Genomic DNA, 144179 nt, shown 5'->3' with positions numbered 1-144179 from the left:
GTAAACGATAGTCAGCCAGTTAAAAACATACGAACATCAAATAAACTGATCTATACCAAATTGACTTTTACCTCCTATAGCATAAGGACTTAATTAACCGCAACAATATTTTTGTGAGGACCATAAAGCATGCTAATAGTTATGTATTATTGTGTGCTCTTCTTACGTGAAACAATTTTACTTTTGCAGCCAAAATAGTGATGTTTCATTCTTATTTCGATGAAATAAGTATATAGATAGTGAAAAATATATTTTGTCAAGTGCCTAAATAAGATTGTCAGTTTCAGTTATTGGGGTCAACGTTTCGCACCTTGGATTGGAAGCTCGTTTCGTTAGTTGTAAAAAAAAGTTGTCTTTTTCTTTCTGTAACTTTTTGCTAGAATTTGTAAAGTAATGGCTGGCTTATCTACCTATAATAAAACTAATGCTCATATATTGCGTTAAGAAATTAACCAAGACACAAATAAACACAATAAAGCGACAAATAAAACCAAAAACAACCTCTGTTAGTTTTATAATACCTACTGTAGAATTTAGTTTATTTATTTAAATTATCTATGTATTTGTATACAATAAACATTTTTGGTATTTATGTATGTATTAAAACACTCTTGGCACTGTCCCGTTCTCTTTCTGTAAGCCCTTTCTACAAAGGTTGACTGTAAGAGATTGCTTACAGCAATAAGGCGGCCTTTGCATGTCTACATTGGTTCTGTATATACTCCTTAACCTGTGTGTTTACGTGCTATAAAGTGTTTCTTCTTCTTCTTCTTTTAGATTACATGAGCGAAAAGGTGAAATTAAACTTAAAACTAATTTATTTTATTCTTACTATTTTTGCTTTTAATTTTAATTATTTTGCCTTTGCGTTATACGCCAAATTAATATTTATGTCACGAAACCTAATATCCAGCAGTGGGCTGTTAAAGGATGTTAACAGCCCACTGCTGGACTAATCGCCTCTCTCAAATGGGATGGTTTGGCCATAATCACCTCGCTAGGTAGACGGGTGGTGGTAGTAGCACGGAGGAAGCTGCTGCCCGACTGACTGACAGGCAGACACGCACGCGCACACGCACACAGACATCGCCTATAGTAATTTACTAAACTATTAATTACCCACAAAATTGTAACCTATAGATAGCAAATACGTATTGTATTTAAGATACGTTTATACGTATTTAAGATACCTATTGAGTATTGAATTGTATTTTTACCACTTTATACTTAAGAACCTATAGCAGATCAAAAAGTTCTTGTTGTTCGCGCTTGCTTAATCAGGCTCTGCATGCAAGTCAGTGGCGTGCACTTCATACATGCGGAAAAGCACTGCTTACCGTAAAAAAATTGTATAACTCATAAAGGAGAAGAATTTTATGCCATCGTCTTTCTTTATGCATTACCTGGTCAAAAACCCTGTGCACGCCACTGATGCAAGTGTATCTGTTTCTTTGTTTTCTTGCTTTATTACACTTTACTTAGTTTATTGTTGGCTTCTTCTTAGACCATTGTGCGTTTGGAACCCTCGTAGCTTTATTAGTTTTAAGTTTGCAAATCCAAGTAGTTATCGCCTTCTTCTCACGACTATGTACACATTTTTTGGTAAAACAACAATCATGGTAATTGTGGGTCTATTTATTGATTGTAATTTTGACTATTTACTATCCATGTTTGGCTTAACAACTGAGAAGATTCTGATGAAATTTGGTCCATAGATAACTTGCTACCTGAAGACGAACATAGGATACTTTCTATCGCGGATAAGAAGCTGGGAACTGTTTCAGCGCGACAAACATTGGCATCTTAGAATACTTTTTGCTTCGGGAAAACTGAAACTAACGCAAACGAAGTCAGCGAGCAAGAACATCTTAGTTTAAAAATGATTCTCGATCAAACTACAGAAGATTTACAAAAAAGTAGGTAGCGTAAAGACGTCATCCGTCTGGTATAAATAAAGAACAAAGAATATCTCAAATGCGGTAAAAATTCAACGTTCGCATCACTCTTACTTAATCTTCGAACGCATCTCAGGTACAAGATGCATTGTTCTTAACTCAATTTGCATAACCCTGTGATGCGAGCGGGAACAAAGAGCCCAGTATCTCACCCAACGGGCCTAACTGACCCATTTTGCAGACGGCCTTTCAAACAACGCAAAATTTCCCACTGTCCATACAACAAAGGCGTCTATGACCAAACCCTTTGCTACAATTTTTATGGGAAATAGCTTTCTATGCTCCATTTTTTTGCATTGTCCGAACTCCTTCAATAGACCAACGGATTCGCCTTTGGCGAATGTTTATGTGATTTTAATATAATGTAATAGAGCGGCCTTTTGCACCTGACGACTTTGGGTGAAATATATGACCGTTATACGTCAATGTAACGGCATGGCTAAAAACTGGATGTCACTATTATGCTAAATAATGTATTAAATCTTTCATAACTATAAAACTTGGTCATTCAAAACTATAGGTTTTCATCAAATTATTGAATTAGGTACATATCGAAGTAAACTTTATTCATCTGCAGTATTCACTTTAACAGTTTCATTAGTACAAAACTTGTTATTTCGAATATAAATAACAAAAAATCCATCAAATAAGTACAAAGAGGTTTGACAAGGCTCATAAAGCATACCTATCAATTAAAGATTAAAATTGTTTTTTTCTTAAACATAATCTTATGATAAAAATCCCGATTTTCATTTACAAATGCATTACAAATAGTACCGTTTAAATACAAAATTAATACCACTAAGGTTATCGCGATTTTCGTCAAACCGTTGATGCACCGGTCTCGTTTTAATTGTCTATTCACTGGGCAGGGTCACTTCGACCCGTCCATTTCAGGTAGCCAACCCGTGCTGACCTGCGGACACAATACATGGGTCACGACAACCCTTTATGCCAGTTTAAACACCCCGAAATTGGTGCAGCGTGAGTGATAGGGTCACCTAGCGCCCCGAATGACCGTACTGACCTTTTCTTTAGAAATCCACCCCTTTCTTACAAGGCATTATTTGTAATCCCTTTCGCGAATCTATTTTATTGTTCATCATCTATTCAGTTCCTATTTCGGACGTTCGTTTATCGAAATTTTTGCGTTCGTGAGAACGATCTAGTTTCTTTGCAAAACTGTAACGTTCGAAGGACAAAGGTTTAAAAAAGCTTGGTCGTTTATGGGAAAGTTCGCCGTTGTCTGCTAGACAAAGGAATGGTCTCTTTTTAATGATTCGCCATTGTATTTAAGGTGTGCTTTGATACAGTTTTTGTGTGGTCATTTCGACCGTTGGGCAACGGATTTGCCGATTCTATATATAAGTCTGCATTTGACGGTTAGGCGTCGCATAATTGCCTGATGCAACGCGCGTATGCATGCGGAGCGGGTCTGGGATCATTTTGTGCTCACTCGCAGTGAAACAAATTAGAAGTTTATTCAAATAAAACAATGTTGATCTAAATAAACTATGTCACATCGGGAATACAATCAGAGGCATACTATTGAATTGCGGTATGCAGATTGTAGATAATGTATTACAAGGTGCGTCGCAAGGTTGGAAGTTACCTAAGCTATGCCCACAAGTATATTAAAGTTACAGCTCTTCTCAGTGTATGTGTCCATCAACCTGGGAGCCCTGAGGCATAAGTGTTGAACCTGAGGTGTCTGCAATTACACCGGTAACCACACCCTTCATACCTGAACACAACACTTGGCGGCAAAAATAAGCATGACGGTAGTACTGCGCAGGATGAGATTTCACAAAAATCTCTAAAAAAAAAATCTAAAAATGTTTTTTTTCACGTAGCCTAGCGTAATCACAGGCACTTAAGAAACGTTTATACATATAATATTTTACCATTAATGTTCGGTGATGGTGAAAACTACATTCGTTTACTTAAAACTAAAGCGAGGAGGGTTCCAAACGCGCCCTGGAATAAGAAGAGCCCACAATAAACTTAGAAAATACTTCTAAGTGCTATTTATACGTACCCACATGAGACGGAGACCTGTGCCCAGCAATTGCACATTTTATGCAGAGGATGATTATAAAAACAGTTACAAATATTGAACTCCTTTTTATTTATAAGCAACCTTTGTTTAAGATAAAGATCGTCAGATTTTTTCTACTCCCAGCGTCCATAGTATTTTGGTAATAGATGTTTATGACAAAAAATTGTCAGTATCTACCAACCTGGAGTAAGGAAATTGGCGCCGTCTGCCCTTATGACTCGGAAAGCATTTTAAGCCGTTCCTTTATTATAACTTCTTTTTAGTAGTCCCAGTCTTGACAGACTGGTCGTGATCGTCATCTGGGTATTGTGGCCCGCTTTACAATCCGTCGCAGACTTTCTTAAAGGTTACCTTTCTTGCACATTCGTGTATAGGAACCTCGATGACGGCCTTCACTTTGTCCGTCCATCCCATCGGCTATGTACCGCGTGCTCTGGTACTTTCTACTTTCCCTTAAACTGAAGACGCTCAATGGACACGTCATTTCGCCTGGACACGTGAACGAAGAAACTGAGGATTATAAAAGATAGACTTTTATCAGTAACTTTTTTTAATTAAAATTTGATAAACCCTGAATTTCAATATCGTAGACATTATTCTACTAGTAATGCTCTCTCATTTGATAACCATATTGAGAGAGTTGTGCAAACAAAATGTTATACGCTATTTTGTGGTGGCGGCCATCTTGGATCTGAAATGAATCATAGTGTATAGTGTTTTTCTAGTGAATTCCTTTCATTAAATACCCATATTGAGGGAGTTGTGAACAAATATGTTATCTGCCTACCTTTTCCAGTTGTTGGAATCGAACCCACAGCTTTGGACTCAAAAAGCGTGGTTGCTGCCCACTGCGCCAATCGGCCGTCGATGATTATGATTTACCTATGACGTAAGTTACTACTTCACAGGTTCGAAGGTAAAAGGTAAGCGACAATAAATACCTACCAACAATATTAATTGTTGTTAAATATAAAGATCGAAGTTTAATGAAACGGATCTCCGCTTTAATCGAAGATATAAGAGAGAAAGTTCATGCCCTCGGCGCGGCGTCTCCTCACAACAATGGGGTAAAAAGTTGTAAAAAAGGTAAAAAACGTTGGAACTGGACAGTCCCCGGATGCAGGGGTGGATAGCAGTTGGCACGTGCGCCCGGCAGGTGTGTCGGGAACTGGGATGCAGGGTGTGGCAACCTTTGATGTGACTTGTATTATCAGAACTGTATTCTACTTGGCTACATTTACATAAAATTTGTTATATCGAAATAAAATAATAATTATATATAAATAAATATATTACGACAACGCACACATCGCCAACTAGCCCCAAAGTAAGCGTAGCTTGTGTTATGGGTACTAAGATGACTGATGAATATTTAAATACTTAATTAATATACATAAATACTTAGAATAATCATATTAACACCCAGACACTGAAAAACATTCATGCTCATCACACAAACATTTCCAGTTGTGGGAATCGAACTCACGGCCTTGGCCGCTGCAAACTGCTCCAATCGGCCGTCAAAAAATTAGTATCAGTAGTTTAATTGTATACTATTTTATTCAAAAACTAGCGAATTCATTTTAGCTTTTGTACATATTATTATCTCTTGTTATATTCATAGTTGAAGTAAAATGTAAGCTTAAAGAAACCTCACATTTAAATTTTTAAAAATTTGGGATTATTTAACTCAACTCTATTTCGTTACATACTTTGTATAAATTGGGAATCTCGTAAGGTCCTTTCTTTTAGGATTCTTCTTAAACCAGGGCATATTCTGAACCGTCGTAGGCGTTTTAAGTTATCAAATGACTAGTCTAGTAGGTGCAATAATTAAATTCTAATAAGATTAGGCAAGGTAATATATATAAGGTAGGTACCACAATAATATGATAATTTATCGGTTTTTTGTTTGTTTCTCACTCGTAAATTCCTAATCTGATTTAAATGTTCTTCGACACAGGACTTTAGAATAAATGGAATGGATTTATTATTATAATAAATGGAACTTTTAATTTTAAAGTGTTTACAACCTCTGCAGCTTCCTCTCAAGACGACGCTTGATGGCGCATAACAGATGAATTGTTTTGATACTTTAATTATAAATACTTTAATAATAATAGAATTACTGTGTTTTTTTTTGGTTATTATGTACATATGCTTTGTTCAACCTCTAAACCGAGTCTGACAAATAGATAACTTGCCTTTTATAGTCGTTCTTAAAATACTTATGACTAATGACACCGCAAACGAAAAGATTATTTAAGGGATAACAAATAAGTATTGTTTGTGTAACCAAATGCCTTCAGTATTAGATTAATAATAATATATTTATTTATCAAGTATCAAAATAATTGCTTGACTTGACGTTTCACAGGAACATATAGATTTTATAATACAAAGAATAACTGCCCATCTTTGCTTAGAACTGTATGTTACTCCGGACTATATGACGTCTACTGCTTGATTTTATAAACTTTAGTTCCTTTGTTTTAAAGCTTAATTAATCAAGTATCAAGAGGAACTTGGCGCACTATACACAGGTGGTCCGGTCCGGTCACACCCCTATCTCCCACGCCACTTCCTTTGTCGCGCTACTTCTAACTGAACTCCTATATTATGCGCCACGGTTTTACCTGGGTCCACTGAAGATCTTAGTTTATATAATATGACCTCCTTACCTTAAAACAAATGGCCTATTCAAATCTAACGCTAATATATTTTTACCTCAAATCGCCTTTAATTTACACCCTTCAATTACGTTAATATTGACAATTGCAAATGACCGTCCCGGGGACCTACTACAGTTTTACATGAACACTTTTGATTTCCTGTCATGAATAACAAAAAGTAATCGATAAATGTGTGGCCTAGTAGTAAGTATTATTTTCTGGTATTTTTGATATAAATTGAAGACCAATTGTAGATGAGATAGGAATTAGATTCGACATCATAACCTCATCCTCATAATAACCCCTTGCTGGGCACAGGCCTTCTTCCTTAAAAGGGGGATCCCCCTATACCCCTACTAAAACAACGGGGCAGCACTTAACTGTACCACCCATTGGCTCAGTATCAAATTGCTGGGTTTATTAATTGGGTGCAATTAGTAAGTGTACCATGAAAAACTTAGGATTTTTTTTGCTATTTTAACTGACGGACCAAGCAGATAGCTTAAATAAATATTTTCTACATTTTGAAGTCGATGACAAGCCAAACATATATAAATAAATTAATTAATTAATTTACTACGACAATACACACATCGCCATCTAGTCCCAAAGTAAGCGTAGCTTGTGTGTGGTACTAAGATAACTGATGAATATTTTTATGAATAATATACATAAATACTTATAATATATAGATAAACACCCAGACACTGAAAAAAAATCATGTTCATCACACAAATATTGTCCGGTTGTAGGAATCGAACCCACGGCCTTGGACTCAGAAAGCAGGGTCGCTGCCCACTGCGCCAATTGGCCAATCGGCCATATATAAAAGAAACCCCATATTTATATCTTACAACGTTTAATCGTTAAAGTATCTAATTACAACATGGCAAATTATAAACTCAAACATCAATCTATCTGAACCTATATCCCACGGTTAATTAACTACAAAGATATAACTTCTTCAATCGTCCCTTGACGCTTCTGTCTCTACTCCTCTGTACCTCTATTTTTCCCGCCGTTTTGTATGACCTTCCTTTTTGATCAGGGTTCCTGTCATTTTGAATTTCTACTCCAACTTATACCGACCACAGATTAGGCATAATTTCGACCAGTCTGAACGAAGATACGTTTTTATTTTAACCAAATCTACGTACAAAGCCAGATTTGCTGACATATATGACTACATACTTTGCAATTTGTGTACCGTTCGCTATAGTATGTAGGTATTAACTAGGACGGTACCCAGTCCTTCCTTGATTCCTTTACAGTTAACTTGGCACCGACTTAAAATCAATGTCGATTTTTTTAAATTTTTGTTTCAAAAAAGTTAACCTGCATCAAACCCAGGACAAAACATTGCATAACTGTTCCGATGTTATGCCAGGTTTATTTGCAAGTTATACTTTAATTATGAGTGGGATGTAACGTGTCCACTGTCTCATGACGTATTGGGGATACCTGGAAGTGGCGAGTACGGCTTCCACATCTCGGATTACCTTCCTACCGGTCGCCGGATGAACTACGTATACTTGCCCGTGCTATTGTTGTAGCTTGCTATTTGTGGGAAACAATTATTATAGTACATTTTGAAGGTTTTCTATTTTATGTAACTTGTCTTATTTTTTACTAATTTTTTCTGTTTTTATGTATTACTAGCGGACCCTCCCGACTTCGCCTGTGTCAACCTTAAGAGAGAGATTTGCCGTCGTCATGATTTTATCGAAACTTTAACCGTTTAATCAGCTCAAAAGGAATAAAAAAATTTAAAATGAAAGAAAAACGACGATTCCAATTTTGAAACATTCTTCATTGGTTTTATGCTCCTATTGGTCTTAGCATGATGATATAAACCTCCTCCTTTCTCGATAAAAGGGTTATCCAAAACTGAAATAATTTTCAAATCGGACCAGCAGTTCCTGAAATCTTCGCGTTCAAGTAAACAAACAAACTCTTCAACTTTATATTATAGGTAAGCATTTTCAACTAAGAATTACGAGATCCTAGTTTGATACCCGGGTCGGATCAAAAATTATTTAAGATGTCGAAGAGTTTTGTACTGATATGATATTCATGTTGATAATGTTAACATGTAATATTAATCGAAAAGACTTCCAAGTTGCATTGGAACCGCGTTTTGGTTATTTGCCCTAAACCCCCATTTCTTTTATAACGTATAAAGCCTGTGGCATTAGTACGCTTCGGATCAAAGTAATGGGTAAAAAAAATCTCTTTTTTTTTGGTATTCCACTACAAATTAGCCCTTGTAGCGGGCTAACCTGTAAGGAATACGGTAGATTTATATTAAACCAATACCCTCAACGGGTTCCACGTGGCATCGTATCGGAATGCCGTGAAAACTAGCTTCGGCTAAGGCTCCCCAAGCATACCAGAGAAGATGAAAAAACATAAATTCTCATATTTTCTCCGCCAAAGGTCGAATCCGAGACCTCCCACTTATAAGCATTCCACATACAGCGTACACCGCTGCGCCAGTGAGGTCGCCAAAATACTAACTCGTTTGCAAGCCGGACATGTAAATAAAGTCCAATTTTTTACGCACGCGATTCAATATTAAGATAGAAAGTTACCTTAATTCCCGGAACCCTCCCTCCGTAAAAGGCGAATTCCTAAGCGCGGGTGATTGCCCTGGCGAGGGCGACGCTCGAGGGTGCCAGCTTACTGCCTAGATCAAGACCAGATGTGTGGACATCTGCCGATACGCGCTGTTGCTCCTAACGTCTTACGACTTTCGATACGAGTACCTATTCACACGTTATATCATGATATATTATAAAGTCAACGTATGTCATGTTATACGTTGACTTACCAAACGGACGAAAATGTTGATAGTCACTACAAATTCGGCTAACAAATGTAAATGTAATGTAATGTAAATAATAATAGCCGAAATTACTAAAAAACAAAAAACTATTCAGATTTACGCACATCAGCTTAGTTTTTTGTTGAATAGAAGGCAAATTTTTAGTTGTACCTTTTTGCACGTTATATCATGTAGGACGTTTACATACTAAACGGAAAAAAAATCGATACGTAAGCATTGATTTATTCTTCACTTGAATTTATTCACTGAGGGTTTTCTTTTTCACTTGAACCACGAGACCTGAAAGTAACTGCGATTTTTTCAAGATTATAGATTACTTAATGACAACTAAGAATATACTAGCTAACCCGTGCAACTTCGTTGCACCAAATCGGTTAGAACCGGAAAACACAAATAAAATGACATTTTCTAAAAATTAATCCTAGCTAGATCGATTTATCTCCCCCGAAACCCCCTGTGTACTAAATTTAATGAAAATCGTTGAAGCCGATTCCGAGATTCAAATTATATATATACAAGAAACTTCTCCGACGAGAAATACTCTATAGGGATTGATTCAAGGTTTTAATTGAATCCTACTTGATATTTAAGCTATATTTGTTACTTAAGGCTATTAAAAATTAATGACGTAGAACATATGGCGCCAAAAGACAATGGTGCCAAATCTGTAAAGAAAACCAACTGATTCGTTAGTCGTTACCAAATATATGCAACCATATATATATATATATATATTTATTGTTATTTTTATTTATTTGATTATATATATATATATATATATATATATATATATATAATCAATATATATATATTTGTGTGTATGCGTTTCCCCTTTTAGAGTTCGGTCGAGAAATAAATAATATACACGGATAATAATTTATATGGCCAAATCCGATATACGCGTTACAAGGCGGGCACGTGCGCGACAGGTGGGCGCGCAGCCGGCGCGTTACGTAAGGACACACGAGCCTTAAGATACACTCTTGGAAGAAACTTTGTATATTGTCTTTATACCAACTTTAAAAATTAAAGTGGGGTTCTGTGAATCCATGGAAAGAATACAAGTGAACTGCAAGCATCGGCTATAATGGGCACGACACTTGCTTGTTTTCTCATTTTTCTTCTCAGGGAAAGGCACAAAGCGCTAAGACCTCCTTGCTCATCTAAACAAGTTTTTTCTCTCTTGTGACTTTTTTTTTGTATTTCGTTTTTGTGTATGCAATAAATAATTTAATAAAAATAATAACAATAATAAAATTAAATGTACCTTCTCCTACAGTGCGGTGATAGAGCATTGGGTAGGAGCTCGGTTTCACTTTCCGGGGGCCGAGTTCGAATCCCAGCACGCACCTCTAACTTTTCAAGTCAAAGTCAAAGTCAAAAGTCAAAAATATCTTTATTCAAGTAGGCCCATAAGTGGCACTTTTGATGCGTACATAAGAATTACACGGTAGTGAGATGATGGCGATAACCACATTCGTAAACTTAAAACTAAAGCTACGAGGGTTCCAAACGCGTCCTGGTCTAAGAAGAAGCCCACAACAAACTTAGCCGGGTGTTTTTTTTTTGTTATCACCATCTCACAATGTCATTTTGAGATATCTCATAATCACCAGCTTGGCAGCCGGGTTGCTGATCGCAGTAGATTGTGGTAGTAGCACGGAGGACGCTGCTGCTCGCTCTTCGTTATATTTGACGGCAGATTGGCGCAGTTTGCAGTGACGCTGCTTTCTGAGCCCAAGGCCGTGGGTTCGATTCCCACTACTGGAAAATGTTTGTGCGATGAGCATGACTATTTTTCAGTGTCTTGGTGTTTAATATGTATTTTCTAAGTATTTATGTTTATTATTCATAAAAATATTCATCAGGTACACATAACACAAGCTACGCTTACTTTGGGGCTAGATGGCGATGTGTGTTTTGTCGTAGTATATTTATTTATTTTATTTATTTATATTCCCTTAGACGCCTCATACGACACCCGCTGGAAGAGGGGGGTTGTTGACAACTGTATTCTGATCAGCCGTCACCACACGGCATAAAAGAAGTAAAGACAGTCAAAAAACAAGACTATCTGTTAAAGGTTCTAGATATTTGATCGATGGTTTTGGATTAACAATGAATTAGGAAAGTTTGAATAATGACCATAGACGTTCTACAGTCAAACTCTTATTCTTAAATTAAACTTTAATATATGAATAAGAGTTAGATTGTTGAACGTATAGTAGAGCTACTTGTGACAGAGCTCGTCCGGGGAAGTTGCATCGTCATGCATTTCTTCACTGCCCCTCTTCATTTGATTCTATTCCTATATGTGATAGTTTTCTAACAGCTTTTTTTTTTTATACATTTTTATTAACCAGAGGACTCGGTTCTTGTGCTTTCAAATCAACCAGAACCCATTGCAATATACACACAGAATCTCATCAATTCCAGCGTAATTTAAGAAAAAAAAAAGTCCATCTGTTTTCGTAGGAGTCAGGTAACAAACACACGTACCTACAGAACGATTTTAGTGTTATTTTCACTGTTTAAACCTTCCCTAGACTTCCACGATTTCAAGATTTAAATTATCCAAATCGGTCCACCCCTTACAGAGTTTTGAATGACACTAAAGGAATTAATTTCTATATTACACTAGTGGACCCCATCTGTCGGGCTGATTTGTGAATCTAAACCATCCAGGGTGCCACCCAAACGCATACCAAAAAATTCATTCAAATCGGTCCAGCCGTTTAGAAGTTCAGTGACATACACACGCACACAAGAAATATATATAAAGATATAGATATACCTTTATATTTAACTGCCTCGTCAGCTAGTGTCGATTAAATCACAAGATCGTTGGTTCGATCCCCGAGTCGGTTCAGTATATTATTTTTATCAAAAACTTTTAGTACCATCCCGGAATGTGGACATTAGCAGTGATTCAGCCCCTTGGTCCTGCACCAGATCTATCTATCCGGTCGTTGCGGAGCTGCCCTCTCATCGGACTAAGTATTAGAGTGAGGGATCAGAGAGTGCAACTGTTTTTGAGCACACACTTGTGCACTATATTTCACGCGTAGTTGGAAAATCTCTCCTGGAGAAATCGGTCAAGGAAACTCTGTACTTATAAGGCCGCCAAATTGTATACGTTGTGTTGTTGGCCGATAGAGGTATTATATATATATAAACAAACAACAGACACACAGACAAATTCTAATTATTGAATTTTTGCGTTCTGTTGCTCATTTCTAGCGTCTCTCAGTTATTTTTTTGCAAAAATCTTTAATGTACAGACTCGGCTTGTCTACGATTTTATTATATGTATTAATTGGTATTTAAATATGTAACTATTTCAGTTATCACTTCTCACCGCGATATAATCAGTTCATGAGAACGGTATTTATCAGTTTTACTGTGGCGCACCGCAGCTTCCCTTCCGATGGGAATTCAACTTCGTACAATCTCAATGAGATAAATTGACTTTTTATACCTTATGTCTAATGTGTGTACTTATGTAGTACTAAATAACTAAATACTTAAGTCATATCATAGTATTAACGTCAACGATAAAAATGCTTGGGTGTAAATCATTGCTCTAACCAGGTTGCTTCTTTAATAGTTTTAAGTGACAATATGAGATGGTGATAACAAAAAAACCAACCGGCTAAGTTTGTTGTGGGCTCTTCTTAGACCAGGGCGCGTTTTGAACCCTAGTAGATTTAGTTTTAAGTTGACGAATTTAGTTATCGCCATCTACTTCTATGTTATATTTTACATAAAGAAATTGCCTATTTGAATAAAAAAATATTTGACTTTGTCTTTGACTTTAATGTAGTAGTACTTACTACATGCTACGTTGTAGCGGGCAGAATATTTGTTTTATGGGTAAACATCGACGAAACATATCTTCGTATTCAAAAGTGAAATTGAAGAACTATAGGATTTGTTAAAAACTGTATGTATACGTAATATACAACGATCTTGATATGTTTATCAGACGTGTTATAAATGGCTAGTCATTCGAATTGGTCAAATCTATAAAAAGTTATGCGTAAACATCAACGAAACATACCTTAGTTGGTCGTATATTAACTACTTAGGAGTCAGATACTCACCCACACACTGGCCAAATTATGGCGTTTTACCCATAATATATTCGAATATTTGTGGTTCATAGTAAACCTTTCATATACTTATATAAATAATAATAGAGAAACTCTCCGTCTTGTTTGAAGTAAATTGAGGTACATGGTTTGCAACATCGCTAGGGGTCAAAGAAGCATTAGGTATAGGAAACAGTCCGTACATTTGATACCCTGCTAATATAGGTAGATAGGTATAATAAGTGGCCGGACGTACAAATTGGTCAACCTATGAAACAAATAGGAAACATCGACGAAACTTACATTCTTAGAGAACCTTTTTTAGTTATTTATTTAATTTTATTTATTTAAACATCTTTATTGCGTATTATAGGATAAATTAAAAATATACATAAAAAAATTGGTGGTAGAGTGACTACAAACAGACAAACTTGACGTTTCAAATGTGCTTATATTAGGCCTACTTGAAATAAATGAGTTTTGAATTAGAGGCAAAGGGCGACCTCATCACAAAAAGATCTCTTCCAGGTAACTTTAACGATAGGAATATACATGAGAGACGAGAAATCGCAATTAAAAAAAATAAAACAATACACAAATTTACATACTACTCATAACTAATATAATAATTTTAATAAAATAATATATATAATTATGTATAGTATCTATATATAATTATAAAACTTCGGTTACTAAAGGACCACTGTTGAACGTGATGTACCTGCATCGTTTCTTCACCATCACCATTATCATATCAACCCATAACGGGCCCACTACAGAGCACGGATCGCCTCCCACAATGAGAAGGGCCGCGCTGGCCCGGTACGGCTTGGTGGACTTACAATTCCAATTTCTTCACGAGGTTTTCCTACACCGTTGAAGGAAGTTATAATTTAATTGCCTAAAACGGACATAACTTGGAAAATTTAGAGTTAAAGGCCCGGATTTGAACTCGGCCCCGGAAAGTGAAGCTGTAGTCCTAACCACTGGGCTATTACCGCTTTATTCATTAAGCTGAGAATAGATACAAAGAAAATTAAGCTAAATTTGCTATATACCTACCGCGAAATTCAGGAGAAAAGGTAAGTACAGTGTTATTTATAATTTCTTCCATTTTTATACTCCACACCAAACAGATGTTGACTTCTTAAGGTGTATAAAGATTAAAGAAATTATAAATCACAATGTACAATCTGTGCACCCCCCTGGTTTTCACGGAACTTAAGCATATTAAGCTAAATGTTTTGTGTTTAAGTATTATGCAGTGGGTTGCACCGGGTTTTTCACCAGGGTAGGCATTAAGCAGAAAGATGGCGTAAAATAGATAAATCCTACTCACAAACGAGTTATAGTAACAATGTAAAAAACTATGTTAGAAAATAGCAATTTGCTGAGTTTCTTGTCGGCTCTTCACAGTGGAATCTGCCATCCGAACCGGTGGTAGAGTCACTACAGACTGAATTGACGTTTCAAAAGTGCTTATATACTAGGCTTACTTTAAATAAATTAAATTTCAATTTGAATGGTTAGGCAGTGCTTTTGAGCATGTATGAAGTGATTGCCACAGACTACGACCACAGATATCATGGAATTCCGCAAAGTAACGCCTGCTTCTATCTAATACGAACAAATACGGTAAACGCTGGAAAAACTGCCCGTAATACCCAATGATCTCGATATATTGATAAGTGTAATAAGGCGCTAGGGATATATTATTTTTCGCTCAGTGAGTAACGCTGGACCCGGGTTCGAACTCTCTTCGCGTGTAGTTCCATGATTTGTCACGTTACGATAAATGTTAACTGATGCGACACTGACGGCTCAGCGAGTGAAGAAGCTGAAAAGGCAAATAATTAGGCCCTAAGTATTTTACCTAAGTATTTGAGGGATGATAAGCATGGCAAATTCAAATTCAAATTCAAATCTTTATTTGGGTGATTAAAGGTCAACAAATTTGATCTTATAATAAAACATCAGAAGTTCCGTGCTACAATCAGCACAGTAGTACTTCCCCGGAAGAGCTCCTCACTACTAACTACTACAGAATAATAAATAAATATATCATCTGTGGTTATATTCCTATACCTGTGTACAGTGGCGTGCATAGAGGCGATGCACAGGGTATGCAAATGATATAAAATCTCCAGTAAACGACTTATAGACACTTGGGGGTAGGCTTTCTAAAACTCTAACAATGCCTGTCCTGAAGTTTTTATAACTCGTAATAGAGATTTTCTTCATTTTTTATCATCTGCATTTATCGCTGTGCAAACCCCTTTATGCACGTCACTGTCTGTGTAGTGCTGTGTGTAATTGAAATTATTATAAAAATATGAGAACAACCTTAATACGAAGGCCTCGCGGGTGAGTACCTATATAACTGAACAATATAATATAATAATAATAATAATATATATACTACATACTATATACTACGACAATACTCCCCCCCCCCCCATAATAGCCCCAAAGTAAGCGTTGCTTGTGTTATGGGTACTAAGATAGCTGATAATATTTTGTTAAATATAATACACATAAATACATATAATACGCAGATAAACATCCATGTTCATCACACAAACATTTTCCGGCTCTGAGAATCGAACCCACGGCCTTGGACTCAGGGTCGCTGCCCACTGCGCCAAACGGCTGTCAAACTTAGCCCAAGAAATAGGTGGTGCAGCTGAGCTATTGAAATAAATCAACATCTACCTACTACTAATAATCTACTTCAAAGGTCCGTGTTACAATGAGATACTTTAACAATATATAATATATTGCTTTAATTATAATTCTGTCTACACTCGGAGAAAGTATCAAATATACCTATACTAGCCGTTTCCAGCCCGCTTCGCTGGGCGAATTGAAAAAGGAAATAAATTACATTTTATGTTTCATTTTTATTTATTTTTTTCATATTTTTATTATTCTCCTTTTTTTTATTTTTGTATGAACATAAATAGGCCCCGCGGATAGAACTGTAAGCATCGATATTGTTTAGACTTACTCAAATTCCAAATTCCATCGATTTAGCCTGTATCTTTCATCAAGGTGATTTTTCTCACTAATATTCATTGTAACTTTCAATGTGCAATCATTTCCGTGCCTTTCTTCCAAAAATTAATAATAATTGACATGAAAAAAAAAATTTGAAATGAGCATTGAAAGTTTAAGTTAAAGTCATTGCAAGTCTCATATGTGAAGTTGAAATCTGTCTAGGTTCAAGTGCGACGAATTTTCTGTTAACTAAAATTTTCTCCGTGACATCAATTTTTTATAGAAAATTAATTGTGCATGTTTTTTATGAATTCTATTGGAATAAGTAACTAAATTTCTTTTCCACATCTCATGTGCTTGGAAAATGCATTCATTTTAATCTGTTACATTTCCGCGATCCCGCAATAAAAGAATTCGTCGGTTATGTAGTCTGCAAAAGTAAAATGAATGTAAAATTCTTAGTCCGTTGATTGGATAGCTACATGTAAAGTTAAGTTTTTGAAACCTCTCAATGAATTTTTCTCCGCTGCCAAAAAGACGATTGTTGTAAGGAAATACACGATATCACGAATATCCCTACATACACGAAGATCCCCACCAAATTTGGAGTCTGTAGAAGTTACAGGTTAGAAATAAAAATTTTAGATTTTAACACCCACCCCCGCAATTCCTGTCGGAAGCTTTAGCTGGAAAATTAAAAATATTAATTTTTAATACCCACCCCCGCAACCCCCTGTGGGGTGAGCTATCGTAAAATTCGTTCATAGCCTATTTCTACACCTCTTACAGAAGATTCCTACCAAATTTGAAGTCTATAGGAGCTATAGTTTAAAAACGGGAATTATTCATTGTTAACGCCCTTCCCCTTTGGGGAATGAATTTCTTAAAATCTATTCATAGCTGACCTTCTACATAGCAAAAGTAATATTCCTACCAAGTTTCACGTTTCTAAGTCTTATGGTTCCCGAGATTTCGTGGTGAGTGACTATATAGATGGGAATTCTTCGATTATCATCGACATTTTTAACTTTTTATCGGGCTTTTTTAAAATTTTCTTACATACAAAACTTTATCCTGACAATTCTGAAGATAAAAAAAAAGCCCAATTGGTCCAGCCGGAATGTTGGCATTCAAAAAACAGATAGCCATAAACCATCTAGGAAAAATTTCGCATCGAATGGTGTTTCATGTAGATACGATCAGTGGTTTAGGCGTGATTGAGCCTCAAACGAAGACCATTTTCATTATATATATATAGATTAATTGAAGAAAACTCTTATTTGATGGAATGTTAAATCTGAAAGCCCACTATGGAGATGAATCCGGGAATTCCTCTTGCGTCCACAACTTGCGTTTTCTCGGTCTCGTTTGCTTTCATTAAAGGTACAAAGCACTGCAGTTGCTGACCACAAAATTCAATATTCATTTATTTCACGCAGGCCTAATATAAGAACATTTGAAACGTCAAGTTTGTCTGTAGTGACTCTACCACCGGTTCGGGAGGCAGATTCTACCGAGAAGAAGCCGGCAAAAAACTCACTAGTTGCTCTTTTCCAACATCATTTTACAATTTGACAATCGTTGTTCTATCTTGTGTGAGATAAAAGCGGAGCGGCTTGCTTCGAGGCAACCTTGTCATTAAGAAATACTAAATCCCTCTCAGATGTAAGCAGAAGCTTGTCCCTTGGTGAAACATTCATAGGCTGACGAAAGATAATTAAGGTTAAACTCGAGGTAACAGTCCAGCAGCGGTAAATCTGATGTGCCAGTGGAAACACACGAATTTGGAATAGCAATTTGTCGCCAAGAAAGACCGCAGCCTGCAATGTTACGAGCCGCTAGACACGTCTCCTATATGTGCGTTTAACATTTTAGCACAATTGCTTATTAAAGATAAACCAGTTTCCTAGAATTATATCATATCTAAATAGATAGTGGATAGGATAGTATTCAACAAACAAAGTATTCATAAAAATTACGCAGTGACAACCAAATACGAAGCAATAATACCGACTAACAGAATAATCAAAAAATTTCATAAATCGATATAGCATGCAAACTTTTGAACTCAAGTTTCTTTTAGGGTCTAGACATATTTTGTCGACCTCCCTGGCGCAACGGTGAGCGCTGTGAATTTAAGTAGGGGGTCCCGGGTTTTTCTGGCAGGGGAAATTTGGGAATATATAATTTCTGATTTATTTTTCTGGTCTGGTCTGGTGGCAGGCTTTGGCCGTGGCTAGTCGAAACCGATTAGGGGTATGACTACAATACTCCGTAACAGGTTGGCTCGCTACCATCTTAGAGATTTATCACTAGGTGAGATTGCAGTCAAGCGCTAACTTGTGGTGGAATTAAAAAAAAAAGGCATTTAGTAAGAAACGGTTGTATCCGAACAAGTAGATGTAAATGGTGGTTGGAACATTGTTACTATTTATGTTTTTGCAGTTGCGAATATGCATTTTTATAGCGCAAGCATTCTAACAGAGGTTTAATTATATCTATAATATATAATTCTTATAAATTTTACTTTTCAAAGACTAGGGATAGGTACCTGTTTATTTCGTACCTGGGATAGGAATCAAGTTTAATGACCAAAGCTATAGACCAAACTTCACTGATAGAAATGAAATCATATTTTATTTTCCACAAATAGCAGATTAGCATCTATACACCCTTAAAACAAACGATGTTAATTAGAAATGAAAATTAGCGATTCCTAAACAAAATTATTCCAAAATAATACAATCTGTGCTCATAACGGAAATCCTTGTATTTGAAGAAAATGCAAATGACGGATAACTTATGTTAATATTAAAGGATGATTAGAAATCGTTATCCCCTATTAGAAACTTAATAATTTTACATTAATTATATGGCAAAATACTTCGTTTAACTTCGTATTACTATTTTTTAGGGTACCGTATCCAAATAAAAAATCAGCGACCTATTAATCTGCCCTCACCCTAGGTAAGGAAAGACGGGGTAGGTAGGGTCTACAATTTATTGAATAGAGATGAAGTACTCATATATTAATTTATGTCCATAAAAATATAACAAAATTTAAAAACAAAATGGATTATAACAATATTTATATTAGAAACAAAAATAAACTTGTTGTGCAGTTTACTGGGCTACACAAAATTGCAAATTCATTCAAGGGCAATTGTATATTATTTTATAACAAATTACCAAATGAAATCTTTGAGATTATATCGTATCATATCGTATATGTAATAAAACGTAAGCTTACAGAAATATCCTATTATAATATTAAGGATTACTTAAACGATAAAAAGCTTGGGTGTGAATTGCTCTAGCTTCATAGCTTAATATAAATAAACTGTGAGATGGTGATAACAGAAAAAAATATTTCCCGGCTAAGTTTGGTGTGGGCTCTTCTAAGACCAGGGCGCGTTTGGAACCCTCGTAGCTTTAGGTTTAAGTTGGCGAAAGAAGTTATCACCATCCCCTTACAGTTATGTATATATGTATGAACGCTCCTGTGAGCACCCATAAGTGCCTGTGATAGGCCTACATGAATAAATAAATTTTGAATTTGAATTTGAAAATACATATATATTTTGTATAAACTTATTAGTGCAAAACCATTGAAGTTAAACTGAGCAAACTTTAGGAGGTCATGCAAGGAACACGTCCTGCAAAGTGCCACCCTGTGTCAATTACCCTGCACGTAGGTTTTAAGCCTCACATGCTTGTAATTATACCGGCAGCCCTTCAGCACAGAGTCAAAGCTTCTAAGAAGCGAGCAAAGTTTATACCTATTATTATTTTTTATTTGTAGGGTTGGCACAGGAGGATACAATTTAATAAACAATAGTTATTTGTTCAACAAAATGGGAAAGTTTGTTTCTGTTGTAATTGCCTAGTTTAAATCCCTAGCTAGTGATGGATTCGAGCTAGGAAGAATTAGGTAAATCAGAATCCTCAGTCTAGTGAGGCATTCCAAGGCACAAAAAAAAAAATACTTTGCTATCACGTGATACATACAACTTTTCACTTCAATAGCGACAAAATACATGATGTAAAAGAAATATTTATTGAAACATTAAGGTATTTTTATATTTGGGATAGCTAAAAAATGATGTGTTTTCATTCCTTCTATTATTGTTTTATATTAAAACACTAGGTTTTATAAAATAACATTTAAAACACTATTAAAATTATTAAATTACGCTGTTGCCCGCGTCTTCGTCTGCGTTTAATTTTGAATTTTGATGTGGCATTAAATTTAGTTGTAGATCTAAAAAAAATTAAAGTATTCAGTATAGCTAAGCCTTAAATGAGGGGTTTGCTGCTGTCCGCTGAGGAGTTCTATCCTCTATCTCCAAACACAGTTTGGGAAAAATTAAACACATATTGTAAACGCTATAGTACAAAAATAATTATTTAAATCGGTTATAATTTGTCGGAGTTATGGTGTAATATCGTCAAACACTCAGGCCCTCTCCCAAAGGAACTGAGCTTAATGTCGTGATAAAAAGTATCCTATATTACTTCTAACACTTCCAAGAATATGTGTACAAAGTTTCATGAGGATCGGTTAAGTAGTTTTTGCGTGAAAGCGCAACAAACAAACTTACATTGACATTTATAATATTAAGTAGGGATTATTATTAACATTTAATTACATGAAAACGCGACGCGCGACGTGTACTGCAGCCCCTGAGCTTGTGCACAGGCCGAGCCAGTATAAACCGGTTTCTCTCCGTACGCGACGTAGCGCCTGTGCTCACGCATACACGCGCCTCAAGTTTGTAGTAGTGTACCTATCGTAGCGCGCTTGTATGAAGCATTGCCTCTGTTCCGTGTTTTCCTCTATGCCTTCAGACCGGAACATAACAATGCTGCTTGGAGGCAGAAATAAGCAAGTCGGTACCTACTTCCCCGAACGAGCTCTGCAAAAAAAAACTACTTTAAATGGTTCTCTCATTAAATAGAAGAAATTATAACGGTCATAGAGCACCTAATTTAAAAGCAACCGAACTTACTTTTATTGGAATCATTTCCGATCTCCATCGTTTCCGTTCTTTTGTCGCGCATCCATTTTGATGTTAAATTTATGTTAAACAATGCTAATAGCAACCTAACGCACGTTGAGCTTTTGGCGCCACGAAAGAATAAAAAAATGGAATTTTAAATGCTAATGCTAATAGATGCATTCAATGCTAACCCTTAATTATTATTTTAAATGCGAAAATGTGTTTACTGAATTATTTTTGATGAAATCACGTCTGGATATAGGTACATATGATTCTTAAAATACAAAACAATAGGTTTCTTATTATTCTTTTAAATCCGCATTTTTTTATGTATGCGACAGTAAGTTGGTTTTCCAGTTAGTTCGATTCCCGGCTTGGCGGACCAAGAACTCTGAGGTATTGGGTATATGTGCTAAAAAATTCTCAGTAGGTACCAGCCCGGAGTAAGTATTATCGGTTGAGTTTCCCCATGCTTTGGGGAGCACGCTTAGCCGTTCCCGGTTATCATCACGAACACAATAATCGTTATGAACGAACATTTGCTCAGCAGTGGGCCGTAATTAAGGTTTTAATAAAACTAAGCATTTTGGTTTGTACTTTTTCCAAGCAGCTATAATTTCGTATTTACAAGAACTTTAGTGTTAATAACAGCACTGTCCTTTTAACCCACTTTAAAAAGGAGGAGGTTCTAAATACTACTTTTTGTTTGTGAAAAATGTACGGATGTAGGGATTCAGTAGAAGCGAATACAAGGGCGATGCCGAGGTCCGAACTAGTACATGATAAAGTAATTTAACCACCCAATACAATGTTGCTTAATTGTAATAAGTATGACAAAAAAACAAACTTTGCGTCGCCAATTATTCGGTTTAAGTTAATTCATATCCGTAAGATAAACCCAACGAGAATATCTTTTGGAATTTTCAAAACGGTCATCCTTATGAAGTACATACACAGTGTAAGAGACGACATACTTATATTCAAAAAGAATTAAATCAAATGTAACTTAAAAAAATGGAATTTTCTACAATCTTATATGAAAATTTTAAAAACTATGTAACACTTAGTTACTTATTTATATTTACCCGAAAACTGAAATACCACTCTTTTTTGATATATTTACTTTAAAAATATCTTGAAAATGGAAGGACTTCCAAACAAACGTTCATTCCCTATTTCACCCGTTTGGGTGTGTTTTCAAATTGGTATCCACCTACTGTTAAACACACGTTGCTCATTTATTACCCAAAAGCCCAAATATTTGTACCTATTTGGTTTCATTGACATAACTTAAAAAGTTACAGACGTTCATGCAAACTTGATTCCCCTGTTTAGCCCCCTTAGAGAAACAATTTAAAAAAACCTTTTTTTAGTACTCAAAGAATATTTTCTCAGTAGCACGAACTGCTTAAAGCTTGAATGCAAGTAAGTAAGTAGCCTGTCTGTCAATCAGGATAAAGTCTGATAAAGTCTTATTGAAAAAACTGCCATTACTGGCAGTTTGGAATTAATATTTGGTCCAGTTTGGTAAGAAGCTTCGACTATGGCTTATTTATTTTGGCACCCAACCGAAGAAGAAACTCTAGATCTAGCGTTCCGTTGCGATGTCGGGTAGAAACCGATTAGGAGGATTTGCTTAATTACAAATGCCGCACCCCTAACTGGTAAGCCCATTACCATCTTAGGCTGACTCATCACTTGGTAGTACCAGGTGAGATTGCAGTTAGACTGTGAGATGGTGATAACAAAAAGAAAACCTGGCTAAGTTTGTTGTGGGCTCTTCTTAGACCAGGGCGCGTTTGGAACCCACCTAGCTTTAGTTTTCAGTTAACGATTACAGTTATCACTATCACAAACATTTGTGTAACATGTTAATTGTATGAACGCTTCATAAGTGCCTGTAATAAAATTTAAATCCATAACAAATATCTTATTCAGGTCTGCGTGAATAAGATATTTTTGAAATTTGAATTTGAGCAACTTGAAAAAAAGGTAATTGTGTGTCAAGATCATCATAACTGGTCCTCTTATTCCACAGCTGAGCAAAGGAGAAAATAGTATAAAGCTTCGGACCCACCACGATGTCAATGGGGGTTGGCTGTCACAGCATATCATAAGGCCGGTTCTTGAACTAACGAGTTGCCAGTAAAAATAATGAGCAAAAACGACGTGGAATCGAATCTGCTGTCGTTGACACAGCAGGTGTGCCGGCGCGTGCCACCTTGCACTGGTCCAGAGATTATTATGTGACCTGTTCGGATACTTTTTATAAATAGGAATCCACACTCCTTTTTTTCTAACTTGCCTTATAAAGTAAACAATATTTTCGATACTTGTTGATGTATTTTTTTAAAATATAAAAAAAAAACAAGTGTGATGAAATAAATATAAACCTATATACTAATTTCGGCATCGACGGCAGGAGAGCCGTAACTTAATTGGAGAAAGCGCTCAGGCCGCGATTGCCAGGGAGTCGCAGGTTCAAATACTGTCGGTTCCAAAATTTTTTATATGCATTTTAAATTTATAAAATTGATAATTCCTCCAATTGTAGGTAAAAACACTAATAAAAATCATAACAATATAAACCTGTAAAAAGAGATTTTTTTCTATAAACCTTAGTGTGTTTTTATTATATTCTTAACAATTTCAAATTACCATTAACGTAAAGTCCATATTGAAATTAAGATAGGCCAGTGGGTACGACTCTATGTACCTAATCTCAGTCTATATGTAATATGTTGATAAATGCCCTAGCAAAGTTGTTACTTGTTAAGAATTGTATGGATATCTTTTACCAAGTAATCAATCTATAAATGACTGATAGATTGAATATAGAAAATGAAAATAAAGGGACTTTCGATGTTCAAAAAATAACGGTGCTTAAGACCAATATAGTATAGAGTTTAAAAGTGCATGAGTCAACATACGGCGATACAAGACATCCGAACTATGGCTGTGACGTCGAGGTCGGCAGTCTGCAGTCGTTGACTCATAACTACTGAATCATTATTGTCTGGATTAAAACAAAGAGTTTAAAGGCTAAATGTCGACTATCCAATGCACACATATTCGATCATGTAATGTAATACCTATAAATTTTGGATAAAAATCTATAAATTTTGGAACTCCTAAATCTAAACTAATTTGAATTTGTTATATTATCAAAGTAAATAAATAAATATACTACGACAATACACACATCGCCATCTAGCCCCAAAGTAAGCGTAGCTTGTGTTATGGGTACGGCTATCTCCGTAGATAGCTGATGAATATTTTTTTATGAATATAATACACATAAATACTTATAATATACAGATAAACACCCAGACACTGAAAAACATTCATGTTCATCACACAAACATTTTCCAGTTGTGGGAATCGAACCCACGGCCTTGGACTCAGAAAGCAGGGTCGCTGCCCACTGCGCCACTCGGCCGTCGTTAAAAGTACTAGTCAACGATAAAAATGCTTGGGTGTAAATTATTGCTCTAACCAGGTTGCTTCTTTAATAGTTTTAAGTGACAATGTGAGATGGTGATAACAAAAAAAAACAACCGGCTAAGTTTGTTGTGGGCTTCTTATTAGACCAGGGCGCGTTTGGAACCCTCGTAGCTTTAGTTTTAAGTTGACGAATTTAGTTATAGCCATAAATAACCTTCTATGTTATATTTTACATCAAAAGTGCCATAATGTGCCTATTTGAATGAAGAAATATTTTATTTGACTTTGACTTTGAATTAGACTAATACAATTTGCATTCTGCTTCTTTTTTATGTCACCACAAGTTACCTCACTGTAATTTCACCTGGTAGTAGGTAATGATGCAGTCCAAGATGGTAGTCGGCTGTTAGGGTTTAGGGCATTTATAACACGTCCTTACCAACCTGTTATAGAGTTCTATAACATATTAGTAATTAAATAGGGATTCTTATCCAAAAAAAAACCATTCCCAAACAAGTTTAGGTCCGATTGAGGAATCGAACCCAGAACTTTGCAACCCGTAGACCATGCTTACCACCAGACGAACGAGACATTAATAATTTCTGGCACGCGGAAATAATTATAAACCCAACCGAAATGAAATAAAACAGCAATTAGCAATCTAACGCCTATGATTATGAATACAGATGCTTAATATAATAACTGATAGCAGTTGATCTAGTAGCGCGTACCAGCTGCCTCGCACCTGCCGCTTTTGTAGGGATTTTCCGAACGATGACGCTAATTCTAAAATGCTTCTTAGAAAATAAACGCCTGCTTTGCTAACTGCTATATAATCATCACAGCACATAAGAGCACGGGTCTCCCCCCACAATGAGAAGGAGTTAATGAGCCACCACGCTGGCCCATTGCGGATCGGTGGACTCCACACACCTCGGAGTACATTATGAAGAACTCTCACGAATGGTTTCCTCACGATTTTTTCCTTCACCGTTGAAGCAAGTGATATTTTAATTACTTAAAACGCGCATAACTTAGAGGTGCTGGGATTCGAACTCGGCCCCCGCAAAGTGAAGTTGAGATTCTACCCAATGCGCTATCACCACTAAATTATGCTATAAACCGCTATACTATGTAGTAAATTAATAATTAAAAAATCCCTGACACTAGTGAAGTCCAAATTGAGGGAAATGTAAAAAAAAATGAAAGCCGCCATTTTCCGGGACAGATTTTCATCAAACATAGCTAAGAACACTCTTGACTTATCCATCTTCCAAGCAAAAAACAAAATCAAACTCGGTGCGACGATTCCACAGAGAGACACACGCATGCGCACACGCTAACACAAGCACATATTTCTTATAACAATATTATATGTAACTAAAGATATATAATTACCTAATTAGCTAAGCCTGTTGGTGTAACAGATTTTAGGGATGTTTTAAAATCCTATTAGATCTTTATATACTCAAATCTAAGAAGATATTTATTATGGAGGGTAGAGGTAAGGAGAGTCATCTTATATGGGAGAAAAGTTGAAAAAGTGTCCAGTGTATGCGCTAAATAACAGTTCAAAAATCCTCCACAATGGCGCTGGTGGATGCACAGGGTATGGTATGAATGTAGCAATCGTAGATGAATTGAAGTATGCCGAGTTAAAAAATTTAATGTCATTATCGAATAAGTAGTTAATTATTGAGAATTTCAACAACTTACGTTGTACAAAATATTGTGGTAAATATAACCTTACTTCCTTGTATCTCCATACTTCCTTGTTTATTTTTCAAGCCTACTCTAACAATATTTATATTTGGCGCTTCTTTTAAGAGTTACCCTGATGCAAATGTGGCGCCATCCTAATTTAATACATTTTGACGCCACTTTTTCATATACACAGATGACTCTCCTTACCTCTACCCTCCATAATATTTATGCCAATTAGATTGCATACCAAACCGAGGGGTCCTTTTTATGAAAATAATTGAAAGCTCTTATAAAAAAGCTCAGTACCTACCGGCTCGAAGTTAGGACAGAGGAGTACTTCGGATGACACGATAAACTATCCCGGTCGGTCCCGGTTTTATATAACAATATACGTAATCGGCATTTACCGCCAGATCAAAGGTCTCGAACTACTGTACGTACTAGCTGTTGCTTGCGACTACGTTCATGTTAATAACGGTTTTGTTCAAAAGCCGCGGGAACCATCAGTTTGCGGGGAAACTCTTTTCAGGTAATAAAAAATAGGTATGTAGTATACATAGATTTAAACTATCAAAGTCAAAGTCAAATATTTCTTTATTCAAATAGGCACATATATGGCACTTTTAATGCATACATTACATGTAAAATATGACATTGAAGTGATTTCATGGCGATAACTAAAATCGTCAACTTAAAACCGTTATCTTACTTATCTACAATAGTTGTTATCGTCAATAGTTTCTCAGCTCACGCCAAATAATGAATTTTATTGGCAAAATACTGCTGCTTTCGGTTTCATTATTGTAATTTTCTTAAGGATCTCTGTTTTGTTTTTTAAATAATTATAGCCTATGTTACTTCGTGATAAATCAGCTTTCTATTGGTATTAAAATGGTCTGGTCTCCCCTGCCGGGGTGTTATCCTCCGCCCGGTGCAAATATGTATTTATTTAAACATCTTTATTGCGTAGTAAAGGAGAAATTAAAAATATACTTTAAAAAAAATTTGAAGCCAAGGGCGACCTTATCACTAAAAGTGATCTCTGCCAGGTTACCTTAACGATAGTACACAATAATAACGTAAATTTACACACTAAAGTACCTACTTACTACTAATAACTAATATAATAAATTATTAAAAGAGAAAAATAAAATAAGATGTATATACATAAATTAATATTTTTATATATTTACTATAGATACATTTATGTGATGTATATTTAAGTGTCTCTCTATAATATAATATAATAATAATATCTTTATTTTATCAAAATAAACGTATACATTTCATGAGTGTGAAGCCCTGTCTCCTGCGGTAGTTAAAACTGTGTTACAGGAGACAGTGTCTTCCCTATATCTATGGTCTTATTAACAAACGTTTGACAATTTACAGGGAAAATTATATAAAGGAAAGAAAAGAAATAAATAAATGAAAAAAAAATAAAATAAAAGAGAATTATGTAAATTTTTGAGGCGGGTGCTTAGGTAGGTACATTTGATTTGTTTGTGGGTGTGCGCGTGTTTGTATGCATGTGTGTGAGCGTGTTTGTATGCGTGTGTGTGTGCGTGTTTATATGCGTGTGTGTGCGTGTGTGTTTGTGTTTAATTTGTAATTTGATTTATTTAAATTAGATATTCTTATGAAATATTTTCTCTGTACCCTCATAGTCGTAATCTTTTAGCCAAGATTTAATGTATGTCTTAATTTCTCTATTGGTCATGTCTTTTAAGGTACCTTTTTTTAAAAGGTTGTATAGGCAGGGTGCAAGGAAGTTATAGTGCTTACGTGCAAAACTACTTTTTATAATAGGAATTGGGCATCTATCAATTCTCTTTGAACAGGTGGGTAGGAAGGGAACCGTTTTGCTATGGTATCTTCGCAATGTTTGAAATATATACAATTTCCTTACTGACAGCACATCACATTTTTCATATAAGCGAGTCGTGGGAAAGGTAAATGGATAGCACATAATAACTTTAAGTAAAGCGCGTTGAGCCCGCTCAACCTCCAGCATTAAAGTTTTAGAGGCACAACCCCATGCGCAGATACAGTAACTAAGAATACATTCACCGAGGGTTTTATAAAGTTTAATTAGCATATCAGTATTGCAAACGGTACGTAAGGTTTTAAATATGTATATGAGTCTCCTAATACGCATACTGGTGTTAGATATATGTGAAGCCCAAGTCATGTTGTCGTCAATTGTTACGCCAAGGTATTTAACTGTGTTCGCTTGCATTAATGAACTGCAATCACAAGGAACGTTCAGAGTCTGATTACATGGGTAGCAATGTGCTCGTATTCCAAAGTCAGTTGGGGGTCTTCCACTTTTTGTTTTGCTGAAGCATAGATATTTAGTTTTACCAGTGTTGAGTGCAAGGAGACTATGTTCTAACCATGAAATAATAATTCTAAGACCCGCATCAGCATGTCTATTAACCTCTTCCCACGTAGAGCCATGAAACAAGAGAACTATGTATCTAAGTCAGTATATTAATGTTGTTTTGGCTCACTATATGTATTTATTTTTTAACGGGCGTGGGAGTAAATCTCGATATTAATAATAATAAAGCTTTATTTATTCCATCCAAATTCCAAAAAAAAGTTTAAATCCTTACAAACTACTTACTTGTGTTAGTTCTTATGTAAGGTGGATCCCAAAGGATGGGTGAAAGCCTATTCCATATCTTTCCACACTTTCCAGACTTGTGCAGCTTTCATCCAATCCGTCCCAGCGATGTAAAATTCAAAATTCAAAATTCATTTATTTCAAGTAGGCCTACTTTATAAGCACTTTTGAAACGCCAAGTATGTATGTTTGTAGTGACTCGACCACCGGTTCGGAAACTCAGTAGTTGCTCTTTTCCAACATCAACATTTACAATCATTTTTCTATCTTGCGGGAGATGAGAGCGAGGCTGGCTGCTTCCAATCTACCTTGTCATTAAGGAATTCATCAAATGTACAGTAACCTCGCTGTATTAGATGTGTTTTTACATATTTTTAAATGTATGTATTGGTAGGTCCAGAATTACCTTAGGAATCATGTTGTAAAAGCGTATACTCAAGCCCACAAAGGAGTTCTGCACCATTCGCAGACGATTTGTAGATATCACTAGATTATAGATGTAGATTATAAAATCAGCCCTTCTTTTCTTAGGTCTGCCCAAGACAGAATGTGTTAATAAACGGAGGTGAACATATCCTATTCCTAGTTGTCGTGCGTGCAGTTTCCTGTAGTTATCGTGCAAGTGGACAGGAATCCACTGGTTCTGTAGGTTGGTAACAGGACAGCTGGTAGCTTAGCTCCCGCCCGCGCCAGCTTAATATACCTAACGCTATTACACCACTAAAGGTACTCACCTAAACTAATACTTAAAAAAATCAGATTACAATCTTAATCGCCACGTATGATGTTATTACCGTAACCCATCTGCAAAGAACTATAAATCTTTCAAAGTCATTCATTCAAATAAATATCAATATGCATTGATTAGTTCGATTAGCGATTAACCGAATGGTATTTAATTAAAGCAGTGTGAACTGGCAGCTGAGTGATCAGCTGTCGCATACCGCAATCTGACCCAAAGACCTGTATCCGGCTAAATGAACGCATTTTTTAAAAATCGAAAGCGTTAAACTGAACTAGTTTTTGGACGCAGCATCTTCAGTCAATAACGTAAATAATAATTAATTTTCAATGTGCGTTTTAAGTAATTAAAATATCACTTGCTTCAACGGTGAAGGAAAACATCGTGAGGAAACCTGCATGCCTGAGAGATAGATAAATTCTTTATTGCACACAATTAAGGGATAAAGATAATATAAATTGAAAACATAAGTGGAATAAAAATGCGCAAAGGCGGTCTTATCGCTTTAAGCGATCTCCTCCAGACAACCCTTAATGAAAGAAGAAAAGGAGTATGGAAACGGGATAGTGCAATTTAAAAAATATGTTATAACATAAACTACATCTACTATATAGAGAGTTCTCCATAATGTTCTCAAAGTTGGTAATGGGTTGATATGATGATGATGATGATGAAACATAATTTCCGATTGTTTTTTAATGCCTTCGAATTTTAGTACTAGATAGTAAGTAGAGCTTTTTGTGATATAGCTCGTCTGGGGAAGTATACTTAATTCTGCCGCTAAGCAGCATTATTGCAATGCTGTGCTTGGTCTGTCAATTGTTACTATAAAAAAAAAACTTGCTTTACAGCTCTGGATTTTAGCCCTTTTAAGCGTGCGGTCTTATTTTTATACATAGATAACTTTGAAACTAAATAACCGTAGACGATCAACTTAACTAGTGGTTGACACTAAAACGCTAGGTAAATAGAAAAATGATAAGGATTATAAATCAAAAACAAAAGCGTCAACATTAACATAGATTTAACATAATATATTAATAAATCCGCGCAGATACACTGTCACCGCTTTTGACGTGATGCGAGATACACCAAACATCGGCGCATGCGCAGCCTTTCTCTCCAAAACACGCAACGCTAGCAAGATCAGCTGATCACCGTCATTATGCAATGATGAACATCTTTTATACTATACTATACTATAGCGGCTCGTAATCGTAATTTTCTCACAACACACCGGTATAATTGCGGCTCAAGATTACGCGGTCAATGTCGGCGTGACTCATGTTGCAGTGTGGTCTAAGTGATAGACGTAATAGATTCTTTAATTTAAGTGCACTATCATGCATAATGGTTAGGGATTCGGCTTCCCCTTCAGGTTTACCCATTGATCCCCGGATACACCTTTTACTTTTCGGAATTATATAGCAGTTGTTTTAATATCACGGCTTTAACGGTGAAGGAAAACAACGTGAGAAAATCTACATGTCTGACAGTTCTTCATAACGTTCTTAAAGGCTTGTGAAGTCTACCAATCCGCACTTGGCCAGCGTTGTGGCTCTCATTCTGACATGGGGGAGTTGGCAAATAATCAATAAATGTATTAATGTCTCGAGCTTTTCTCTCATATGAGATATGGATAAATAGTAAGCTTAGGCTAGACCACAGTGGGTTAGACCCTCCACGCTGCTTCTAAACATGGAGCGTGGTGAATATGCCAGTGCATCCCGTAGTCTCGCCTGTAGTTCCTTTGAGCACATAACCACTCAGTTTCTTCCAACGAAGTGGTACGCGTTAAGCATTTTCTGTGTATAAAATAGGGTTGGCGAGGATTATATACGGGCTCGCCGAAAAGAAAAGAACTAATTGCTTTAGCCTATATTTTGTACCACACACTGTTTAAGAGTTCGACGCACATCAACAGACAGGCGGGCGCGAGATGCGCTGAGCAGCTGACCGATAGTGTACTGTGATGAACATCGTTTGATACTTGCACAATTATTTATCATAAGATTAACTGCCAAAGAAACTTTTGGGATCAAATAGTTCCCAGACAGACGGGTGCAATAAATAATGATATCAAGATTGAACATCCTTTAATAATAATAATAATAATAATAATAATAATAACGTTTAATTCAGATAAAAATCCATAGCTACAACAATAATATGAAATAAAAAAAAATAAAAAAAATAAAAATTAATATAAAAATTAATTAATTTATTTATTTATTAATTACTAAAAATTTAATCGATGAAACGTGAGAATGAAGGGTTTTATAAAGTTTTGATATTATAATAATATATAATTAAGGCATTTTGGGGTTTAGTGACGTTTAAAGGCTTTCATCTTGATAGGAAAAAAACTAACATAATGATGAGGCTTTTTGGTGATTATAACGATATTATCAACGGAAAACTAATAGCAAAATTAAAGAAGTTTATTAAAGTATATCGTAGACATTCTTTTAGTTTGTACTACTTCTTTACTCATGCCTGCTTCCTCAAATCATGAGGAAAGGGTGCCAAGACTGACAAGTGTGAGATTTTCCACCTACGTTTACTTATTCGATCGCGTGAAAGTTAAATATAATTTGTATGGGATCGAAAGCGCGCCATCTATTTACAATACTGCAAGCAGCGTGGTGGCTCTGTAGTCTATGCTCTTAGACCATCATTACTGTGCGAGAGGAGACTGTGATCAGCAGCGGGACATGTACAGGCTGTGGATGATGATGATTTGACACCAATCTAAATACAATCTTTTTTTATAGTTATAATTCACGGACCAAGCAGATAGCCCACGTGATGGTTAGTGAAAAACGATCGTCTAATAACAAGGCAACACTTTGCAGGACATGAAATGATTGGGTAGTACAAAGCGCCGTCCTCTGTTCAACTGAGGCACAGCTAAGCCTTAACACAGCAATAAAGTCTTGACCAGGGTAGGCACTATGCAGGCTCATAATACAAAATAAAATCATTCTGGTCTTCAGGGTAGACAGTGCTTTTAAACGTATATTACATACCGGTTTTGAGTGGTAATACATTCCTAATGTCTACTTGAGGGCTGTGTGTATGCTATATCTACTATGGTATGCACTGAAACATAGCGGTAGTACTTTCCCTTACGAGCTCTGCTACAAAAAGCTCTGCTACTTCGCCTACATAGACAATTTGATCGCAAGTATCAAGACGGTGTGGTCGCTAGCTGCGCACGCGCCGCGGCAGCTGTGCGCAGCATCTGTCCACGCACACAGCCGCGCAGCACGGGCTAACCTGCTACCTACCTGTAGCTTTCTTTTTACCATGTTAATAGCAGCCTTATAACTAAAATAATAGCTAAAAAAAAATCTTCACGTTTTATCAAAAATAACTGGATGGCAAATGCTTCGTTGGATCATTTGTTATATTAGACTGCGCATCACAAGCTCCTAGGTTCGATTTCCGGGTGTGGACAAGTTTTGGACAGTTATGCCCGGACAAGTAGGAATGGGGTCGGGTTACTAGGTCGGGTAACCACACCTACCTGGGTACCGAGGGCTGCAGGGAAAGAGCAGCATTCGGACCGGTGTACTACGTAAACAGCGGCTCACAATTTCTCATATGGCATATTGTGGCTATGGTTAACCCGACGAGTCGGGGTTCTCCGCGCGTCCCTTCGATCTCCAGCGGAGAGTGTTCGCCGTCTGCGATGGCCGGGAGCGTGAGGGTCTTTCCCCACCACTCTTGCTCAACTCTTGGTTGATGGAAACGGGGGTGTCACCACAGTACGGTTATTGAGTTGGCTAACGTGTTACATATTATAATTGGTTCATTTAGTTATCAGCATTGTAAACGGTATTCGAATAGTGTATAACTAGAAGCATTGGATTCTCGAGGATCCATTTGTAACGAATATTTGTAAGAGGGATTTCAGCTCGATTATAGTTCAAATGTAATTAGAAAAAAACAAGTAGGTATTATTCAAGTACCATACCCAGGTTCTCCAACAATACTTAGTATCTGACCTACCTATATATTTCTTAGTAGGTATTTTTTTTTATTTTACTACAAGTTAGCTGTTTACTGCAATCTCACCTGGTGGTGAATGATGATGCAGTATAAGATGGTGACGGGTTAACCTGTTAGCAGTATGGTAGTCAAAGCCCCTAAGCGGTTTCTACGAGACATTGCACCGGTATATCTTTGTCGGCAGGATGGTAACTAGCCGGGACCTCCTGCTTGAATACACATCGCTCACCGTTGCGCCAGGGCGGTGATCAAATATATATATATATTCCTCCTATATACATATTGCACAAGGCAGTCCGCGAGTCAGGCAAATCAGTAGGTACTTATACATTATAAGGAAAGGCCAACATTATTTCTCACGTATGTAGAGATACCGAATACTTATACCTAAATACACTAGAAACGCTTATAAGTGGGAGGTTTTAAATTTTAAGTTAGTGGTAGTACTAGTATTTTCAAAATTTCCTCTGGTCAGGTCTTTGGCAATGGTTAGTTAGGTATCAGTTATTTTCTCGCCTCCTAGTTACACCATAATTGCTCAGTTTATAAAGCTTCGTGAAACTCTATACAACTTACTTACTCTATACTAGTATACTATAGAAGGTATAGTATAGGACGTATTCATCTACTTTATAGAATACTAGATGTTGCCCGCGACTTCGTCTGCGTTTGATTTTGAATTTTGATGTGGCATTCAATTTAGTTTTAGTTGTATTGTAGTAGTAAAAAAAATTAAAGTATTCAGTATCGCTAAGCCTTAAATGAGGGGTTTGCTGCTGTCTGAGGAGTTCTGTCCTCTATCTCCAACCACATTCTGATCTACACAAAGTTTGGGAAAAATTAAACACATATTATAACCTCTATAGTCCAAAAATAATTATTTAAATCGGTTATAATTCGTCGGAGTTATGGTGTAAAATCGTCAAGCAATCCCTTCTCCCAAAGGAACCGAGCTTAATGTCGGGATAAAAAGTATCCTATATTACTTCTCACACTTCCAAGAATATGTGTTCAAAGTTTTATGAGGATCGGTTGAGTTTTTACGTGAAAGCGTAACAAACAAACTTACATTGACATTTATAATATTAGTAGTGATAGGGATATGGAATACTTAGTTTTGATACAACACAATTTTTTATATGGAAATTTCATCAAATGATTCATAAGCGTTGGTGGTGTAATGGTCAGCATAGTTGCCTTCCAAGCAGTTGATCCGGGTTCGATTCCCGGCCAACGCACACCTTTTTTATTTTCACGATTTTTATTTATTACTCCCTTCACTTAAAATAATTGTTTTTTGTACACTAGGATATTGAGGAACAGGGCCCTTACTATCGATTTATTGATATTTACAAGATACGAGTACCTATAACCTATACCTACTTTAATAGTTTGTGACCAATAGAGTTTGTTTTTGCTTGTGTCAATTTTCACATGCATTGCAAAATTATAATATTATAAAATCATGATTCAAGAGTAAAATAAAGCTATTCGTTTCATAATATTATTTGCTATTCTTTTTAATTTATTCCCGAGTTTGCATCTTATCTGCCTAAATCGAAAGTAACATTAAATCAACGGCGTAAATAATCACTGACGTATGAATTATCTGAACACCCGTTTACACATGCCGACCGACGTTACAATAAGTCGTATGTCGTTACGCATAAACAGTCTCGCGCTAAGGTGCGTCCTTATTACAGTGAAAGTTGACGGCAGATGCTATATTTATTACTTTCACAAAATTATACATTGGCTAACATTGCGTAGCAGTCAAGTCAAACAGATATACTCGTACCTACCTATTCACAATAGACATAATTATACGAAGCGGTGATAGCCTAGTGGTTATGGCTCCGGCTTTCCTTTCGTGGAGAAGTTCGTCCGCTAATGACTTTACGGAGTTATGTGCGTTTTTAATTTAAGCAATTAAAATATCACTTGTTACAACGGTGAAGGAGAATATCGTAAATAAATCTGCATGCTTGAGAGTTCTCCATAATGTTCTCAACGGCGTGTGAAATCTACCAATCGGGCTGGGCTGGGTTATAAATATAAAACTATGATAGGTACCCAGTGGCGTGCACAGGGTTTATGACCAGAGTATGCATAAAGAAGGAAGATGGCATTAAATTTAAAATCCTTCCCTTTTATGAGTTATACAAAAAATGTTGGGGTAGGCAGTGCATGTATGAAGTGCACGCCACTGTACCTACCCATTTTATTATCTTGGAACAACATTATCAAGAGGTCCTGAAATCGATTACCGGATCGAAATATAAATTTAATAAAGTAAGTAGGTACTATTAAATCTTGGGTATTTTTTTTTAAATTGCCAGTTGTATTGGGAATTTTGCAGTGTTCATTCCCGTGCGTCGGATTAAACGTTACCCTACCCCAATTCTTGACTTATTATCACTAACATGTGATGGTAATAATTAGCCAACCAACCCGCAGTAGAGCAGCATGATGGGCTTATGCTCTAAATCCCTCTTAGTTATGTGAGAGACCTTAAAAGTCTACGCAAATAAAAAAACGATTCGACATAGATTCTAAGATGTCGTACTTTATACTCTACAGTACACAGTCGCGTGCATAGATGGTACATGCACAGGGTATGCAGATGATATAAAATGAAGTAAATGTCCAGTAAATGTTATAAATACTTAAGGGTAGGCTTTTTATAACTCTTACAATGCCTATCCTTAGATTTTTTTTAACTCGAGCAGATTATTTTCATTTTATACCCTCTATGCACGCCACTGGTCTCCCCACCAAGCAGTTCTTCTGCAATGTAGGTACCCTCTACGCACGTTTCGCTCCGAAACCGGAGAACAACAAATAAGAAGATCTGTTTGGTCTGGAGTATAAAGATTGAAGAAATTATAAATTACCTCATACAGATTCTCCTGCCTTTCGCGGAGTATGGCAAATTAAGCTTAATTTTCATAATATATCATGGAATTCAGCAAAGTAAAGCCTGCTTATATCTAACGTTGCAGAACAATCGAGGCGTCATCGTCACGTCACGTCATGGCGTTAAAGAAAGCAAAAAATAGATCAATTGTTGACAATCGAGCCGTTTTTACCGGATAGCTCGTGCCAGAGACATCCTGTACTGGCGTAGAGAAAATGCGTTCATACAATTTACAACCCATTAACGGCCCCCAGTACACGGGCCCCTCCCACAATGAAAAAGGGCTAAGGCCGAATCCACCGCGCTGGCCCAGTGCGGATTGGTGGACTCCACACACCTTTGAGAACATTATGGAGAACTCTCAGGCATGCAGGTTTCCTCACGATGTTTTCCTGCCCCGCTGAATAGGTAGGTACAATGTGTATTTTGTATCAAGTTTTAATGTAGGTTCTATCTATGGTTCACTATTACGGCTATAATAGTTCCATATAAAAGGAATATATAGGTACCTACCTATGCCTCCGCCATTTTGTTTTTTAATTGCTTATTAGAAGAACATCCTTCTTAACATTACCACTAAATAATGCAGCGTACGTCAAGAAGATTATTGTTATAACTTAGCAAATTTACACAATCCCTATCCCTATCCCTACTAACATTATAAATGTGAATGTAAGTTTGTTTGTTACGCTTTCACGCAAACCTTCTACCAAACGGCAAACCGATCATCTCGAAACTTTGCACACATATTCCTGAAGGTATTAGAAGTAATATAGGATGCTTTTTATCCCGAAATTAAGCTCAGTTTTCTTGGGAGAGAGGACGAAAGTGTTTGACGATTTTACACCAGGCTTAGATATCCTAAATACATAAGGCGCTCACACATTTATGAGGCCCTTGAAAAACAAAAACAAAAGCTATTGAGTTTAAATATACCTATACAATATCATATTTTAACCACTAAAAAGCAAAACAGTATACAGTAGGTAGCACACTAATAAATCCAGTGTAGGTAATTCTGTACTGTGAGCCATATCAGTACATTTATAAAACCTATTAAGTAGAATAGGATGGGATAGGACAGCATTATTTCATTAATTGCAACTTCCCAAGTTGCTGGCGACTGTACGTCCATTGTCAGCATCTGTCACTATAACAGGTAGGTAGAGGTCGTTTTTGTGTTCCGTTAATTTCTACTTTTTTGTCTCGTTGCACTTTACGCGTCAGATGAACTCTAGTTCGGACACCCCAGACATGAGACAATAGGCGATTTAGAGGTCAAGTATCTAATTATAGTTCAACGGGTACATACCACGATAATATTTCGCATTTGTCGTCATTTCGACCCAGTGGCAGTCCCGACGGTACCACGACCCATGCAACTGGGTCGAAATATCGACAAATCTTTAATCAACTATATAACTATTTATCTCTGGGCTTCCAAAGCTGGGCGCCGTAGAAAGTAGGTACATAGGTGCACCGTTAGGTATTTCTGTAGGTACTTCCAAAAAATTAAGAAGAATTATTTTTTGATAGTTTTAGTGCAGCAGTGTCACGGGCTTATCTCGTATTATGAAATGTTGTGTGGAGATGTCCAAGCTCAGCCATTCCAATGTTGGGATTTTTCATTCTTCTTAAAATCTTAGTTAAAATTTATCTAGGTAATAGCGGACCCCAGCGCCATCTGTCGGGCTGATTTCTAAATGTATACCATCCAGGGTGCCACCCAAACGCATACTACAACGGAAATAATATCCAAATATTATATGTGTAATAATGAACGGGGATAAATTTCTCCTATTCCATGTTCCCGTGCTTTGGCCGGTGGACACGTTAATTACATCCCTTGTCAGGGGATATAATCGGGGGATATAATTTTTGTCTCCTGTCTTTGCTAGCCCTGTGCAGGTGTGATTGCAGTTAAGGGCTAACTCTAAATATCATTAAAAAAGCATTGTAATTAGATTCAAAGGTGCAATTAAACTCTATATCTAGGTATAAGACTATATACTTAGCATAAAAAAAAAATTTCAAAGGTACAGCTAAACTCTATAACACGTGTTTAGGTAAACCTTCCAAGCTAAAACACCTATTGTGATCACATTGTGATCCGAGACACAGTCTCAACTAGTTCGGAAAACAGGTACACTATTTATCTATGCGAAATAAAAGGAAATAATGTATTATGTTTAAGTACTTTTAATTCTGTTTTGTTTATCCTTTAAGAGAAATGCAGCATTTTTTCATCGCCACTCGATAAGTACACACGCGGTCCCTAAATCAGTGCCCCGGACAGATAGGTGCTGAAACACGATCATTGGATGCTGCGATCGCCCCGCCTCTGTCGAGATCAACCAATCACGCGCGCGCATCTCACTACGCAAGCGTGTAAATGCTACATACGTATATTTATATGATGTAAGTAATTCATTGTTATCTAATCTAATAAGATTGGTTTTATCTTATTACTTATTTGCACTCGCAAAGCTACCGGTTTTTCGGTATTTCTATACCGAAACGGGAATCGATCGCTATAGACCGTAGGTATTAATTAAGTTCAGGTTTGACCCGTCTGTTTATCTACTTACTAATAAAACTGTAACGGGTCGAATTCTGTACATTGAAGAAATAAAAAAAAATCTAATCACAAAAACTGTAATTTTTTTCATGTCTCTATGTCTGTATATATCTGTCTGTCTGTGTGTCGGAATCTGGGCCACGCATCACGCTAAAACTACTCAATGAATTCAAATGAAACCTTGCATGACTTTAGTTCATATTTTTATCCCAAAATTCAGCTCAGATCCTTTGGGAGAGTGGATGAAAGTGTTTGACTATTTTACACCGTAACTCCGTCAAATACCTACTCCGTCCGCAGTAGGCGCATCTAATAAGCAAATAAAGCAATTGTTTAGGTTATTACGTCTCCGAAATCGGTAAAAAAATATTTCACAGGCTTTAGAGGCTACTGTCTCTGAGCCTTATCTTAAACCGCAAACCTAATAGTTTTCGAGTAAACCACTGCCATAACTTTTACTGAAAGAAATCAGATACAGCACTAACATCACATGCAAAATTAAAAAAGGTACGCGTGGCGAAGTGTAGGTACTATGCGCGTGTTGGTCTTTTTTCTTCAATAGGTTTGTCATAAGCAAACTCTTGGAATGTTTTGAATACGTTTGTATGGAAAAATAAATACTCTTCTTTTGATTTAATATTTTTACAGGTTGATTCCATAAGAACTATACTTATGCATCCTTCAAGATTATTTCGAAATTCTGTTACACGTTGTGTGTATATATTTTTGAGTTTTGAGAACTTCCGTTAACTATTAGAGTAGGGACGGAAGACCTAGGCACCTATTGGAAAATTATGCGATTGGAAAAACTCGTTCGTGTTGGAAATAAATCGTCGAGTAGGTAGTCGTTTATTTATGAATTTTATGTTGAGATGTTTTAATTTTAGTAGTTTAACGACTCTATTTAAATAAGTAAATAAGTATTATTTTTTTCCTATAGGTATAAGCCCCTACCTATCCATGCACGTACCTATCTAGTTTAAGTTTCAATTGCTGTTTTATCCCCGGACTAAAACATTTTATTGGTCCTCTCCGGCACAGCAGCAAGCGCTGTTAATTTATATCGGTAGGTCTGAGGTTTTGATCTTTCTCTGCATTATATCTGGTCTTCTTGTTGAGTCTCCGGCCGTAACTAGTTATCACTCTATCGACAAAGACGTTCTCCCAAGCGATTTAGTGTTAAAAAATATATTCAAAATTCATTTATTTCAAATAGGCCGAGTTTACAAGCACTTGAAACGTCAAGTCAATCTGTTTGTAGTGACTCTGCCAAGGAAGGTAAATTCCACCGAGAAGAGCCGGCAAGAAACTCAGTAGATTGCTCTTTTTCAACATCATTTCACAGTTAACAATGAAAAAACATATAAGTAAGTATACCTACCTATAATAAATTTTCTTTCTTGTGAGAGATGAGAGCGGGGTCTGCTTCCATTGCATGGAAGTCCAGTGCAATATATACTCGACTTCCATTGCGTTGTAAGGAAATAAAAGAAACATTAGATATTCGTTCAATCTACATACCTACTAAACCAGTAGGTATTTAATTATGCTGATTATTGACTGATTACAAGTAATAATTTTCAATTTAATTTGAAGTACTAAAAGCTTTTCGTTATGAGCTTCCAACGCCTTTCAAAGCGTGCCAACTATTTGGGCGAACAAACTAAAATATTCTCTACCAAAATGTGATGATAAATTGTATGAGTATCAAAGGTGATTATTCGTAGATCTTATAACATTAATTATAAATAAGTAAAGATAAGTAATATGAAGTGGAAAATTGCAGGCTGCATTGGTTTATTATGGTATTGTAACACACTGGCTGGCTGAAAATGTAGGTTGATGGTTATAACTACTACTGCCATCTATGTTTTCACCACTGAATATTAGTGTACAATTTTTTTATGTTTCGTTACATATATTCAATTTTATGTTCATAAAAAACTTATACTTAAACATAAAATTTACATAATACAAGAAATGCAGTAGATAAGTATGATGTAAATAGATAACATGCATCATATTTATACCCGATTCATTTATTTTCTGAAAGCCTACTGCCATCTAGTGTCAAGTAGCAAAAGCTCATTACATCTTCTAAACCGGAAAATGAATAAAGAAACGCGGTAAAATTAAATCGGGGGATTGATTTCCTCTTTCTTCGATGTTAAATATTAAAAAATACGGATAGTGCTAAATAATTTTATTTGAAAATAAATACTGCGTATATGTTGTAGAGCGATTCTGTTTTTTTTAATTATTTTATACAAAACCATTTTTGTCATTTTATTAGACAATAGACACGTTACTGACTAAAAATTAAGTGATTGGCTTTTATTTGCGTTTGTTCCCGTTTACTGTTTTTATTTAATTTATGTTTTAGCATTATATTGTGAACTGTCGTTCTAATTTTAAAAAATGAGTACAACATCCGCTGGTATATATCATTGGAAGTTGGGAGATATCGCTCTCGCCAGAGTTTGCAAAAAAGTTTACGCTAAAGTTCTAGTGGTGAAAAATGAAGATGGACTCTTCCACGATGAAAAAGGTATTTTGTGTTTAAATTACACAACCAAGCGCAAGTAAGCAAGGCTTACTACAAGAAAAAACAGAGTGTACAGTTCTAGAATTTCTTTTCGGTATATGATTTAGACTTTCGCCTCCCTTTTCATTTCTTTTCACCATTTAAAAAATAGTTTCAAGAAACGACCCAAACATAAAGTATATAACTTTTTATAAGTTCCGTAAATAAAACTAAGCAAAGGCCAATTTAAATTTAGATCTTGAAGATCAAAATAGTTAAATTACAATATTTATTTGGAACAAGATCATCATCATGTCAGCCAATCCACGTCCACTGCTGGACAAAAGTCTTTTGTAGGGAGTTCCACAATATACGGTCCTGGGCCGCTTGCCTCCAGCGGCTCCCAGCGACTCGCTTGATGTCATCTGTCTACCTCGTTGGGGGCCGACCTACGTTGCGTTTACCGGTGCGGGGTCGCCATTCCAGCACCTTAAGAACCCAACGTCCATCGGTTCTCCGAGCTATGTGCCCTGCCCATCAGTTTCGCGCTATGTCGGTAACTCTATTTCTTCTACGGATCTCCTCATTTCTGATTTGATCACGTAGAGATACTCCTAGAATAGCTCTCTCCATCGCCCGCTGAGTGACGCTGAGCGACGCTGAGCCTTCTTATGAGGCCCATAGTTAGCAACCATGTCTCAGTTCCTTAAGTCATCACTGGCAACACGCACTGTTCGAACAAGATGAATACCTAATATTATCGCGTATGAAGAAGGGCATATAGAGTACTTAATTTTGCTCACCAAGTAACCCCATTTCCTAGTTCTAGGAATAACAGCTGATGACAAGGGCATTAGAGTAACAAAGCAGCTCTGTTACTATGTGGAGACAGTCCGCACAAAGCAGCAGATGTGGCTGCCTTACACCTGTATGCACCTCGCTGAACGGTCCAGACCTTTCTATGGATCTACTATCAAAGCTCCTGTGACAAAATCTGATGCAAAAGCTACTCCTAGAAAGGTATTTAAAAATATAAATAGGAATTAAAATCTTAGCTTTAATATGTCTATGCAATTCATATAACATCATGGATTGCATGCTAGGAAAACCTAAGGCTCAAGTGTGATGCCTCATGTACCAGTAAATACAATGGTGACCATACCCTTTAGACCGGAACGCAGTAATGCTGCCTGGCAGCAGAAATAAGCATTGGTGTTATATATATAATAACTCGTAACAAACTATAGTCCTTTTAAATTACAGAAAAGTCCTATTACAATGTTAAGGATTACTCATATGACAAAAAACTTGGGTGTGAAACTTCATAGCTTAATATTAATTTACTGTGAGAAGGTGATTACAAAAAAAATACCTGGCTAAGTTTGTTGTGGGACCAGGGTGCGTTTGGAACCCTTGTAGCTGTAGGTTTAAGTTGGGGAACAAAGTTATCAAATTCCCCTTACAATTATGTAAACATATAATATGTATAAACCCTTCATAAGTGCCTGTGCTAGGCCTACATGAATAAAGATTTATTAATTTGTTCACCCCTTTTTACCTGTCTAGAACAAATCATTTGTTACATTTTAGTATAAATGACTTAAGTAATAAAAAAATATGTATAAAGAAAATCATTGTATTATATTTGCTCTCATTTGTTTTAACAGACTTAACAATTTTTTTCTATTTTTAAAAGATACTTTAATGCAAAGATTGTTGTTAGCAGTCATGTCATTATACATCATAGTCATGTAAGAATAGATGGTTTTTTTTTTTAAAAAAGGAGTATGCTTATTAAAATGAGGTCCCAGGTTTGATTCTGTATTGGGCTAAAAAATAAATGGTATTGTTTTCTGACAAGAAACTCTGTACCAGATTTACCAAACCTAATAACTGGGACTGGAAGCTTAACATTCATTGTTACCCAGTCCCAGTTATTATGAATAGTGTGAGATAACAATTTTTGAAAACTGCCCAACTGCATTGTCCACTCTGTCCTTTGAGATAGGAGGCATCCATCAGTGGGAAATGTCCAAATGTCTGAAAAAGATGACTGTCTTTTGATGACTGTCTTATAAGCCCTAGAGTAGGATAAGCTTGGAAAAACCTGTTCCTTTGCAAGACAATTTAAAGCTTATTTTCTTCAAAATTCCTGTTATAATATGTTATTTTTTTCAGAGAAAATTAATGGAAGACCATGTCCTACCGTTAAATGTAAAACCATCCAAATGCAAGGAGCCAGATCTCAACATATCCTATGAAATACGTCAGAAGCCTCTCAAACAGGGAAAGTATGAAAATGCTTTCAAACAATTTGTAAGGCTTGGCAAGGAGCATCTTTTTGACCACTTCTACAGTACATTGTGCTTTGAAAAAGTGAAAAATAGTGACATATTAGATTATCTTGATAATGTGGATGCAAGTACTGAAGATAAATTAGATATGGTCATAAAAAATATTGTTACGGAGAAGGAAATTGACAACTACCTCCATCAGTGTTGGAGGTACAATTTTGTACACAAACAAAGTGATAGTAGTAAAGACGCATCTGATAATATGGTAAGTACGTCTTCTATATTATAATCTATGTATTTGGCCATTCCTAATTAGTTATGGATTTATCCATAAGCAATTCCAGATTAAGCCATAAGCAAATTAAGCAATTGCTTAGTTCATTTAAATTCAAAATTAATTTTTTGCGGTAGTTATATAGTGCTAGTTTATAACAGCACTTTCGAAATGTCTGTCTGTTTGTTGTGACTCTACCACCGGTTGGGAAGGCAGATTCTACCAACAATAGCCACCAAGAAATGCAGCAGATTGCTCTTATTTAATATAATTTTACAGTTTCACAATTTATTTTATATCTTGTGAGAGACGGGAGCAGAACTGCCTGCTTCCAAGCGCCCTTATCGTTATTATTGCAGAAGTTTTTTTATTACACTACCAGTTGATTGTAATCTCAGCTGGCAAACCTGTCAGGGGGATGGCAGGTATATTATAATCCATACTCCTATATGGTTTCTATGCAGGTTTGTACCAGAATGCAAAATTGCTGTAGCACATCTTTGTCTTCAGAGTGGTAACAAGCCACTGCAAAATTTTTCCATAAGATTAAATTATATTAGTTCCAAATTCCTCTGTTCTCAGAAATTGAGGACTGGCAATTTGACAATAACAGGATATTGATGTTGATATACATACACAACACTTTAATTCAAGGACCAAAAATATTGCTAATATTTCCAAAACTATCAAAAAATGATTCAAATATTTTTATGTGCAATGAATTAAGCACAACAATTTTCACTTCTAAAGTTAATACTAATAATTATTTTCAGAAATCATCTGCACTTTTCAAATTTAATAAAAATATACCAGTGACTATTCACGCTCCATGGTGCTTGGTGTGTGGCTGTGGTGACAGGTTATGGGAGTGTACAAATTGTCCTGCTTCCTTTCACCTCGCATGTAGGAGGGAATGGCTTGTCAATATTATCCGTAAGTTATATTTAATATTAACTGTATGAATAAAAAATACTAAGTGGCTATCTGTGCTTTTTAAATAAATGCTCATTATTAAACTCATATTATAATTAATTATTTGCATAATTATGACAAAGTCTGCATTTGTGTTTATCCCTGGCTCATGTTTGCAAGGACAAATTATTACAGAAGTTATACATGTATAGCATTGCACAGAAAGTGATTAGATTATTGGGGATATAATAGTATTATATTTGGGATTAAAGTATCGAAAAAACTCAAGTTTTTCAAAGTTAGATTAATTTTCAACAGCTAGAATTTCACGATTATTTAAATTCTTTTCTTACAAAACATCCATCTTCATAAAAAACTTGTTATTGTTCATTATAGTCTCGGAATTCAGAGACAAATCGCTGCTCAATTGTCAGTTAGCGCGAAGTTTCATATCGCTTGCACAGATTGTGCTAGTAGTAACAATGCCAAATTTCACATCGCGCTAAGGAGATTCTCCCGCGTAGAATGACCCTCGCGCCTATAATTAATATGGGTATCGCTTCTCGGCCTTTTGGCTAAGATCAAAGTGTAGTATCTGTTCTTTTCAGCTTAATATCTGAAAGTTCCCACAATGTGGGACCAGTATATTAAACTGATTTTTGTAAACCGACGGGATGTTCGGGGCTCGCTCCACTCCCGTCACGGGTCGGCCCGGCATTGCAGTGCCGCCGGGATCGGCCCACATAAATACTTGAACACCTTCAGATCACAGCATTCTGTTATCGTTACACTATTTACTCGATACATCTTATTATGTTATATCTCTGACGTCACACTTAAAATTATTAATAGTTCGTGTGCGTGTGGCAGATGATGAAATGTTGAAAGCTAACATTTTTTAAATTTCCCAACCCGCCTTCCTAGTATTTCGTGTTAAACCGGCTTAAATCTAAATTACTGTAGGGCGATATCGCAGTGTCTTTATTTAAAAATAACATGTGCTGGACTATTTTCCGATTACCAATATTAAGACTTACTAAGGTTTCCGAAAATCTCTAGATTCAGTAACGATTCTAAATGTGCGGAAATTCATAAAGAGTATTAATTATGCAAATACCCATTCTTCAATAATAGCGACATCTATAAAATAGTAATATCAGAAAGAGGTATCGGTTTTCACTTGGTCCTAAGTTTCATAAGCTTTTGCACAGGTGGTGTTAGTAGTAACAGTACCCAAATTTGCATCGCGCTAGGGAGATTTTCCTGCATTGAATCACCCTCGCGCCTTTAGACTTTACCAGTATCGCTTCTCGGCCTTTTGGCTAAGATCAAAGTGTAGTATCTGTTCTTTTCAGCTTAATATCTGAAAGTTCCCACAATGTGGGACCAGTATATTAAACTGATTTTTGTAAACCGACGGGATGTTCGGGGCTCGCTCCACTCCCGTCACGGGTCGGCCCGGCATTGCAGTGCCGCCGGGATCGGCCCACATTAATCACTAGAATACCTTCAGATCACTCCACTTATGGGGGTCAAGTTTTCTTAGTCAATCAAGTGTAGGACTGTAGTAGCTTAAATCTTCCAAAGGAACGTGGATGCCAAAAAGAAGACTAGTCCCTTGGCAAATGATAACCATTTTAAACTTTCGATTATATTTTACTCGACCCTCTTTTTGGTTTTATTCAGCTTAAACAGACTAAAGTCGAATTCTTGTACGATATTACCGCAGTGTATCTAAAAAATAACATGTGCTGGACCGCTTTCTTATTAAGACTATAAAGATTTCCAAAAATCGCATGATTTAGTAATAATTTCAAACGTACCAAGTACATAATTATAATATACTAAAATATTGATAGTACATAAGTTACACATTAAGCAGAGTATCAGACATTAAAAACAAGTTTAATTTATATAAATATGGAATATAAACGTTACTTTCTAAACCCAAGCGACATCTGTAAAGCATTCATGTCATTATAGCGGGATCGCTATTCGCTTCGCACTTTGTGCTAAGTTTCATAACGCTTGCACAGATGGTGCTAGCAGTAACAGTGCCAAATTCACATCGCGCTTAGGAGATTCTCGCGCGTAGAATGACCCTCGCGGCCTTAGGTTTTTCTGGTATCGCTTCTCGGCCTTTTGGCTAAGATCAAAGTGTAGTATCTGTTCTTTTCAGCTTAATATCTGAAAGTTCCCACAATGTGGGACCAGTATATTAAACTGATTTTTGTAAACCGACGGGATGTTCGGGGCTCGCTCCACTCCCGTCACGGGTCGGCCCGGCATTGCAGTGCCGCCGGGATCGGCCCACATAAATACTTGAACACCTTCAGATCACAGCATTCTGTTATCGTTACACTATTTACTCGATACATCTTATTATGTTATATCTCTGACGTCACACTTAAAATTATTAATAGTTCGTGTGCGTGTGGCAGATGATGAAATGTTGAAAGCTAACATTTTATAAATTTCCCAACCCGCCTTCCTAGTATTTCGTGTTAAACCGGCTTAAATCTAAATTACTGTAGGGCGATATCGCAGTGTCTTTATTTAAAAATAACATGTGCTGGACTATTTTCCGATTACCAATATTAAGACTTACTAAGGTTTCCGAAAATCTCTAGATTCAGTAACGATTCTAAATGTGCGGAAATTCATAAAGAGTATTAATTATGCAAATACCCATTCTTCAACAATAGCGACATCTATAAAATAGTAATATCAGAAAGAGGTATCGGTTTTCACTTGGTCCTAAGTTTCATAAGCTTTTGCACAGGTGGTGTTAGTAGTAACAGTACCCAAATTTGCATCGCGCTAGGGAGATTTTCCTGCATTGAATCACCCTCGCGCCTTTAGACTTTACCAGTATCGCTTCTCGGCCTTTTGGCTAAGATCAAAGTGTAGTATCTGTTCTTTTCAGCTTAATATCTGAAAGTTCCCACAATGTGGGACCAGTATATTAAACTGATTTTTGTAAACCGACGGGATGTTCGGGGCTCGCTCCACTCCCGTCACGGGTCGGCCCGGCATTGCAGTGCCGCCGGGATCGGCCCACATTAATCACTAGAATACCTTCAGATCACTCCACTTATGGGGGTCAAGTTTTCTTAGTCAATCAAGTGTAGGACTGTAGTAGCTTAAATCTTCCAAAGGAACGTGGATGCCAAAAAGAAGACTAGTCCCTTGGCAAATGATAACCATTTTAAACTTTCGATTATATTTTACTCGACCCTCTTTTTGGTTTTATTCAGCTTAAACAGACTAAAGTCGAATTCTTGTACGATATTACCGCAGTGTATCTAAAAAATAACATGTGCTGGACCGCTTTCTTATTAAGACTATAAAGATTTCCAAAAATCGCATGATTTAGTAATAATTTCAAACGTACCAAGTACATAATTATAATATACTAAAATATTGATAGTACATAAGTTACACATTAAGCAGAGTATCAGACATTAAAAACAAGTTTAATTTATATAAATATGGAATATAAACGTTACTTTCTAAACCCAAGCGACATCTGTAAAGCATTCATGTCATTATAGCGGGATCGCTATTCGCTTCGCACTTTGTGCTAAGTTTCATAACGCTTGCACAGATGGTGCTAGCAGTAACAGTGCCAAATTCACATCGCGCTTAGGAGATTCTCGCGCGTAGAATGACCCTCGCGGCCTTAGGTTTTTCTGGTATCGCTTCTCGGCCTTTTGGCTAAGATCAAAGTGTAGTATCTGTTCTTTTCAGCTTAATATCTGAAAGTTCCCACAATGTGGGACCAGTATATTAAACTGATTTTTGTAAACCGACGGGATGTTCGGGGCTCGCTCCACTCCCGTCACGGGTCGGCCCGGCATTGCAGTGCCGCCGGGATCGGCCCACATAAATACTTGAACACCTTCAGATCACAGCATTCTGTTATCGTTACACTATTTACTCGATACATCTTATTATGTTATATCTCTGACGTCACACTTAAAATTATTAATAGTTCGTGTGCGTGTGGCAGATGATGAAATGTTGAAAGCTAACATTTTATAAATTTCCCAACCCGCCTTCCTAGTATTTCGTGTTAAACCGGCTTAAATCTAAATTACTGTAGGGCGATATCGCAGTGTCTTTATTTAAAAATAACATGTGCTGGACTATTTTCCGATTACCAATATTAAGACTTACTAAGGTTTCCGAAAATCTCTAGATTCAGTAACGATTCTAAATGTGCGGAAATTCATAAAGAGTATTAATTATGCAAATACCCATTCTTCAACAATAGCGACATCTATAAAATAGTAATATCAGAAAGAGGTATCGGTTTTCACTTGGTCCTAAGTTTCATAAGCTTTTGCACAGGTGGTGTTAGTAGTAACAGTACCCAAATTTGCATCGCGCTAGGGAGATTTTCCTGCATTGAATCACCCTCGCGCCTTTAGACTTTACCAGTATCGCTTCTCGGCCTTTTGGCTAAGATCAAAGTGTAGTATCTGTTCTTTTCAGCTTAATATCTGAAAGTTCCCACAATGTGGGACCAGTATATTAAACTGATTTTTGTAAACCGACGGGATGTTCGGGGCTCGCTCCACTCCCGTCACGGGTCGGCCCGGCATTGCAGTGCCGCCGGGATCGGCCCACATTAATCACTAGAATACCTTCAGATCACAGCATTGTGATATCGTTACACTATTAATTCGATATAGCTTTTAATCTTATGTCTCTGACGTCATACTTAAAATTATTAATCGTACGTGTGCGTGTCGCAGATGATGAAATGTTGAAAGCTTACACGTTTTAAATTTCCAACCCCCCTTTTAGTATTTCTGCTTAAATCGGCTTAAATCCAAATGATTGCAGGACGTAATTGCAGTATTTAAAAATAGCATGTGCATGTCCATTTTCCGATTATCAGTTACACTCTTAAATTATTTTTTTAAACGGGCTGTTTTCGGGCTCGCTCCACTCCCATCACGGGGCTTCCCGGCATGCGCCGGGACCGGCCCACTTTAATCCTTTATCAACTGAGTTCTTCAAAATTCTGACATAGTAGTTCCTTGTGGGCTTATTATGACTTCATACTCAGGACACATATGGATACCTCATTCTTTTGAATGGGTTATGGTCCTTGTCTCAATGGGTGCACTTGCTCTAACGGCAAAAAAGTAGAAAAGAGAAAGAGTAGAAAAGAAAACGACACCTAAATTCTACATGGAGTGAATGTAGCTAGCGCCTCAGAATAGTGTAAAAATTATGTAAAAGTAACGCCTATTTGTAAGAATTTTTATCTAGGCCACAGATAATTTATTATAATGTTGTAGTAGTAAAAAAATTGTTACCACAATTTGGACCTTTTAAAATAGTTCACCTTTTATGAAGAACTGTCTTCTCTCGGACCTCTGTTCTGGTTTCCAATTGACAATTTATAACTAGGTTTAGATGTATCTTGTTTTTTCTAAATTCTGCTTCAGACCGTAAAAGTCCTCCAAAAAAAGCTCAAAAACATGTGACTTTAGTAGCGAAAATCCTATCAAGCACCAGAACAATCTCCTCCATACAAAAAGAGAAGGAGAATCTCGAAATTTGCCCCAGCTGCATGTGGGGCCCCAAAGTTGGGTGAGTGTGTATTTTAATGACCAACTGTAATTTTCTGTAACTTCTCAGTTATTTTTAACCGTAGCTAATAATTGACGGAACAAACAGATTCCCGACCTTATGACAAGAGGAACCCATCGCCTAAAAACAAAGCCACAGTTCGCAGATTATAGAAGGGTCGGAAGGTCGGGTCCTGCAAAGTGCCGCCCTGTTTCCCTTAATCTGAGACATAGGTTTTAAGCTTTGTGGGCCTGTACACCGGCAACTACGCCCTTCAACCGAAACACAAGCAATGATAATAGTATTTCCCCGGACGAGCTCTGTCCTTAATCAGCAAATCTGTCCGATTTATATCAGCAAATCCTTAAAGGTTTTGCTGATATAAATCGCAAATTATATTAAAAAAAATAATCTCCCGTAATAATGCTCCACGGGTGTCATGGCTGTACTCGTGACGTCATTTGCAAATTAGAGCTTGATTAAGCCCTTGTTTGTAAGTTCAAGCGGTACAAAGTTATGATTATAAAGACGTGACGTCATAATTTTGGATTCGCCGTTTGACCTGTCATGGCGGATAGATTAGAGATTTTGCAGTTTTATTTATTGAAAAAAATACCAATCTCACTTCGAATATAAATAAAAATATTTCTTTCTTATTAATACAATATTTTAGCGATTCTACGTTACTGTCATCATACCTATGAATAATTTACCCCTTAATGTTCTTGGAATTCCGCAATATAACGCCTGCTTCTATCAAATATTTTTCAGGTATGATGATGTGGTCTGGCATAAGTTGAGCACTTGTCCGTGGTGGCCGGCCAGGGTGCTTACCCCGGGGGCGATACCCCATTGTCTCCTAACCCGCAATCACTCTCCGCACCAGTGGCCCCTTCAGTACTACGGTGAGTATTTTTTATTCGCCGATCTTAATTTTATATTATGGATCACCAAAGTCGACAAAGTCAAAGTCAAAATCATAGTCAAACATTTCTTAATTAATTAGATTCAAATAGGCACATAGATGGCACTTTTGATAGGTTCACATACAAAATGTGTAAAATTCTAAAATGTTTTATTCATGTAGAAGAAGGTCTACATGAATAAAACCTTTTTGAAGGCACAGACACATTACAGGCACTTATGAAGCGTTCATACATTTAACATGTTACACTAACGTTAGTGACGGTAATTACTGCATTCGTTAACTTAAAACTAAAGCTAGGAGGGTTCCAAACGCGTCTAAGAAGAGCCCACAACAAACTTAGCCAGGTTTTTTTCTTTGTTGGTTGTTAGAGCAATTCACACCCAAGCTTTTTTATCGTTTAAGTAATCCTTAACGTTATAATAGGATTTTTCTGTAAGCTTACGTTTTATATAAACTTGGAACTCATTGAGAGATATCTCAAAGATTAAATTCGGTAATTTGCTATAAAATAATATACAATTGTTATAAAATAATATGAATTAGCAATTTTATGTAGCCTAGTAAACTGCACAAGTTCATTTTAGCTTCTAATATTTATATTGTTACAGTCCATTTTCTTTTTAAATTTTGTTAATTTTGATGGACATAAATAAAATTTTTAGCCTACACTTAATTTTATCATAAAAATATATTTCGTGTTTCCTATTATAAGATTTCATTGTCATCAGGTACTTTGAACTACTCTTGGGGCGATTCAAATAGAATGTGTTTGTTTTTACCGAAGCACACGGGCGCTTTGCAAGCTAAGGACGAAATGCTTCGAAGTGCAGTGATGGATGCATGTGACGACTACATTTCTGTTTACCTCACCTAAAACAACTACGAATAGTGGTAAGCCGTTAAGGACCATACCTTTTAAACGACGCACCACCTATGACACATTTAGTGTATATTAGGAATATACATAATATTTATAAGGAGGTAAGAAAGAAGTACTTAACTTCGTGTACCTAAATTTTTAAATATTTTTTTATAATTTTAACTGAAAGTTTTATAAACTACCAAATATTATTTAATAGATAGTTATTGACTTTGTTTAATTAATAAAATTTAGGATTGTAAATCCAATCACAGTTTAATATAAGATCGACGGTTATTTGTTTTTATTATAAGAAATATTCTTGTAAAATTCTGACTCTTTTGCTAAATAACTTTTATTTTTGTTAATTTTGTTTTATCGTTTATTTTATTATTGTTGCTTGAAAATCAGTATTATAAGATTTATATTTCTCATCATGGTTACTTTGTTTTTAAAATTGTTATTTTTCTTATTTTTTTAATATAACATCGCAGCAATGTTTGGTGCAAATCAATTGGCACTCGATATACGAGACCTTAAGTTTGTGTTTCGAATCATAAGTGCAAAAAATATGTAGAATCAGTGAAAAAAATATTCATAAATGTCTAAAAATACATTTCGCTGTATTTTAAATAAAGTCTAAAAATAGTGCGCTTGTTTAATGAGCATCCTCAGTATTAAAGTTGCACGCTTGCAGTCGAAATCATTGTTGCCAAACAAATGTCTAAACTCAACTAAATTTTTACTTCAAGTGTGTGTACCCCAAACAGAACAGAACATTCTGAACAGATCTGCGTAACCTTATCAAGGGTACAGGCGTGATTTTTTGTTGTGCGATTGCGTATATAATGAATATTTAGCGATTGCAGCAATCGCGTTTGAATGGCTGTACCTTTTTGAAGAGCTCCGTTCTCTGTTTCTGTACTTTTATCAGATCTATATGAAATTTCGGAACACTCTTTTCAAATAAACAAATAATTTTGATAGATTATCACACATACAAAATCGGAATTGATATCCTCCTCATTTTTATAATTTTAAAGAAGTCTAACAGACTCCAAAAGTAGCTGTCCTTTTAACAATGTTAGCTGTGAAAAAGGATATTACTATTTAGACCTATCAATTTAATAAGGGTAAATTAATATCACAACAAATTCCACATAGTTTTTTTATTAATATTCTTTAAATAAAAATAATACTTTTTACAAACGACCACCTAGCAAAGCATTATATTCGGAATTTGACTTCCTTTCGAAGTTTAACAATCATCTTCCATGTACACTCCATTTTTTCTTACATGTCTTATTATTTGAAGAATCTTTCAGTTACTTTTAAGTGTAAAAATTAGACGTTATTAAAAAATAATAAAAGCATGCAAAAAGTTTTTATTTGTTTCAACATATTTTTAAAAACATTCTTTACATTAAAAAGTAATCAAAAGGTTGTTTCAATAATAAGACATTTTTATAAAAAATATAGAGTTAACTTACATATATACGAAAATGAAAGTGCTTTAATTACTAAAATATAATATCATACATGTAAAACATACTACACATACCTACACTATAATATATTATCACAATCTCATCATTTTGTTGGTATGTTATTGTGTCATATTGACATTGACATTATTTTATTATAGTTAAACCGGGCAGGCGTAATAAATTATCCCTATTAAATGATTAAAGTTTAAACGGTCATAGACTAGTGGTTAGAGATCTAACAACTAGGCTTTTCGGATGTGCGTTAATGTATGCAACTAAAGTATCAGTTGCTTTAACTGTGAAGGAAAAGGATCGTGAGTAAACCTGCATACCTGAGAGTTCTTCATTACGTTCTCAAAGGTGTATCTACCAATCTGCACTCGGTCAGCGTGATGGGCTACCATAAACATAAATCCTTCTAGACCCGCGCCCCAAAGTGGTTAGGTAATGGGTTGATAATAGCTACTAAGATTCAAGTTCAGAGTAGTTTAAATAGATGGCGCTACTAAGATTTTCTACTATGATATACCGTACTCACATACTAGTAACATACATACACATAATATAGAGAACTAATTTTAGGTTTTTCATATTTTTATAAGTGTTTTTATCTAAACTTAGAGGAAATATCAAATATATGAATTTAAAACTCATATAAGTCATATTTTGATAATTTCGAAATATTTATGAACCGTGACTTTGATTAGCAAAGCATTAGCCTATGGGAGTGACGGGTTCCGCTCCTGCCGGTTTCGTTTTATATTTTATTTTTAAATATATGTTACTACTATTCCATTCAAAATATATACAAAATCTCACAGCAGAAGTGTCTGGTACTTGTTTATTGCTTATCTGATAGATGTTTAAAGTATATTCAATTTTTTCTTATTGTTATGTTCTTACATAAACTAAGGCATTCTGTCCATTTTATTGCTTTTTCGAAGTTTTCACACACACACACACTCACTAATTCACGCACTCATATACTCTGACACACACATTGGATTTCACACTAGCAAACTTACCCGCTTATAAATGTTGCTAACTGATTCAATGTTTACTCAATGATACAGAAATTTTCTTTTATTAGTACTTTCGTTATTGATCGACTACCGAGCCAATTGCAATAGCGTCGCGGTGCGAAATCGCGAAGAAACGATTAGAGGTATGGGTCTAATTTAACTGCCATACCACTAACAAGCTAGCCCGATACCATCCTAGACTGCATCTTCACTTACCAGCAGGTGAGGTTGCAGTCTTGAGGTTAATTTGTAGTGAAAAAGCTTGACCACTGAATAACTGGCTTGTTTCACTACCTTCTGACAAGTTATGATAGGGGTAAGTTTTTCTTTGCCAAGTGACAAAGTTGTGAATTATCCTATACTTATCAAAAAGTAAAACAGACCCTTATAGTTTTAATTATTTATAATACTGAGGGCTGATTTTTCAATCGCCAAATAATCAATGAATAAATTTGACATTTTGACAGTTGTCATTACAAATATATTGAAATTATTACTAATGCGGATAATCTGCAGATTGAAAAATCTGCCCTAAGTAAGCAAATTAAAATCTTTGCACGTAAGGAATATAATTCCGTAAACATCAAGCTAATTAAAAAAACAGGCAAACCTAAGCCTGTAATTAAAAAAAAATATCATTTAATCTGGGTGCCTAATGTGATTCTCTCACCACAGAATAAGCAATTGACTATGGTTCAATCGCTCAGCGCGCAGAACCAGTAAACCAAAAAGAAGAATGTGATTCTCAAAGAGCGCCATTCTGTGAAAATACGGTTTCCCACGATTGTAACTAGATGGCGCTATTTCGATTTCATCAACAAATCGTTGTTCACTTTCAAGCTATCGAGTGAGTAAATCTAGGTAGAAAATCTTTAACTAGGCACCCTGTACAAACATTAAGGCGTAATATTGTGTGTACTACACCGAATTCCGCAAAACACTTTCAAGTACTGACTCATGTCTACACACTAGTTTTTTAGGCCTGGAATGAGCCCAAAACTTAGTTATATTCGAATTTTCCTATGCTTAAAGAACCCAGTTGGCACTAATTTTTTAAAGATTTTTACAATGCAAAGCAGTTCGGTACGTCTATATTAAATAAAATAATTCTAGATAACCAATTTTTTTTCTCTAATTTTTTAAATATGGTTTACCAAAAAGAATCTCAAAATCATTAAATAATCCCAATAAAGCGTTATCTTTCTAGTGGACACAGATTTCTCATCTTTATGTTAATACATTTTATATAAAGTCTCATTATAACTTTACTACATTATGATTTCATTCTTAAACGGAAAATACATTTGTTACCAGTATAAGAATTCTTTCTCCTTGTCTTTAACGTCACTGTTAAATTGCCAATCAGTGGCGTGCACTTCATACTCGCGTTAAAGCTCTGCCTACCCGACAAAAAGTTTTGTAACTCTATACATGCAGGATTTTCCAAACCCTAGTCAAAAACTCTGTGCACGCCACTGGTTCTTATATTACTTAATTTATAAAATAATACAAAACATATTAGTCAATTTCTTACTCAATTAAATATAAAAAAACCTTTTCATTAGTCGAAAACCTTGAATCAAATATTTAAACTCAGAAAGATTGTTTAGATTATAATATATAGGTTATAAAATGAAATCTATAAAAGTTAATATCAAATAAATTCGTACAACTATTTAAGAGGCATTCTGAAGGCGAATAAGTTACAGAGGTAATTGACGTGTTAATCGAATTTAATCATATCAAGAACATCGGAAACAATATAATATGGAATCGGCAGATTACTAGACTGACCTCTATTGTCATTTTTGTCACCCAAGTTTCACCTAAAATTTGTCATAGCTATATCTGTTATGCTTAATCGGAACAAATAAATAATAACAAATATACTACGGAAACTGATACATACGACACATAACTTATAAAACAAATTGGTGCGAAAACCATAACATTTAAAATTCGATAATTTCGATTTCTAGGCCCTAGTGTTAGACTTAGTAAAAGTAACTCTAAGAGCAACAAAATATTTAGTACATACCTATAAAAATTTGCACGCTAACGTAGTGGATTTCGAATGTCGAATGGCGTCAAAGTAAACTGTACCTTAACTTAAATTCCAAAGTAAAGTAAGCATTAGAATTCATTTTACTATGACATTACAAAGTATCGATATACAAAAAGGTGCAAATATTATAATCAGTGACACCTTATAAAAAAAAACAAATAAGTTTGGTATAAAAGGTGTTCCTTAGAATAAGCTTTCGTACAAAAAAAAATATACGCATTTTATTTATTAACATAACTAACATTCCTCTAATTCTATGCCTAGCAGCGGAAGTATTTTTAGAGACAATCCGAATTCTCCATTATTTTTAAATGCAAAACTCTTAAATTTTATTTGCATGTTAGAAAACATACTTTAATCTAAACATTCGACAATCAGGAGAAAGTTCACTTTTAAGAGGTAATTTTTATTAAAAAGTTAACAATAATTTCATATTGAAATGTTTCCCGCAATTATTGGCCAGTGTTAATACAGGATGTTCATAAAATGTGTCATATGGTTAGACCGACTTCCAGTTTTATGGATCTCCTGTAGCCTTAGTACAAGGTTTGCTCGTTCGCAATCGAGGTGTCATTTTCTGAACTCTGTATCGTCAAAGTAAAATAGACCTGACTCATTTTATAGTCGTCCATCTTGTCCTTCTGATTTTTGTTTTACAGACGTTCTGTCAAAAGCCTGTGGCCAGTGTTAATACAGGATGTTCATAAAATGTGTCATATGGTTAGACCGACTTCCAGTTTTATGGATCTCCTGTAGCCTTAGTACAAGGTTTGCTCGTTCGCAATCGAGGTGTCATTTTCTGAACTCTGTATCGTCAAAGTAAAATAGACCAGACTCATTTTCTAGTCGTCCATCTTGTCCTTCTGATTTTTGTTTTACAGACGTTCTGTCAAAAGCCTGAGCTAAAGAATTGTAGGCAAATTTGAAGTTTAATTCAATGCAAATAAGATCCATTTTACTCCGATGTTCAAGTATTACCATACTCGAAAACGAATCCTCGAATTGCGAGCGAGCAAATCTTGTAATAAGGCTACTGGATTATATTAATTCATGAGATAAACTTAATCAACAACATACGAATATATTACAAGCTATACAATATAGTCGCTTAGAGTAAAATCGTCTAAACCGAACTTTTTACCTATTTTAAGTTGATCGCACACAGTCGACCGCCGGCCGCAGTAAAATTCGGATTCCTTTAATATCGGCCTCTTTGACTTTTAACAGCTGCCTCGTTTTTCTAGTTTTAAGCTCTATTGTCGGGCTAAAAACTGTTATGTTACCTACTGGGTTTTTATCATCATCATCGTCACAATAACTTATAAATGTAAACTGCTGGCCTAGGTCTTTTCTAAGGAGTTGTCCTATACCGCTTGCGTCCAGCACCTCGTTTTATGTTTTTTTTTCCACTGAGTAGGGGGGTCGACCGGAGCAAGGACGCCATTCCAGTTGGGAACATCCCAACTGGAATGGCGTCCTTGCGTAGACCGCTACGAACTATGTGCCCCGCTAATTACCACTTCAGCTTCGCAACGCAGCTATGTCGGTATATCGGGTAGATACTGGGTTTTACACACGATTAATTAATAAATGTTTAGTACCCTCATACCGTCACGGTGGGAACACTTTGAAGTTCACATAAAAGAAGGATCTGTATTTTATAGTAGGATAAAATGAATGATTACGTACGACCAATCAAAAACGGGCCGGTTTGAACAAGAGTTGTGATTGGCCGCACGTCACTTTGTAGCTGACTTTGCAGTCATTCTCACTATCCCATTTAAAAAATAATCGCGTGCGGCTTTTGTGGCAGTGTGAGATCAACTTACATAAAGTATTCTATTTATTTATTTATCTATCTATCTATTCACCAGGGCCGATCACTAAAGCACTCACGGCGAAGAACAGGAACACTAATCCACCGATTATTGTAACTGTAAAGATAAAAAAGATAATGTTCATTAGTTTGTCTTTTGTCATATTGTTGGTTCAACATTTGTTGCTCAACTATATATTGTAAACAAATTTTAATGAGCACGGTTTTGTCTGACGGTTCAATATATAAACACATTATTTTATCGATACAATAGAATGACAATACATGGCCCACCTAATTGTAAATCGAAAAGCATTGCCTGTTAACAGAGCAAAATTTCGCAGGGCATGCAAGGAACACGTCCTGCAACATGCCGCCCTGTGTCAATCAACCTGAGACGTTGGTTCTAAGCCTCATATGCCTGTTATAACACTGGCAAAGGCATCCTTCAGACCGGAATACATCATAGCAACAATTCTGCTTAGCGGCAGAAATAAGCATGGTGGAAGTAATACCCCAGGCGAGCTGTCACAAAAAGCTCTACTATTACTAAAATTTAATCTATTTTCAATCCCAGGAGAACAAATAGGTATAATAATATTAAATAATATAATAATTTTTATAATTTTTTAGTGTTTGTACATACATTTGGAGGAATTATCAATTTTTATAAATCTCGCTTTAAGGACTGATGTGAAATGCATATACTAATTTCGGCATCGACGGCAGGAGAGCCGTAGCTTAATTGGAGAAAGCGCTCAGTCCGCGATTGCCAGAGAGGCGCAGGTTCAAATCCTGTCGGTTCCGAAAATTTTTATATGCATTTTAAATTTATAAAAATAATAATTGCGGACGAAGAACGCGGTAAGAAGATGTGAGACTTTAATACCACTTGAGCTTGTTAACAAAATTTTATCAGAATATTACAATTCAACTTACCAGTTCTCACGGATATCTTTTGTGCCACCATCCTCCCTCCGATCACAGCCAACCCTGTGCATAGGGCGTGCCCCAAAGACCCCCCCACAACCACCCCCACGGCGTTTTCCCTTGTCGCCAACACCACGGTCGCAAGCTGCGACCTGTCACCCCATTCCGCTAAAAACGTCAAAGACGCAGCTTGCAGTAGCACTTTTAGCATCGCATTACGCTTTTTCCTTCTGTTCTCCGCTTGGCCTTGTTCTAGCATGTCTAAAGTCTCTTCTTTTTCTTCCTGGAATTTAGAATGTCAAGTTATAAAACGATTTCTATTGTTGGTAGTTTGGAATCAATCGATATATAATATAACATATAATAATAATATTAAAGTAATTTATACACAGTGACTTTTTTCATCTTTAACAGTGACATTGTCATTGTCTCCTGTTATTATAAGTGTAAGGCCAATAAAGTTTAGTGCAATAAGAAGAACCCTATGTCGACTGTTAGCGGCGCGGTGCGGCGGCGGTATCGATTGCATAAAAAATATTCAAAGACGTATTTAATGCAGTAATTAATATATTAATTTTCTATTCTCCCTCTAATTTCTATTCACTGGTTTAGTAAACTTCAATTATTCAGAATATTGCTTAAAGTAAATCGGGTAGATCAAAGGGGTTGCCGACAATCGACGGTAAAAAAAAATCACTGTGTACCTATTTTATGTATTCAAAATAAGGTATCGCGTAAGCTGAATGGAAAAATATACGTTTAGCATAATGGAAAATAAAACGACTTTAGAAGCGCATAAAGCTGTTTTTATTACGAAATTAACGACTTTTGTTCTTATCATTTCTTTATGGTCTTTTTATTAGACTACAGTTAGCCCACGAGATAACATCTTAAACTGTTAAAGATTGTACTCAAACAGTTTAAGATGGGATGTTCGATTACCAAATTTATTTTTACGGAACGAATCGCTTGGCGTCATGTCTTTTTCGTTAGGGTGGTAACTAGCCACGGCCGTAGCCAGATAACCACCATGTGTTTTGAACACTTTTGTAAAGTATGTCCTAAAACAACTTTTTGTGTTGTGTTTACCAATCTACTCAAGCAATCAATTTCGCATTAATATCCAATTAATCTAAAAATATACGTCGTAATTTTTCCATTCAACCCACGGTCTTAACTACCTATTATTTGTTTGTACATCTAACTAAATATAGAATGTATCTAACTAACATGCAACGCTCAAAATATTTTTTTCTATTAATTATTGAAAGACTAAATTAAGGTATGCCAAATTTTATCTATATAATAGTGTAGGATAAATAACAGCTGCAGTGGCGTGTAACACATATATGCATGACCTAACTTTTTTTAACTTTTAAATTAGAGAGGAATTTTTTATTTTATTCTATTTTGTATAACCTAGTTACTTAGTCTCAAAATACAGGTTCCTATGCTTATTAAGTCTTAAACCCTAAGAATGTCAATGAAAAATCTGTTTATTCACATTTCGATGTCGATAAGTATAGATCATCAGCATATCAACGTCCCAATGCTGGGCAGAGGCCTCCTCTCATTGGAGAGCTTTTTAAAGCATAAATCCACCACACTGCTTTAATGCGGGTTGGTAGGCTTTATCGAGTTTTATTACATGTTGATAGTAAGCCCGATCGACTAACGTAATCTCCAAGACCAAGGCTGGTACAAGAACATTTTAAGCGAAAATCCGATACCTTATAATTCTTGGCCCGACCCGAAAATCAAATCTACAACACCTTTTGATCATTAGTTGAAGGAAAACCACTAAATCAGGCTTTCGATGTGTGGATATACCTAACGTATTATCTAATGGCAAACGTTAGTGTGAATTATCACCGTCATAAAAATCTTTGTTTAGCGTGCCAACCGCAAAGCGTCTTTGTTTAGTCAGATCAATATACGTAGGTATCGCACGATTCTTTACCTCATACGATCCGATCCGTCTAAGTCGTAATCATTGGAGTGCACAAGACAAACGACTAGGGTATTCTGGGACAACGTAATAGTCGGTAGTACTTTATAAACACTTGAAGTCTGTCTGTTCCGCAAGGCAGATTATACCGAGAAGAAATTCTATGAAATATAATAATAATTAGGGCTCCGAAGGGTGCCAACCTGACCCTATTACTAAATCTCAGCTGTCCGTCTTTCAGCTGGCTGTTTCAAAAACCGTAATAGGTACAGAGTTAAACGTTCCACAGAATTCCTACTCCCCCAAACACAAAAAAAAAAAACAAAAAAAAATTCATGGTCCCCATTCATATCTTTCTCTATCGCATGTTGAGTTTTCTTGGCCGTACAAAGCTTTCAAAGACGGATTTTAGTCAATCCAGCCCTAATAATCCTAAGCCAGGCAAAATCAACCGATTAGATCGCAATATCTTCCGCGATATCCAATTTTGATATTGATATCGGAATGTGTAAAAGCGCTCACGCCGATCCGCGAGCACTTTGTACAGGAATATACGTGTATTATATGTACATTGTATATACACTACCAAAATGGTAGTTCATGGACAGACGTCTGGATCTCTTTTGAAAGGCAACGCGAATAACCTAAAATTTTGGCAGTACAAAAATAACCGGGCTGCGTCAGCTACTTTTTTCGCGGATGCCTTGAAATAACTCGCATTACGTCAGCAGCCGACCTTCCTTTGCGAGTGGAAAATAGATAAGGCAGATACACCGTATCTACGCACGGACGCTCGATTTGGATGACCTAGGTAGTAGCCTATCACAACTTCGTAAATAATGCTTCTAACTTTATTGCAAATAATCATCGGGACATCAGGAAATCGTTTACCAAGACTTGTTGATGAAAGAATCAATGTTTATTAAAAAAGGGACTTCTATTCTAACGTAGGGCTTAATTGAGTCGAATAAACTTCATGTATGTTCTTGTTATTATTTTTTTTCACTACAACTAAGATGGAAGAGCGATCTAACCTGAGCATTTATAAGCCATACCCCTTTAATCTAATTTTAAGATTGATATCGGTTTCTAAACTACATCGTACCGGAACGCTAAAACGCTATTCGAAGTGGAAATAAATTGCCGAGCAAGTGTCTTCAAAAAATGACTGAAGTTAATAGTTTCTGACGAAGTCGAAAAAAGAAATATAACACTTATTTCTATTACCACGGATAACAATAAATAGATAGCGTTCTTTAGGCGATACGAAATTCGACCGGTCATCCAGCAATATATATTTTCACATACTAAATTCTATTATTTCTTTAATCCGTATACTTTTCGACACATAAATAAACCGATATTTGCAAAGCGTAAAATAAGATTAGAATAAAACCATGTCGTTAAGCTCAATTTCTTAGAAATGTGCAATAAAAAAACTTAGTTATTCGTTTGGTGCAAAACACTGAAACGATAAAGTTATTCTATTACTTCAACATTTAAATTGATCTAGTACAACCCGAGGGCTACTGCTGAACTATAATCACATAGGGCCAAACCCGAGGGCAGAAGCTAGTACATAATAAAATATAACTAATCGTAAACTTTACTAATTCAATAAATACATCAAAATGGGTGATAAAAAATGCAATGTTACAAGACATTGATACAATGAAGAGCATTCATTTAAATACAATAAGTATCACAAAGTACATATTTAATAATAGGTTTGACAAAAAATATCAACACAAAAAATAATACAAGCATTACAATTTCTGGAATTCACTGATTATCATATAATTCTATCAAAGTTGCAATGCTTAAAATTTTTGGTCAAACTTTAGTAATTACGTCAAATAATTAATTTAATGATTCAAATGCTGAATTCCTTTGCAATATTTAAAATAATATAAGCTGATATACCAAAGGCAGAAAGAAGGTGAGGTGATCTGTGCAACGGAACCTAAAAAAAGCTAAGCTAAAAAAAAACTAATGTGTCATTCGTACTGCCAGGCATAATGACGTAAGATCACCCTCAACGATTCAGATTCTGTCGAGGGGCCCGCTTGGGGCTCCTCTGGTGTCCTAGGGGCTTCTACTTCGGGAGTTTGGGAAGGCCCAGGGCTTTGCGACCTTTCTGACCGCTCTGACGTTGTTCCGTCTTCGGGCGATCTCGATCGCTCTTTTGGTGAGCCCTGTATGATGTTACACGGCTTCAATCCAATTAAAAAAAAATACTAACCAAATACTACTAATTTTAACCATTTTTGAGTTTTTTTTATAGTAATAATTGATGGACCGAGCAGATGGCCCACATTGCAGAGCAACACATCGCAGGGCATGCAAGAAACACGTCCTACAAAGTGTTCTTAACAACGTGAGGCTTAACAGTTAAGCCTCATGTGCCTGCAGATGCCTTAAGGGTAGGTCACATCCATATTTACAAACATTACCAAAAGTTCAAATAGTTCAGTTGGTATCGATCCTAAATCGACAACTGTATATGTAGAACCATTTTTTAACGAGGCATTTTGAGGAAGATTGTACAACTTTTAGCACAGTATAAGTTTTTAAGTAAATAATAATTAGAGACAAATACGGGCCGGTACATTCATATAGGCGAACAGGAAGATAGTCTAAGGTGCTCGAGTATGGTATAAGCCCAGTGGGAGTTTACTAAAGCGATGCCCAAAATATAAGCGTTCAAACGTTGTCCTCGGTTTAATTAGCTCCTGTTGGTTTTGTTTGTAGTTAAATCGTGTTTCAAGAAGCGCCTTAAAGGCATCTTGGGCGCCAAATTTGTTTAAGCCAGTGATGATAAAATCACTTATGAATTAGTTCAAATAAATAATATTTTAGGTGGTACGAAATTTAGCGCGTCTTCTAGTCCACAATATAATGATGGTAAGTAATGTTTGTAAATATAGGTATAAAGTTTTTTTAACTGCTAAAGAACCTAAGGACGGGAAAAAATATAGCTTTAAAAGGAATTCAACATTTGCTAATTTATTAATTGTATTAAATCAATAAAAATTATTCTTATCGTTTTTACTATTTTTATGGATATTATCTGAAATTAATTTCAAACCGAAAAAATATTTAGGGACTGCATACAATTGTTTAGACGGTTGACAAAGGATCAAGATTAGATAGTGGATAAGTGCTTTTTATTCTTGGTCTTTTGATGGCTATCGATATCAGAAGCACGTACGAATTATCACGATGGAATGAGATACGGCGATAAATAGATTGTAAATCTATTTGAATTTCGCACGAGCAAGTTTTTTTCCTTTCATTTTAACCATCAATTTGGACGAGAAATTGTAAAAAATCATTTGGTCAATCAATCAGGTCTCCACTGCGCTACTGGTAGATTCCGCTTGCATACGAATAAATGCGGTAATAATTGCAAAGTTATGTTCGTCTAGTCAGTATTTTATGTATGTTTACTATAAGCTGCTAAGAAGGCAGCCTTCATAATATTAACTCAACTACTAAACTGTATCAAATAAATTTCCCCATTAGAGTAAAACGTGTTATCGACAATGTTGCAAATAGTCAATACAACTTATAATATTGAGCCGCCGCTTTATTTATTCAAATGTACCTACAGAAGACAGTTTTGATGCATGAACTTTTTTATGGTTATAACGAGGGTTCCAAGAAGCCCTGAACTAAGAAGCTTGCAGCAAACCTAGCCCGGAGTTCATGATGTTCACATTTCAGTGCTACATAACGCTAATATTTATCCAGCTAGAGCAAATATAAGTAGTTTTAAACGCAACGGAGACCAAACTTACGAGGCGTATTTTTGCAGCGATTTATCATGCAATCGAGCTACTCTTTCGGGTGACAATTGGTTAAAAGACAAAGGACAGTGTTAATAGATTGATCGATTGATCGATGCTGCATCGCGTTCTTATTGACGCTGTATGTTACTGTATTACGGGAATCGATGCAAAAAGAAGCCGTTAGCGAGTTCCCTAAGTTTTACATTATTGACTTCCGAAAAGTTATCGTATAAATATTAATAATGAAAACTGTGAATACCTGATCCTCTCTTCTTTTTAACTCGTGCTGTACTTCTTCAAGTTCCTCTTGACCCTCGTTTGGATCCATCTTCCACCCGTCTCTTAGCATTTTCAAACCGAATATCGCGAACAACGCAGCACTTATGTAGTGGGTGTACACTCTTGGTATCACCGTCGCCACCCATCCAAACGCCGCAGAGAGAACTGTCATGAAAACCAGAGCTGATATCGCTCCAGCGAAAACTATAACTCTGGGATGTTTCATCGCCATGATGGCAGCGATGAAGAACGTCTTGTCACCAAGCTCTGATACTATGACCACGGATAAGGAAGCAAGGAAGCCTTGCCAAAAGCTGCCCTGGACTGCTGCCCTCTGTAAAGAAGATAAAAATTGCATGAATATTTTGTGATGTTCATGGAGGGATTCGAAAGATTGAACATTATATTTTTTTGTTATGATACGTAACTAAAAATCAAAAATTAGTTTTTTAATTATTAAATTTTGTTCTTTGCTTAGTGATAGATTTAATGAAGATATAACACCTTGCATTAGACGACGTATTGGAGGTAGCATAGCGAGATGTAACTACTCTATTTGCATGTCAATATCTCAGGCCTATGTCTAGCAGTGGGGTTATTAATAGCCTGGTGATTATGATAATGATGGTGAGATTTGCTGAGGCTTCTCTGTATTTGACGATCTTCATCATATCTTGAAAATGATCCTACTGTGTCTCGGATTATATTCATCGCATGATGATGACTGAGTAGGAGTGGAAGAACTGCTTAGCGGGCAACAGTAAATTTTACAGAGATTTGCACCGGTTATTTGATTGAAGATTCTATTTTGCAATTTTCAATGTGTTTATCTAAAAAAGTAAGTTTTCATGATAACAGCATTAATAAAAGAAACTTTCTTCGTCCTATTACCATTATTAGCAAACTTGCTGAAGATTGTTACTTAGCAAATATATTAAATGTCTTGGACGGCATATTGGAGCAGTGAGCTGCGACCCAAAATCGAACCCACAGTTCGATTTTCGTAACTTAATAATTAGGAAAATATTTGTGTGCTAAACATGAATGTTTTTCAATGTGTAGGTTTTTATATGTATATAATAGGAATTTATGTATATTATCCATAAAGATAATAAGACACAGTCATCTAGTACCCATAACAAAAGCTGCGCTTATTTGGAGCTAGATGGCGATGTTGGTACTGTCGTTGTTTATTTATTTATTCTATTTTATTTTTCTTACTTGCAAAATTTCGCTAAAATCAGTGCATAAGTAAATGACAAAGGTTTTTTAATCCCCCGACATTGATACGCTACTATCTAAGGATACTTTTTATTCCGGTGCTTTTCCGAAATAAAAAGTATACTTTTTATTCTGGTCCTTTTCCGGAATAAAAAGTATCCTTTCTCCATATCCAGCAAGCAAGCTATATATTATGTGTCAAACATCAAAAAACAAACACTTTTTAGCATTTTAAGGTATTTGAAAAAGGTATGGATGTTAAGCTAAGCTAAGGCTTTGTAATATCACAATATTATAATCAAAATAATAATTATTATAAACACATTACTGAGCCACTTCAGGGCACGGGTCTCCTATCGAAATGGAAGTGTTTAGACCGTAGTCCACCACGCTGGCCATGTGAATTTAATTAGACTTCACACGCCTTCAAGAACATTATTGAGAGCTCTTATCTGGCGTGCAGTTTTCCTCGCAAATTAAAAAAGCATATAACTCCGAAAAATTTGAGGTGCGAGCCAGGGATTCAACTCGGTCGCCCTGAAAGGCAGGAGCCGCAAGACGAAGCTCTGAACACTAGGCTATTGCCACAACTTTTTCCGATGCCGCAAGCTTCTATAAAAATGTTAAAAGAAAGATTTTTCTATGCAGGCCTTCCTTGACACAGAAAGAGGTCGTATTTGTATGCATCCGACGATTATAACAGTTTAGAATAATAATATATACCTACTACGACCGCCGGCTTCGCTATCGCCAATTTTGTTTTTCCTTTTACCGTGGAACCAACTAGTCTAGATTTTTGCAAAGTCCTCTATCTCAAAATTCCCTTCAATTGTTTGAACCGTATTTGTCAGGACCAACAGTCAAAATGACAGACACAAACATTTAAGTAAAACATTACCAAAGATTACAATATTTCACAGATTAGCCCGCGCAAGTAGACAGAAAAATATAACTTATTTAGTACAAATAATCATAATCGTCATTATTAACCCATCACTGTTACATGGCACGGGTCTCCTCTCAGAACAAGGAGGAGAATGAATGAATGAATATACCAAAGAGAAAAGTAGATACAGAAATATAAACATACAAAACATAGAGCAAGAGGGTATAATTTCTCTAACTCCACGAAAAGTCGGAAGAAAGTACAACTCTCTTCTTTGCCGTAAAATCAGGTAATATTTAATTGCTTAAAACGCACACACTCCATAAAGAACTCTGTCCCTCAAAAATGAAGACCAAATCCTTACCATCAGGCTATCATCGCGATTAGGCCTATCAAAGACAGTTATTTCGCGATTACAGAAAGACACTTCAATTTTATTTATTTTTATATATTCACAAGGTGAGCGCACGACCTCAGCACGTTTTAATGCTATTGTTTCTTTCTAAATGCTTTTATTAAGTCCAACAGATGCACGGGACTTCGCACGCCTATCTGAAGGTTGTATAAATGTATGTTAAGGTGCTGACATATTTGCTCACATAGTATAAACATGCTTATGGACATGCTTCAAAGAAGCATGCTCCACAAGTTGTTGGTTTTTTCTAGCGATGAGCACTTGAAACTCACTTACTAGCGTTAACTGAGTTGATTGTATATTACTGCTAATGTCGATTATACACATGCGCATGCGCTTATAAATAAAATTGATGACTGAAGTGTTTCTGTGATTTTAAAATCATCATCATCATGAACACATTACTGGTCCACTAACGGACACGAGTCCCCTCTCAGAATGAGAAGGGTTTAAACCTTTAAATCAAGTGATATTTATAGAATTTGGAACCTGAAATTGGAAATGGAACCACGTTCTGTCTAACAGTCTGTAAGGGAAAATCTTTGGAAAAGCTCAACCAGTTTTAAAAGGAAATTCACATATAATAAGAGTACATCTCAAGGGTTAATCTCCTTTCACACCCTTTCCACCCACGCCTAAGAAAAAATACTCAATAATCAAACAGCTGTAGATTTTTAAGCATACTTTTTTGTATCAATGTACACACATGCCACTCAGACCCGAAGTTTACATTTAATCTTATTCAAAATCTTCAGATGACAGACTGAATCTAACTAGCTAGCAAGAGTTATCCTTACCTACAGAGAACAATTGGAAAAGGAAAGCATTCCTCACTTCCATTTTTCAAGTGAAGTAAAACTATTTTGTATTCGATTAATTATGTATGTTGTATTTATTTTGTAGTAGTTGTGTATGCTTCTGTGCTAGTTATGAGCATGTGTGTCGGTAGCCTAATGTATGTGAGGTTTTAGGAAGTTCTCTTACTCTATTGAATTGATTTTCTAAATTATGTAAACAATGATTTAACCGAAAATATTGAAATTATTTAACCGTTGAAATTATTTAACCGAAATATTAATAGACTTTTTCGTGGTCTGATTTGAACTAAGTAACTAAGTCTGACAACCTTTCTTACGTTCGCTGCCTTAACGATGTGAGATATATGATAAGAGTTCTAGACAACGTTATAGAGCTTGATAAAACTCAGGTACAAACTGACTGACTTTCGGCGACAATGGATATCTAACTTTTAGTCAGAAAGATTTATTATTTAAAATGTCATTTTCGAATTTATATCTATCTCCCCGTGCGATGCCGGGGTGTGCCGATAGTTAGTCAATAAAGGAACTCCAGTAAGCGTTAAATTTTCACGGCCTCATTTTCCTAAATTTATCAGCTCTCGAGATTTCGCATGCGTTCATAAATTATTAAGCGGGTGAAGGTCTACTATATTTTTAACAACTAAAATTATTATTTTTATTTTAAAAGATAAAGGTAGGTAGGTCCTTACTCTTATAATCTTAAGATCCTATAACTATTTCATCAAATTAGTTTTTAATAGTTTTATTTTTAAATTAAAATGCTCAACCTATTACCGTCCCACTACAGAGCACGGGTTTCCTACCACAATGGAAAGGGATTAAGTCCGTAGTCGACCGCTGGTCCAGTGCAGTTTGGTGGACTCCACACACCTTTGACAACATTATGTAGAACTCTCAGGCATGCAGGTTTCCTCACGATGTTTTCCTTCACCGTTGAAGCAAGTGATATTTAATTGCTTAAAACGGACATTACTTCTTAAACTTGAGAAGTGCGTACCGGGGATCGAACTGTCCGAAGACTACTATACTATCACCCTCAATTAGTAAGATTATTTTCTAATGTTATACCATTTCAAGAATGAACCCTAGAATCTTGAAATCCGTTGATATGATAATAATGATGAAACTAAAAGAAACACCATAAAATCACTACATTAATTAATGGCGATAACACTTAACGAGTGCAGTTACACCTAACGATTATTTTACACTAAAATTACCACAACAATGCACAAAGTTATGCATTAACAATACGCATGAGCGTGTGGCCTGTATGAATAAATAATTATAGTTAATTGTTTCTTTAATTCATTGGCTGTATGTCAAAGACAATTCGGTTCATCTATATTGTAGTTTTTCAAAAGTAAACTAAATCCGCTTGTGAGATCCTCTCATCTCTTATCCTTTAGTATCGAGTTAACATAATGACGAAAATTTCTGCGTTCTGGTCTTATCCAGAGGTTCTCAAATAGGGGCCTGGAAATGCGGCGAAATGGTTCCAGTAAAGGATGGTACGGCAGTGTTTGCTTCGCGCTCGTCTTGGAGTAACGTCAATCTGTCAAATTTGAATGGAGAGTGTGAAATTATAAATCAATCTTCAATGTTTTGAACTTTCATCCTCTACTCATCCTCTTTACTCTAACGTCAATATGACGATAGTTTACATGAAAAGTTAACTCATCATACAGCGAATATCGAAAACATTGCGAACCTACTGTTGCGAAGTTATAATCATGTTTTATTTATATGCATATACTCGTATAAAAATACCGCAATGATTAGCCATCTTGTCTATTATTAATAGACTAGTCGTATAATAGAAACATATTTCTCAACACCACTGTGTCAAACAAGCATGTTTTTTTTACCGCAAAAAAAAAAGCCCCTTCACCTTGGCCCCACTCTCAGAAATGTGTCCGTTCCAACTTCCATATAGCGATCTTATTAAGCTTTGGGCATCCAATCTTCGAGAAAAGCAACTAAAATACTTCTATTTACTTATGCCCGTTTTCACTAACGGAGAAGTAAGAAACGCTTAATCAAAGAAGATTGCTAGGCACACATTTACCTTTTACCAATCGATTTTCAATAGGCAACTCATAGTATAACCTAACTTGTCTATGGCCGTAAGGTGTGGCATTTTATGTTTGTACAATCATATCGTGTGGAGTTTAAGTTATTAATAAAAAACAGAGTGTCAAGTGTCAGTTTCTGAGTCCCCTAAACATTACGATCTGCCGAATCTTTGAACGTCGTTAGACACCGTTTTTCGTCTCTGGGAATGACCTAAATAACTAGTCCGGCGATTCATAGGTTTAATGAAAACTGCCATTAGTTTCCTTAAACAGGTCAAATAATCTATACGCGGACAGGTCCTTGCATTGTACCAGGCTCAGATCCAAACCAACAGGAGTATCTACTGTAGTCATCGTAGTAGTAGTAGCTTCTGACTATGTGAATCGCCGCGCCTGAAGAGTTGTCGGCGACGAACACGAGCAAAACTATTCTTTATATGAAACCCTAACAATTTTTGAGTAAACCTTTGCCTTAGATGTATTAAATCTATATCTACTATTATACGCTCAGACGGATCCAGATTGCCTTGGAATCGGCAATTCACATTTGCCTTGATGATACCCAAATTATAAATGGCGGGAAACACGGAAGTCTGATTACACGCTTCCATTGTGAGTATCGTCAATTTAAGCAACGAATTATCGACTTACCGCCGAATGTGTACGCATTATTTTATTAACGTAGCTTATTCGTTTTTAAACTCTGAATTTATATATGACTGTACGTTAATTTCTGAACCCTGCACTACACCTATATAAAAAAAAATATGTCGATCTCTTGCTCTGTAAAAAACAAAAACAAATCTATCCTACGTGAACCGTACATTTTTATCTCTGTGCTAAATTTCATCCAGATTCGTTCAGCCGTTCTAGCTTCCACGCAAAATTTCACATTTATAACAGTTATTAGAACTTATACATGAAATCTAGAGGTTTTTAAACGACTTTGAATACTTTGGCTTGCCTCCTACGTCCGCCATTTTCGTCTTTATTTTTTTCATAAAAACGGCCAAGAGCATCACTTGAAGTAAATATACAAAAATATTAACACTTCAAATTCAAAAAACCACGTCGAAATAATTTCACTGTCATAGGGTTAATAGTTCTGAGATTAGCGCAGTCAAACTAACAAAAAACAATCTACATCTTTATTATTAGTATAAGAAATTTACATTGGGATTTCAAATTAATTGTACGTAGTCTAATAAAGTCACGGGCATTAGCAAATTAACTACAATAAAAGGAAAAATTAATGTCAAACATTCTACTTTTGTTTTTGATAAGTTAAATTGAGCTAATATTTTATATGTTAAGCGCACTCACGTTGATGTTTTTCACTTTAATGTACCTACAGTGTATGTTATACAAACAACAAAGATCTTTATAAGATTAGAAAGAGGTGTGGCGGTTAATGTTTGTTTCTTTAACTAAGCAGACAATTTATTTATTACAGTCGTTTTTGTTTTCTTGGTAATAGATATTTATTTCTTTCTATTTTTTTGCGATTGGCATAAGCTCAACAGCATGCAAATCATGAATAAATAAAAAAGTTAGAATTAAAATATTATTAATTACACACCTTATCTATGTGATAATCATTCATTGCATAGTAACTCTTATCTCGTAAGAAATCCTTCAATTTTCGCTTAGACGAAGAAAATCGGCGCGTCTCAATTATGCGTTTAGGTAAGTGATTATATAAAAGTGGACTACTTCAGAAAAAGATCTTTGATCTCGCATTATTATAGATAAATAGGTTTTATTGGAATAAAACTTAACAAAACGTCCTTGCTGAATAAGACTAGAAAATTAAAAACACAATTTTGTTCGCTTATTTGTAAGTCTGTCGACGGTTCAAAGGCCATGAACGTAAGGCCCAAATTCAAAATCCTTTTTTCAGTTATTATTTACTGTTTGATGAAAACAGACTTCTAAAGTCATCGCCTTTGAAATCGCTCTTCATCCTGTAATAACAACAACAGAATTGAATAAAATATATATTTTTTTTTTAAATATTATTTTCAATGTACTCTTAGAGATGGTGGCAAGAATTCTTTCGTATTTGTTTCACGATTTCAATGACAGAAATTCGAATAATTCTTGCAAATTATATTTCATTAATTAATAATAAATCAATAACACCGAGCCAGTTACGTAATGGCATAACTTTAAAGAGTTATTTGGCTAATTTTTATCTTCAAACTTTATCATTTCTACGTCATATTGATCAACTATCTTTCAAGCAACGCAATTCCTAATCGATCTATGTACTCGTCAAGAGTTTTCTATCATGAAAATGTCAACAACCTGTTTGATAAAACAGTTTGTTATCGAAGTACCTATATCTATGCGTATTTCGCAGCGCCGTGTTAATTCATTTTTCCACATACATCCGTTTAATGTATTACGTCTTTATTTCGAGAAAATATGTATACGTATACGGAATATCGGGATATTTATACTGTATTCTGTCGCGCTTCAACTGACAGCACCTTTTAAATGTCAGTGTATGCCTTGAAATACAATGCCGTAATTATTCTGACGTTATGGCACATTTATGAAAGGTCCCAAGGCCATAATGGTCTTTGGAATTGTTCATATGGTAACTCTCACTAGACCAGACGAAAGCCAAATAAAATACAATATATTTATAAAAAAAATGTCTTTCAACTAAGCATCAAAACTGGAACGTTGAAAGCCTCACTAAAAAAAGTTTGAATTTCCAAAAAAAGTGCAAAAGATAATATTCTTGATTATGAAGGAAGAATATTAAATACATAAAACGATTAGAAATCTACTTAACCTAATCAATAAATCACATATATATGATTGTATAATTATATAATTCGGAAAAGATTTTGTATAAATGTCTCTAATTAGTTTTACCATTTACTAGATACTTAACCAGACTACCTATTCTTCTTCTTTAATTCCACAATCGTCAATTTTGTTATTAACATAGTTACATATTAAGTTATAAAGGATAGCTTTTTCGAATAAGAACGATCTTATTAACGATGCTAGAAGGTGCTGTTTGTAGCTTAACCGAAACATCCTGGGCCACTTTCCAAACAATTACAAGACGACCTAATACAAGTTCACGGATAAGAGCACGAGCCTTCGCAAGGAGAAACCGAAACATCCCGAGTCACTTTCCAACCAATTATAAGTGCACCTTTTCGAGAACGAGCCTTCGCAAGGAGAACGCTCACGCCATCGCGAACGATCTGGACCTGTTAGTGGGGCGTTAAATTTATAAAGACGAAGAATAGACTTTTATAATCGCTGACTATATTTTTATAATACTTCTTACTAATACATGATGAAGATGTGGCGTGCTTGAGTTTTTAGCTTAACAGGGCGCGGGCGCAGTGGGAGTTTATTTTTTCGTGGGTATTTAAATATTTCATATCTCTTATTAACTTCTATTTTTGCGCTGTGATGTGGGAGTTTCAAGGTTAATATTCGATTATGTTCCAGTGCAAGTTTTTCGTTGAGATGATTGGTCACCACCGGCTAGCAAGTAAAGTTACTGAATAGGTGTAGGATCCTTTAATATATTTTATAGATATCTCTCTAGATCTTCATGTTCTCTTAGGCTGATAACTTTAGTTAAAACCAATTCAGTGCACAGACGGGTAATGGTATTTACCCATAATAATTAATTTACCATTTTAGAGTGCATGCGTCCTTCAGAAATACCGCAGGCTCTTGTACTATCGTGACTCTTATTTGCACTTATCTCGGTGATAATTTTATATTTATCACTTATAAAAATATAATTAGATAAATAATTAAGTAGGTCCAAGGTTGTTTCTATAATAAAAAATTTGTTAAAATTAGCACAAGAATGTTTATTGTATAATGAGGCCCGAGCATAAAATACTTGCAGAAAAATTAGTATGAATACATGAATACACTTTTATTGTACACCAAAGAAAAAAGTAGTTACAGAGGTATAACACAATAGAACAAGAGGATACAATAACTAATTAAAAAATTAAAAATCCTTCACGCCACGTTCGTCTTTTTGTTATTTTAAGTCATTTAAGTCATCTCGTTTAAAATGTTGCAGGAAAATTCTATCATGGTTATAAAAACGCGATTGCAGAGGCCTTGTGTGCTTTTACGCCCTTTAGTCATGATACATAACTCAGAGCATGGATGGATAGTTACCGACAGTTCTAACATGAGCGCCACTAGATAATTTTCTACCATTTTTACGTCCTATATCTGAAAGTCGAGACGAGTAACTGGGATGGTGGATACACATAATAATCAGCTCGTGGTGTTCATTTTAGTACTACAGCACGCCTAGCATGGTATCACACTTATATTATATCCCGGCGAGCACCAATGCTTAGAGAGTTCATCAAACTGTGGGAGAAGATATAAGTTGGTCCTTGCCCAGGGAGAAAATCCTCTCTCTCGGGAAATGCCCAGAAGTGATACGTACGGAACGCAAGAACCGCATAAAAAATAACCTTATCGAACCATCACGAATAGTATTCATTTACACTTTAAAAATGTCGACGTAGCCTTCATATGACAGTAAGTGTTATTCCTAGCTTATATTAAAGACAGATGTAATAATCTGCTGATACCTACCCACATTTTGTAGCAGACAAGTAATACATCAATACCTAGCATTTTCGATCAAATCCGGGTATTCCCAGGATCATTCAAACATGCCAACCACTAGAACAACAAGGCAGTCCGATCACCACATTATCATCATGCAAATAGACACACAAAGATTTTAAACGCTCATAATATACTCTTGACAGCAAAAATCTGGGTAGCTGTATGAACTTAGTATGTAGGTATCCATCAATGTAATAATTTGTAAGTTTAATATTAACCGGTTCAGGATCCATATATTATAAGAAGTAGGTACGGTTACTTATTCTGTGATACGGCCACGAGTCTAAATATATCGGTCAATGTCGGGAAGCACGAAGGAGAAATGGATCAGGTCACGCAATTCATTATAGGCACATTGTCCATAAATGTTTTGGGAAAATTAAACTTAGGCCTTAGGCGTTTTATGAAAGCGGGGCAAGAAATATTTTCAATTCGCCGGTTACTTAGGCGCACGAGGTGTATAGAAATTTAGAAAGAAAGAAAGAAAGAATGCCTACCGCGAGATCGAACCCAGGCGGTCAATCAACCCAGTCTACGGAGCACCTAAGGGAACCGAGCACTTAAACTTGAATAGGAACGAATGTAGCCTAATTTTCAAGATCAATCACGATGACGCCACGGGCCACCTATAAATCGATTCCAAGACGTTATTTACTTTAGCCTAGGTATATACTCGCCATTATCCGGAATTTACAAGCTTACTAACTTGTATAATTGCTTGGTTACGATTATAATATTATGGAATTAGGTACCTACGTTACAACCTTATGTTAACTTGTAATCAGTTTCGGCGATATCTTTAATTATAATCAAGCCAATAACGTAGTTACGCATAAAACAGGTCTATAGAGTCCCCGAATCCGAAGGTCGTTGAAACTGAAAACGTACTCGTTACCCCGGTAACCGTAGCATATAAACACACTTTGGAGGTCAATCTTTCGTAGATTTATATTACCTATAAATGTATGCTGTATCCGGCCACGCTTCGCTACTCAGTCTGACATTACCTCCCGTTCCCATGGGAACTTAGGTAAAAGTATTTACAAATACTTTTTTTAGTAGAAATGCAACGTTGTGTAAAAATTTCAAGTAATTTCATCGACGCGACGCGACGTTTCGAATATTGGGACTAATTTTTGTATACTAAGTGTATATTTCATAATCATCATCATCATCAACCTATCACCATCATAAACCTATCACCATCACTTCAAGGCAAGCCCTTAGAAGGTGATGATAGCTAGGCCGTAGTCCAACACGCTGGCCTAGTGCGAATTGGTTGACCTCAAACGCCTTTGAGAACTTAATTGAGAAATCTCAGGCGCATTAAGTTTCCTCACGGCATTTTCCTTCAAAGCAGGTGATATTTCAATGGCTTCAAATTGAAGTACCTATGTATCATTATCACATTACTAGAAGCAACTGTAACGGCCTGCGAATGTTATTTTTTAAATTTGTTTTACTTGTAAGCTAGCCCCTCACATCGTCCCGCTCATCGCTAAATGTGGCAGGTCTTTAGGCTGGTAGCAAGCCGTGACCGAAACCTCCCACCAGACAAAAATGCTTCTAGTTAAAGTTTAAAATGATGCCATGTTTACATAGCCTGGGGATTATATACATTGAATTTTAATTCTTGTTTTACATAGATAACGAACCACTCGTTTCTTGTTTGTTTATACCTGTACCTCACATCGTCCCGCTCATCGCTAAATGTGGCAGGTCTTTAGGCTGGTAGCAAGCCGTGACCGAAACCTCCCACCAGACAAAAATGCTGCTAATTTAAGTTTAAAATGATGCCATGTTTACAAAGCCTGGGGATTATATACATTGAATTTTAATTCTTGTTTTACATAGATAACGAACCACTCGTTTTTGTTTGTTTATACCTGTTTTACAATCTCGCGATGGTTTTACAATGTACATCTTTGTTAAAGTACCTTGTCGGTCTGTTGGTTAGCATGTTCAAATATGGAACACGAATTCAGGGTTCGATTCCCGGGTCGAGCAAAAAATATTACCATATGGGAGTTAGGAATTCGTGGTAGCGTTAAACCGTTAATCCCGGTAAATATTACAAGCTAATCGATTATTATATATTATAATAATCATTTATGCTCTAAAACTCTCTCCTATGAGAAAGGAGGCGTGTTCTTAGCAGTGGTACTACTACTGGTGCTTAAAAAATAAAAACAAGCGTCTATCCGTGATTTTGGAATAACTCTGCCTCTTACGAATTCGATTAAATTGGGAACAACCAAAAAATACTTGTTGAGGTAAATAAGGCTAAACACTAAATATGTGACAAAGATACATACATAATATACAAGGCAAGCACCAATCAACCTTATTACAATCAACAATACTATATAATAAGGGGTCATCTATTGATTATTTTGGTTTTGGATATTTGGGCAACTTAAAATTTGGGTTTTAAGACCCCGAAGAGGTGGACGGATGACATCAAACGAGACATAGGGAGCCGCTGGACCTAAGCGACACAAGACCGTGGTATTTGGAACTCAATACAAAAGACCTATGTCCAGCAGTGGACGTCCATCATGATAATGGCGAAGAACTAAAATTGGATATGGAAATGTGCAAGAACTAGTGGCGTGCATAGTGGGTATGCACAGGGTATGCAGATGATATAAAGTGAAAATCTCCAGTACGAGTTATAAAAAACTTCAGGATGTAAGAGTTATAAACAGCCTACCCTCAAGTATTTATAACTCATACTGGAGATGTCTTCGTTTTATACTACTACTGCTACTGGTGTTTCTTGTCGGCTTCTTCTCGGTAGCATCTGCCTTCCGAACCGGTGGTAGAGTCACTACACACAGACAGACTTGACGTTTCAAAAGTTCTTATATTAGGCCTACTTGAAATAAATGAATTTTGAATTTTTTATATCATCTGCATAGCCTCTATGTACGCCACTGAGGACTACTAATGTTCTGAAATCGAATCCGGACGACCTTTTAAAGAGTGTGACGTAATCAAATTGTATTTTTTTTATAGCAATAATAGAGGAACCAAGCAGAAGGCCCACCTGATGGAAAGTGGAAAGCCCCTGCCTATCAACAGAGTAACACTCCGCACGGCATGCAAAGAACACGTCCTACAAATAGCCCCCCTGTGTCCGTCAGCCTGAGGAGTAAGGGTTAAACCTCATGTGCCAGTAATCAGTGGCGAGCACAGGGTTTTTGACCAGGGTATGCATAAAGAAGGCAGATGCCATAAAATGGAATAATCTTTCGCATTAATGAGTTAGACAAAAATTTTAGGGTATGCAGAGCTTTTGTGCATGTATGAAGTGCACGCCACTGCCTGTAATAACACCGGCAACCACGCCCTTCCAACTGAAACACAGCAACGGCCGCAATAAGCATAGTAAGTAGTACGTCCCCAAAAGGGCTGTCACTAAAAGCTCTACTGCTATTGAAATTTCGATTACGAAGTTGCATTTTTTTTAATGTATCAGGAATCATTATTATTATAAATTAGTAATAAAAAAAACAAAAAACAAAAAAAAAAAATATATATATATATACTCATAGATAACTAGTTAGGTACTCCACATTTTCGATGTAGCTAACTTTTACAATATTTTCTATCGAGAATATTTAACTGGATTGTGTAAAATAACGATTTAGTCAGATATAAGGTCAACAATAACATATCTTTTTTTCGCTGTGAATAACATAGAATATTAATAGTTTAAGTAAATTTAATAAATTAATAGTATTCAGCACCTTAATAAGTTTCACAACCTTATTTGCGCCTCACCTCCAAAACAGAACTCTATGCAAAGTGACCGAGAAAAAAACAACAAATCGAGTGGTTAAATCATTTTCAGTTGGTAAAAGGAAGTACCTACATGCAGTTCCAACCTTAGTAATGACCATTTTCGGATTAAATAATGTAAATATACTTTTAAGTTTTGGAGGTTGACGCTACCTTCAAATATGCAGTCATAAAATTTATCTAAATAGTACAATATACTCGCTTTCGTTATATATATTTATATACGAATATTTTATTGCCTCTATGCAAGGAGAATAGCGGGGCTGCCGCGCCAGGAACTAGGGCCTGTGGTTTATTTCTCCTTCCCATAAAGTTATACCCGATAATGACCACGCTGGGCAGGCGGGTTGGTCATCGCAGGGCTATACTAATCGCACCGGCGTCGCTGCTGCCCGACTTTAGTCTGTGCCATTTGTTAAGCCTAGCCAAATCGGCACATAGTTCGGAGAAAGAATGGCCGTTGGGGCCCCAAGGTTTTGGAATGGCAGCCCCGCACTGGTAAGCGTCGACCCCCAGCGTTGGAGGCAGCCGCTGGATCCAAGCGGCACAAAACCGTGGAATTTGGAACTCCCTACAAAAGACCTATGTGGTGGACGTCTATCGGTTAATATGATGATGCTGATGATACAAGAAGAAGATACATTTTATTACATACATCCCGGACAAACATCGTGATACTGCAAATATATATAATAGACAAGTATCTTGGTAAAACGATAAAATTTAAAATGTGACCAATATATATATATTTTTTAAAAATGTACGTACATAAACTTACCAGATTTAAACTATTTACGAACATTAAAATATATTTGTTTGTATGTCGATTATTGTGAGGTGATGATTATTTATTTCAAGTTTAATTTTATGTAAACTTAAAATAAATCTACGAGACAGTCAAACGCGTCCCCGTCTGAAAACTTTGGTTACTATGAACGCTGTTTTTCGCGGGCATGCTAATGGTTTATTATAAGTACAAACAATGGTAACTGTCGGCAAAGGAATATAATCAAATAACGGTTTATTGTATACAGAAACAATGGCAAGCGTCTTCAATGAAATATTAATAATATCAAACGCTTATGTTATACAACGTGTAACGGAATTACGAAATGCTGTTGAATGGTGCATAAGTATATTTAATAAGAAATCACCCTGTAAAAATATTAAATCAAAAGTAGCATATTTATTTTTCCATATAAACGAATTCAAAACATTCTAAATGTTTACTTATGACTACCCTATTGAAGATTAAAAGACCGACACGTGTATAGTACCTACGCTATGCGAAGCGTACGTAATAAAGTGACAGGAGTCACTTGATTTTACTTTTGCATGTGATGTTAGGGCTGTATCTGATTCCTTTCAGTAAAAACTATGGCAACGTTTTACTCAAAAAGTATTAGCGTTTCCTTTTCAGAGATGAGTTTCAGTAACAATAAATAATGTACCTCTAAAGCCTCTGAAGTATTATTTCGGTTTTCATTTACACTTTGTATACTTAGAAGAACAGAAATGGCGATACACCAATTTAAAGGGTGCGTTTGTAATTTTAACGAAGTGTCTTATATATTGTATGCGATCTATTTTATTTTTATTTTATGCTTTTTATTACAGTAATCTGGGCCTTTAACTAGACGTTAGTTTAGTAGTGATCTAATCTATTTATATTAATAACAAAAGGAATTATTTTTATATATTAATAATCGGCTTCCGTAAGTTTATGTCCGCCAAACTTACGACGTACCTTGTAATGTTTTACATATAATATACGGAAGAAGACAAATGTAATGGAAATTTGAAATTAAGATTCTAAGATTGGATTGGATAGTTGCTAGCAGTTAGGACTTCGGCCTCACTGTCGATGTCGGGGCGCCGAGTTCGAATCCTATAAGCACGCACCACTAACTTTTCTAAGTTATGTGCGTTTTATGCAACTCATATATCACTTGCTTCAACGGTGAAGGAAAAGATCGTGAGGAAACCTGCATGCCTGAGAGTTCTCTATTATGTTTTCAAAGGCGTGTGGAGTCCACCTATCGGCCAGCTTGGTTAAACCTTATCATGTGTGAGAGACCCGTGCCCTGCAGTGGGACGGTTTGATAATAATGATAACCTGGATTAACACATAAGCTACGATTTATACTAAAAACAAAAAAATGCGAACGAAGCTGCGGGCAACCGCTATAGTAATGTAATAACTATTTTAACCAACACGGGCTATGAATATACAGAGATGTGTTAAATAATATTCTTTAAAAAAATATGACAGATTCTAATACAAACAAAAACAAAACAATCCGAAATCCCTAAACCAATGTCTACGATGGTTAAATCAAAACTGACCTGCATTATCAGATCCGTTAACCATCCCCTAACATCGCCGGACTCCTGTTCAGGTGCAATTGTCGTCGAGAAAAATTCCGTAGGGGTGAACAATTCCGTAGGCGTGAAAAACTCCGCGGGAGTGGAAAACTCCGTAGTGAAATCCGTGAAATTCATTTTTGTATTTTAAAATCCACAGTCACATTCAAAAGATGTTACAAAAGTAACAACCACTCGCGCCAAACACAGCACTGACATACGCCCGCCAAATCCGAACGCATATTTGTATGGAAACTGATAAAGTAATCTTAACACATCTGATAATATTATTTTATTATTTACGTGCTACAGGCGGCTCGGTCGATTGCGTGCGACCAATCGCGCGTGGTTACGCGAAGTGACTACTCACTCAATACGTTAGTTTTAGAGGAAAACTCGCGGCATAATTTAAGTAAGTCAGTTGAAGGCTGTGGTGAATTCTAAAGCTATGGGCTTTACTTATTGTTACGATTTATTGAGTATGATTTTATAGTTTAGCTTGATTATTGGCGGCGATTTTAGGGAGTAAGGTATGACTACACATTAGTAATTTTATTCGGCGGCGTATTAAAGCTATAGGCTAATTGTTAGAATTTACATAAAATTAGTAGGTATGATTTTATAGCTAAGCTAGATGATTGCCGGCGACTTCGTGTAAGATATGACTACAGTACCTCACAAATTCTTATTTCGTTTTAGAGGAAAACTTGCAAAATAATTTAAGAGTCAGTCAGTTGAAGGCTGTGGGGAATTTAAAAACTATACTCATTGGTACGTGACTAACGTTATGGGAGTTAAATTTTAAACCGACGAAAATGCGTTTTTCATGATTCTTTTTTATTGGATTCTTTTTTATTGGATTCTTTTGAATTTGAAAAGAAAAACATATCCTATGGATAGCAAAAGAGGTTATTTTGATATTATTTGTTCGCCCACAGTATTTTTCACCTGTAAACACTACAACCTGATGGGGGATTAAAGTTCTGATGATGAAACCTGAAGACGATAGATGGTTATAAAGTGAACTCTATAATATAAACTCCGCAATGGTTTACAGCAGCTGTTGTGTATTCAGAGTTACTGCTTTTCGGATTTTCTTTACTATAAGATGTTAATGTCCGCAACTTTATACAAAGAATTTCTTGGCAGAAACCCGCAACATCTAATAACTTTTTGACCCGACGCGGAAAATCGAACCGGGAACATTGTGATCTGCAGCCCAACATGCTCACTGCTAGATCAACTAGTTTACAAATAAATACACATAGATTTATTTTGATTAACGTTGAGCCGAGACTGGAGTCACGGTCAAGTGTAGACGGTGCAAAAAATTTCGACCAAAATAAACAGCACGCAAAAAATGTAATTGGAGGATATGCCAAAAGTGACAAACGTCACGTCAAATGAAAATATGACGTCATTAGCCTCATTCTACGTAAATGCCGGGGAGGGCGTGGGCAATTTTGAGGGGGGTGCTTGATTAAAGCTGGACGTATGCGATATTAAGGTCGTAGCTCACGTAAACAATATTGCTCCCGCAAAGTACCGGCATGGCTCCGCCGCAAATCGCGTTGAAAACTATAACAGAGTTCACTGTCCAACCATTATTTTTTTTTAAATAACTGACGGGCCAGCAGTGGAAAATCATCTCCCATGAACAGAGCAACAATTCGCAGGGCATGCAAGGAACACATCTTTGCAAGTTTCGCCCTGTGTCTATCAACCTGAGTCGGCAACCACGCATTTCTGATCGGAACACAGAAATAAGCTGCCAATGCGGATACAGCGCGCTGACCGCTCATTTGAAGCTTTCGTTAGAAAAGACCTACACCCTTGAGTGGATAGACTGGTTAGTATTTCAAGATATCACTGTAAAATGTTCCACACAGTACGAGGAGACAACGTGATCGGATTCGATTCGATTAAACATTGCCATTATCAAATATTTTCTATTGATTTATTCTAGGAGTCAAATTATAAATTATATCTTTTTATTAAAGCGGTGACATCCTAGGCTAGATATCGGCTTCATTTTAACTTTTCTAAGTGTTCTAAGTGCGTTTTAAGTATTTAAAATGTCACTTGCTTCAACGTTGAAGGAGAACATTGTGAGGAAACCCCCATAAGTCATCATCATCACTTAAGACTTTACGCTGGTAAGTGTAAAGTCCAATAACCCGTTATTAGACTTTACACGCCTTTAAGAACATTGTGGAGAAGTAAGCAGGTTTCCTCACAGTGTTTTCCTTCACCGCTAAACAAATTCTTTAAAAGGCACGTTCTCGGAAGAGTTAAGAGTTCGTGCCGCATATTTGTCGCCCTTCCGAAAGCGAGACCCATATGCTAGCCTGAAAGGTCTAAATAATTTTCTTGTTATGTGCGTTTTAAGCAATTAAAATTTCATGCTTTAACGATGGAGGGAAACATGCCTGAAATTCTTCCATAATGTTCCCAAAGGCGTGTGAAGCTCTACGCACTGGGCGTGGAGGTCTACGGCCTAAACCGTTCTCATTATGAGAAAAGTATTTTTTTAATTCATCCCAAAATATTAATCGATAACTAAGAATAACGTAACTACGTAAATAAATTGTTAGATGTTACTCAGTTTTTCTATCGAGAAAATTTTACTCACACGGACAACTATTTGGTCAGAAATATGATCAACAAAACAAATCTTTATTGTTTAAGATTATTAATAGTCAAAGGTATTTCAAGCAGCAGGCATTTGAATACTTCATTTATTTACTGAGTCGCGACGCAGTACTGTGTAAATGGGCTACGACGTTTAGTAACGCCGCCGAACCTTAACCTTGACCTGTCAACTGGACAGCGACGAGTTACAGACTTATGAATCCTCCAAATTATAATAAAAGATGCTTTCAAAGAACATTAAGCTTAATGTGCTATAATCCACGACGACTAGACAATTTACGAACTACGGAGTCACTTTTAATTTCTTTCTTAATCATTAGCGAACGCCCGCCGACGTCTGTTTATAATTTTTTGACTAAATTATCGTTTTATCATTAAAAGTACTGTCCTCAGATCAGCTGCAGAGTCTGAAGCTGTATTGGGAGCTCACCAAATTCAGTAACAACTGACCTTTCGTAAGGAATCTGAGCACAGTTGACAATACGTTTGCAGCTTTGAGGTAATTTTTTAGCGGATAGAAAAAAACAAAGTAATTTTATTATACATACGCGATGCGCTAGGGGGGAAGTACCTACAATGTAACAAAGCACTTCTTACTTAGGAATGTCAACTATGACAAATCGCCACACATTTACAGGTAGGTACTTACCGTGTACAAAACGAAGCATGTTAACTTAAAAACCTATGCTAAAAATACATGTACCCATACTTTTTTTTACTGCGTGTATTAGAATTAAAAATGAAGCCGTGATAGCCTGGTGATTACGGCTTCGGCTTTCCTTTCGGGGGACAGAGTTCTATCCCCGGCACACATCTCCAACATTCCGGGCTTATGTGCGTTTTTAATTTAAGCAATTTATATATCACTTGCTTAACCGGTGAAGGATAAACAACCTGCATGCCGGAGAGTTCTCCATAACGTTCTCGACGCCGTATGACGCGACTAACCCGCACTTGACCAACGTGGTTGATTACGGCTTAAACCCTTCTCATTCCAAGAGGGGATCCATGACCTATAGCGGTGATGGGTTGATGATTATGTGTATTAAAATTAATAATAACCTCGAGGTTGTCACCTCCAGACTTAAAAGGTGCTTATAGATTTTTTTTCCATTTAATAAAACTTACTCTTTGTGACATATGTTTTTTCAAGTTATGAAAGCAGTATCGCCTGCCACGAGTGGTGATAACTTAGTGGTTAAGGCTTCGGTCTTGCTCTCGCGGCGCCCGAGTAGGATCCCAGGCACGCCCCTCAAGTTTTCTAAGTTACATGCGTTTTACGCAATTAAATAGCAGCTTAGTTGTTCAAAGCGCTCAGGCCGCGATTGCCAGAAAGTAGCTGGTACAAATGCTTTAAGCTTCGAAAATTTCTATATGCGTTTTAAATTTATAAAATTGATAATTCCTCCAAGTGCTCCAATTCCTCCAACTAATTAAAATTATAAAAAAGCAATGTGGCATCTCTCGTTTCAAACGTGTCCCATTGTAATATACCTTTGAAAAAACCGTTCGAAACTGCAATGGGTCCTACTAGATGGTGCTACAGTCGCTATAAGATTGATATAAATGATACTAACTTCGTTGGCTAAAACGCTCGGGTAGCTATTTTCAAATTTTATCTGCATTTTAAATTTATAAAAAAACTAGCCGTTTCCCGCCCGCTTCGCTGGGCGAATTGAAAAAGGAAATAAATTACATTTTATGTTTCATTTTTATTTTATTTTTTCATATTTTTATTATTCTCCTTTTTTTTTATTTTTGTATGAACATAAATAGGCCCCGCGGATAGAACTGTAAGCATCGATATTGTTTAGACTTACTCAAATTCCAAATCCATCCATTTAGCCTGTATCTTTCATCCAGGTGATTTTTCTCACTAATATTCATTGTAACTTTCAATGTGCAATCATTATAACATTTCCGTGCCTTTCTTCCAAAAATTAATAATAATTGACATGAAGAAAAAAATTTGAAATGAGCATTGAAAGTTTAAGTTAAAGTCATTGCAAGTCTCATATGTGAAGTTTAAATCTGTCTAGGTTCAAGTGCGCCGAACTTTCTGTTAACTAAATTTTTTTCCGTGACATCAATTTTTTATAGAAAATTAATTGTGCATGTTTTTTATGAATTCTATTGGAATAAGTAACTAAATTTCTTTTCCACATCTCATGTGCTTGTAAAATGCATTCATTTTAATCTGTTACATTTCCGCGATCCCGCAATAAAAGAATTCGTCGGTTATGTAGTCTGCAAAAGTAAAATGAATGTAAAATTCTTAGTCCGTTGATTGGATAGCTACATGTAAAGTTAAGGTTTTGAAACCTCTCAATGACTTTTTCTCCGCTGCCGAAAAGACGATTGTTGTAAGGAAATACACGAATATACCTACATACACGAAGATCCCCACCAAATTTGGAGTCTGTAGAAGTTACAGGTTAGAAATAAAATTTTTTGATTTTCACACCTACCCCCGCAATTCCTGTCAGAAGTAGACTTTATTGAAATCCATTTTGAGATGTTCTTTATGTGAATAATAAAAGATTCCTACTATATTTAGAATTTTTAGAAGCTATATTTCGAAATTGAATTTTTTTTATTTTTAACACCCACCCCCGCGAACCTTATTGGAGGTGATTCATTGTAAAATCCGCTCGAAGATAATTTTTATATTACATATAGAACACTCTCACTAAATTTGGAGTCTATAGGAGCTATCGCTTGGAAATTGAAAATTTTCATTGTTAACGCCCCCGCAATCTTCTTTGGGGTGGGATATCGTAAAATTTGTTCATAAATCATTTTTACATCACTTATAGAAAATTCCTACAAAATTTGGAGCTTGTAGGAGCTTTAGCTGGAAAATTAAAAATATTAATTGTTAATACCCACCCCCGCAACCCCCTGTGGGGTGAGCTATCGTAAAATTCGTTCATAGCCTATTTCTACACCTCTTACAGAAGATTCCTACCAAAACAGGAACCTAACCTAAAAAACGGGAATTGTTCATTGTTAACGCCCCCGCAATCCCCTTTGGGGAATGAATTTCTTAAAATCTATTCATAGCTGACCTCTACATAGCAAAAGTAATATTCCTACCAAGTTTCACGTTTCTAAGTCTTATGGTTCCCGAGATTTCATGGTGAGTGACTATATAGATGGGAATTCTTCGATTATCATCGAAATTTTTAACTTTTTATCGGGCTTTTTTAAAATTTTCTTACATGCAAAACTTTCTCCTGACAATTCTGAAGATAAAAAAAAAGCCCAATTGGTCCAGCCGTTCTCCACTACCGTGAGTAGATTCTTAGCTGAATGTAAAAAACCATAATCCGTTTAATACACTCTGTTGAAATCCATGAAAACAAAAGAATCAAGAGAAAATGCTTATCTTTTGTTTTTATTAGCGGGATAAATGTTCATAAAAGTAAAACAGCAATAAAAAAATGAAGGAATGTTGGAATTCAAAAAATAGATAGCCATAAACCATCTAGGAAAAATTTCGCATCGAATGGTGGTAGTTTCATGTCGATACGATCAGTGGTTTAGGCGTGATTGAGCCTCAAACGAAGACCATTTTCATTATATATATATATATATAGATAAATAGCACTTAAATTTATAAATAATCATGAATTAAGAAAACATCATCAGAAAACTTGCATTTATCAAAGCTAGATCTCGGCCGGAGTGGTTGATTACGGCCCTTCTCTTTCTGACAGGAGACCCCCACCCGTGGTACTGAGTTGAAACGATGATGTTACGAAGAGTGCACGTTGTAGTGGTACCAATGACAAAGAGTCGAGCGTCGTGGGAATACGATGATCGCCTACAAACCCGCATTGGGGCAGGGCGGTGGGAAAACTCTCTAATTCTCTCTCTCTCCTACGTGAGAGGAGGCGTGCGCCCAGCAATAAGGCATTGACATCAGAATGAGAACACAGTTTCACGGACGGACATTCCAATTGTTTTTTTATTTTATTTATATTAACAGTTGTACTTTACGAATAAATACAATTGGTATATATTATTGGTACACTGTGTACCATGTGAGACATAATTTCAGCTTACTGCCACAAAATAAACTTACCGTGACGGTTTACAATATACATGACTAACATGTACAGCGGGCATTGTTTCACATTCTTTTATCTAGTGACAATAAGTACCTAATGACTTGCGACTAAGTTTATGACAGTCAGCAGCTATTTAAAGACTAAGGCCATATCTGAATGTAACTTTTGGAGATAAACTCTGAATCAACATAACTATCACTGAATGGTTGACAGGCAACGCTTTAACGTCCGAAACGAATCAATCCAATGTAAAACCTTCAGATCGCTGGTTGAATTTAGAACCTACTTCTATCCTTTACCTAATCCGTGGAAGTAGTTCCCTTCCGATATTTAAGAGTCGTCTGAAGGACTACTACCTCTCTTTGAGTGATGGAATTTTAAGTAGATTCTTTATATTCTTTCTTATAAATTGTGTGTTAAAATCTACTTTAATATATTATGTTTGTTATATATCTATATTATATATTATTTATATTTTATATTTTACGTATATTTATTTAAATTATATATATGTATTTGTATCTTTACATTTTGGTATTTATGTGTCAACACTCTTACTATCCCGTCTCTTGCTGTAAGTCCTATCTACAAAGGTTGCCTGTAAGAGATTGCGTGCAGCAATACGGCCGCTTTTGCATGTCTACATTGTGTACTGTATACTCCTTACTGTTTCTTTTCCTGTATGTTATACGTGCAATAGTGTTTCTTCTTCTTCTTCTTCTATCTTTCCCTACACTTCTTTGTAGATATGGATAGCATTACTAAATTCAATATGTAGAATTACTTCGGGCATAAACAGGGCTCTATGAGGCGAGGAAAAGCTAACCTAACTATTATAGTAGTTTGTTTTTTACGGTTTTTAAACCCAAAACCGGCCTATTTAAAGGCAAGGGTCGCGTCTGAGAATGAGAATGGTTTAGGCCGTACTCCACCAAGCTAGCCAAGTTCGGATAGGTAGACTTGGCACATCTTTGAGAAAATTATGGAGTAGCCCAAGACACGCAGAGTGCCTGACAAAGTTTTCCTTCCCCGTTAAAGCAATTGATATTTAAGAAGAAGAAAAAGTATTTATTGCACATACAAATAGAAAGCCAGGTTAACAAAAAAAACGATAATATACATATGCACAAAGGCGGCCTTATCGATTGAAGCGATTTCCTCCAGACAACCTTTGGTTGAAGAAACATTACAGAAAACGGGATAGTGCAATACCCAAATTGTGCTAATTATATACATAACATACTAATACTACATATATATAGTTAAAACATATATATTTATATATATGTATGCACAGCTATCTTAGTACCTATAACACAAGCTACGCTTACTTTGGGACTAGATGGCGATGTGTGTATTGTCGTAAGATATTTATTTTATTTATTTCTTTAGATGACATTTGATAGTGGCTAATGAAGTTAACAAATTGCATGGCTTTCCGGTTGGCGCTTTATTAATAAAACATGTGTTTGCATCAGGTTTTGCGCACTAATGTCTGTCACGTATGTCCAGTTACTCAGTTCACTTTCTGTGATTTCGCAAACACCACTTGTCTGGATTGCGAACGTTATCTCTGACTCAATAAATAATCTGGTCTATAATATTTCTCGCACCTACCATAGGTGCGAGAAATATTATAGACCAGTACTGCCAAACACCGAGCTAATTTTATCCCTATAAAATGGCACCACCCAGCTACCATGTTCAGTTTAAAAATATATATATATAGCTCGTTACATCCATGCATCATAATGCAAAAATACGATTTCCTGCCTCGGCCTTATAGGCGAAGGTTTTCCACTTACCGTCAGGTGGGACATCTGCTTGGTCCGTCAATTATTAATATAGGATAAAAAAAAAATTGTATGTGTATGTGCTATGTAGCGATAAGACCGCTATAATTTTACACTTGTATTAAATTTTTATTTCAAATTTTTCTGTATGTTTATGAGGTGTGCAATAAAAGTATTAACTAATTCATTCTTTCAATCATTCATCAAATACAATGAACAATAAGTTTAATTTGCTAAACTTCGCAAAAAGCGGGAGAATCTGTACGGTGTTATTTATAACATTTACTCCACACTTAGCAATTGTTCATTGTAAAGTTAACATCTCCCGAGGATGATGCGGTTTCGGGGAAAAAACTTGAAATAGAAGTACCTTTTAGAGTAACTCCTGCTTTTCGCGAATTATAGCAAAGGTAAGTAACGCCTGCTTCTATTCAATATCGTACATCGACATCTATTCAGGCATTCAAAAGTTTAAGAGGAAGAAAGAAACTCACATATGTACATACATGAACTCCGAAAACATATCACGCGTTTTGTCTCGTCGTTGCGTTGCATAAAAAACAGCACTCAAAGGAAATTAAAAACATTTTTTTCTTTTTTAGCGTGACGTTCCAGCCAGCCCGCATAAATAATAGAGTTATTAAGTTAATAACAGTGTCCTTATTGCCTCGTTTTCTTCAAACAACAGAATTATCTAGGTCGCACTTGATAACTGGGACGAGTTTAGTCATATTCAGTCATTGAGTGATAATGGAAGACGGATTAGAGAACTGCCTCTGTAATGTTACTATAGTGGGATTGTTTTTACAAATTTCAAGGAATCCCATTCGATCGCGGGTCGGGCAATACAGCATTGGGTGTTTTGGCATGAGATTCTCGTGACTTTTAGCCTGAAGTTAAGAAATAGGCGATGTCCTACCTCGGCTTTAGAAACCACGTCAAGCACTCGGTTTTGGATATCTAAGCTAGGCTTGTTGAGTTTTAGTAAAAGTAGAGCTTTATAGTAGTACTATCGCCATGCTTATTTCTGCCGCTAAGCAGCATTGTTGCAATGCTGTGTTCCAGTCTGATGAGCGGGGTTGCCAATGTTATTACAGGCTCATGAGAATTAACACCTTTGCCTAAAATTGATGGTCACAGAACGGCATGCCGCTGGACGTTGATATAAAATATCTTTACATAGAAAACTAAAACATATATATACTTTTTGACACGAACTGCATCTATACTATCTAGGTGCTTGTAGATGGTATGCGTGACAATAATATCATAGAATAATGTTTTTTACGATATCCTTATAATATTTTCGCGTGATACAGGTATCATTCTATTGGGATCGATTTCAATATTTCAACTGCCGTGTCAGTAACTCTCTGATACAATTGTGACTTGCAGTCCATTGGACAAAAAAGTGTTGTGCGAGAACGTATTTAGCAAACGCGTCGCCTCTAGATCGTATTACTACTTAAAGTAATTATAATAAAGTTTCTGTTTTAAAAACCAACTTGTCTACCTACTTATAAATATGATTTAAACGGATTTTATAAACGGAAGGGTGCTAATTCAGAATTTTGTACCTAATTTAATGAGCGCGGAAGTTCTTACGACTTACTTACTTATAATAAACTAGTTTTGTCAGGATATTCGCCCTAGTTGAGTGCCATTTTGATTGGTAAGTTGAAATTTGTTATACATTTCAAAAACAAAATAGGGATTCAATTTTCATGCAAAGGCGACTGCAGACCATCATCATCATATCAACCCATTACGGGCCCACTTCAGAGCACAGGTCTCCTCAGAGCAGAAGGGTTAAGGCCGTAGTCCACCGCGCTGGCCAAGTGGGAAACTTTACACAACTTTAAGAACGTTTCGGAAAGCTTTCAGACTCTTTCCCTTCACTGTTCACACACACACACACATCAACCGATAGACGTCCACTGCTGGACATAGGTCTTTTGTAGGGAGTTCCAAGTTCCACGATTCTGAGCCGCTTGGATCCAACGGCTACCTGCTACGCGCTTAATGTCGTCTGTCCACCTCGTTGGAGGTCGACCAACGCTGCGCTTACCAGTACGGGGCTGCCATTCCAGCACCTTGGGACCCCAACGTCCATCCTTTCTCCGAACTATGTGCCCGGCCCATTGCTTGCACTTAAGCTTCGCGACTCGTTGAGCTATGTATTCACTGTTCATGGAAGTAATATATTAAATTTCTCAAATTAAAAACGCACATAACTCCGAAAAGTTAGAGGTGTGTGCCGGGTAGCGAACTCAGTCCCCCCGAAAGGCATTCCGAAGTTCTAATCACTAAGACCATAGACAATACTAATTAACATCACTGCCGGAAACGAAAACTAAATGTTGCAAGGTTTTTTTGTAACGCCGTGATATTGTAATAAAGAAATTTCGAAAGAGCGAAGTAATTCTTTAGTTATGATTTCTTTTATTGAGTCACCATGAAATGTAAGAAATTTGTAAGCTCGGACCGGATCGAACCTAGGTTACTTATTTATATTTTACTACAAGTTAGCCCTTGAGTGCAATCTCGGTCTGACCTGTTAGGGGTATGGCAGTTAAATTACGCATAGGCGATGCCATTTAGAAAACGATTATGGGACATATATTCGGTTTTAAATCAGCATCGTACCAGAGCACGATACAACTTTCACGGCATGTCTGGGTCGGTATAGGGGAGCCAGGGAAAATTTAGAAATTTCCCAAATTTCCCTGCCGGAAATCGAACCAGGGAACTCCCCCTTATAAAAGAGCCGTCACCACTGCGCTTAGGAGGCCGACTATCCACTGAGATCTGATATGGAAGACCAGCAGCGAGACGTTAATAATATGAGAATGGCTGTAAAAACAATACTATATTCTGACTCAACGCTGAAACTAATAAGTATGAGTAATTTTAAATGTCCCCGCCGCTACGATCTTTACAAAGCGAACAATAGAGCCTTCGTGCATGTAATTTGTTGAAAGGTATCTTAGGATAAAAATACACCAATACCTAAAATCTGTATTTAGTTTTAAACAGCGCGTTCTCAAAGCGGTCTCATAGCGAAAGGATGGGTCGCGTCGGCTACTTCAAAGACTCGGCACGGACTGCACCCCACTATATTATTTCTGCCTTCTACCTCATTGTAGGCGGTTTAGGTGAATGAATGAATAAACTTTTATTGTAGACCGCAGAGAAAATTCACAAAAAAAAAATACAATAAAGCGATATGGTAAAGGAAGTATGGATATATACACACTAGCTGTGTTATTAGTTTTGTTGTAGGAGGCTTAGGCCGTGCTAGTAATCACCCTTATACCAAAAAGACGTGACACGAATCGATTTAGTGTTCTATTACTATTTTCTTAATAAGAAAAAATTAAATGAATAAGGTTCTAAATGGTTAAATTATATTATAGCTACATGTTATTTTTTAAACAGCTTCAAAAATAGCCTGCAGGTGTAGGGTATAACCCGTAAAAACGAATCCTTCCCCTGGTAAAAAAATTGCCTAGAAAAGTCTTAACAAAATCGATTCTACCCTTCCGAAGATATTCCAGAACCGACAAATTTAAAACCGTTTTTGAAATACTTTGCACTATCGATCAGATAATCATAATATGAGTTTATTAAAAGTCAGTTTTAAAATCGCACAGAACTAAAAGTTTCTCTTAATTGCTATCTTGACGAAACGGGTTATATTACTATCCAGCGATCGTTAACGACATCTAGTAGCAGTACACAGTACTATTTCCAGAGCCGTAATATAATTGAATGTAATCTTACACAATCTACACTCGTAGCACCACCTAATGGCAACCCACAGAACTATTCAAAATATTATAATCAAGGTCAAAACAGACCAAGCGTAAAACTGCACAAACATGAAGGAGCATTCATATGAAAATTTAAACAATGTTAACTATTGCTAAATATAAGGTTGTAAATAGGTAAAGACTAGTAGAAAGACATAGATTAAACATTATTTACAGTTGTTGATATATCTATAATAGGCCAGCAATACTGTTGTTACAAGTAAAATTAATTATTTTATGATTAAAAAAAAAAAATTCAGACAGCTCAGATACCTCAAATTTGACAAAAAAAAATCCATTATCTTGGAAATCCATCCAGAATCCAGTTCGGTCGATCTACTTTAAAGGAAGAATTTCCAAACAATGCTTGAATGAGCACGCTGAATTACTGTTTTGCAAAAATGATCAAAAATGCTTACCTCTGTTGTAGGGGCAGGGGAGATTGTAGGTGGGGGAGGGTCGTCGGCACTCGATATCGCCCATGACGCTGTAAACGCCAACACAGCCAAGAAGAATGTCCTCCGACGCAGCATTCTTAATCTGAAAAAAATTCTGAAGGTTATATTTTTTATACCATTTATTACCAGTTGGTAAAATATGGATCAATGTTCTAATTCTCTCTCCTATGAAGCCAGTGAGATATTAATAGGATGAGCTTGCGGATGATAACAATAGAAGTGCCTTAACTTGAAGAGGTTTCCTAAATCTTCAAACACAGTTTTAAAAATCTTATTTCTGGAATCTTTGTTTTGATGTATAACATAAGACACCACTCTATGAGTTTTAACACTATTCAGCTTAGGTTGTATCAATGATTCAACGCACTAAGTATTATATTGTTACGACTAACAATTTGAATTTTTTATATTCCATTTTAATGGTTTCTAACATCCTACGGGTACAAGAATGCAAAATTGCTAGTCAGTAGGTTCTAACTAACTGATATCATAGCCCTCTACTAGCCTCCAATTATTTATCCAAACAGAACCTAGGATTTATCGAGAAGTCCACAAATTTTGTATCTTCACGTTAAAAATCAACCTATAACTGGCATTTTTAACGTGAATTTGAATTAGCAATGTTATTATTTGGTTTGATTTCAAAGCCACAGCACCAAAAAAGGTGTTCATAATATTTGAAAACTAATTAACTTGTAACTCAATGGACATAGTTTAACTTGAAAACAGAATTTTTATTAACCACACATAATATAACACAATATTTAACTACCTTAAGTTTAAATATCACTTTAAAAATATTAGTAAGTTTAGTATTTCGTAATTATTAAATACATAAAGAAAGATGTTCAGCATTTAAAGAGACCTTGAAAATATTTAAATAAACTGTCAATTGAATTATGAAAATGAAAAATTAATGAATCACCTGTGTTGTCTTGTTTACTTGTAGAGGTACAAATGATACATTTTATTAAATAATGCCACAAATTATTATTCAAGTGGCAAGATCATTTCAACAAGTAACAATACTTTTTTTTACTACAAAACAGACAACCTCAAGTAGTCAAAGTTTTTTGCAGTGACCTCTAATTATCATTCAGTGTTATGAAGTTCCCTTGAGATTAGAATAAATTATTCTATTACGACTAGTAATTGAATTCAGAGGATTTTAAGTAAACTAAACTGACTGACAACAATAATTAGTTGCAGCAAAGTGCTAGTTTTCTTTCACGATCCCATCTGTGGTTTATGTGGCACTTAACGTAACACAAATTCGCATGTTTTTTAATTTTTTTATGATGAATTGATAATAATAAGTGTATAAAGAACAATTACTTAGTACTCCCACAACTTATAGATACTTAAAGATTTGATAATTAACCACTAGAATACCATAAAATCATTTAAACTATCTATCTGTACTAATAATAATGCTGAATAGTTTTGTTCTTGTTTGTATTAACCTACTAATATTGACAACCAGTCTAGATTTGAAAATTCTTTTTTGCATTTGATAGCCAAATACTGACAAATATACTGCATGGTCTGCTTTGCACCTAAATTGCTAGATTGTTTGCACAAATCTCAGTAGTGATGAATGGCTTTTTCCCTATTAATATAGCTCAATGCATAATATAGTACTTGTAGCATATAGTAGTAATTTGGATGGCAGACTGACTGCCGAGTTTGCAGCGACGCTGCTTTCTGAGTCCAAGGCTGTGGGTTCGATTCCAACAACTGGAAAATGTATGTGTGATGAGCATGAATGTTTTGCAGTGTCTGGGTCTTTATATGTATGTTGTAAGTATTTATGTATATTATTGATAAAAATATTCATCAGTCATCTCAGTACCCGTAACCCAAGCTATGCTTACTTTGGGGCTAGATGGCGATGTGTGTGTACGACGTATATATATATATATATATATATATATATATATACGTCGTATACACACATCGCATCGTCGTATACTATATATATATATATATATATATATATATATATATATATATATAGTTTTTTTAGTTAAATTTATAGTGTATTGATTGTGTGAGAATTTAGGTAAGCAAGTAGGTACTGTGTGGGATGTCATGATGCTCATCTGGAACAATAGGAAGATCTTGCTCTGATCGAGTGTTTGTGCTAGGGGACCAGGCCCAACCATTCATCTTTGGTAGATGTATATATGGTACTGAGAATCTTTGCTCGCACAAAGCAGGATCTTTGTGGCGCTATTTAAATAGGTAATGTTGAAACCGCCACAGCACCGATCAGAAACCACCAACAGAAATTCTGATTGACCAGCCAATCAGAATTTAAATAAAATATTGTTTGCAGCAACAAATTAAAAATGATTACTATAAAAATTATCACTTAAAAGAAATCCCTGCTAAGCAACCTAAAGCTTACAAAAACCCTATGCTGTTTTCCTCCTGTTATCTCAGTAATTTTAGTGACAAACATTAAATCCAAATAATACCAGCTAATAAAATAGAAATCATCCTCAGCCTATTAATCATCCCTCTAAAGGGTATTGAACAACCATACTGCTAAATGCAATAACAACTATAATAATTCAACAAAATAATACCAAAAAGTATTTTTATTTTGGCATTTCTTTTTAAAAAAAAGTTAATGATAAACCAAATTGAAACACATGGACAATAGAGCCCAGCTTAACCACCTCCAAACACAACTGATAGCTTAATAAGCTGAAATAAAGTTCCATATCATCGCGAGAAACACTCCTACTCAGTATTTTTTCTAGTATTTGTATAAACCATGAATGGAATGATGAAGTCGCCTAAGATGGAACACGCTTGCCTAGAAGATGCCTATTTACTCTAGGGAAAAGGCGCACTAATGTTTTAAAACGTCACCGGTTAGGTCTCGAAGTGAATGTTCAAAACGCCAACCCATCGAAGGCTATTACCCATTTTTATTACTAAACTTACATTAATATGAAGATTCTTTGAAAATATTCCTATTTATTATATTCTATCGTACAATTAACCTTTATACATTTTGTTTAAGGTAGATCATTAAGACTATTGTTATCACTTTAAATCACATGAAACATTTTCAATTTTCCAAAAGTTATTGACATAATCAGCTTGACATTGATGACCGAGCTTTCAAAATGTTGTTCTGACGGATAGAATTTTTTTTTCTTTATTCTTTCTCGTAAGAAAAGGGCAAAGGTATATCACCGTACAGACAAACACAGATAGATAAAACAAGGTTTTTTTATTTTTTTTTATTTGACGATGTTCTAGTTCTCGTTCGTTCTAGCACAGAACACTGAAAAAGTGTGCTTTTGACCCAGTAAAGCGGAAAAGGTTAATTGGGATGTAGTTTATCAAACATTACCAACCCACAAAATTTACGAAAATGCTAAAAGCTATTGATACCAAAATTATTCACGAAGCAAATGTTTAGAAAAAAATACTAACGAATCATTCTTTTAAAAACCGATACATAGGTTATCATCATATAAGTATTTACATTTATTATCCACCATAACTTACATCAGAACGATACCTTTACATTATTTGGAAATTATAACTGATATAACTAGATTTGCCAAGGTTGCGTTGGTTAACTTCGTGATTTTTGTCACGTGGGACCACCGTTTCCGTTTGGAAAGGCGGCAAACAGTTTCTTATTACTGGAGACTATGGAGGGTAGAGGTAAGGAGAGTCATCTTATATGGGAGAAAAGTTGAAAAAGTGTCCAGTTGATACGCTAAATAACAGTACAAAAATCCTCCACAATGGCGCTGGTGGATGCACAGGGTATGGTATGAATGTAGCAAGAGTTAAAAAATTTAATGTCATTATCGACTAAAGTAGTTAATTATTGAGAATTTCAACAACTTACGTTGTACAAAATATTGTGGTAAATATAACCTTACTTCCTTGTTTATTTTTCAAGCCTACTCTAACAATATTTATATTTGGCGCTTCTTTTAAGAGTTACCTTGATGCAAATGTGGCGCCATCCTAATTTAATACATTTTGACGACACTGTTTCATATACACAGATGATCCTCCTTACCTCTACCCTCCATACTGGAGACTAAACCACATAATATAATTCACAGAATAACTGTATTCGCAGATTAAAAATTATTGCATTAGTTAAATTTATTAGTATATGGCTCACACTCTTTTACCAAGGCAGTATTATAGCAGAGGTTGAGCCACACATTATTATATTTATAGCGTAAACACTCTCAAGGGGGGCAGAAGTCAGATGGGTGGTTTGTAGCAAAAATATGACAAAACCAACTCCATATAACATGAAATATGGGCATAGGTATAAAATGTTAATAAGCTCACTGGATATGGGCAATAACTAGGCAAGAAGAATAAAATAAGAATAACATTTGTATTTCTATGGTCATAACTGTCATCAATTATATATTTTTTTCTATATTCTTTTCTGTAGGGAAAAGGCGAAGGCACTGTGACTGACCTCAATTATACTATAGTAATAATAAAGGTCAGAGGGCGAAGGTATATCAATTTACAGCTGTCATAAACAAGCTCTTCTTCTTCTTCTTTTGATTTATGGCTTTTCGTAGTGATAAACAAGCTCTAGAGTACCTCTACCCTCCATACTCTAGAGGAACCGAGGAATGCGATAGCTGACAGTTGACAGCTTGTCACTTCAGAACTTGCGCAATTAGCAATTTGCTTTCCGACACTCCTTAAAATTGTTGTTGATGTTTTTATAAAACGTGCCTTTTGATATAAACTAAAATTAGAATGCCTTTAGATTATAGAAGATTTAATGGCCCCGATGATAGTATTTCTTATCAACGTTTTAATGCAGACTGTTTAAAAAGTTACGACGAGGTATATAGTGGATTATTTGATGAAAAAGGGCATCGTAAAGATGGACGCGAAATGAAAGAGGCGCGAGCCATGTGTAGGTTTTGTATGAGTTTACTATTAAAGGAATACTAATATTATGTATGTGAAAGTGTATCAGTAAGTTGGTTGCCTTTTTTCGTCTCGACCGCTGCACTGATCTCGATCAAATGCAAGGAGATAGCTATTGTTGATGCGGACATACGATTTAACTTTTTAGTCTGAGATATCAATGTGTTCTTGCACTATTTATAACTGAAACAAAGGCGGAAAGTCGCGAGCAACAGCTAGTGTATAAATTAAAAAATAATTATTTCTTTAAAATAACTTTGTTTGATTAGATGCTCGGGGGAACTTCGTGTCTCAAGCAAAAGGCTCATCATACATTGAGATGAATAAAACTAAAGTTGTCTGCTCTGTTTTCGCCCCAAGGGAGATCAGTCATCAAAATGAGTTCAGGTAAAATATTATTGAACAGTTTTACAATAATTTAGTTTACAGCTTTTGTCTAATTTGTATAATGATAGACAACATCTTGACCAATTGCAAGGGATTGATAGTAACATGATGGAAACATCAACCTGGATGGACTCGAAAAATTGGAGACCCTTAACTTTATAGAAAAAGTTATAAGTACTTAAAGTGTGGAAGTCCATGGGCTCTCCTCGTAAAATATGTTAATTTAATAGAAAGAACTCAACCGTTACTGTAACCGATAGTTACTTTTGAGTTATTGAATTGGTGTCATTTTATCTAATGAAAAGGAAACACCTGACTTATATTATGTGGTTTGTTATTATGTTATGTGTTTTGGTCAGTATTTGTTTTTTGATATTTGTAAATCTTCACTAAGTGGATAATATTGGTATCAATAACTTTTAACATTTTCTTAAATTTTGTGTGTTGGTCATTTTTGATAAACTATATCCCACTTAACCTGAGAAACTTAACCACTTCTTCTTTTTGTAAAAAATTTCTTTGTATAAAATTATTTGCAATATGAAACATTTATGATAAAAAAGATGTTTCTAATTTTTCAGTACAGTTGGTCAACTATTCTGTGAAGTGAAGTTTGCACCATTTTCCTGCCATCTTCAAAGACAGCCTCATGTTCCAGATGCAGAGGAAAAGGCACTGTCAGTAGCGTTGAGAAAAGCTCTTGAACCTACAGTGTGCTGCCATTTATTTGCTAACTTCCAAGTGAGTTAATTTATTACTCAAACCTTAATATTTATGCCATGTCAATCATACTTAATATATATGAAAAGGCAATGTGGTAGTGATCTCTGTAAAACAGGCTTCTAATTTTTCTTGTATAACACTTAATTCTGTAGCTTGCGATGGATCTGGTGTAAAAATTGTTTTGTTGGGCCTATGCACCTAGAAAGTACATAAAGAGGCTTTAGTGGAGTGTTCTAAGTTAGGGCTCCATCAAAAGGTCTATGCAATTATGATTTTAACAATGTTATCTCAGTCATTTACTAACCAATTTAAACAATCTTCTTTTTAAATAATATCCTACTAAAGTCCCATTGTCTGTTGTCAGATTACAATTTATTGGAGGTAGTCCTCAAATATAATATTAGGGATATATATGGTTTTTATTCTAACTTGTGCATTATCTTTTGCAATGCACCATTTGGATGGCCACCATAACACAAAATTGCATAGTACTAGAAACTAATAGTCTAAACTAGATTACCCATATATTGAATGTATGTTCTTCTAATATTGCCAATAAAAAAGTAAATACCATCGTCATCACCATTTCTTAATTTGTTTCAAGAGATGCTTTTTTTTATTATGCTTATAAATTGTTTCAGATAGACATATTTGTATACATCCTAGAGAATGATGGTGCATGTTTAGCAGCAGCAATCACTGCAGCTGGTTTAGCACTAGCCAATGGTGCTGTTCCTATGTATGACATTATAACTGCTAGTTCAATTGCTATTATTGGAGACAAGATGTTCATTGACCCAACTGAACGTGAAGAACATTTAGCCTTGTCTAGTCCAGAAACCAAACAAAACCATGGAGTTATCACAATGTCAAGGATGCATGGGTTAAAACAAATCGCTGACTTTCGCCAAATAGGCTCATTAGATGTTGATTGCATTCTCAAAGCAACAGATATTTTAGAAGAAGAATGTAATAAAATTGTTCCTAAAATACAAATGATACTAGTGCGTTATATAAATAATGGTATCATACAACAAAAGAAGTTAGCTGAAGCAGCAAAGGAACGGGAGGCTGCTTTAAAGATCAAAATGAAAGAATGGAGTTCTTCAATAATAAAAATATCTGATTGATGTTGTTTTGTTTAAATTTTAGTCCCATCTGCTTAGCTCAAGTCAAGCCATATATTATCTTATCATTCTCATAATAGAAACTCTACAAATATTAAAAAAAGTGTCCCAAGCTAACCTATATATGTGTTGCAGTTTCATTTCTTTTATCGTTATGCGTAAATTGTAATAAAGAGATCCTTGGTGTTCCTTCTTTATCCTTTTCCTTGATTATCCGATATTTGGTATCGGTGAGGTTGTCTTCCCAAAGGGTAAGCGACGGGCAGGTGATCGCAGGAGCGTAAGTATGCAGTAAGTATTATTTGGGCTATGATGAGTAGGTTGACTAGCAAGTACAGGCGTAGGGAAGGTAGGAACTCGTACAGACACAGGTGCCTTTGTCGTAGTGAGTTTGATTGATTCTGATTCTTGTGCGGCACTGGTTTCTCCTTGAACTTCTTCGTTCAGTAAGTATGCCGTAAGTATTATTTGGGCTATGATGTCCCCATATATGTATTGAAATAATTTTTGCATGCATCAATCCATTACCATTATTTAAAATGATACAACAATCGTTTACTTCCTGGAGAAATAATACTCCCATATCTTTTCATACTTAAGTTGAGAATTTTTGCAGGTATGCAGTATGCCATTTTGTAAGTGTATTAGTCGAACACAAGAAAAAAATTCATACCCTTTTCTTTTGGCCGTTTTTCAGCTAGGACCCAAAGATCATTTCTTTAAAGATATTACATGCAATCTCTTAGAGTACAAATTGAGGCCCTACATTTGACATCCTCCCAGGTGCATAGATGAGCACGTGTTTGTTTTCAGTTGTAGGCCCTGGGTTTGAATCGCGGCAAAGGCAATTTGGGAATTTTTAATGTAGGCAGTAAATATATATATATAATATTTATTTATTGAATAACATGAAAACCCAACACTTGTCGCATTTGAATGGCAATTTGTATTTTTTTGTTGGATAAAATAGAATAAAACTTTAATGTAGTCAACACAGATTTTCTTTTTTTCATAAATCATTATTTTCTAAAGAGCTTTAAAAAGCAGCCAACGTGTTAATGTAGGCAGTATATATATATATTATACCGCCATACTCTCTAACAAGGTTACCCTTATACCATCTTAGATTGAATCATTGCTTTGGTTGGACAAGCAAGGCCAATTTGTACCTCCTAGGTTTCAAAATGCAATATATATGGTTTATGTGGTGGCAACTTTACATAGTGGCTAGTTAAATTTGGTTACAACTGAGATACAGAATCAACCTCCAGATCTACAAAGGGGCAGAGAACTGCATGACTGAAAAAGGGCTTAACACATTTACATAGGACACTTGTGCATCACTTAGCAACTTTGAATTAATAATGTTAAACAAAAATAATATCCTAAAGAACTTCAGGGTGTTTAATGCTAAATTTTTTACTTAGCAATAAAAAATCTGATGTAGGTCTGTAGTTTTAAAAGTACCTTTACTATTATTTATTGGAGTTTACTCCTAAAGAATCGATTTTCATATATAAGGCGCCCGGTATGTGATGAATGACCGGTATGTTACGTTTTCGCTTTGCGAAGTTGCATGCCCGGCAACTGTGATGCGCAAACATGCAACGTCGCTTTCGTTTAATTAACTTATTTTTTTCCTATTTAAGTTACCAAGGAAACCAAATATTATGTAGGTAAAGAAACAAACGCATATATATACGGGACAGAGTGAGATAGAAAACATTATACCCTTTTTTTCCTATTCTTGTTACCATGGAAACTAAATAATAAACATTACAGTTATCCTAATAGTTGTGATACTCTACATCCACCTCAATCTCCCGTAGGCTACTTTTAAGAAGTTACACTTCCGCCGTGTGTGAATAAATTTCACACAATTTTTAATTTACCCTTTCATATGGTATTAATCTTTATTCAGCCAAATAAACTCTTTTTGTATATGTTTCGAAAATGCCCCTATCCCAGTTAATGAGGACAATGGGCTTAGGCCTCTCAAGGCAAGGGTTTCAGAGGATAGACCACCATGCTGCATCAACACATGTTGGCAAACTGTAACATACAATATGTTTATCCCATTCCTAGTATACCTTGATACAGTTATTTAGTTACACAATACTTTTTCAAATGACTACTGATAATAGAAAGAAAAATTGGTTAAACTATTCACTGGTTAAAAACATCTTATAGGGGGTAGTAAAATAATACAAATGATCATATTAATGCAATAAAAATCACAACAACTTTAATACAATATAACATACACTCCACATTTAAATGCTAACCTTTAATCTTCCGGCTTTTCTGGTGGTGGTCCACAGGGTTGCAACATCTTCTCCATCAAATTAAACTTAACCCTTGCCTTAGATTCATTTTCCACGATCGCGAAATAACTCAACAGGTCAGGGTGGCCCATATAACTGCAACAGGAGTCTCGATGTTGATTTGTTAGCCATTCGTACTTCGTTGTGTCTGCGTGACCAGTACCTATGTATTTACTTTGTAAATGCTCGAGTTGACTGTGTATGTTGTATCTCTCACCCATTTTTCTGTAAAATGTAAAACAATAATTGATATTGATCGTAGAAAGCGTAAAATATCTACAATAAATGATGCATCTTTCGATTAGTTACGGTTTGTCAATAGTATTTTTTTTACCGCGCTCTAATGAGTATTGGAGATAATATAAGGATTTAGAATTAAATTTATAACTTTTTCCGTTTTTGCCGACTCGCGTCCCGATTTGTTACAAATAAAAATTGACAGCCACAGATTACATAAAGTTAGAGACTTGAAGACCACAGAGTATTTTGAAATTTGAATATGTTATGGATATAAAGTAGTGGCAAGTGTTGGTATCCTCTATGGTCGGTTCCAGAGCCCCGAGGCTAAAAATCAATGAGTTTACAACGTATATAATTATGGTTCATTTACATTCAGCTGAATTCAATCGTACGCTGGTCAACTCAATTGAATATAGAGTAATGCAGGTCATCAAGGAGGATTTTTTATTTACATTCTGATACATTTGCTGCCATAGTAACAGAAAAGTTTGTATCAGTTATGAAATTTTATATTGCACAAAGTAAATTTATTAAAACGGTAATAAAATATGGAAAATAAAGACAAACTGACCTATACAGATCAAAATGAAACCAGCTTACGTAAACAAGCTAGGAAAATGTTAAAACAAAAACATTTAATTAACAAAAGGCCAACGCATTTGTTTATGCATGAAAAATGTCTTACTGAAATTGTAAGTATTTAATGTAGCTGTATTTTAATATTATATATATTTTAATTATAATATAGTAGGATCTGGCACTGTGATGTAGTTGATATCCCATGGACACGCTTTGCTTCCTTTATAGATTGCTTTTGTTAGGCAATGTAAAGATCTGGAATTCTCTATAAATCAAGAGTAAGACGAATAAGGCAACATCATCACTTACCATCAGGTTTGATTGCAGTGTCAGTCTTTTATAAAATATATTTGAAGAAACACTGGATCTTGCCGATATAGTCATTTACACGAACCTTTTCAAACAGTTCTGATGAAGTTTCTATGATCGGTCCTCTGCTAATTATTATGTCTCGAAAGGTAATACTTGGTGAAGTCCTTTTGGTGTGAAACATGTATTGGGGAACCTTGGTAGCAAAATTAACCGTTTTGCGTCATGGCACGGATAGTGTCCGGTTTATAAATTCCTCAACGGCTCATATACAGGATTTTTTAATTCTTTATATATCATTTCTAAATGTAACAACGACATAACTGTTTCACATCTGGCGGACGTCCCGTGACAGGCACCTTTTTTTTAAAGACATAGATCAGAAAATTGCAAAACAGGCCAAAATATTTTAGGAAGTTCCTCAAACATGAAGGCAGCTTTTATTAGAGGCATGGTTTTTTCTGAAATGTCTCATCTCTCTGGATCTGATACATAATAATTTCAGTAATTTCAATTCATTTATCCAAAAGAATTATTTCAGCCAAAGCCCAGAAACCCGAATCACATTAACTACGCTTATTATCATAACAACCAAATAAGCAAAATTGAGAACTTGAATTTGCTATACAATTTAACGCATTTGCATCTTCAATGGAACAAAATAACTAAAATTGAAGGTCTCGAGAATTTGGTAAAGTTAAAAAAATTGTATCTCACTAGTAACCAAATAAGCGTCGTTGAAAATTTGGAAGGACTAAAATATTTAGAAGAGTTGCACATTGAAAAACAAAATGTCAATGGTACGGACCCATTATGTTTTGATCCTCGGACTATGCTTTCTATTGGGGTAAGATTTTTAGGTATAGAAGTATTTTGACTACATAGCCTAGCTGATATTGTAAATAAAAGTACATTTTTAGGCTTCTCTGAGGATTTTAAATGTTTCACAAAATAGAATAGCAGACATGACTTGGACAAAGCCTCTCCGTCGCTTAGAGGTGCTGATTGCTAAAAGAAACAATTTGGAAGATGTTGAGGTAACAGCTGTTATATACGTTAAGGAGGTTGGAACGTAAATAAATAATAAATTATCAATTCTTTTAGGCGATAGCAGACGATTTATGCACGTTGGTTAGCTTGATAGACGCCAACTTCAAAGAAAACCCAATGACCAAGAAGCACAGATATAAAGAAACTATAATAGCCAGGTGTTCACAATTACGTAAGTTACGTACGTACTATTTTGTTTAGACGATGAAATTTGCAACCACCCGCATACGGCAGTCACGCTAAGTACGAAAAAAAAGAGATTTGTTTGTGGAAGTTATAATAAACTCTGAAAGAACTTTTATATAACTTTTGTATATGAACCATTAAACCAATAACTTTTTGAATGTTATAGGTGTTCTGGATACTATACCAATTCATAATACGTCTAGAACGTTCTTAAAACACTTTGACAAAGTTGTGAGACTGCGGCAATTGCATGAAGACAACAAAATAAGTATGACCCGCCAGGGTGTGGAGGAGTTCTTCGAATTGAACATGCTGCCTTATCCAAGGGCACTGAGTGCTATGTCTATTTCGGAATTCCCAAATTCAAAACCAAAAAGTAAGACTACCTACTAGTTGGAAGAAAAAAAGTATATATATCTATACCTAGCTACCTCCCTTAAATACGTAAAAATACTCTGATTATATTATCATTGCCAATATTTAAGTTTAGATATAATTTTAATAATAACAAGGTTAAAAATGATTTATACATATGATGATAGTTGCTTTCTTTTAATGAATCTTCTTTTTGGAAAATTCACATAACCGTTTTTTGTAGTTTCAGCGATTGATTCCACTTATACATTCATGCCCAGACAATTTTGGTATAATAAAACTTTACCTTCACCCAACGAGCGTATAGCGCCTCCAATGGAACCACCACCGTTACCTAAAAAACCAACCCTAAACGCTGGACATCCGGTTAAAGGAATACTCAAGAAACCAATGCCGATGAAGTATATTTAGTCTTTTTGTTTTGATAGGTATATTGGAATTGTATTCAAAAAATGTGATAAAAAACTCTGAATTTTTATTTATTTTTCGTCGTAATTCTTCTTCTTGTTTCATCTTCTTACCTTCTATAAGGTCAAACATGTAGTTAGTAAACCAACGTTTTCAATATTAACTCAATTTATGGAAATAATAGTTATAAGTATATTATGTATTAACATTTATGGTCGAAATCCAAAACTTACTTTATTTTCTCATAATGCCATTTGTGTCTTGCGATGCCCGACGCTGCTATAATATTATCACGACTGACGTGACGCAGGGTGATTACGTATCTCGCGAAAGGCGTAAATCTGCTGTTAAACGTCACATTTCCATACAATAAATAAACAAAAGTGACGTTTGACAGCAGTGATTGCAAAATTTACGCCTGTCGCAAGATACGTGATCACCCTGCCGAACAAAAAGGGTATAAAAACGCAAAAACGGTTTGAATTTCGCGCCAGTCTTAATTGGTTCGTGTGACATATTACACGTACAAAATGACGTACTGCATGGTAATAACATGCAAAAATGCTGAAGTATGAAAAGATGATGACGTATTTTTTTCCAGGAAGTAAAAGATTTTTTATCATTACAAAGTATTGGTTTGCTTAGAAACACAATATTTTATTTCAATTTGAATTAAATCTGAAACCAATCACGAAACTCGAAATGAGGGAACAGTCCAAGCTGCCTATGGTGATTTTATAGAATTCCCCCAGGTCTAAGCTGCATAAAGTTATAGATTGTTGCAAGCAAAAATATCTGTAATGCTATGATGATATCCGATTCAAATGGGAATGTTTTAAATTATTTCAATTTCTGTACAGTCATATATAGAAATTGAAATAATTGATTGACTCGGGACAATCTGGGGACACATTTTTTTGTAAATTTTGAATCGACGTCCATTTCTTATTACGTCAGTGATTATCATCGATTAAAACATTAGATCGTTTATAAAACAATACAAAAAAGTCTAGTAAAAAGAAGAGAAAGAAAGATGAGAGTTCATGCAATTTTCATATTAAAAAAAAAATTGTGTCCCTATTGTCAACAGTCAACTATTAAGTGTCAACTGTCAAGTAAGGTTAGTTTATGATGAGAGTGGAGAGTAGGTGTGTGTACATGAATATATCTTAATTGACATAATTGTTTTTTCTTTTATTTTGTTATTTCGATAGCAATTTATTAAAATATGACTGATATAATCCTGGAAGCTTGTAGAATACTTCATGAAGAATCTTCAGGTATTTATGGTCCAACTGTAACATACGTCAATCGTAGTTTTAAACACCAATGCAACATAACCTAATAAAAAGTTTCTTTTTGGGCTAAATAGCTTTATATCTGGGAGGTGATGTAGCAGAGACGAATTTAATTGAACCGTTACAATTTTATAGAGACTATGTATCGAAAAATATCCCGGTTATTATTCGCGGTGGGTGTGCAAAATGGCCAGCCGTTCAGAAATGGAATTCACATTACTTCAGGTAACTAAGTATTCAAAACTATATTACTATCGAAACGAATTAACTGTAGAAATGGCTAGAACGCCATGTCCGAAATGGGCCTCTCTATTTTAAAAATTTACTACCAGGAAGGGTATGTAATAATGCATTCGGAACTTTATAGGTTGTACATTTATAATATTGTAGGCAATTAATGCAGAAAAGTTAATTGTATTTTTTTAATGGAATGCAAGCGAATCATAGAATTTTGTCATGTGTCCCTGGTATATTGTTTTTAACAAAACAGTTTTATTGTGTTTTCAAAGGGGAATCTATATAAAATCATCTACTCTAGGTATTGGTTTAGAGAGATTGGCTGTTTTATCAACCTCTATACTCCTTACTTGTGAGTCTGCGGCTGGCAGTGGGAATATTAATTAGGCAGATGATCATCTGACAATGACAATATTAATTCATATTTACAGAAAAGTACTCTTCAATAAAAAGGTGACAGTAGCATTGACACCAAATGGTCTGGCAGATGGTATTACTCAAGATGCAAATGGGAAAGAGTATTTTGTTATGCCACAAGAATTGGAAATGACAATGACAGAGTTTCTGGATACATTGGAGGCTAAGAGGTATATTAAAAATTAGGTTTAGGGTAGGCTAGGTTTATTAGAGGTAGGCATTTAAAAGACAATACCCTAATTCTACACTTCGTTATAGTATGTTTCTAGTAAAATAAATCCATTAAAATACTGGTTGTAGTGATATTATAATTATAAGCTTCAAAATTTAAACTATAAAGGTACCTAACTCACCCTGGTCAGAGAACAATCCAAAAAAAATCTCTTTGTTTTCACCTTCATTTTATAAATGTCATTTGAAACTCTTAAGAGTTACCTTCACAAATGGCAGTACTTAATTTATTAGTAAGGCATTGCTAGATTGCAAGTTTTGTGGTATTTAGGAAATAACATATAATATATTACATTAAGCAATAATAATTAATTAATTGCTTGGTAGAAGTAAGTAAGTCTAAATGTTTATTATTTATTAAAATCAGTATCTGTTCATCTGAATCAGTTTAAGAATAGACTGGAAAAACTTCAAAAAGACAGAGCATAAGAAATTATATAGACACATCAGTGAAAGCTGTTTAGTCTAGTATATAATAATAATAGGCATTTTTAAAATCATCTGACAATACTTTCTTACAGACAAAAACCAGATCAGGTTCATTTATTTAATGTTTGTTTTATAAATGTTTTGTACATTTCTTGTTGAAATTATATTATACTTTTACAGTGAAAATTTAATACCATATATTCAGAGACAGAACTCAAATCTGACAGAAGACTTTAGTGAGCTGATGAGAGATGTGGAATCAGATGTCAGTTTCGCGAGTCAAGCTTTTAACAAGAAGCCAGATGCTGTCAACTTTTGGATGGGTGATGACAGAGCTGTGACATCCAGTATGCATTTTAGTAACTTATTATTTAAAAAAAGGCCTGTAGGTATGTTCAGTAATGCTGGGAAAAAAAATTTACTCAGTCAGGGTGCAAGGTATATAAATATAGGTGCAAAATTATACCAAGTTAAGATAGACACACTCTTGCGTTTATCATTTTTATAATCTTGATCATACATATTAGTAGTAGTAGAACTGTTAGTGACAGAGCTTGTCTGGGAAAGTACTACTGCCAGGAAGCTTGGTCCTTCAAATTAAGACTTAAAAAAAAGACATCTATGATTTCCACTTAACACACTCCAACATATTTAACTGCAAAATTTGGCACAAGAATATAAGTAGAATATGCAAATTGTTACAATAGACTACGTCCAGCATTTCAACATCCATTTATAGACATGTTGATTGTTGGTTTGTCACACCACTTCACCTTCTGCTTACTGTAATAAATAAAAGCTGGGTCTATCTGTGAAAACTTGTAATTGGCTATACTTCATTGCTTTATTTTCATTTTTTATTTTCTGTTATTAGCTGTAGGTTTACCTGTACAATAAAATAAAATAAAATAAAATCTTGCAAGCAAAAAGTCAAGCAGTGTGACAAACTTACTGTTACTTACGTTTACATAATCCATCCATTATAGTTGGAAATGGGGGATAAATATTGAATATTTTTGTTTCAGTGCATAAAGATCCCTACGAGAACATATACTGTGTGATAGATGGCAACAAAGACTTTATACTTATCCCACCAACTGATTTGCCTTATGTGCCTTACAAAAGATACACTCAAGCTATATTCCAGAGGACAGAAAATAAATGGGATATTGTACCACTTGATACAGACCATGTGAAATGTGGCATTGATATTAAAGATGATAGTCCAGCAAATGATTTACCCTGGATTTGTATTGGTAAGTTTAGATTTCAAAAGATTTAATAAATAAAACTTAAAATATTCTCCATTCAGAGCTCTGATACTCTGCTATCTGTCTGTCCGTTCATCATAGCTAGATAGTGAACGTTAGATAAATCTTTCTTTTATCAAACAGAGTATTTTATTTTACCAATAATTGTTGTATTAATAATAACTAGCTGTCCCGGCGAACTTCGTACCGCGTTTTTTTTTTTATGAATGTTATATTTTTATACTTATCATCCTATTCCGGTCTAAGAGAAATCCAAAAAAACAAATATCATAAAAATTGGTCCAGTCGTTCTTGAGTTTTAGATGGTTTAGCTAACACAACTTTCTTTTCTATATATAGATTACAGAAAAGATTACAGTTTTAGCGAAGTTATGATATTTTCGGAATATGTAATCTTTAAAGCAAAGCTTTGTGTCCTGGCCTCTGTAGAACGATAACGATAAACTAAGCTGGGTGTTAGTAAAATTCCAAATTAAATTCTTGCCTGTTTAAATTTCACCCCTGTAACCCGTTACACTACTGTTGTGTCTATGCTCAGTTAGAGCTTTATGTTCAGTTAGAGCAAGAGAAATTATCAGACCAGGCTTCAACTTGTTTTCACCCTGAACAAATCCCATTTGCATATAATTTGGCACCATTTATTTTTTAAGTAATTTAGTCAAGAAATATCTTTCTTTTGGTTTCAGATCCCCTCAAACCAAACTTACTGAAGTATCCTTCATACGAAAAAGCCCACAAGTTTAAGGTCCGCCTACATAAGGGGGACTGCCTCTACCTCCCTAGTCTATGGTTCCATCACGTGACGCAGAGCCATGGCTGCATAGCAGTCAACTATTGGTATGACATGGAGTTTGATATCAAGTATTGTTACTTCAAAATGTTAGAAGCTTTGTGTGATAAATATTGAATTAATTTAATATAATTTATTTTAAAAAGTTATACTTTTTTTAATTGCCCTTTCTTTACACCCGGCTAAGTTTGTTGTGGGCTTCTTCTTAGACCGGGACGCGTTTGGAACCCTCGTAGCTTTAGTTTTAAGTTTACGAATGTGGTTATCGCCATCATCTCACTACCGTGTAATTCTTATGTACGCATCAAAAGTGCCACCTGTGGGCCTACTTGAATAAAGATATTTTTGACTTTGACTTTGACTTTGACTTTATATTGATTAAATTTTCATACGGTGGAGATCTTATCTCCATAAAGCGGATGAATGTAATGATGTGTTTTGTTGTTAAAAAAAGTAACAATAAGGCTGGTGAGGTCTGAGAATATGGCATTTGATAAGGCCCGGCCTCCGTTCACTATGGTTAGAGCCATCATACTGTATTTCTGAGATGTAATTCTATGATACGGAAATCTATATTTTAGAATATATAGGTACAAGATCCATGCCAAAAACAAGAATGTTTTTTTTATTTTCGTTTTAATCAATATATTCGTTATTTCACAAAAACACTTGTTGACGCATCAAAAAAATTAAATTGAGACATTCAATAAAAAAGACATTGTTACGTTGATGTAATTATAAAAACAAAAATAAAAATAAGTGACCATAAAAAATATACTTTGGCCATATACCTGTGTTAAAAATAATAATTATGGTCACAAAAGAAAATAAACTTGCTGTGAGTTTCGTCGACGAACTTTTTAATTCTTCTCTCGTATGTTTCACCGGTTGTAACTATTAACAATTTAAAATCGCAATTAAAAAACTAAGTCTTGCAGTCGCAAAAGAATTATCAAATAAGTACTGTCAGATACTGTGAAAAATACGTCGCGTCGTAAAAATAATGATGGCTTGAGGGGTTCAGCCGGAAACATACATGTACCCGGCGTCGATACAGTAAGCTTATAGTCAATAGTATCAACAGAACACACAAAATATTTCTAGCAATACCACCACGTTAAAAAAAATATTAAACTCTGCCACGGTTTAGCAGTTACCGGAACCACTTTGCGGAGCGTTTTATTTTTTGTCATTTTGTACGCCACCTCGGAGTCAGTTCGGACACTTTGGATTGGCCTTTCATTAAAGCGATGGCCACAACGCCGCATTTAACCTGCGTACTAAGTGGCGTTCAAGCTTGCATTTTGCGTGCGACCGATGACAAGAATTATTCGAAATCGCGCTTTTTTTTATTGGTCGCACACTGCACGGTTAGTATTGGCAACCGAAAATTATATCCCCCGATTATATGTCCAAAGCATGGCGATAGGGAATAGGAGAAGTTTATCCCCGTATATTTTTTTTACACGTATATAATTTGGATTTTATTTCCACCCTTGCGCCAATGCGGTGAGAGTTGATAAAGCTGTAGGAGAAGATACAATTTTTCTTCTTTCCTTGTGTAAGAAATGTCTCCTGTTTGACCTTTCTTTAAAACGTACCATAATATCCGGGTAAACGTTGGAAGTGGGTGACATCAACACACTCTTGCAGTGGCCTTGCGGGGAGCATATGCCCACTGAGTTGAGCGCTACACACACGCCACCTGGTGGCCAGGCGCGTAACTCAACCTGTCTGCAAGTTGTGGCGTTTTCACACAGGTTTATCGTTACGTTCGCTGGAACCGTAAAATTAAATCAGTAGGATGTTTGGTTTGAAAGGAATTTTTCTTTTAAACTGTCTCTTATGTAAGAGACGAAGCCTGTGCACATCAGTAGGATAAAAATAGGCTGAGGATAACTTAATTTGAGCCTCTCATAGACACCTGATTCACCTTCGACTTCGAACTTGGATAAGAACCTTATTTCTATAGCTACAATTGACAGATTTCCTATACACCCTGCACTGTTAAAACGTGAAAATTCCTCTCTCCTCAGCTAAAGATAATTTGATGTGTGAAGTAATATATCTTACCTACCTATCGCCAGTTCTACTGAGCAGTCCGCTGAGCATTGTTCAGTATTCTTAGGTGGAGGGGTACATCTATTCCAAATGCATACTAACCAGTGGCGTGCATACAGGGTATGCACTAAGCGGGTAGATAATACAAAATGAAAATAATCTCCAGTTCGAGTTATAAAAACTTAAGGATAGGCTTTGCAAGAGTTATAAAAAGCCTACCCTTAAGTTTTTATAACTCGTACTGGAGATTTCCTTGATTTTATATCATCTGCATACCCTGTGCATACCCTCTTTGCACGATAATGATACTTACGTCCCATATAATCCTGATCGGGCCAGTTTACAGACAGTTCAAAGGACTCCATAAGTTCCTTTGCAGCGTACTCGGCGCCCAAGTATTTTTCCTTGGTTGAACCGGATTTCTTCAGATTGCAACATACACCACACATTTTGTTCTTGCTTATCACGCCACCCTATAATGTGAGGATATAGTATTATATCAACTTAAAAATCAGCAGTGCAATCTGTGCTTACCCAATGGTCCCTAAGCCATGTAGAGCGTTAACCGGCTCTACATGGGCGACACAGCATAATTCAAACATCAACCACACGAATACATACACAAACACACACACACACACACACACATGGCCTCCTGAAGGTGTGTGATCCTGTGACACAAACCTTCAGGAGGCCTTCATTCTAGTTTAAATGAATTTTTGTAGGGTATTGATAATGATGAAATATTTAGGTATAAATAAACTATTAAGTATATTAGGTACGGAGGGCGAAGAATCACTTACTGGTTCATTATGGGGACATGGACACTCCCTAAGGCCCAAGATAGCACATTCCGCGGCGTGGCAACTCTTGTCTGGCAAGCATCGCCCGCCCAGACCGCACCGACATTCAGATAGGTTTGGACACGTGCATTCCAACTCTTGCATCGTGCAATCCTTTTAAAAAATCACGGGTTGTTTTGAAAATTAATACCTAAAGTAGAAATTGCGTAGGTTGATACTTAAAGGCAGCTTATAAGAATATGTAGCCAATTGACCATCAATTGGCTACATATTCTTATGTATTTAACCTGCTGAGTAACTCAGAGATTTTTACAGTGCCGTCCCCGAAGGGCTGATGGAGGACATTTGGGTAAATAAAAGGGATTAGACACTCTTAGTGCGGTCCTGGAGTTGGCGGACCTGCTGTTTAACCTGCACGCCTCTCACTAGCGAAACTTGGCACGAAGTGGGTTTCCCACGTATAAAAACATATGTTTGACTAGCTTTATCATTATATCATATAGAAGTAGAACTTCTATGTGACAACTAGAATTACTTAGACGTTTATTTTAGAGAGTTTAAGTCAAAACTTACAATTCCGCTCGTGGTTAAGTTCGCATATTGGCATTCGAAAGTGCAGCACAGACCCTGCGCAGGGTGGCACATGGCTGAAGGTGCGACGGAGCAACCTTCTTTGTGCAATGCTCTTAAATAAAAATAAGCTCGAATAGCGTAACATTTCACATAAACACTTCAAGTCAAGCGTCGTAATATACTAAACGGCTTTTATAGCAAACGCTTGACTTTACTTTTTACTTTACTTTTACTTTCAATAAAGTGCATAGAAGATGCAGGGGTCAGTTCTTTCTTAAGAAAAGGTGCCAAGCAGGAAAATCGATTCAATATATCTTCTAAACATGGTAAAGAATCAACTTGGTAAAGAAGACAAAAAAAATAAGTAAAGGACTTGGTTCTTTTTATTAATATACTATTATCCATGTTCATGTTAAAAGATAGGTATTATAGATTCTCTTCCAACTAAGAAGCTTGTACCTACTCGGAGAGGGTAGGTACGACAAAAGTCCAACGGATGGGATTTTAAAATGCGACTTAACACATATTATTTACGTCCACTCATAAAAGTTAAGTAAACTTTAAATGTATTAAAACAAACAATACGAACCCTTCTTCAAAGACAAGGGCACCACCAGCACGCGGCGTACAACAAGGGTCTTTTTGATTGCAGAGTGAAGGCAGGCCACAGTCGCAGATTTCTCCATCTTCTACTATACCTAAAATTAGGTTTATCTAATTCTTTTAATGATAGCCAAATCAACACCCTGATTTGTGCTTTTACAAGGACATCCTAGTAAAATCCTAATCCTAATCCTTCAACATGTATTGATGTCCTTTTTACTATCCAATCCTAGTAAAAAGGACATCAATACATGTTGAATTTTCAATTAAGTTAAATAATAAAAAAATAAAAATTTTGTCTTATCTCCTGGTAGGGTAGTGGGTAAGATTTCTTCTTACTTTTGGAAGTACCATGGTGATCGGTTAAAAAATCTCATCACGTTCCAAACGACTCATAAGGCGTATTAAGTCTACCAATCCGCACTTCACCAGCGAGGTGGACTACGGCCTAAACCCTTATTGTTCTAATTGAGAGGATACTGAATATTATAGTGAACCGGTAATGGGTTGTTAACGACGAAGAATTGCCTAACTAACTACAAAGTTGAAGGTAAACATCAATTGTCTTATAAATTTTATATACAACCATAATGCCTTGGGTGTACAGGAGTTCCTTTTGAACCAACTGGTTGGAAAACCGGAGGTTAGAAGGTTTAATATCCCCACTTAAAACTGCTGTAAACCCTGTGGAATAATATTAATAAACTCCTTACCATTTCCACAGAAAGGCTGGTCGATCTCTGATAAACAGTAGCTCATACTGCTCAGAGTGGCCGATATCAAGCGTTTACTGCATATGGAGAACTCAGATGGGTGTGCAGAGTTTGTGGGGGAGGACTGAGATCCCATGACATAGCCGCGACAATCAGGGTTTGGGAAGTGTTCGTCGTGATGAGCGCCAAAACTGTGACCTGGTTATTAGAAGGAAATTAGGTCGCGGAAACTCATACGAATCCTTAAATATGATTTCAATTCTATAAAATCTTTTCTATAGTAGGTACTATAGAAAAGATTTTATTATTCTTTATTTTTTTTAGTATTCTTTGTGGAAAAGCAGAGCACTATTTTCAACAAGTAAGTTGAGATATTTGTTTACAACAAAATTGGCAACAACTTTCATGTACGACGTTTTTTTGAATCAAATTGGGAAATTGTATTGTTTTTGGGTAGGTATATTACCAACAGAGGTTACATTACTATCTACGCGATCTATAATGAAGAAATTTAATAAAATTCGTTACAATAATACGTACTATAAGTAAAAGTATTTGTAAATTGTACCATACCGATCTCATGTGCAAGATTGAGAGCGGCTACCCTCTCGGGGACCCTCTCGTTCAATTCTTGGGTTGCGTGAGCTAATGCGAGAGAATTGAATGACCTTCCATAGGCTCTCCTGTCGCATAAACCACCCGCTGCGCCACCCAAACCACCCCCGAGGGATGTAAAGCTAATGGGGACAGATTTGAGGTTCAGATCCAAAAGAAATATGTAGCATAGTACAGGAATGTTTTTCCGCCCCATAAATAATCAAAAGAGTTGAAAAGATTGGCATGCCAGCTATGGTTTACGAGTTAATTTTTGTAAAAGGAATAAATTCTAACGACTATAGGAAATTGGTGAATAGTAGCACTGCAACCGTTACTGATTACTTTGATTTATAAGGATCTGGGCATGCGAGTATTCTACAGTGGGAGAGGCCAACCTTAATCCAAGGGTGCTGTTCAGGAACATATGCCCCGAGAAGGCAACGCCAAGACAGACTTCGGATAGACGCCTTAGCCTTGAAAACCGCATGAGGTAGTGCCTCCCGTCCAATGCGCGATCATTGACTATATCTCCGAAAACTCGGTTGTTAGTTTCACGGGATGTGAGCACCAGAATATATTTCACTGAGAACCCTAAAAAAGAATGACATATGTAACAGTTTTTTATTTTGGGAAGGTTAATGTTTGGATTAGAGAAAGTACCGATTGAAGGATAATGGTTGTGCATCTCCCGTAAAAGATAAATTCCTCGTATTTAACTTAGTTCGGGATTTTACTTAGTTGTGCTTGCTACTAACCTATGTTGTCAGGCACTCCGTCCTCATTAAAATCTGCACGCACACCCACACCAAACAGATCTTCGGCAATATACCCTCTACGCACGTTTCGCTCCGAAACCGGAGCATCATCAGGAGATGTTGACTTTACAATGAATAATTGTTGACCTAACAATGGTGTGGGGTATAAGGATTGAAGAAATTATAAATTACACCACACATATTCTCCTGCTTTTAGCGGGGTATAGCAAATTAAGCTTAATTTTGATAATATATCATGGATTTCCGCAAAGTAACGCCTGCTTCTATCCAATATTTAAAAAGCTGAGTACTAATAATATAATGCAATAGTGAAACTCGCCTTTCTTTAAACAAGGCAATTTCGAAACAGTTGAGCGAATAGTTCACATAAGTGAAGCCGGGGGTAGATCTCTTAATGAATATATTCATTTAAGCGAACAAAAAAAAAGTACCTATATATAAGACACCGTAAAAATTATGATCTTCTCCTATATAGCCCTCTGCTGATCCGGTACTGGGGTCTTCGACTGGGAAACCGTAGGCCATGGTGATATCTGCTAAAGGATAATCTTTTCCAGTCTGTATGTCATCTGGTCCAGGATCCAATAATAATGTTGAATGGAGAGATGTCAGAGGTAGCGACCCTGCTTAGCAAACAATCTGATTAATGGCTAAGATTTATCCAAAAAAAGTTGGGTGGGTTCCGTTTCGCATCAATTTTGGGCGCCATATTTTCGAGTTCGAATAAAAATTGATTTACTGAAACTCCTTGTAACTAGTAGGTAACTATCGTTTGTTTTTTCTGTCCTGCAACGTGCCGCCCAGTGCTACCAAAGGGCCCTGAGGCCGTAGGTTTTAAGTGCTTAGCAGCAAAAATAAACATGGCGGTAGTACTTCCCCGGGCGAGCTCTGTCACAAAAACTCTACTAGTTACCTACTACAATAAACATGGTGGTAAAATGTGGAAAATGTTGTTTGTTTATTGGATTTTACAATCAATGGATCCTTAGTTGATTCTTGAACGGTTGCCTGATGAATAAATTGGTACCTATGCTATGTTAAGTCTTTTCCAGAGGAATTCCTGTCATGTCTACAAAAAGTAATTAAGTATATCGAAGATTAAATATAAATAAAATGCCAAAGTTTTAAAAATTACATAATGGCTTTTTATCAGTTAAAAGTGCTTAAAATATAGCTAAGTAGGCACCTACTAGTTTTTATCTTATACCTCCAGTTTCTTAGATTTTAGAGAAGATAGAATTTTAACAATACAGACGATAGAAATCTTCTAAAAGATGTCTGACAGGAATACCTATCTTCTGCATCTTCAGGCACAGTAAATGGCTTTCATTGCCAAACTTCGCCTCCAAGACCTGGTATCCGTACGAGCTACAGATGATGTCGCCTTTCGGTAACCGTTCTTGAAGATTTAAACATAGAACCAATTTAAGAAAGATGGTAAGAAGTAGAAAACGAAACATATTTTTGGAAAATTTGTGTACCCACCTATTTTGTGGAAGAATGGCACTTGATCATTGATGGCATTATGACAAAGTCGTAATCATAGAGAAATTTAATTTATTGATAGAATATTAATTTATTTTTTGTCCTCGTAGATGTAGGTTCTAGTTGTTTTTATTTTTGTAAAGCCTGATTACTTCACAGTCCAAGTTTTGATAAAAACTAGATTTTTGAAAGGGTTTTTAGTAATCTTGGTTTTTAAAAGAAGCGAATCAGATCCTGAACACCATGGCGCCGTGGTAAGCGCTGTGGTTTATGTGTGGTAAGTCCCAGATTCGATCCCCGGCAGATTCAACGATCGACGAGAGATTATTAATACTAAAATTCCGCTCTGGTCTTGTAAGGTTTAGCCGTTTAACTACCACCCTATCAGCAAAGACGTGCCGCCATTTGATTAAGCGAGCCGCTTAGAAATCAAAAAGGGGTATAGCTTCCATACCCCTAACCTAAGAGGTTAGCCGTCTGCCATCTTCGACTGCCTCCTCACTCGCCATCGTAGCACAAGAGCTGATTTATAGTGATTAAAAAACCCTACCAATGTTGCAACAGTGTACCTACCTACTAGTTTAAATCCCTCTCCTTTATAAAGTAGGAGGCCTGAGTCCACTAGTGGGACGTCAATAAGTCGACGTTGATGACGGATATAACACTGACGTCATATCCCATCATGGTAAGATCCGCGAAACCACGCACCGTGGGAAATCGCCTCTTTGTCAATCCAAACGGATGGATGACAGTTTTTTAGTACCGTTTATTATGCAAAGCTCTATCTCGCGGTATGGAGTACTAAGCCCAGGTCCAACTGAGTCCAGCTCATTAATATTTATGAGAACATTAATAGGTTATTTGTATGACACGTCGTCCTAACAACTAGCTGGAGACGGCTGTTTAGTAATACTCGACGTGAGTGATTACAGAATGCTTTCTTTAATTAATTTACGATTTGAATAGAATTTTGCCGGACATGTCATTTAGTCACGACTTAAGTTGGAGGTACACCAAGGATACCAACTTACCGAACGACCCTACTTGAAACAGAAGGCTGCCTAAGTCACATAAGCGCTAAGCATAAGTTAAATACTTTAATGTCTTCTCTATACAGGCGGGCAGGCAGGTGGGCAGACAGGCGTGTAGGCAGGTGGGCAGTGGGCTTTGCCTATGTAGATATACCAAGTTTAATTGACATTACTTGAAAAATGACTTAAAAAATCAAACCTACCTTTCGGGGGTACAGAGTTCGATCCCCAGCACACACTTCTGAAAGAATTGTGTGTGTGCGTTTAAAGCAATTCAATATTATCACTTGTTTTAATGGTTAATAAAAACGTGGAAAACATCGCGAGGAAACTGCGAATCGTATTTTAGGATACACAACAAATGTCGCATTGTAGTTGACAATGTTTAGCGCTGTTGGAAGATCTCCATCTTCTACACATTAATCTGGAGAATATTTCAATAAAATCGTCTTCTTAATTTAAGATTTTTTTTACCAGCTTTATATAATATATTTATATCCCCGAAAGTTCCGGACCAGCGCGGACTATTATATATAAGGGTAATTTTTTCTTGTGTTATTCTTAATAATGCGCTGTGTGTGTTGCCATCCTTAAAAATGCAAATAGCGATTACAATAGTTACTTGTAAAAAATTTCATCGGCGCCTTTCCATAGTTGACATAGTTGATAGCCGGTTGGCGCAGTGAGCAGCGATTCTGCTTTCTGAGTCCAAGGCCGTGCGTTCGACTCCCACAACTGTAAAATGTTTGTGTGACGAACATTGATGTTTTTCAGTGTCTGGATGTTTATCTGTATATTATCAGTATTTATTTGTATTCATAAAAAAAGAAATTATTAGCTATCTTAGTACCCATAACACAAGCTTCCCTTACTTTGGGGCTAATATATTCCTTTTTATTTTTATTTATAGATCAATTTGAACGCGCTATTAATTTGTTACTATCAACTATATATCATAGAAGCAGTGATAGCCCAGTGGTTAGGACATCGGCTTCACTTTCGGGGGGCCGAGTTCGATTCCCAGCACGCACCTCTAACGTTTCTAAGTTATGTCCGTTTTAAGTACTTACCTAAATATCACTTGCTTCAACGGTGAAGGAAAACATCGTCAGGAATGAGAGTCTTCCATTATGTTCTCAAAAGGCGTGTGAAGTCCACTAGTCCGCACTGGGCCAGTGGGGTGGACAACGACCTTAACCCTTATCTTTGTGGGAGGAGACCCGTGCCTTGTAGTGGGTCGGTAATGGGTTGATATGATGATAAAGATACCAATCAACGGATTCATTGCTGAATGAGATTATCCCACGTTACAGTGGCCTTCTCGTTATTAAGTATTGGTACTGAGACGGGTGTTTTGGCTTGACCCGGGAATGGAATCTGGGACCTAGTGATCCATAGTTGAACGCGCTACGAAGACCAACGAGTATAGGCCTAAATTATTTGCCAAATGGCTTACATTACTCTCTGATTCATTTTCCTGTACGGTACAAAAATGGTCTGTAACAATATAAATTTTAGAAGCACAAATAAACTGGTTGTGTAGTTTATTAGGCTACATAAAATTGCTAATTAATTCAAGGGCAACTGTATATTATAAAGAAAGAAAGAAAAATCATCTTTATTGCCACGCATTTGTGTTAAATTAAAACATAAAATTAAAATGGAGCTGGGTCAATAAAGCTGGAAACCTACTTAAAGGTGCAGCACTGGTTTTCAGCCAGATCCCATAATTATCTTGATAATCGTAGAATCATAGCATTACAACCCTAAATGGATTACCGTTTTACATTAAAACCCTGTTCAATCTTTTGAATATAATAAGGTTATATATTAAGGTTGACAAAAGGTATTGTAAATAAAGCAATATCGAGCGAGTGATGCGAAAATGTAGTAATTCATTGAAAGGAAAATGGTACCGATTTTGTTGGAATATTTATTATTAATTATGCGTCTAAATCTAAAATATTGCTGGATTCTTTGCACTTTATTATCTGGAGCGGGATATCACTATTTATTGACATTTAAATTTAGTTTCGTTTACATATTTATGTAGAACAGAGATGGCATGGCTGATATATTGGAAATATCTCTAAAATAGTTCACATAATTTTTTTTTGTAATAATTCAATTCATGGACCGAGCAGGCGGCGCACCAGATGATAAGTGGAAAGCAATCCCCTATAATCAGACAAATCGCAGGGCATGCTAGGATTACCTACAGCGTACCCATTAATCTGAGGTTTAGATTTTAAGACTCACGTGCCTGTAATCATACCGGCAATCACACCCTTCAGACCGGAACATAGCATTACAACAATGCTGCTTAGCCGCAGGAAAAAGCTTAAAAAAATAGCTTACATAAACGATAAAAAAGCTTAGCTGTTGCTCTGGATAGCTAATTAATATTAAGTGAAATTTTTATCAGCATATATATAAAACAACATAGTTTTTTTTATTCGACTACGCCCTTAACTTCAATCTTACGTGGTGTTAAATGATATTGCAAAAGTTATTTTGTCATTCAGTAGATAATTAATTATAGGAATAGAGAAAACTCGGACACATATATATGATAGCACACCTAAGTAGTACATCTATGATCGAAGGCGATGTTCATATCGCTGAAGTATACATAAACAAGAAAAGAATAGTACATATGTTGACCCATAACGTTGGACAGTCATCTCAGACACCCATTCTCATTGCATAAAAGAATGCGTATCTAGGCGCGCGCTCCCGTGTTGTCTTGTGTTGATACTGATAATTTCATTCGTTCATTCAAAGAAAAAAAAGTGCAAATATTTTTCTTGTGTATATAATACACACTTAATTAATATTTACTTAATAATTAAAAATAAAACTATACGTAGGTCAAAGAAAATATAGGTACGATAAAATAATATTAAATTGTAATAATGTTAAAAAATACAGTGAAAAAATATTGCATGGAAGGCAGCAAAGTTAATCAAGTTATGATTGCTATATTGAGTAAGTTATTTTTTTTAATTATCTTTCAGGACGTAATTTTCAGGAAGTGTGATTTCACAAATGTTTAATTTTTGTAATTTTTTTGCCGGCACATTAAATATTAAAATTCAAAGTACTTATAAATTTCTTTATCGGCACCCTTCCCACTTTTTGTTTTTCCTTTATATCGTTTTTATTCTGTAGGCTAAGTAACTTGTCGGCTTTTTATTGTTAGAATCTGCCTTCCGAACTGGCGGTAGAGTCAAGTTTCAAAAGACAGACTTCAAGTTTCAAAAGTGCTTACACAGTTAGACTACTAATTTTTAATATTGACATTTTATAAAAATAAGGTTGTTTTTAATAATTTTTTTACATAATTTGTTAATTTTTACTTAATTTTGTGTTGTATTACACCACGGGTTAGAAGCTTGTATGGAATATATCCTATTTTTGATAAATCGGAACATATTTAGGAAAATACTTAGTTTCCTAAAAAAACTTTCAACTTATAGGGCACCGCATGTGGCAATATGGAAGCTCATCTTATTTGTGACTCCTAAACATTTAAATAAAATCATACTTATTTAAAAATAACAGTATGTGATAATTGCGGTCAAATTAAAATTTAAAACAAGATTTGAGCAATCTTTACAAAAGAGGACAAAATGGGAAAATTCAAATTTTAAAATAGGGTTACCAGATTGAGTGGGTTGTCATTTAAGTTCATTTAGTTGTAGGTTCAAAAACATTTTTCAACTACATAGTGTCTATTTCTACCATTATCCGATTTCTACCGAAATGATCAAAGCGAAAAGTCTTATGTTTCTGGATTTCTTAAATTTAACTATTGAGAAATTAGCAAAAACAAACAAACTTAAGTGGTTCGATATTTTTGAATCTTCAAAATTGTTATTTACTCGCACATTTTATTCGTTCCCTTCTAAGCCAAAGAAACCACAGTGCGCGATTATAACTTGCATTTGGCCGGAGATTCTTTTATGATATTGGCAGGAGTTATTTTTCTCCACGGGGAAAGTACAAAATGTTTATCTCATCCGTTTTCCGAGGATGGATATAATATCCAGTTACTTACGTGTAAATCAAACGAAACTCCTTATTTTCCCTGAGCCGTGTGCTATTACGGTGCATGAAAACATCGTTAGGTAACCAGCACGCCCTTGCCTGCAATCTCACCTGGCGATAAGTGGTGATGCAGTGTAAGATGGTAGGGCTATCCTGTTAGGGAGTATGGTAGTCATACCCCTAATCGTTTTCCGTCGCACGGGAACACTAAATCGTCACGTCGGTAGGGTGGTAACTAGCTACGGCCTCAGCCTCAAAGCCTCCCACCAGACCAGACCAGAGAAAATTCAGAAATTATAAATTCCCAGATTGCCCCTGCCCGGAATCGATTAATTTACGCCAGGGAGGTCGTCATAATAGTCATTATCAAACCATTAACTGTACAATACCTCCTCTCAGAAAACTAGAATCTCAGAGTTAGTTCATTAGTAGGTAATACTACTAACGTGCAATTAAAATTGTTAAAGAAAATAAACCGCTATTAGAGCACCACGCTGTTATAATCATATGAAAGAGTTATATGAATTGCTTATACATAGAACATTCAGATTATGTTAATATGGCTTTAAACAATTTGAATGCACTTTAGATTGGCCTGTAACTGCGAAATCTTATGTCATGTTAATTTCATAGCTTTAAATAATTGCTTTACCGTTGATGGAGGGTACACGAAGGAAAATATCAAAGTAAGATTCCAGAGCGATAGGACATAACCTATTTTCAAGAAGAGGACACCTTAGGCTCTCAGTAGTGTCTCATGTGCTTTGCCTGAAATAACAGACTGGTACCAAGTGAGAAAGGTAATTAATAATGAGAGTTACTTAACTTCGATTTAGATGCCTGATTTTTATTTATTTATACTCCTTATTTGCACACCATTACAAGATAATTTTATGAATTAAAAAAAAAAAAAAAAAATTAAATGATGTTGGAAAACAGCAATTTGCTGAGTTTCTTGCTGGCTCTTCTCAGTGGAATCTGCCTTCCGAACCGATGGTAGAGTCACTAAAAACAAACTGACGTCGTTTCAAAAGTGCTTATTAATTAGGCCTACTTGAAATAAATGAATTTTGATTTTTTTTTTGAAAAAACGCTAGTGCGAGAAATCCTACTTCCCTCACAATACAGCTACAAAAAGTACCAAATTTTGAGCATTTCTTTTTAAAATAATCTAAACTCACCTCTCTCTCTCATGCTGTAGGGGAACAGGAAAGCCACGTTGTATTCGAAGATTTCCATGAGAGTCATCGTTTGCTCGAACTCCTCGTCCGTTTCGCTGCAGAAGCCGCAGATCATGTCCGTGGACAGACCCACTATCCAGAAAAATTACCAACATTTTTTGTAACGGGAACTAACACGTACACTACTATAATTTAAAATGCATATAAAAATGTATAAAATTGATAATTTCTCCAAGTGTAGGTAAAAGCACTAATAAAAATTATAAAAATTACAAGATGAAGAAACAAAAGGCTGCCTTATCGCTTACTAGCGACAGCTTGGCAACCTTAAGATTAGGAAAACATGAAAAAAAACTGCAGGCGGTGAATGGTTAAGAAAAAAAATATATATAGTGTTAAAAAATACATGTAGTTATAGTGAAAACGGGCATAAGATGTGTTATAGTAATTTTCTAAAGTGGGCACATATCAAGTTATAACTTGATATATGCTAGATATTTTACTGAATTAATAAACGTTTTAATGTCGTTTAATAAATGAAATGTTTTCAAGAAATAATTAAAATTATATTTCATTCACAGCCAATGTTCGTTAAATTGTGTAAATGGGTATTTTGATATGAATATAGATGCATTTTCGATAAACTTCAGTCTTGTGAGAGACTCAGACGATGCAAAGATACCTGTTGTCTTTATCATGTGATTTTTGTAACGTACTAAAAAAAACTATGAATTGTCTGTGTTTAACTCTCAGTATACAAATGCTTTCTTATTTTCCTGGAATCTACTGTAGTTACCATAAATTACATAGAAGGAAGGCATGGACGCAGTAATGGCTATTATTAAAAAGCTGTCATAAAGCGATTAAAACATCATTTAGGTACAAGCTTTATAGAACTTTAAGATTGAAAGATATTACCTGGACATAAACAATACTCTGAAAAGCGAGAGCAAAATCGTCGCGTCAAAGCGGCGTCTTTAGCAGCGTCCAAGTTTGCTTTCTGCGAGCGCTCAACCGAATTTTTGAGTGTCTTTTAACAATGTCTCCAACGGTGTCTCTCCCACAATGAGAAGGGGTTAAGGCTGTAGTCCAGCGCGGATTGGTGGAGTCCATACGCCTTTGAGAGCATTATGAAGAACTCTCAGGTTAACAAGTTTCATCACGATGTTTTCCTTCACCGTTGAAGCAAGTGATATTTTAATTGCTTACGCAATTTTTAATAACTAAGAAGAGATAAGTATATAAATTATTAATGCATTAATACTAGTGGCAAACATAAACTATATGCAAGGCGACTTCACTCGTTATAGATCTCCAGAAATCTCCATTCGAAAGTGTTATAGTATCGATTGCGACTAGGTAATATAAACTTACCCCAATAGTAAGAGAGAGATTCGAAATTTTAAAATAAAGTACGGAAATTTAAAAAAAAGGCAAAATAAATTTTGCGCAATTGGCTTATATTAATGAATTAATCGTGTGAAATACATGAACTTTTCTGACGTTCATTTTAATTTTTCGGTCATGTAGAAATATTTTGATTACACAGATATGTTGTCCATCATTGATTTAATATGTTACTAACGTATTATCATTCTCTACCTTTATTTGACCTATAACATATACAAAGTGTGACTGATTTACGAAATACTGTTGAAGTGTGCAAAAGTTTATTTTATAAGGATTCACCCGGTAACAATATTAAATCAAAAGAAGCCTATTTAAATTTCCATACTTATAATTCAAAATTAAAAACAAACCTCAATAAAAGGGGACGAAGAACGCGGGCAATGTCAGTAAAAAAAAAAATGAATGTGGCTATGCAAATAAAACAAATTCTGTGCAGACGCAGATCTACACTTGGAATCGAACCGCTAGGTAGTAGCGGTCCTATTTTAATAAAGTATCTACCATATTACTTAAAAATAAATAGTTTTAGACAGGATATCAATATTTTTTACCTTTAATATGTATCCTATCTAGCTTCAAACGTAAACTTACCTACTAAGTAGTAAATATTGCACGTTTATGAGTTTCCAGCTGTGCCATGTAAATGGTTTATGTCCATAAAAATGTATGACATGCATAACGCCCGTTATTTCTTTAACAGAATAGAGAGCGCGTAGGCAGTTCTTATGAATATTTTCTTGTTAAAGTGCATACTGGCGGACGCTGCAGTCCCGTTTTTTGATCGATCGGTTAAAATGTATACACCGTAGCTCGTAAAAGGCCATTGCTTTATTTCGTAATACTCGTACAGGTGGTTCGAATGCGATGTCATTTAATCAGGAGAAAGAGAGTTAGTGAAGTACTTAGTTCAGTATTCGTATTCTCTTTGTGATAGAGTTCGTCCGTAGAAGTACTACCTCTACGCTTATTTCTGACGCCAAGCACCATTTCTGTGTTCCCATCTGGAGGGCGAGTTTGCCGGCGTAAATAAATAAATAAATAAATATACTACGACTAAAATTAAGGATAGCTAACACATTATGGGTACTAAGATGACTGATGAATAATTATTATATATAGATAAACATCCAGACACTGAAAAACATTCATGTTCATAACACAATATTGTCCAGTTGTGGGAATCGAACCCACGGCCTTGGCTCAGAAAGCAGGGTCAACGAACAACGTCAAAACAACGTCAAAAAAATATAAAATTCATAAACAAAAAAATTATCCGCGGTACGAAGTTCGCCGGGACAGCTAGTTTTTATTATTAAAGCAGAATTAATCAGTAACCTATTCACCATCAAATTTGTTAATATTAGAGAAATCGGCTAAAGATACTTTTTAACATTTTGCTTGAACTATTTTCACGACCTTTCTGGCGCAGCAGTGTGCGCGTTCGACCCCCGGAAATAATAATTACAAACTAAAATTAATATTTACAATAAATATAAGCCGTCTAACTGTTCCCTTATGGGCATGGTACCCAAAATGCTGGCGCTATTGCCCCTTTGAATTGCTAGACTTAGCCGTTGGGGTAAATAAGCGCCAGCTCTTGTGTCACCAGACGTAAGGACCAATTTTTGGGACACGATGTTATGGCCCCAGAGTCGCAAACGCAAGCGCCGCAAAAACGTAGTCATTACAAATAACGGAGTATTTACGGCGCTTAAGTATTTGATTTTATTATTTAGCATTTCATTTTATTTAATTTTATCCTTTCTGGTCTGATGAGAGGCTTCAGTTGTGGCTAGTTACCAGCCTACCGCCTAGGAATTAAGTGTCCCGGCACGTAGTTGAGATGTCGTATAGAAAGCGCTTAATGGTATATGGTTAACATAACTGCCATACCTCTTGACCAGATGAGATTGCATTCAAAGGCGAAGCGTAGAAAACGAGAAAGATAGGTCGCCAAACCATGAACTTGATTCATAAACTTGATCCATTTCGAAATGAATTTAATGATCAACAATAGCGATACAAAGTAGACCGCGAGCACGCGTTCATTAATAATACAGCGAATAAACACATCTGTTCCCTGCAATTGGTTTGTTTACATAACGCACTTTGCTCTCTGGGTGAATGGACGCAGTGTTTTTGAATGAACGAACGAACGAATGTTTTTGATTTTGACGAAAACAAAATGATTTAGTCAGGTAGGTACGTAGACTGAGTAATGGTAGGTATTAATATATTATTCGATTGATAGAAAAACTCTATGACGGCCGATTGGCGCAGTGGGCAGCGGCCCTGCTTTCTGAGTCCAAGTGGGTTCCATTTCACATTTTAATACACACATCGCCATGTAGTGCCAATTTAAGCGTAGCTTGTGTTATGGGTACTAAGATGACTGATGAATATCTTTTATAAATAACATACATAAATACTTAGAGTATACATACAAACGCCCAGACACTGAAAAATATTCATGCTCATCACACAAAAATTTTCCAGTAGTGGGAATCGAACCCACGGCCTCGGACTCAGAAAGCAAGGTCGCTGCAAACTGCGCCAATCGGCCGTCAGTTTTATATTATAAGTATTTATGTATATTATTCATAAAAATATTCATCAGTCATCTTAGGTACTTGGCTAGATGGCGATGTGTGTGTTATGAACAAAATAAAATGAGAAGAATATAAAATCAAGACAACTATTTGCGAAATAATAAAAAATGCCCCGTCAGTGCCGTGCACTTCAAATTATGTTATTTTTGCAATTGCATTCAAAGTTATAATAGCCAATTAATGTCAACAATTTATATTTACATTTCCCGAGGCCGGGATGTTAATGGCTGAGGAGTTCTCTCATCTATAAACACGTCAGAATCTTTAAACTAGTAAGAGACTTGGTTGTTCTTATGTCTTAATGAAGGCGATGAGGTTCGCCTACTGAAATGTTTGTTTCGTCGAAATCGTCAGTCAGTTCCAAACATTTTTTTTTAATCAGTTGAAAGTTAGCCTGGTTCTACTTCTAGGTGACTCGATTATGTAGTCTAAGATGTTAGCTGTCTAATCTGGTAGGTGATTGGCAGTTATATTAAGCCATACCTCTTATCGGTTTCTTCCCAACGTCGTCGTATCGGCATGCCAAATCACATCGCTTGCATGTTGGCATGTCTTTGTTGGTAGGGTGGTAACGAGCCAAAAATACACACTTATATACACCCAAAAATGCATTGAATGTCGTTTAATGATCGTTAACTTTTATCAGGTTCAGTGTACTTCTAATTGAGACTTAAAGAGAAGAATGCATTACCTATCCTAATGTATTAAACAATAAGCTCACAAGTTTGTAAAGGTACGATTAACTAGGCCAAGTTTAGAACCGGCGCATAGATAAGCGATAAGTATGGAAACTAGGGTTGTCAACCACACTTTAATATAAAATACTAGCTTTCATAATCATCATCATAAATTCAACTGATTGACGTCCACTGCTGGACATAGGTCTTTTGTAGGGAGTTATAAAAACCACGGTCCCGGGCTGCTTGTTTCTAGCGGCTCCCAGAGACACTGTCTACCTCGTTGCGGGCCGACCTACGCTGCGTTCACCGATGTAGAGTCGCCATCCCAGCACCTTAAGACTCCAACATCCATCGGTTCTTTGAGCTATATGCCCCGCCCTTGCCACTTAAGCTTCGCGACTTGCTGAGCTATGTAGGTAACTTTCTTCTACGGATCTCCTAATTTGATCAAGTAGACACTCCTATCCAGCTATCTGCTATATCCATCACCCGCTGTGTAACTCTGAGCCTTCTTATGAAAGGTCTTTTGTAAATCCCGTGGCAACCGATTTTTCCTGTGTTCAAAATGAGCTAAGTTAACCCAAAACTAACTAAAAAAGCAACCAGTTATAATTAACTGTTTGTTTGTTTTGTTACACTTCTATAATCTCAGAATTTGGCAAGGCACTGACACAGTTGACAATTTGCCTATTAAAAGAAAAAGAGTATATATGCGTGTGTCTGTTAAATACGCGGTAGTGTGTGTTAAATTTGTTTTTATGATTTAAATAAATTAGTATTTATTCTGCACTCTTTATCTATATAAACTTTAATGTGGGAAATTTCATACTCCACCGACCGCGCAATTTTCTTAAAAAGGGGTACGAAGTTCTTGCGTGAAGCAAAAGCTTTTTTATAATCTAGATATACTAAGTTGTTTTTTTTAAAATTAAATGATGATAGCTAGAATAATTACTGTCTATTACTATACATTTCAATTGATAAATTTGTTTGTCTCGTTCGTGCCGAAAACATGATTAATGAGCCGCCCAAAAAAACAAACGAATTTATTATTTAGAAGGTGTATACCGACATTCCTGTAGATATAATAGATATTAAGTATTCTTGTAACTGTCATATGGATCTTGTGGCTGATGTTCACGAGATCTACGATTTCATTTCCATTAAATGTTAGTTACTGAGTTTTGCTATCAATATTTACGCTGTCCTTTCGTTTTAAGATCCGGAAACTGAAAACGGAAAGACGATGACGTAGGTATTTAGGTAAAGATCCTTTTCGAAGTGAATGTGGTATGCATGAGCCCGAGGTATCATTCCGCCGCGCTAATCCAAATCTAATTAGGAATTGCAGAACTAATGAACAATACAATTTTTTTGGGACAGTCTGCTTAACACGGTAATAGGTGTCGGCATAATATGTCTTCTTTCACTTAATACAAACTTACTTTATAAACAAAAATTGGATAGTAACAACCGTGTCTCTCAAAATGGACATAAATTAATGACTTTAGCATATCGTCTGCGAAAGGTACAGAAGTCACCCGTAAGATTGAGTATATTCTGTTTTTATAACAAGTAAGATTCCTAAGGCAGTTTTGGAATTTGAACATACCAATGCATAAGTTTATAGGAAGTTTAAATGCTTCGAAGCATCCGGATCTGCTTTCGTCTCTTATAAGATAGAAAAATAATGTTTAATTGAAAAGTTTTGATGTTGGAAGAAAGCTACTGCTTAGTATCTTGCTGGCTCCTTCTCGGTTGAATATGCTTTCCGAACCGGTGGCCACTACAAATATACAGACTTGATTTAAAATAAAGCTTTATCATAAAAACATTATTATGAAAATTAAGCTAAATTTACTATACTCCGCAAAAAAACAGGAGAATCTGTACTTTGCGATTAATCTTAATTTTCATAATATATGATGAAATTCCGCAAAGTAATACATGCGTATATCCAATACAGACTTGTCCTTTCAAACGTGCAGAGTACCTAAACCTACTTGAAATAAATAAAGGTTGATTTTGACTCACTTTAAATATAGATTAACTTATTCAAAGATAAGTTATCTTTTTTGAATATTTTTTTCTAACTAGTATTAGTTAGTATAAGATTAACAGTACAGTGATGAACATTTTAAATATATATTCCATATGATAGAAACATAACTCCTGTATATTTTAGATGAATGAATGAAAGAATGAATTAATACACTCTTATTATACACCACATAAAAATACAGGAAAAATTATAAAATAACTAGTTAACACGATGTATACAATAAGGCGGCCTTATCTAGCGATCTCTTCCAGGCAACCGATGGCGTCAGATCATTAATTAATAGTGAAAACTTTATTGGCTTGTGTAAGATCTATAATTACGTTAATGCATTATAACGATTTGTTTAAAGCTGTTTCTTTATAAAAATAAACTTATTTCAACCATCATCTAACTATGCATTTCTTTTACACTCATATTAATTTAACAAACTCTTCCTTGCTCTTTCTTCATTTGCCTTGAGGTAATATAACAAAATTGGCTACAATTTTCTGTACTTGTGTTGTAATTATAATGTTATTTTTTTATGGCGTGCAAGAAGACGTATATTATTTGTAGGTACTTCGTTAGGAACCATTGCGCAATTCTAATCAAGCTTCATAAGCAATGTTTTCGATCGACAAGTATCCTTAGGTATTTGCGGAACAATGAATGTGATCTGCAGCAATCATACATGTTCATTTGATACCCGCTGCTTCCAATGTCAGGTCAGAGGTAAATCAGTCCACGTTTTTTATTAAAACGTCTTTATAATATTCCACATTGTTGCTAACTACTCTCGTGAAGTGACTGGATTAACTAGCTATTGCTCTTATTTTACAAATCTCGTGAGATAAAAAGTAGTTTACTTTCCTCTCCGTCCTTTCAACTAACTTTATGCGTTTGAGATTGATTGGTTTTTTTAGTTTGGGCGTAAAGGAAGGACAAACAAACAAATAAACCTTCTTTTGCATAATAATAGCATTTTTTTAATTTAACCTATATTTAAATTTTGCCTGGATTCATTTATGTATAATAAAATATGAGGCTGTAGAATAAAAAAAAACCTGGTTTAGGTATCCAAAGAAGCTCTTTGTCCATTTCAAGATATTTTATGGCTGTCCAAGAGCCCTAGAGTTCCAAGTACTAGTCTTGTGCTTGGAACCAGCGGCTAAAAGGGGTCTAAATGTTATGTGTTAACCGGTGCGAGGTGCAATTCTAGTACCTCCGGAGAGTCCAGACTCGATCTATAAAAGTCCTCTGCTGCATTAAAGGCCTCTCCCAACGGGAGAGTTTGCCCACAGTTACCACGTTGGGCAGAGGAGTTGGTGATCGCAGTAGAATAGCACAGGGGACACTGCTACCCTATCTCTCTTATATTCACTTAATCGCTTCGTAGGGCACAGTGATGTCAGTATATATCATAATCTACCGTCACAACACGGCCCATTAAACGGTTTATATTTACCAAATAAGATAACGCTAATGTTTTAAAATGATTTCATTTTATTGCAGTGGTTCTCCCAGTGTTTTCATACGGCACAGCGGTTGGCTGGCTGTCACCGATGGGTCCACGGCTGATGTCTGAAGAGACTCCGGCTGCGAAGCCTGTCCACCCCGACGTCATATCCTGGATGGCGTCAGTCCCATACTTGGTGGGGACACCAGCGGTCTTCCTCTTTGGTTATATCGTGGACAACTATGGGCGGAAGAAAGCTCTAATGCTTACTTCTCTTTCAATGGCTGTAAGTTTATGTGACGAATGACTTTATCATCATCACTTCAACCAATTTGTATTCTACTTCTGTCTTTGTATTTCTATTGTTTTTTTCCCTAACTTCATAGTGGTGTACAAATAAAGAGTTAAATAAATAAACTAATCGATGTACAATGCTGGACATAGGTCTTTAGTGGGGAGTTCTGAGAATCCACGTTTCTGGGCAGCTAGTTTTCAGTGGCTCCCAGCGAATCGTTTGATGTCGCCCGGCCATCTCGTTGGGAGCCAGCGAACGCTGCGTTTACCAGTGCAGGGTCGCCATTCCAGCACCTTGGGACCCGAACGTCCATCGGTTGTCTGAGCTAAGTATATGCCCCGGCCATTGTTACTTCAGCTTTGCGACTAGTCGCAGCTATTTCTGTTACTCTAGTTCCTCTACGGATCTCCTGATTTCACAAGTAAGGCACTGCGAAAAAATCCGCGTTTTGTTTCCCGCAATTCTGTAACAATTGCAATCATATAGAGATACCCGCACTTCCGATTCAAAATTCACGCGTGGTTTAATACAAATTTCACGCGGTGCAAAGCGGGTTATTTTCTTGCGAATATTTTTCAAGTCCATTTAGAAGTACCTACATCTCTGCCGTTAAGTACTGTGAAAAACCACAAGAGTTGACATTGCGTGTTAGATAAACATTCGTACACGAAATATAAAGTGCAGGCTAGAGCTCTGACCGAGCTGCAATATCAGAGATCATGTTTAAGTATTATATTATATATTATACCAGTACCAGTATACAACTGTATACTGGTACTGGTATATTTATTCCCTCGTTGGTCTAGTGGTAAGCATGCCCAAGTACACATAACGAGTCTTTGAGTTTGATTCCTACCGGTACTAACTGATATTTATTTTCAAGTATTTGTCATGAAAGTCTTAGCTCTATCTCGGAGTGACAGTGATATCTTAGTTTGTATTAATGGAAAGCTTATAGAAAATAGGACTTTTCTTAAAGCATAAAGGATTAAGTAAACGATAAAAAACCATGGGTGTGAATTATATTGCTCTAACCAAGTTGTTCCTTAAATATTTTTAAATGACAATGTGACTTGATGATAACAAAAAGAACACAAGTTTGTCGTGGGCTTCTTCTTAGAAAAGGGCGCGTTTGAAACCTTCGTAGCTCTAATTTTAAAATCACGAATGTAGTTATCGCCATCACTCACTACTATGTAGGTACACATTTTGCATGTAATGAATGCATCAAAAGTTTCATGTATGTGCCTATTTGAATAAAGAAATATTTGAAAACTGAGCAAAACTTTTGCTGCAGATGATAATGACCATTTTATATTTATTTCAGGTTTGTTGGGGTCTGAAACTCTACTCCACCGAAACCTGGGCTCTGATAACAGCCCGAGCAATTATTGGTCTAGGAGTCAGTGGATCTTACGTAGTCACACCTCTGTACATAAAGGAGATAAGCGAAGATTCTATACGGGGCACGTTAGGCAGCTTAGTGGTGCTGAGCCAGAATCTAGGGAACCTAGTAGTTTATGTGTTAGGGGAATATTTGTGTTATCACGCGATCTTATGGATCTGCTTGGCGATACCCCTGCTGCATTTGTTGCTGTTTGCCGCTATGCCGGAAACGCCTTCTTATTTATTGAAGAGTGGAAAAGTTGAGGTGAGTAGAGAACATGAAGTACTTTCTTTTATTTCTAGTAGGCAAATTTAAGCACTTGAAATGTAAAGTTTAATCTATTTGTAGTGTCTGTACGGACTGTACCTACCTCTCTCACCGGTTCGGAAGGCAGATTCTACTGAGAAAAAGCCGGCAAGAATCTCAGCAGTTGTTCTTTTTCAACATCACTATTTCTACAATAATTATTCTGTCTTACGAGAGATGAAATTAAAGCGGTGTGCTTCCAAGCAGCCTTTCATTATAAGATAGATTTTAATAAGAATATTGTCGATTTATATCGCAAGAGTGTTCCCATACAAATGGGTTAGAATATATGACCTAGTATGGAGTCTTACCTACTGTCCATCTTTTTTATTTTCTAACTAAAAAATTGCTTCGTTCTCTACATTGTTTGGCGGCTCGACGTCCTCGATTACTCCTCCCACTTGCAGAATGTTAAAACCTGGTTACCTTTTGCAGGATGCCCGATCAGCATTAGCATGGCTGCGCTGCCGGCCAGCTTTAGATGCAGTAGTCGACACTGAGTTGCAGCTTTTGTTGCTGGAATTGGAGCAAGACAACAACGGCAGCTTCTTCACCACAATAAAGACTTTAGGTAGGTTAATTAAAGCCGCTGGCATAGGCTGGCACCGTTAACTGTTATGATCGATTAACATTGGTCAAGGATAGTGGCGGGCAGCGCCCGGGGAAGAGTTCCTCCGGGGAAGTATATATAAGTCTGAAGGGAATGGAACCCAAGCCACAGATTGATTGACGTGGGGCAGCACTTTGGAAGCGTGGTTGCTGGTGTAATGGCACGTTTGGTTCACGGACATAGGTCGCTATATAGAAACACATACTAATGTGTTTCTTGCATGGCTTGCGTCAGGTACGAAAACTTCTTGGTTTATTATTACTAAGCAAGACTTACGGGTCTATTATGTTGCTGGGTGTATATGTACGTTACAAATTATGAAAAGTTCTCATGAGTCTGCACGGGCAGTCTATCAAACCTTTATTTGCATTAGATAACCTCAGTTGCTAATAGTAACTACGTCAAAGGTACTGAATATAGCCTTGCGACTGAGGTTACCCTGAAGGAAAGGTTAGAGTCAAATCCCCCGCCTCGCCTGGGACGGAGAGTAGCCGAAAAACTTTTATGCCCGTTTTCACCAACAACGAACAAGGCAATGCCTAGATAATGCCTAATCTAAGGAGATTGCTAGGCATTAATCAACTGTTCACCAATAGTTATCACCTAAGAGCCCGCGAAATGTTTTTTCGCCTAAATAATTTGGCATTCGATTAAGGCGATGCCAAGCTTAAGCGAAAATGGGCACTAGAAGCCTCACAAAGAAACGTGGCAGAACTATGCAGCGGTTAATGTCTCGAAACTAGGGGCTTACAAATAAATGTGGCATAAAGTCGCAATAGTTATGCAGTTTAACTTACAGCACCTTTCAAAAGTTAGAGTCATTTCATTATTACGACGTTATGCCATCTTTGTTTGTAAGGTCCTGAATAGTGAATATGTCAAAACTATCTCAATGCGGTTTAGATCCTTTTGAGTTTAACAAGATACGTCCAATTCACCATAGCACCCAGAGACACTTCGCTCTGTTGACTCGCACAGTAACACTGAACAAACTGTAACGGTAACCCAAGTGGTCGCTAAACAACTCCCAAGGGTCGGTTACTAACGAGACAGCGGTGTTTATGCATCTAAGTGCTTCGGAAGTGGAGGTTTACCAATTTGCGTTTGTAAACATAACTGTGTGACGACTGGTTGTGTCTACAGCGTAGGTCGGGAAACTTGATCTATTATGGGCACTGACGTAAATGGGTAACAGATAAGTAACTCCGTAAGGTTATAGAGAGGTCCTGTTAAAGTACGTATAAGGATTAGGTAAACGATAAAAAATATTAGGTGTGAATTATTACTTCGCTCTTTAGTTTTTTATCATAAGTAGTAATAATTGAAGCACAAAGCAGATGGGCCATTTGATAGTTTGTGAAAAACCTTCGGCGCTAACTTCATGTCATTATCTACTACTACCAAAAGTTTGTTGCTCTTAAAAAGTTTTAAGTGACAATGTGAAACATGTTACAAGTTTATTTTTTTCATCAAAATTAGGGATGTAGATTGTAGGAACCTATATTTTACTTATAAGAATTTTTTACTCGTTTTACTGGTAGCGAAACTGCCGCCACTGTCTTCGAAAGGCAAAACTAGTGGACTGTAAAAGCTAGTTAATTTAGAATTCAGGAATCGACGCGTTAGAAAGGCCGCAAAGAAACAGGGAGTCGTGCACTAATATGAGCAGATCCTCGACCTATACTTAAGCGAAGAGCACGGTTCACCGGCACATCCACTGGCACCACGAAGACACTCTGAGAGATTCGATGGACACAGCAGCAGGATTCACGACGACACGACTATCCAGGCTCGGTTAAGCGCAGACGTCTTTAGGCGGCGCTCACATCGCGTATATAGGCGTGATATACATCGCGTGATATTGCACGATAAGGAATAGTAGGGTAGTTAGATAATAATGTGGACAATCGACCGACTTATTAAATCCAAAAAGAAGTCTATAGTTCGCGTCAACAATTACAATTTATAAATAATTATGCTCCAACATCCTAAAACTTGCAGTGCTACAACCAACAAACTTAAAATAATCGGAATGTCATGTAAGAGACACAAGTGCGGCAATGTAAAGAGAAAAACACGTGATTAATTTATTGCATTACAGGCCTAAAGGTGATAAAATAAAATTTACCTAATGAGCAAGTGTGAAGAAACTAAGTAAAAGAATACAAGATTAAAATATTGCTCTTTTCAAACTATTCTATCATTCTATCGTATATGTACCTAGGTAATAAGATTTTTCTATAAACTTACGCTGAATTAGTTACCTACTTGATGGTAGTTTATTATTGTTTCTATTTTCAGTTTCTGACAGCAGCACGTTCCGCGCTTTCCGGATAACAATGGCAATAACCCTAGCCAGGGAGCTTTGCGGATGCTTGGCAGTCTTACATTTCGCATCGCTAATCTTCAGCCAAGCTAGCGGAGGGTGGGTGCTGACTGCCAATCAGCAAGCAGCTGTGCTTGGAGTTGTACAACTTGTTGGTTCCTGTACAGCATCCAGTTTGGTGGAGAGGACGGGGAGAAAGGTTGGAGTGCTTAACTTACGCGTATTATACCTACTACATACCTACTTCGTAGTCCTTTTAAGGACTGTAAGTAGTTTAGTTTAAATAGGGTCTTAAGTACCTCGGTTACATAGTTACACTACCTACTGGTACTTAGCTTTACAGCGAAAAAAGATTTATTTAATTTTTATTTTGCAGTCTTTATTGCACAAATCTGAAAAGAAAATAATAATAAAAATATATATAAGTATAAATATGATTGCGTGCAAAGGCGGTCTTATTGCAAAAGCAATCTCTTACAAGCAATCTCTTACAAGCAATCTCTTTATCTCAATCTTTCTTATTCTCTTTATCTGCAATCTCTTTATCCAAGGGTTCTACCCTTGGTGAAAATAATTGAAAACATGAAAGTGCAAACAATAAAACATAAACACGCAAAAAAATGTTATTCTTAATTATATTTCTGACTTTTCTATTCAGGATTGGCTACTCACTTTTTTATTTATTTATACTCTTTATTTGCACACAAATAAAAATACAGAAGAAGAATAAAAGAAAACACAGACAGAAGAAGTATACAAAAGGCGGCCTTATCGCTTTGTAGCGATCTCTTCCAGGCAACCTTAGGATAAGGAAAACAAAAGGATATACATACATACTGCAGGTTGCGCATATTAAAAAAAAATACATACTAATAACTACATACTAATACTTACTTAAACTAGATTACACAAATAAAATAATACATAATATATTAAATATTAAAAAATAATAAACTAATATATACTATAACATACACTTACAATATTCAGTAAAATTTTCTCGACAGAAACAGCTGTTTACCTTTACAAGTTTTCTTATTTATTACAATTTCAGGATAAAAAAAGTACTAAATATGTACGTAGATATTAGATATCGACAATTTTTTTTATTACTCAAATAATGATTCCTACCTATTTCCTCCAGGTGTAGGTACAATACTGTTTCCAAGAGTAAATAGATCGCGCTCTTTATATTCCAAGATTTACTTAGTTTAACTTTCAGGAAATCGAATAGCTAGAAATCTTTTACTTGGCATTCTGGTAATGTCTCGCTCTCATGTCATTCTTTGTTCCAGCCTCTTCTAGGTACAACGTGCTTCGTATCAGGCATAGCCCTGGGCGCCCTAGGAGCGTGGTTTGCAGCTAGTGAAGGTTCGCACGCATGGTTGCCCGTGCTTGCGTTATGCCTGTGCATATACTGTGATGCTGCTGGTCTGCAACCGGTTCCATTCGTAGTTATGACCGAGATGTTCTCCTTCCAGGTGAGACGACTACGACTAAGTAAGCGGAAATAAGTATTATGATCATCACCAATACCACAAATAACCGACGGCCGTGTGTCCACTAATGGGCACGCGTGTCATCTCAGAATGAGAAGGGCCATAGGCCGTAGTCCACGCTGGCCAAGAGTGAATTGGTAGGCTTTATACGTCCTTGAGAACATTATGGAAAACTCTCAGGCACGCAGGTTTCCTTAAGTTCCAGAAGTGATAACGAAGTTTTCCTTTACCTTTAAAGCGAGTGATATTTTAATGGCTTGAATAAAAACGCACGTAACTCCGAAAAGGTAGAGGTGACGGGGTTCGTACTCGTACCCCCCATAAGGGAAGCCGTCGACTTATCCACTAGACTATCTCGAGGCATAATACAGCAAACATATTTCATCGGAAAATGTTGCAAATGCATTTAATTTGGTAGGTCATAAAGTCACAAATAATATTTCTTCTGGACTGGCTGCCCTTAACAAATGTCAGTTGGAATCTCGTTTCTCGTCTTTTCTATCTTACCCCGGTTTCTATACGGCATCGTAAGGCTAAATCGCCTAGCAGTACGTCAGCGACGGTAGGGTGGTTACCATGTGGTAACTAAATACGGCCCTTCAATCAAGGGTAGCTGTTACTGCACAGAAATTAGAATATTCAGAAACCGTGTACATGGCTAATATTGGAAAAACAAAACCACTCCACTCTAGTATTCGTTCTCGAACAGGCCGTTACCTCATTCTCTCTTATAAGTTTATCGTAAATTGAGGAAAATGGGATGGGAATGAGGGTTCTCTATGTTTTTGATTCTGTGTATTAGTATAATGAAAATAGAGTTGTCACGATCGGATCTTTTTTTAGCTGCATGCAATTTTTGTAGCTAAGTATATGTTATCTAAGTGTTAGCTGTTCCTCAGGGTTTGAAAGCGTTAATAAAAAGGTCGTAACGTAATGTTATAAACCTAATAATAAAAAAAAACAGCAAAACCTTGAATCCCCTATATACCCACTTTAACTTCAAAAATTTGGGGCTTTCAAAGAAACTTCCAACCGCTATATTATCCCTTTAGATAAATCTCCTTCGTATTAACTACTAACCTAATTTTAGCTTTAGTGTACTTACGTGTAATAGTTTTTATGATCTCGTGATGAAGCTCGAGGTCAAATAGTTCGTGACTTTTAGCTTTTATATATTTTATAGATTTGTTAATTGTTGCAGTATCGAGGCACGGTAACATCCATTGTCACAGCGTTCGCCTGCGCAATAGTATCCATAGAACTGCGGGTGTTTCAACCGCTGGCCACCAGCGTTGGTCTTTACCTCATCTTCTGGATCTTCTCCGCGGTGTGCCTCATCAGCACTGTGTACATTGTCTTCTGTGTTCCGGAGACAAAGAGGAGAACGATAGAGGAGATCTACGCGGAATTCGGCGGAAAGGAGAAGGAGAAAGACTTGGAAGCGCATGTCACACGATTGTAGGTTACGATATAGTAATGGATGTAGATTTTATCACAGAATTAAGAACATACAGAAACCGTGTACACGACTAATATTGAAGCATCAAAAGCCACTCCACTTTACATTGATTTCTCGAACCAACGCTTAGACTTTGCTCTTTTCTATCAACAATTTGCCAACTACACGACATGGCTTAGCATGGGCAGGAGACAATTATATCCCCGGGGAAAAGACGAAAGTTTATCTTCTCCCACACAGCTTTATCAACTCTCACAGCGCTGGCGCACAAATGGAAATAATGTCCAAATAATAAATGGGGTAAACTTTTCCTACTCTACCTTCCCGTGCTTTAGCAGGTGGACACGTTGTGTCCTTGTTATAATTTTTGTCTCCTGCCCATTGGAAATGGAAAGATTTTGAATGAGTTGGATCGTTAACCTAGGGCGTACGACAATATGTTCTTTCGTAAAATGTACTTATAGCAGACACTTCGAAAATGCTGTACGAGTTTATGAATATAGTTTATAGGAAACGGATACCTGTCCTAATTAAAATGTCTTTATTTATGACCGTTTCGGAATATTTGTTCTACTTCAACATTTATTAATGGGTAGCCCAGGACGGATACGGGAAGGGGAGTGAACTGTGATACCTTCCCCATCGTGTCTGATTCCACTCGGAATTTCGCACCTGTTCGGAAGTTCCTCTTCAGAATACTCATATAGATGCAATGACTAGGATTATTATAATAGTAATTTGTATAAATAACAGCTTTTCTTAATTAATTGTAGATAGTAAATAAGTCCATTATTATTTGCAGGTTTATATACTTACATAAAACTACCTATTTATCTTCTTGTGGAAACCACCTTATAAGTCAATATAAATCAATAAGATTATTTCTTTAATTCAAGTTTCATGATTACTATTTCGTTGTAGGTATATCATGCGTAGCCCATTTAATTTGTTTGATCTAAACGGTTTTAAAACAGCTAATTATCAAAATATTAAAGGTATATTTCAATAGTTTAACATGATTTATGGTACCATGCCACGCCGCGAGGCATGGTACCATAAATCATGTTTCGTACTTATTATAGAATGTTTACTTTTGGAGTGCTCTCTTTTCATCAGTGTTACTGCGCCGCTGATTAAAAATAGTACCTATACAAAGTACAGTACAACTATTTTATGCTCTTAATATATAGTATATTAATTTTAATGTAGGCATAAATATGTACAGTCGATAATTTGTGATAAATTGAACACAGGCCAATAACATTGTAGGCCTACACAAATCATAAATGAAACTCAATTGACAACATTATGTAATGTTCCCATCCTTTTCAATAAGGAGCAGTAAAAAAAAAGGATGATACTACTTTTAGATTTGTCAGTTAAGGATTTTTGTGCAACCGTATTGGCAACCCTGTAAAGACTGGTGATAATAATAAAACAATATTTAAATTATGTTTTTGTTTCTTTGATGGGTTGGTGGTTATTTATATACTAAATAAATAAATGTATACTTCAACAAT

At 35.9% G+C, this 144179-nt stretch overlaps 7 protein-coding genes and 7 non-coding genes across 17 annotated transcripts; 11 read left to right on the top strand and 3 right to left on the bottom strand.

Annotated features, from left to right (window-relative positions):
- The first annotated feature begins 35318 nt into the window (after window positions 1-35318).
- On the top strand, window positions 35319-35390 carry Trnag-ucc. The gene has a single exon. It is a non-coding gene; the product is annotated as a tRNA-Gly (tRNA).
- Window positions 35391-42114: 6724 nt separating this feature from the next.
- Window positions 42115-53085, top strand: LOC120627404. Its single transcript, XM_039895407.1, has 7 exons — window positions 42115-42195; window positions 42995-43191; window positions 44350-44730; window positions 45513-45672; window positions 51114-51258; window positions 52009-52142; window positions 52894-53085. Exons 2-7 carry the CDS (start codon window positions 43081-43083, stop codon window positions 53037-53039), a joined length of 1077 nt encoding a protein of 358 aa, XP_039751341.1. The 5' UTR covers window positions 42115-42195; window positions 42995-43080; the 3' UTR covers window positions 53040-53085.
- On the top strand, window positions 46207-46399 carry LOC120627497. The gene has a single exon (XR_005658923.1). It is a non-coding gene; the product is annotated as a U2 spliceosomal RNA (small nuclear RNA).
- On the top strand, window positions 46954-47146 carry LOC120627477. The gene has a single exon (XR_005658916.1). It is a non-coding gene; the product is annotated as a U2 spliceosomal RNA (small nuclear RNA).
- LOC120627492 lies at window positions 47778-47970 on the top strand. The gene has a single exon (XR_005658921.1). It is a non-coding gene; the product is annotated as a U2 spliceosomal RNA (small nuclear RNA).
- LOC120627465 lies at window positions 48525-48717 on the top strand. Its single transcript, XR_005658914.1, has one exon. It is a non-coding gene; the product is annotated as a U2 spliceosomal RNA (small nuclear RNA).
- LOC120627485 lies at window positions 49349-49541 on the top strand. Its single transcript, XR_005658917.1, has one exon. It is a non-coding gene; the product is annotated as a U2 spliceosomal RNA (small nuclear RNA).
- Window positions 50096-50288, top strand: LOC120627457. The gene has a single exon (XR_005658913.1). It is a non-coding gene; the product is annotated as a U2 spliceosomal RNA (small nuclear RNA).
- Window positions 53086-58000: 4915 nt separating the features above from the next.
- LOC120637836 (transmembrane protein 165) lies at window positions 58001-98493 on the bottom strand. Of its 2 annotated transcripts, XM_039909878.1 has the most exons (5): window positions 98336-98493; window positions 95342-95462; window positions 66343-66696; window positions 60354-60627; window positions 59462-59532 (listed from the first exon to the last, which is right to left on the bottom strand). In XM_039909878.1, the coding sequence occupies exons 2-5, from the start codon at window positions 95453-95455 to the stop codon at window positions 59462-59464; spliced, it is 813 nt and encodes a 270-aa protein (XP_039765812.1). In that variant the 5' UTR covers window positions 95456-95462; window positions 98336-98493. The 2 variants fall into 2 exon arrangements, with proteins under 2 accessions (XP_039765804.1, XP_039765812.1); XM_039909870.1 differs by lacking the exons at window positions 95342-95462; window positions 98336-98493 and adding an exon at window positions 82575-82930 and having other exon boundaries at window positions 58001-59532.
- A 1546-nt stretch (window positions 98494-100039) lies between these two features.
- Window positions 100040-102687, top strand: LOC120624280 (exosome complex component MTR3). The gene is made up of 4 exons (XM_039890734.1): window positions 100040-100313; window positions 100597-100714; window positions 101296-101455; window positions 102079-102687. The coding sequence occupies exons 1-4, from the start codon at window positions 100151-100153 to the stop codon at window positions 102565-102567; spliced, it is 930 nt and encodes a 309-aa protein (XP_039746668.1). The 5' UTR covers window positions 100040-100150; the 3' UTR covers window positions 102568-102687.
- A 2091-nt stretch (window positions 102688-104778) lies between these two features.
- Window positions 104779-105381, bottom strand: LOC120624288 (splicing factor 3B subunit 5). 3 transcript variants are annotated; one of them, XM_039890761.1, is made up of 2 exons: window positions 105277-105381; window positions 104779-105113 (listed from the first exon to the last, which is right to left on the bottom strand). In XM_039890761.1, exon 2 carries the CDS (start codon window positions 105107-105109, stop codon window positions 104852-104854), a length of 258 nt encoding a protein of 85 aa, XP_039746695.1. In that variant the 5' UTR covers window positions 105110-105113; window positions 105277-105381; the 3' UTR covers window positions 104779-104851. The 3 variants fall into 3 exon arrangements, with proteins under 3 accessions (XP_039746695.1, XP_039746678.1, XP_039746688.1); XM_039890744.1 differs by having other exon boundaries at window positions 105223-105347; XM_039890754.1 differs by having other exon boundaries at window positions 105198-105331.
- A 205-nt stretch (window positions 105382-105586) lies between these two features.
- On the top strand, window positions 105587-112857 carry LOC120624303. Its single transcript, XM_039890770.1, is given in 12 exon segments — window positions 105587-105820; window positions 106558-106863; window positions 106937-107053; window positions 107121-107238; window positions 107419-107628; window positions 107851-108033; window positions 109256-109315; window positions 109408-109558; window positions 110002-110157; window positions 110828-110994; window positions 111673-111903; window positions 112605-112857. Coding segments are annotated over 12 exon segments (2064 nt in total). The 5' UTR covers window positions 105587-105676; the 3' UTR covers window positions 112826-112857.
- Window positions 112858-114192: 1335 nt separating this feature from the next.
- LOC120628245 (disintegrin and metalloproteinase domain-containing protein 10-like) lies at window positions 114193-120294 on the bottom strand. The gene is made up of 11 exons (XM_039896565.1): window positions 120126-120294; window positions 119266-119457; window positions 118814-118846; window positions 118454-118649; window positions 118035-118198; window positions 117462-117659; window positions 116735-116843; window positions 116146-116257; window positions 115573-115725; window positions 115083-115242; window positions 114193-114485 (listed from the first exon to the last, which is right to left on the bottom strand). The coding sequence occupies exons 1-11, from the start codon at window positions 120292-120294 to the stop codon at window positions 114193-114195; spliced, it is 1779 nt and encodes a 592-aa protein (XP_039752499.1).
- Window positions 120295-124263: 3969 nt separating this feature from the next.
- Window positions 124264-142909, top strand: LOC120624120 (solute carrier family 2, facilitated glucose transporter member 8-like). Its single transcript, XM_039890479.1, has 7 exons — window positions 124264-124338; window positions 134834-135063; window positions 136400-136723; window positions 137201-137336; window positions 139677-139900; window positions 140997-141182; window positions 142402-142909. The coding sequence occupies exons 1-7, from the start codon at window positions 124266-124268 to the stop codon at window positions 142660-142662; spliced, it is 1434 nt and encodes a 477-aa protein (XP_039746413.1). The 5' UTR covers window positions 124264-124265; the 3' UTR covers window positions 142663-142909.
- The last annotated feature ends 1270 nt before the right edge of the window (window positions 142910-144179 follow it).

This window comes from Pararge aegeria, chromosome 1 (assembly GCF_905163445.1).
Source record: "Pararge aegeria chromosome 1, ilParAegt1.1, whole genome shotgun sequence".
NCBI classification, from domain to species: domain Eukaryota; kingdom Metazoa; phylum Arthropoda; class Insecta; order Lepidoptera; family Nymphalidae; genus Pararge; species Pararge aegeria.
This window is presented reverse-complemented; position numbering and strand designations above follow the sequence as displayed.

Bases quoted from the DNA above. Each gene is read 5' to 3' on its own strand.
- LOC120627404 (XM_039895407.1), top strand. From the start codon at position 43,081: ATGTGGCTGCCTTACACCTGTATGCACCTCGCTGAACGGTCCAGACCT. The intron at 44,731-45,512 runs GTAAGTACGTCT...AATTATTTTCAG, and splicing joins AAGACGCATCTGATAATATG to AAATCATCTGCACTTTTCAA. The intron at 45,673-51,113 runs GTAAGTTATATT...ATTCTGCTTCAG, and splicing joins ATGGCTTGTCAATATTATCC to ACCGTAAAAGTCCTCCAAAA.
- LOC120637836 (XM_039909870.1), bottom strand. From the start codon at position 82,730: ATGAATTTCACGGATTTCACTACGGAGTTTTCCACTCCCGCGGAGTTT. The intron at 60,628-66,342 runs GTATTCACAGTT...TCTAAATTCCAG, and splicing joins TAAAAAGAAGAGAGGATCAG to GAAGAAAAAGAAGAGACTTT. The intron at 59,533-60,353 runs GTAAGTTGAATT...TTATCTTTACAG, and splicing joins AAAGATATCCGTGAGAACTG to TTACAATAATCGGTGGATTA.
- LOC120624280 (XM_039890734.1), top strand. From the start codon at position 100,151: ATGCCTTTAGATTATAGAAGATTTAATGGCCCCGATGATAGTATTTCT. The intron at 100,314-100,596 runs GTAGGTTTTGTA...TTGTTTGATTAG, and splicing joins GAAAGAGGCGCGAGCCATGT to ATGCTCGGGGGAACTTCGTG. The intron at 100,715-101,295 runs GTAAAATATTAT...CTAATTTTTCAG, and splicing joins AGTCATCAAAATGAGTTCAG to TACAGTTGGTCAACTATTCT.
- LOC120624288 (XM_039890761.1), bottom strand. From the start codon at position 105,109: ATGGGTGAGAGATACAACATACACAGTCAACTCGAGCATTTACAAAGT.
- LOC120628245 (XM_039896565.1), bottom strand. From the start codon at position 120,294: ATGTTTCGTTTTCTACTTCTTACCATCTTTCTTAAATTGGTTCTATGT. The intron at 118,847-119,265 runs GTACTTTTTTTT...GTGTGCGTGCAG, and splicing joins TTACGGTGTCTTATATATAG to ATTTTAATGAGGACGGAGTG. The intron at 115,243-115,572 runs GTAAGTGATTCT...CTCACATTATAG, and splicing joins CATGTCCCCATAATGAACCA to GGTGGCGTGATAAGCAAGAA.
- LOC120624120 (XM_039890479.1), top strand. From the start codon at position 124,266: ATGTTAAAAAATACAGTGAAAAAATATTGCATGGAAGGCAGCAAAGTT. The intron at 124,339-134,833 runs GTAAGTTATTTT...ATTTTATTGCAG, and splicing joins AGTTATGATTGCTATATTGA to TGGTTCTCCCAGTGTTTTCA. The intron at 141,183-142,401 runs GTGAGACGACTA...TAATTGTTGCAG, and splicing joins CCGAGATGTTCTCCTTCCAG to TATCGAGGCACGGTAACATC.